Source organism: Capricornis sumatraensis, chromosome 2 (assembly GCF_032405125.1).
Source record: "Capricornis sumatraensis isolate serow.1 chromosome 2, serow.2, whole genome shotgun sequence".
Taxonomy (NCBI): Eukaryota; Metazoa; Chordata; class Mammalia; order Artiodactyla; family Bovidae; genus Capricornis; species Capricornis sumatraensis.
In genome coordinates, this window is record NC_091070.1 from 132,804,497 (window position 1) to 132,948,675 (window position 144,179).

The following is a 144,179-nucleotide window of genomic DNA, read 5'->3' on the forward strand; positions in this document are numbered from 1 at the left end:
TGGGAAACTGGGTTGACACTGAGGCACTCAGCTTCTTCCGAGACTGGTACCCAATGCCCATCCCTAAGACTGGGCGCTCTCTGTGGGGGGGAGGGTCACGTAATTTGTTGGGGGACGTCGGTACAGTCTGGCGTGACGATACCCCCCTCCGCTGCGCAGGCCAGGGGCCAGGTAGGCGTCGCCTGTGCTAGCTTAGGCCCTCAGGAGCGGAGGTCTCCGCCTAGTGCACACACACCCGCCCCAGGGTCCACCCACGGTCGCCCAGCCCGCGCCCCCTGTGCGCTCTCCTCATTGGCTGAAGGCGTCCCCCTGAGTTCTCATAGGCTGTCCCACTTTTCCCTCCGCCCCCAGCACGGACCGCGCGCAGCTAGCGGAGGGGAAGTGGCTCCAAGTCCAGACCTGGGAGCAGAGCCTCCGCTCAGCGCTGCGAGAGGCGCGGAGCGTAGGGTGTTTGGAGCGCGGGTTCAGTGGGACCAGTGATCCCACCCCGGGACTTTCTCGTGGAGCCGAGCCCGGCCAATGGGCGCATAAGGCAGAAGAGCAGGGAAATGGACTGCTATTTACGCCGCCTCAAACAGGAGCTGGTAAGAGCGGAGCAGGCGCCGGGTTGCGGGAAGGCTGCTCCGCCCCGACGGGTACCTACCTGGCCGGGGCGGAGGAGGTCCGGAGAGGAGAGGAGGGGACACTGCTAGCAGGCGGAGCACGGGACCTGTCCTGAGGGAAAAGGACCGCGAGCAAACTTGTGTGAGCGGGAGGCAGTCAGGAGCCAGTGAGAGGGACCGAGAGCCAAGCCAGTCCCGACCGAAGTGCGTCCTGAGATCCCGAGGGAGCAAAGAGGGCGCACCCGGGACGCGGATGCCCGGCTGCGGGAGCCGCACAGGGCCGCGGGGAGCCGGGAGGAGGGTGCGCGGCCCCAACCCTGTCCGGGGCAGGAGGTCGGCCGGGGACTGCTTGCTCGAGGGGAGCTGGCACCGCCGCCCCCACCCCCACCCCCCACCCTGGCGGCCGGGCTTGGCAGGGCTGGCGCGGCTGCGGGGGCAGGCCCGGCCGGCTGTCTGCCTGGGCTTGCCTGCCAGCGGGGAGCGGGCTGGCAGCTGGACCCGCGGGGGAGGGCCCGGCGCGGGAGGAGGGGCGCCGCCTGGCAGCTCGCGAGCGGGAGAGCGGAGGCCCAGCCAGATGTCAGGTCTGGGCTTGGGGAGTGCGGAGCGAGCGTGCAGAGGACTGGCTGCGGGGGCTAGAAGTGGCACCGTCTGGGGGAGTGGGGAGCGAGGATGGAAATCGCGCAAGCGGGGAGAGGGGCGCCCCGCTGAAACTCCGTTGTGGGGCGGTACGTTGCTTCTCACCGACTTTCTATCCCACCCCCTCACACCTGCCACCTCTCTTGTTCTTTCCACCACCAGAATTCAGATAGATATTACGGACGTCCCCGCACCTGGGCCCCCACGCCCATCCCTGTCAAGCAGGCTCTCCTGGGGCTTTGCCTCCGTCTCTTTCTGTCCCTTTTAGTCTGTTTCTCTTGCAGTCGACCTTTTTTCGGTCTCACTTTTCTCCCGTCCCTTTTCTTCTTACTTTTCAGAGCCAGGGGCATCCAGGCTCACGACAACAGACCTGGATCCAGAAAGTGTCAGCCCGTGCTCTCCAGAGTCCCGGACAGCCTCTCCCACTCTCCACACTGAGGAGGGAGCTTGGCAGTTGTGTCAGGGGCCAGCTTGGGGAGGAGGGGAAGCTTACAGCAGCAGGTGTCCCTTTTGATTCTTCTTGGTCAAGTGGCCCAGGCACTCTTCCTGTCTGTCCCACTCCATTTCTCTGGGACTTCCTCCTGAAGCCCTTTTTGTGGTGACACACTCAGATGGGAACCTTATGCAGGGGACTGCTTCTTAGATGAGGGACGGAAGAGTCTCCATCATGTCCCTTCCCATATTCATTTTCTCATGCTTTCCATGTCAGTTTGGGATGGCTGGTCCCAGCCCACACATAGACAATTCTGACTTTTCCCATTCATTTGTCCAATACCAGAGAGAAAAGTCAAGGTCACCAAGAGGATGTCTGAAGTCCAAGACTCAAGTCAAGAAAAGAATCTAACAGAATCCTCTTTTTTTTGCTTGGAATCTGGGACCACACCACCCACCTCAGGATCTGCCTTAATAGAGGGTTTGTGGGTGTTCCTGGCATGGGCTTGGATTTTAAAATCCCACTGATTTGCATTTTTTAGAGCACCCTAGGTGGGAGGTGGTGAGGGGAGGAAGACAGCTTGTGGATGCCAGGAGAATAAAAGAGGCAGCAGGAATCTGAACAGAGCTGAGCTCCAGGTCTTGATTTGCACCCTCTCCTGCCAAGGACTTGAGCCCCAGTCCCCGGGAGGAGGCAGGGGAGAGGCTGAAGTCACCCAGCTCCCCATTAGCTTTCATTTGGCCCTTTGTCTGAGCAGCTTCAGCCTTTGCCTCTCTTGGAGAGGAAGCCAAATGCCTGGCCTGGGGCCCAGAATGACACTCAGATGGGAGAGCTCTGCACCCTCCTCCACCCGTGGTGTTCCGCCCCCTCCCCAGTGCCAGTTTGCCCAGAAAGGAGACCAAGTAGAGTGACAGGCAGAGCTATCAGAGTCTTGTTCACTCCCTGACGCCTCAGCCCAGGGCTTAGGTAACGGAGCCAAATCGCAGTTCCTCTGTTTTCCCAATGGGAGTGAAGGAGAAAGTGGAGCTATTAGCTCAGGCTCAGCCTTTTGGCTCCTCTAAGGACTTTGGGGTTTGAATTCAATGCAGCTTGGTCGTGGCTGGGTTAGGAAGGTCTGTGATGGCACGGGAAAGGCTTATATTTAATATGTGTGATGAGCTTAAAGTGTGTGTGTGTGTGTGTGTGAGTGAGTGTGTTCATCTCAGGCAGAATCTTCCCCTCCCACCCAGGAGGGACTGTGTGTTGCTTGGCTTTGCCTTAACTTAGTGTGTGCCCAAGAATGGCACTCACCTAATACTAGTCAAGTTCTAATTTCGTTTATGCCATTAAATCCCCTTTAAGAAACATATGTCCTGAAGACTCTGTGGGTTAAAGCTGCTGGAAAAGGAAACATGAAGAATAAATTGTGAAATTATCTTTGTTGAGGGTGTTCTGAGCTCCTCTCTTGCATCCTGGCCCTGCCCTTGGCCCGGAAGATCTAGACAAGAAGAGTCTGTTCCTGCAAAACCGAAGTAGCAGAATTTCTCAATTTTCTGAGGCAGAAAATTTGCATTGTAACAAGTGAGCTCTGGAGGGAGGCTGAGGACTGGGGGATTCTGGCTTAGTTAGGTTGATGTCTATAGGACTAGCCCTTTCCCCCTGTTCAGAAGAGGATGGGGATCTGGTTTCAGGGCTGAAATGTAGCAGGAGAGTAGCAGCAGCTGACACACGTCTTCATTAGGGTGAGAGGGTCAGGCTGTAACTATTCAGTAGGGAATATATCGCTCCCCACTCCAGCAGCCAAAGAGGGGCCCTGCCTGAACACGGGCCTTGGACCCAGCTGTTCCTTATATGCTGCTCCCTTGAGGGCACCCAACAAATGGGGTAGACACAGGCACACAGAGGAAGCAGATACAAGATGCTCACAGGGTGTCGCTCATGAGTTCAGATCAGTGTAGAAGAGTAAATAAAGTGCATAATGGGTGAGTCAAGTATAGTCAGGCCGGGAAGGCTTCCTGGAGGAGGAGGAAGTTGATAAAGTCAGCTTCTGGAATGTCAGTCCTAGCCAAGGCATGGTAAAGCAGCAGGGAGACTTCTCTCAGGCCAGGAAGGTCCTTCTAGGAAAACTTATTCCTAGAAGGCAGTTGTCTGGCCACTAGTGGCCACAAGTTTAGGAGGTTCTGGTACATGGAGGAGGACCAGAGCATAAAGGCAGAATAAGGAGGAGATAAGAAGGTGATAGAGCAGATACATTTAAGAACAGCCTCCAGCCCTTGGGGCAAAAGAGCAAAACTTCCTGAGGCAGAAAACAGCTTCTGCAAAGGATCTCATAGTGTGATCGCCCTTGATGGTTAGATCTAGGGTGAGATGACTTTGGACTAGACTATGTGGGGTGGTGTGCTCAGTGGGAAGAGCATGGAGCACAGGGTTTGGGGTCTCCAGGTCCAACTGAACTCAAATCCTGGCTCTGTGTGACCCTAGAAGATTACTTGGCATCTCTGTGCCTTGGCTTTCTCATCTGTAAAATGTCTTTTTTAAAAAAATACCTACTTTAGGGACTTCTCTGTGGTCCAGGGGTTAAGACTGTGTGCTTCCACTGCAGTGGGTATGTAGTCAATCTCTGGTCAAGGAATTAAGATCCCAAGAAATGAAGATAATAATAATAAAAACAGTATACCTACTGTATAGAGCTACTGTGAAGATTATGTCAAGTGCCTGCCCCGCTGTGTGTCCCTAGCATATGACACAGTACCTGATGTGTTGTAGGCACTTGGTAACCTCACCGTGATGAACTAATCAGACTGGTATGCGTGTGTCTTTCATTCTCAGAACACACTTACTGAGTTCCTACTATGTTTAAAGCACTTTTCCAGGCACTAGTACTGTGGCTACAAATATAAACAGACACTGATCTTGCCTTCTGAGAACTTACAGTTTAATAGGAGTGATAATAATAACATATTACTGTTAATATAATTATTAACTGTTAATATCAGTTCACAAGTTTTGATATGATATGCCAGATAGCTCACGTATTATGTCAGTTGCCAGAGCAGCCCTGAGAAGTTGTAGTTCTGTTGTTCCCATTTGATAAATGAGACATGGAGAGGTGAAGTGACTTGGCCACAGTATAGGGCTGATAGGTGGCAGAGCTAGGATTCAAACCCAGCCAGTCTAACTGCAGATCTCACACTCAGAGCTAGCATATGCATGCAGGTCTCTTGCACAGAAATAGAGGATACGTGCTTGATGAGAGGCATGCATTCAGTGTTCTGAGAGAGAGAGAGTCCCTCCAGCTAGCAGATCAGGGAAGGCTTCATGGAAGAGGTGACATTTGAATCAGACCTTGAGGGATAAATAGGGACAGGAACAGGAGAAAAGCAGCATTTCAGGCAGAGGATGAAGTGATGTGACCAAAAGATGCAGAGATGGAAAGCATAGGGGTGTTTGAAGACTGTCTAGAGGGGAGGTTTGAAGACTTATGTGAGTTTGGCTAGAAAATAGGGTATATGTAGAGGAATAATGGCAACAGGGCTGAAAGAGCTGTTGAGAGCAGACTACTGTAGTGGTGGGGGGGGTCGGGGGGTTGAATGCCATGCTAAAGAGTCTGATCTTTTCCATATGTGAAAAGATCAGAGCAGCGTGATTAGAGTAATTAGAGATGTACCTTGGGATCTAGCAGGTGGTAGGGGGTGGAAATGGCAGGAGAGGGAGGAAATTGAGGCAGGAAGATGAGTTAGAAGGTTACTACAAGAGTCCATGCAGTAGAGTATGAAGACCCAAATCAGAAAGGAGAAAAGGAAGATAGCTTTTTGGGTTTCCTTGGATGCCCAAGGAATTGGGTTAATTGGCTGCAGTGGAGAGGGGCTAAAGCTGGACGGGGAAAGTAAGGCTGGGAGCTGAGCTCCCTACAGGGGCAAGACTGGGCTCCTCTCTCAGTCTGTCTGCCTCTTGCCCAGGCACATGGCCCCCCAGTAGATTGTTCATTTGGAAAGTGGGCTCATGCATTTCACACCCGTCCCTCCTCCAGCTCTTGGCACAGTTTCTGCTTTACCTTCCTGTTGAGAGTTCCAGCCAAGAGCAGCGGGTTGTGAAGGTCCCTATTCACTGAGCTGCAGAATGGGCCACTTGGCAAAAGTGGGGCTTTTCCCGTTTCCGGCCCTGAACCCCTTTCTAGCTTCCAGAGGGGTTGAAAGGAACTGTGTGGGGATCTTGTGAGTAATGGCGGTGGGGGGAGCGAAGCAGGGCACAGTGCCAGGTCTGTGGGCAAAGCTGGAGCCTGTGTCAAAGGATTCTGGCTGAGCTGGGAGAGGGCGTGAGATGGATAGATGCAGGGCACAGCTGTGGGATCAGTCAGGGGCCTAGGAGAGGGCTTGGGAAGGTTGCCGAGGATGCTGGTGTTACATTTTCCCATCCTGACTCCTCCCACACCACAAAAGGCCCAGCAAGTGCCAAGGAGTGGGGGGAGCTGTCCACGGACAGCTGACATCACACTACGCACTGAGCGCTCAGGGCTGGAGGGCTGGGATGGTGGGGTTTGGCCTCCCAGCAGCATCTTCCCCTTCAGCCCCAGGCAAGCAGTTCCTCTTTTCCTCTTTCAGATGAGTCAGTAAAGAGATGCCTTCCGTGAAAATGAACTGAATTGGGTCTTGGAGTTCCTCCAAGACTTCGTCCTCTTCCTCCCTGTGTGATGATAAAATTGCCCTTACACATTGCACTGATAGTGCTGGTTTCTTCTCCCAACAATCCCACGAGGCTGCGAACTCAGGGATTATGATGACATGGAAAGCTCCGGCCAGGCGTGGCATCCAGTCCTCCCCCTAATCCACCTTGGAACCTCATTCTATGGATCAGTGTTTCCACTGGAGGTGCTCAAGGTATCAGGAGATACTCAGCTGAAAACTTAGTTTTAAATAGAGAAAGAAAGTGTTACCATCTATTTATGGAAAGTGATATACGTTTCATATAAATTTCCATATAAAAACATTTATTCACATGAACAGATTAAAGTATTAAATAGGAGCCTAGGTCATTTATAGATATGATGAAATCATGACGGAAAGTCTAGGGGATTGTGTTCGGGCAAACACTGAGGGAGAAAACAAACCTCCCAGATCCCAAGTTTCCTAATCCGTTAGGTGGGGATAACTCCACCTGCCTTGACAGCCTCCTAGTAATTGTGGTCACGGTCACGTAGAAGACAGAGCAAGTGCTGCACACACGCAAGGGGTTATTTTACACTCAGACCAAAGTACAAAAGGTTGGTGAGTCCGTGTCATGTTGAGTGGCCGAGTCAGTCAGCTGGAGCACCCAGGTTCCCACAGGACTGCATGGGGCTCCTTGCACACACTGGGGTGCCCTGCAGGCATCCAGCTCTGACCCAGGGAGGAAGCCAGGGCCAGTTTAGACTGCAGCGGGACAGACTAAAGTTTGCAAGAAAGAAATTTCTAGAGGAAGTGCTGGGGGCGGGAGATGGACTGTGGGGGTGGTTTGGATGCGAGGAGGCGGTGAGACCTTTCTCAGAAAGGATTCACACAGGATACACTTGTCATGGATATTGTGCTGGGTGGGGGAGCAGGCTACCTCTGTGCATGTGTGCATACACGTGTGTACAGGCATGTACGAGTGTGTGTGAGCTGACCGTCTTGCAACTTTTCCAGGGCTTCCCAGGGTGGCTCAGTGGTAAAGAATCTGCCTGCCAATGCCGGAAATGCAAGCGACCCAGGTTGGATCCCTGGGTCAGAAACATCCCTTAGAGGAGGAAATGGCAACCCACTCCAGTACTCTTGCCTGGAGAATCCCATGGACAGAGGAGCCTGGCGGGCTACAGTTCAAGGGTTCACAAAGAGTCGGACACGACTGGGTACACACATGCATGTGACTTCTCTGCCTGAGCCCTGGGGGAAGTCGGGTGTGATTCGGTAGCGGGAGGCCAGAGAGGAGCTCAGCACCTGCAGCCTGGAGATGGGGACTGGCTGTTCATTGCTAGCTCAGGATTCTCTCAGACTCGGCCCCTTTCTTTTACAGCCACCCAGCACCGCTCTCTTGTCGCTGTTCGGCAAGAGACACCCTGGGATCCGATCACGTCCCACGCTCTGGGGAAGACAGCAGCCTGCCCTCTGGCTCTTTCTCCTTGGGTGACATCACTCCCCTGGGGCTGCTGGGAACAGCAGCTCGCCTCCCAGTTAGGCCCCAGCGGATGCTCTGACCTCCCCGACGCCCCCTGGCCTCCTTGTTTCCCAGACTCGGCCTTCCTTCTTCCATTCTCAGCCCCGACAGCTGCCTCTTCCCCTCCAATGTCAGCGCTCCATGGCCAGCTGACTGAGTCCGGCTGGACAGTGGGCAGGGGGCTGCTGAGGCTTCCCTTTCCTTACCCCCTCCTTCCTCTGTGTGGGGCCAGGGTGGGAGAAGGGACTGGACAAGACGTTTCTCCTTGATCGGGCCAGTTAGATCGGGCCACTGTTACTACTGTGTTAAGGTTCACTGAGGAAGAAAAGGGCGGAAGTTCTTAGGAAGTCTTAAACTAAGAAAACAGCCACATATAAACACACATTACATCATGCCATCTGTTCAAAGCTGGACCAGGAAGGAGCTCAGAAATTAAAAGACAGACTTTAAATAGCCTGACCAGATTACATGGCAGAGCTGGGATTTGAACCCTGTTCCGTCTGTCTCCAGTACCCAAGATGTTAACCAGAACACTATCGTTTTCCATAGGGCTGTAACTTCAGCTCTTACTTAAATGGGGCCTCTTTTTAATGGGCAGCCCTGAGTTCATACTTTACCCACACATTCATTCTCACTGGAAAAAAAGGTACAAAATGTCAGAGTTATTAAGGATTTTTCCATACTGGAAGAAATTGAATGGGGTCATTTCATTCCTCCCACCGCCTCTGATCTGGACTGTGTTCAGCCTTCTGGAAGGAAGCCTGCGAGCTCCGACTCCGTGCCTCTTGGTGAAATGAAACCTTGAGAAACATCCTTGACTCTTTCTCCCTGAGTAGTGACTGATGTCTGACAGCAAGCAATCCAGGAGGGGTGACTCGGGGGTACTCCATGGTTCAGAGGTGCTGGCTGGGTTCTGGAGTAACACACTGGTGTGCAGACCTCAGTCTCTGCCCCCAAGAAGTAGATGCTCAATGAGTGATTCATGAACAACGCAGCACTCATACGCACAGAAGAGCCGGGGCGGTTCTGAGAGGGGTGAGCATTTTAAGTGTCACGGAAGAGGTTCTGATGAGAGCTTGGGGTGTATATGGGAGCAGATTGTGCTTCTGAGGGTTGGCGGTCTGGGGTTTGGTGGCCAGAAGGCCGGCGATGAGGCCCCTGCTGCACTGCAGAGAGTAGGACAGATGTGCGGCATCCGGGGACAGGAGCCGGGGAGGAGAAGCCAAACTTGACCCCAAGGCTCCAGGCTGGGGTGAGTGTACAAGGGAGGGGACAAAAATAGGAGAGTCAGAGCAGCGGTCTGCCGGGAAGGGACCCTAAGGAGTTTGGTTCAGGGCTTAGAGTCTCCTGACTCTGCTCTGGGTCTCCAGCTGTGGCCAAGCTGCCCCCCAAAGGAAGGAGTCAGGAAGGTGGCAGCCACAGGAGACAGAGCACGAGGCTGCCTGCACATGCGGGCCACACCACAGCCTGTGTCTCCAGCTGCTGAGCCACTGCTCAGATGGAGCATGCTTCCCAGCAGCCTGGCAGACCCCGGGCTCTCAGGCCTGACCACCACTTCTTGCTCTTTCTTGGGCGAGGTGCTGAGTGTGGGCAGTTCTTTACTCAGCCAAGGCCTCCTTGGCTTCAGGGATGGTCTGTCCTCCACAGTCTGTTAGCACCGCTGGCTCTGGAGAGCCTGGCCACCAGGGAAGCCTGGCCAGGGCCCCTAACCCCTACCAAAGCCAAAGTTGGCAGGGGCGGGTCTGACCCCAAAGCACCAGAGGGTCAGCTGCCAGCACAGTGCTGCAGAGCCTCTGTGCTCCCCTCTGAGCCCCTCCAGCCCTACACCCCATGGGCTGAGCCCTGTGCCTTAGGACAAGGCTGGGAGGTAAAATGATCCCTGCAGGTCTCCAGGGGGCTTAAGAAACAGATGGTCCCCTCACATGAGGTTTGCTGTTGTAACTTGAGCAGATCTGGAGAGGGAGCAGGCAGGACCAAGGCAGCTTGGGCCCCGGGGACGGGAACCTTGTGAATGTTATCAGACGCAACATCCCCTGCCCAGCCTCCAAACTGGGCCCTCACCCAAGTCAGTCTCTCAGCCCCTTCCAGCTGGCACCTGGGGCTCGGGCCTTAGACACTCACAACGGGGCTGGGGACCCTGTCCCCTCTCTTGGCGAGGGCAGTGTAGCCAATTGGGCCAAGAAGACAGGAAGAGCGCTGGAGCCAAGTCAGAGCAGCTGAGAGAGGACAGGTGTTTGGAGGGCGAGAAGGGCTGGGCAGAGCTGAGCAGCATGTGTGCGTGCTCAGTTGCTCAGTCGTGTCCAGCCCTTTGTGACCCCATGTCCTGCAGCCTACCAGGCTCCTCTGTCCATGGAATTTTCCAAGCAAGGGAGTGGGATGCCATCCCTTCTCCAGGGGATCTTCCCGAACCAGGGATTGAACCCTTGTCTCCTGCATTAGCAGGCAGTTTCTTAACCACTGTGCCACATGGGAAGCCCCAGAGCTGGGCAGAGGTCTCAGCAAACAGAAGCTTCCTGGCTCCTTATCTCTCTCCTGACCAGCCAAATGTGAACAGCAGTGAAATGAAACCCCAGGCCTACTCTCTGAGCTCCTCCTCTTCCCCTAACATTCCTCTCAACCCTCTTCCACTGCCCAGCCCTCCTGAGGTGGTGCTAGCATTGGGAGTAAGATGTCCTGGGTTTGAATCCCAGGAACATGAGCTGGATGACCTTAGGCAAGTTACTTCAGACTGAGTTGTGGTTATTGCATCTGTTAACATGAGAATTATAATACCAACTTCCTAGGGCTTATATAAAGATGAAACAAGATGGTGTGCACAAAATACTTAGCTCAAGTCCTGTTCACAGTAACTGCTCACAAACTGTTATTGTCATCGTCATCCTTGTCTCGTGGAGGCTAAAGAGAAGCAGGCAGAGACACAGAGGACACAGATGGACACAGAAGGTTTTGTACCCTCACACTGATCTTGGCCCCACCTCTTACTATCTATGTCATCTTGAGCAAGTTACTTATGTGCCTCAGTTTCCTCATCTGTGAAATAGGAACAGTATTAGTCACTATTGGCTCAGACGGTAAAGTGTCTGCCTGCAATGCAGGAGACCCAAGTTTGATCCCTGGGTTGGGAAAATCCCCTGGAGAAGGAAATGTCAACCCACTCCAGTATTCTTGCTTGGAAAAATCCCATGGACGGAGGAGCCTGGTGGGCTACAGTCCATGGGGTCGCAAAGAGTCGGACACGACTGAACAATTTCACTTTCACATAGAGTGGGCTTCCTGGTGGCTCAGACAATAAAGAATCTGCCTGCAGTGCAGGAGACCTGGGTTTGATCCCTGGGTTGGGAAGATCCCCTGGAGAAGGAAATGGCAACCCACTCCAGTATTCTTGCCCGGAGAATCACATGGACAGAGGATCCCGGCAGACTATAGTCCATGGGGTCGCAAAGAGTTGGACATGACTGAGCAATGAACACTTTTCATGGAGTAGTTGGAGAGATTAAATTTCGATTAATTTATACATATGCATATGTGTAAACCTATATGTAGCTTAGGACTGTGCCTGCCTTAGCAAGTCAGCTGCCATTAATATTATTTCCTTAATCCAAACTCCTCCGCTCCCAGTCCTGATCTGCACTATCTAGGCCATACAGAGGCGAGGTCAGCGGCAGGCTGGAGTGACCCTGGAGGTGTATATTTGGGGAGCAACCCTTCCCCTGGCTCACGGGCCCTGTGCTCTCTCCCCTGCAGATGTCCATGAAGGAAGTGGGTGATGGCTTGCAGGATCAGATGAACTGTATGATGGGGGCGCTGCAAGAACTGAAGCTCCTGCAGGTGCAGACGGCCCTGGAGCAGCTGGAGATCTCTGGAGGGGGTCCTGCCCCAGGTTCTCCCGAAAGCCCCCGGACACAGCTCGAGCCCCCTCAGTGGGAGGGTGGCAGAGGTCCTGTCAGACCTGGGGCCTGCTCCCCCTCCAACCAAGCTTCTCTTGGCAGCACCAGCAGCGCCAAGTTTCCGTCGCATAGGAGTGTGTGTGGGAGGGAGCTGGCCACCCCGCCCAGGACACCGCTGCCAGAGCCCCAGATCTGTGCCCAGCAGGGGCCAGAGGTGGCAGAACCCGATGACTGGACCTCCACATTGATGTCCCGGGGCCGGAATCGACAGCCTCTGGTGTTAGGTGACAACGTTTTTGCGGACTTGGTGGGCAACTGGCTGGACTTGCCAGAACTGGAGAAGGGTGGCGAAAAGGGTGAGACAGAGGAGGCGGGAGAGCCCAAAGGAGGGAGGGGCCAGCCTCGGGAGCTGGGCCGCAGATTCGCCCTGACAGCAAACATCTTCAGGAAGTTCTTACGTAGCGTGAGGCCTGACCGCGACCGGCTGCTGAAGGAGAAACCAGGCTGGGTGACACCCACGGCCTCTGAGCCCCGAGCTGGACGCTCCCAGAAGGTCAAGAAGCGGAGCCATTCCAAGGGCTCTGGACATTGCCCCTTCCCAGGTGCCTCGGAGCCCAGAAGAGGGGAGAATGCTTCCACCGGCTGCCCCAAGGCCCTGGAATCCTCACCCTCTGGCTTTGATATTAACACAGCTGTTTGGGTCTGAATCCTAGAGACAGAAATGTGACTGAACCCCAAAGGGCCAGGTCCCAGTGCTGGGCCCCTGGGAAAGAGGCCAGGCGGGGTCCCTTCCCCCAAGACAGGACGAAGAGGAAGCAAGAGGGTCTGGAGCTGGGTTGACAGGCCTGTAGTTGGGAGAGGTGGCAGGCACTGGCTGGTGGGGGAGGGCAGAGCTCCTGGACAGAGAGAGAGAGAGAGGGAGAGAGACACTGTGTGTGTGTGTGTGTGTGTGTGTGTGTGTGTGTGTGTGTGTATGTGTGTGTGTGTGTGTGTGTGTGTGTGTGTGTTTCTACCGGGCTGGAGGTAACAGCAGGGGAGGGCCTGAGGGAGGAGACCAGGAAATCCATCTGACATTCCTTCAGTGCCCCCAAAGACCTCACTTAAACATTCTGCATGGATCTGGCACTGGGGCCTCAGGTTCCCCAGAGGTGCCGCCAATAAAGACCTTGTTTCTCGTGTCCCCAGGCTCGTGTGCTTCCTTGGCAAAGCACTGCTCCAGGCACAGGTATTAAAGCCCAGCCCTCCTGGGAGTGGGAGCAGAGCAGCAAATTCCCACCCCACTGCCTTCTGTTGCCTTTGAGATTTCAGCCCATCCCCAGACCCTGGGCCACAGCTGAATAAGGAGTGTGTGTATAAGGAGTGCATGGGGAAGCCCACGCCTTTCCACAAGCACAGGAAAGAAAGCCAGTATTTGTATAGCGTGCTAAATGTTTGGAATCCTTTCCATATCCATGATCTCCCTTGTAAATGGGCAAGAAAGGCAGGTAATATTCCCAATTTCCAGATGAGGAAGCAAGCCTGGATATGCTGTGCCATCCAAGGAAGGGCTGCAGGCAGTGGCTGACTAAAGAGCAGATGCTGGGCACTAGAACTCCACATACTCCTTCTGCAACACCCTGTTCCTGGGGCACAACCCCCACCCTGGGCACCAGAACCTGTAAATTCACCAGCAAGGTGAGGGTGAGCCAAGAAGAAATGCACACTCAGGCTTCATCTTCCCCTCATCCAGAACAATCCGCGGTGGGGGGACAGCGGCTCCGCTCCAGCACCGAGGCTGCACCTATAGCCTTGCTGGGCACGTGGCCCAGAGAGCCTGCTACCAGATCCAGGGCCCGCCCACTTGGGTGGGGAACACCCACGGGCTGGGCAAAGACAATGTGGGTCCCTGTTTGGGCCGAGCCTGCCCAGGAGGGCACTCCCTTCCTCCTCCTTCGCCTTCTCCTGGCTGAACTCCCCTCTGCCTGATGAGGGTGGGGGGCGACAGCTGCAATTAGAGGCAAGCTGCCTTCCTGCCCTCAGAGCATTTAATAGCAAACTGTGGAGGAAAAAAAGGCTCTTCCTGAATCCTGGACCCCCAGGGGAGAGATGGAGGGAGGGGGCTTAGCGTGAGCAGCCCCACAGCTCTAGTTGGGAGGTGGTTAGGGTCATCCTCAAATTCCCACGCAATCACATGGTAGATGTATAGTTCTGGGTGATGGAAGCTACAAGAGGAAAGGTGCTTCTCCCTCTCCCTCCCCGCCTCTTTTTTTAGAGCTGGCTATTTGCCAGGCAGTGGTACACGTGTCTTCAAACTTCAAACTAACCCTAGAAGGTATTGTTAATACCTGGTCATTCAATGGAGGCTCTCAGGAGTCATGTAAGCTGCCCATATCAGATTACTAGCAAATGAAAGAACCAGGATTTGATCCAGGGCTGACTGGACCCAAAACCCCTGTCCTCTCCTCTCTTATCCTTGGAGTTTGCCAGCCAAGCTAGCCCCTTCTGAAGGAGCAAGCGCCCACCCATCCTTTATGTCTCCACAGAGATCCGAAATCCAACCTAGGTGAAGGCTCATTGGCCATGGCTGCTTCGGGCGGTGGAGGGTGGTGTGTGTGTAGAGATTCCACCTACTGATTTGTTAAGTCCTGAGATAGGGAGACATGGGCTGCTAGGTGAAGGAGAAACTGCTGTGTGCTTAGTCGCTCAGTCGTGTCCAACTCGTGTCCATGGACTGTATAGTTCACCAGGCTCCTCTGTCCTTGAAATTCTCCAGGCAAATACTGGAGTGGGGAGCCATTTCCTTTCTCCAGAGGATCTTCCTACCCCAGGTATCGAACCCAGGTCTCCCACACTGAAGGCAGAGCTGTCTTTACCGTCTGAGCTATCAGGAAAGCCTGGGGCGGAAGCTACCCAGCAGTTACACAAGAAGGCACCAACTCTGATTCAGCTATGATCCTACAGGAAACCAAGTCACCTCTTGGCCATTCATCTGCTTTGTAGACCAGTCACTGCAATGCAGACCAACTGAACAAAACTTTCTCAACAGCTCCCCATGCCAGGTACTGCGGTCGGAACCAACAACAGATCAATGACAAGGACCCAGTATTCCTGACTCAAGGGATCCAGCAGGAAGAAGCAACTCGTAAACCATCAGTGAGCCAGAAAGGATCCGAGGGAATGAAAACTCACTGTAATTTGGACCAGGACAAAGCAACTAGTGACATTTGCTGCCACAAATTCACAGGTGCTGGGCATTGTCATCTTCATGCTCTTATTTCCTTCTGACCACATTCAGGAAGTGGCTGCTGTCACTCTTGACTACACGGAGAAGGCTCAGAGAAGGTGAGCAACTTGCCCAGGGTCCAGGTGCCAGAGCTGGGATTGAAACAATTCCAACTCACTTGCAGGCTAGAGCTTTCACACCACCCCACAAACTGCCCATATTTACTCCAAAGCCAAGTCAAGAGGAACAACAACAAAGCCCGTCCTCCCCGCATTACCCACGCATGGAGAATAGATGGAATGCTGGCTGCCTGTGGCGGCGGCGGAATTTTGCCTGGGTCTCGACAGGGCTCATGTAGCTAGCACCCCATCCCGTGCTTGGCTGATGAAAGACTAGGGTCGATTCATTTGTGTCCCCCTGCTGCTCCATTATTTTTCTTTCTCTCTCCTCTTCTGGGCTTCTGCTGGGGAAATGATGGAGACTGTATTTTACTGACACTGAGGGGACAGGTAAACGGAACGCGTGGAGCCTAAGCGATACAGGAATGTGGGGGGCCGTGTGCGCAAGGGGAAGTAGGGGAAGGAAGTAGAGAGAAACGGACAGCTTAATGCTGCCCCTGGGGCTCATTTTATGGCAGATTAGGACATGCAAATTAGCTGGGAACTCATTTAATACCCTCCCTGGCATGGGGCCTGCCTCACCCCTGGCCCACTTCCCTGGGCAGGTGTAGGGGTCCCCTGACTGGCTCAGGCATCTGCTCGGGGCCCCACAGGGCCACTCTGTGGCCCTGGGACCAGAGTGTGTCTATAGGTTATCCCTGAGCACAAGTAGGAGCTAAAAGAGGCCCTGCTGGTATGGCCGGAGGGCTGACTGGTCTCCTTCGTCTTCCCATCTCTTTAGGCCTGGGACCCTTCTTTCCCAGAAGGTCCGTCTCCCTCCAGCACTTCCCCTGCACCACCCCTCAGGGTGAGATCTGAACTCAAACTTGCCCTGAGGACTAGAGGCCTGGTTCAGCTCTGTCCCCACCACACATCCCTGAGAAAGGGGGACCCTTCATCTTTGCCAAGTCACAGCAACATTTCCTACAGCGTCTCCATGAGACAGAAGCACAGCCTGTCTCTCTGGGGAGCAGGGCTAGGAGACCGTCTGCCCATCACTGGGTAAGCTCAACGGGGTTGCCTGACCTCCCTGAGCCTCGTTGTCCTCAGTGTGAAACAGAGATCATGCAGGGCTGCTGGGAGATGTGACGGCTTGAGGCACCTCCAGATCTAGAACCCTGAGCAGAGCAGCTCAGTACGTATCGGATGACCGACCTTCACTTCAGGCACTGACTGTGTGATCCAGGGCAAAAAAGCTGAAAGGTAGGAAACAGCCTTGTCTGATCCCCAGCTATTACCCCACGGGATTATAGCAAGGATCAGAGAAGACAGTAAGTGCAAACATGTTGTACATTGTAAAAATGTTACCCAGTTGGGCTGTTGGCCAAACGGCAAACAATTTACACTTGCCCATGGAAGGATATGTGTGTGTGTGTGTGTGTGTGTGTGTGTGGTGGGATGGGGTGGGGAGGCTGGGCACGGAGGGGTACCCAGCACAGGCTGAGCTCAGAAATGGTGCTTGAAAACCCCCCACTGCCTGAGGATGTGCTGGAGGGCACACTCTCCTCCCCTCCACACCCCAGCTCTCCCTCACAGTAAGCCCTCAGGGCCCTCGCATTCCTGGCAAGGACTAGAGAGGTGAATGCGCCAAGTTCTGATGGTTTGAAGAAGTCAGGCCCCCATCTGTGTGCTCTTTAAGGCCTTAGTTGCCGGAGTCCCTGCCTGGCCCCACAGCTCTCCTTCCCCCCGACCCCCACCCGGCAGCAGTCCTGAGGGTTTCACGGTCCTGGCTGTGGCTGCCTTCCCAGAATCCACTACCTCTGACAGGGTGAGAGGGAGGCTTCCGCGAGTCCTACCCCTCATGAGCAGCTCAGGCTGGTGCCGCCAGGGGAAGGGTGCTGGCCTAGAAGGGCCTGGCAGACCCTTCTAGAGTACAAAGCAGGGGCCCAGGACCCCAGACTGCAGTCCCCTCTTCCTGCTATTATCAGGATGCCCGACTCCCCTCGTTGTTGTTAGCTGCTAAGTCATGTCCGACTCTTTTGTGACCCCAAGGACTGTAGCCCTCCAGCCTCCTCTGTCCATGGGATTTCCCAGGCAAGAATACTGAAGCGGGTTGCAATTTCCTTCTCCAGGGGATGGATCTTCCTGATCCACAGATCAAACCCGAGTCTCCTACATTGGCAGGTAGATCCTTTACCCCTGAGCCAGCAGGGAAGCCCCGACTCCCCTACCCAACACTTAAAACAAACAGGATGGTGAAACCTCGTTCCCAGATTCCCTCTGAGGTTGACAGAAGACCTATTTCCAAGCCCCTCTCCCTGTGCCCTTCAATCAGTTCTGGCACTTCCCTCCACCCACCACCACCAAGCCCCAGATGTATTCAATACACCCCCAAAGCCCAGGGCAAGCACACATACATGCACACAAGGGCATCCCAATTCAGTCAGTCTCTCCAATGTCCCTAAAACAGAGTCCACATTCTTGTCCCCCACTGGAGCCCTCCTCTTTCTTCCTGGCCCTCTAAGTGTCCCTACCCCACACTCTGCCCCCATCACTCTCTGAAAGCATCTTTGTTACTGGTCAGAGAGAGGTCTCCAAGGAACAAAGGGGGAGGGAGCCTTTCCTGGGCACCTATTCCTCCACACAGTGCTTGGGGCCAGAATAATCTGACAAGGGGCCATGACTGCACCTCCCACTTGGCCTTCTTGTTGGCTAGACTGGGCCTGGGGCCGAGGAGGGGTCAGGATCTCTGAACCACAGGTCTCAGGCCGCAGTGGCCACACTCCCTGGCTTCCTCTCCACAGACTCCATTCCCCATCTGCCCGTTCTTTGGCCCACCAACCAAGACAACCACCCTGTTCCAGGGACACAGAAATCATTGCCCAGAACAACCTCCTGCATGCTGTGCACCTCTGCCTTTCTCCCAACCACCACCCAGGCCCTTGGTCCTGCCCTCGAGTTCCTCCCTCTGGCCAGGGAGAGGGCGTTTGGGCACAGCAGATGGCACCTGGTTTGCGGGGGCGGGTGTCCCCATCCAAGAGAAGAATCAGGTTTTGTTTTCTTGCTCCCTCCGCTTTGCACATGTCACTCCCCTACTGCTCTCCCCTTCCTCCTGTGCCTCCCTCAGCCCCCTTCCTTACCTCCTGCTGCTGAAGGCAGCCGGGGGCGGGGTGTGTGTGTTGGGGGTGGGGTGGGGTGGGGCGGGGGTGCTGGAGCACGCAGCTGGGAGGAAACGCTGCCTGGGATCTGAAGGAAGCATCTTCGGGATCCTGTGACTTCATCCTCACTTGTCCTGTCTCCCGTGGTCGTCCACAGGCCCAGCCCTGCCCTACAGGCCCCAACGGACTTGCTTAGCCTTGTTTCTGGGCACTTCTCATCCCCCCACTTGACGCTCTAGGGAGGTGAGCACTTTGTTCCAAGCTTGGGCTTTTTCATGCCTTTAGGTCTTTGACCTGTTGTTACTTACCTTGCCCACTGCCTCAGGCCGGCTGACTTGTTACTCATCTTTCACGCTACAGTTTAAAGGGCATCTCCTGTGCAAACCCCTCCCTGGAGGCTGTTATCCGTGCCTGCACCCAAACATGGGACTTATTTTGTAAGTCAGCCCAGACTGTGAATACCTCCAGGGCAGCAACTCCTCTTCCCCATTCCTCTCCACATGACCTCCACCCCTCAGAGGGAGCCCCCGGAGTGGGCTGAGCCCAGCTCCTGCATCTCTTGCTTTAGAAAAGATCAGCAGTCACAGCCTCTCAGTTGCCTACCCAGGCCCAAATCTCACTCCTCAGTTCACTCCCCAGGAGAGGGGAGCTGGGCCCATGTCACCTCCATGAGAGCACACTCCTCATCACAAACCCCCTCCCAAGCTGCTGCGCGGTGCCCTGGGTCCCTGGCCTGTTCCTTTGGCATCTCCATACTGGCTTCTCAGGCCAGTTCTATTGTAACACTGACTGTCTGGGGAGCCCTGGCCCCCCTCCCTGCCCGCGCCCTGGCCCTAGCTTGCTGTCACGGGGACCCAGGGCTCAGGCCCTGCAGGTGAGCGCAGTCACTTCTCTCCCACGCCTGCTCCATCCTGGATGACGTGGCTTTTACCCCAGCCTCCAAGTTCTCTCCTTTTCTACTTGCTCTGTCTCCACAGGTCTTCCTGACCTGGCTCATCTCCTTCTCCCTTTTGGCAACATCTGACCCCAGTCTTGTGTACCCTGGGAATTTCTCTTAACCTGCTTCGCCAGGGGTCCCCACCCCTCCTGGGGACATCAAGTCTGCCTGATTCTCCTTCCCCCATTGTGACTGTGGAGGGTCAGGGTGGGGCAAGGGGGAAGGAAGCTGAGAGGTGGGTGTTGAGCGCCTTCCCTACCTCCAGTCCTACTACTGGCCACCCTCCAGACATTGTCTCCCAGGGGCTGAGCTGCCAGCAAGGCCGCATGCAAACTGTTTGTGGAGATGTGGTGGGAAAGGGGAGGGTATCAGGCACAGACTTTTTTTTAAAAGCAAGAAGCAACAGATTCCTCCAAATGGTGTGAGGACAGTAACGAAATCCCCGCATAGACTCTGCTCCCTGAGCAGACGCGCCAAAGCTGGTAACTCCGTCCCTGATGCCCCCAACTAGTCACTTGAAGCCTTCCATGTGCACTGCGCCAGGACTGACCTAGGGAATCCCGCTCCTGTCAGAGCCCCTGATTTGCAGTCCAAGTATATCAATTTATATTCCAGAAAACAAGGGGTCAGGTACAACTGCATCCATGATTTCAAGGGGCCAAAGAATTCCAAAGCTCCTGGTCTTTGTTTCAGGACCCTACCAGGAATACAGGGATCAAATATCTTCTTTAAACTTCCCCATTAAATGCATCCTCTTCCAGGAAGGCAGGCAGGGCCCAGTGCCTACCGAGTTCCACAATTTGCCAACCTAGTTCCACAATTCCAAGTCCCACTCTCCAGAATAGGAGGACTGTTCAGTTCAGTTGTTAAGTCGTGTCCGACTCTTTGTGACCCCATGAATCGCAGCATGCCAGGCCTCCCTGTCCATCACCAACTCCAAGAGTGCACTCAGACTCACGTCCATCGAGTCAGTGATGCCATCCAGTCATCTCATCCTCAGTCGTCCCCTTCTCCTCCTGCCCCCAATCCCTCCCAGCATCAAAGTCTTTTCCAATGATTCAACTCTTCACATGAGGTGGCCAAAGTACTGGAGTTTCAGCTTTAGCATCATTCCTTCCAAAGAAATCCCAGGGCTGATCTCCTTCAGAATGGACTGGCTGGATCTCCTTGCAGTCCAAGGGACTCTCAAGAGTCTTCTACACCACCACAGTTCAAAAGCATCAATTCTTCAGTGCTCAGCTTTCTTCACAGTCCAACTCTCACATCCATACATGACCACAGGAAAAACCATAGCCTTGACTAGATGGACCTTAGTCGGCAAAGTAATGTCTCTGCTTTTGAATATGCTATCTAGGTTGGTCATAACTTTTCTTCCAAGGAGTAAGTGTCCTTTAATTTCATGGCTGCAGTCACCATCTGCAGTGATTTTGGAGCCCCAAAAAATAAAGTCTGGCACTGTTTCCACTGTTTCCCCATCTATTTCCCATGAAGTGATGGGACCAGATGCCATGATCTTTGTTTTCTGAATGTTGAGCTTTAAGCCAACTTTTTCACTCTCCACTTTCACTTTCATCAAGAGGCTTTTTAGTTCCTCTTCACTTTCTGCCGTAAGGGTGGTGTCATCTGCATATCTGAGGTGATTGATATTTCTCCTGGCAATCTTGATTCCAGCTTGTTTCTTCCAGCCCAGCGTTTCTCATCATGTACTGCATACTTATGACCCCCTTAATCCTGGTGGCTCCTTCAAATTTCCCAACCCATCCAACTGGAAAGACACTAGTGATGCAAAAGGCAAGGTGAACAGGGGCTACAAAGTTGTGGCTTGTGGCTTTGCTTTTTACCCACAAGGGAAGGTCTGGATGATGGGATCTTGGGGGGGAAAGGGGTGGATAGGGGAAGAGCCTTCTCACTCAAATGGTAGATCCCCAGAGAAAGGAAGGGCCAGAGGGGTTGCTGTTTCCTGCTGTGAAATAACAGTAAAGAAGGAGAGCTTGGGAGCGTGTGAAGGTGTGAACTAACATTTACTTCATGCCCACCAGGTAGCAAAGGTTTTGAGGGGAGCAGACTTATGTCAGGTGAAACGGAGGAATACAAAGCAAAAAAAGAGACTTCACTCTTCAGTCCTCTCCAAAGTCTTTAAGTCTCGAAGTGTTAATGCTGGTTCCCTTCTAAACAGAGTTTTGTTTGGGAACGATCATAACCATATGACTGAGATCATCATCATTAGAGAAAGAGGGAAAATGAAGGGAGAAATGAAGGCTGGGAAGATGACTAGAATCCCTAGAGAGTAAGCCGTACCACCCTGCAACTGCCATCCTCTCCATTCTGGAAATCTCCATATGCCTGCCCTCTGCAGGACTCACCCATATGATGCTATGTGCTTGCTATCTGCCTAGCTCAATCTACTAGCTGCTGACTTCTTGTTTCAATGACTGTCACCATGTGGCTCCAGCCTCTCTTACATTAACACCAACTGAAACTGTATCACTCCTGGTTCCTTTTCTGCATTCGCTTTTTTCTGAAATCAGCCTGTATGTAACATTCCCACCCCATCTCACCTGTTGAAGATTCCACCCTTTAAAGCCTTCTCTTGAAGCATTTCACATCTCCCAGAACAGAAAGCATCTCTCTTGTGCTACTTTGCTTTATGGTACTTTTATTAGTTCTTTGTGACCTACCAGTTTCTACACCACATGCTGTTTCCCTTCTGCCACTATACCTGCCCATGCTACTATTAGCACACACGCGTGCAGATTCACCCAGCTTAGGAGTAATCCATGCTTGACATCTCCGTTGTCTTTCCTTCCATTTTCTCTTATATGTGTTCCAGATACTGTCCCCCACCACTCAACTGATGGCCCATCAAGGTCACCAGTGACCTCCGTGTTCTTCTTTGCTCATTTTTCATCTCCCAACCTCATGATGGGGTCTGTGGGTCTCTTCTGACAATAAGCAATCTTAGTGATCCTACTCAGCTTCATGTTCTTAAATATTAATGTAAATGTCCTGTTCGGACCTCCTTCTCTGAATGCCAGACTCGTATCTAACCACCTATTGTACAACTCTAGAATCTGACACAGTCTTAAACACGTGATATGTTCAAAATGGAGCTCCTGTTCCCCTCCCACACCTGTTCCCGTCATAACCTTCACAACCTTATCAGCCAAAAATCTTGGAGCCATCTTTGACTCCTGTCTCTCTCTCACACACACATTCTATGTGTGTCAGCACTTCCACTGGCTCCCCTTCCAGACTTGATTACTCAGTCTCCTAATTGGCCTCTCTGCTTCCATCCTGGGCCCTCTATAGGTTATTCTCAAATCAATTGCCAGAGTCATCCTGAAGGCAGGCTGACTCAGAGCATCTTACATCCTCTGCCAAAATCCCTTTCATGGATTCTGCTCAGTAAAAGCTGAAGGAAATCTGCCCCCACCCAATCCCACCACCTCTGTTATTTCCTATTACTCTCCCCCTTGCTCCCTCTGCTCCAGCCACACTGGGCTCCTTGCTGGTCCTCCAACACATCAGGCATCTGCAGATACTTCCCACTGCATGGAAGGCCATTTTCCCCCAGGCAGGTATATGGGTTGCACATTTCAAATATTTATGCAAGAGTAACTTCAGTTAAACCTAAACCTGTGACCACTACCACATTCCCTCTGCCCCAAACTGCTGCCCCTTTACTCTGCTTCTCTTCTCCATAGTGCTACACACACACACACACACACACACACACACACACCCTTTTGCCACCTGCCAGAAACTCCACAAGGGAAGGGATTTTGGTTTATATTATTCTCTGATGCACTCCCAACAAGCAGGTCAGCACCTGGCAAACCGAAGAGGCATAGTGAATATTTGCTGATAAGCCTGTAAGGGTCATACCTTGTTCTGCTCTGTAAACCCTGCAAGAATTTTTACATGGTTGAAAGTAGGCACAGGAACTTGCATTTGGTTAAGCTTTTAAAAGTGCACTGAAAACAACACTTCAAAATAAGAGTCACATCACTGCTTCAAATGGGAAGTTTTATTAAGATTTTTCCTCAATAGGAACAGCCAAGCCCATGCTTCTTAAGAGAAGCGATCAGCAGGAAATGTGTATCACATCTTGGGCCCAGAACCACAGGAAACTTAACAAGCTCTTGTTGATGTCTGCAAAATAGAATTCATGCTGCCTCCCAGAAAACAGAACTAGGCACCCAGTTCGAAGTCTCCCGCTGTTCTCAACAAGAATATTTAAGCAAGATATGGCATTAGATGAATGGACTATATATTCAACAAACCCAAGATGAAGCTGTAGTAAGAAAAATCCACTTTGAAGGCAATGTCGATACTACATTTTCAAAAATAATTTGCATTTTTTACATTTTTGGAGAATAGAAATGCTAAAAGTTGGGTGGCCAGACTGCCTCAAAGCTCACATTCATTTCCTTCCCGGCAAGATGGGCTCTTTCCAGACCCTGAACAAGCAACCAAACCACTCTTCCCTTTCAAGTTTGGAGCTAAGTCAAGAGGGGCTATTATATTTTCACACACATTTAAGCAGTACCTTAAGTACAAGACCCAAATAAAACAAAGGTTTTGTTTCCTTCCTCCAAATACCTGACTAATTCTTCACACTTTGGTTTCACGACACACATATTTATGAGTGTATTTTACACCCTCTAACATTCTACTGATTGCTTACAAAGGAAAATACTAAGGTAATCTTTATATCTTTCTGTCCCTCAGTCCTGAAAACAAAAATTGGATCATGAGCTAACAAAGACATATGTACCTATGAGGATAATGAGGCAAAATTTGAAATTGGGAGGTCCAGCAAATGAAGAATGTTCATATGTGGAGAAAAACAGTCCCAGGCCAAGACATATGTACCTATGATAATGAGGCAAAATATTTGCAATTGGGAGGTCCAGAAAATGAAGAATGTTCATACGTGGAGAAAAACAGTCCCAGGCCAAGTCTCTCATTTTAATAAAGTTGGTAATAAAGATTAGTATATTCCCAAGGAGTTAACTTTTTCCGAGTATATTCTAACTTCTAAGAAGCATACTGTTTCACCAAGGAGTAAAAGGCATCAGTTATGATGGCAAATCAAGGTGCCAGAGATCCGTTCAAAGTTGCAGGGGAAGAGGGTAACACCAATATCCATCTCGAAACATTTCTAAAAGAATTTACCCTGTGGCCACACTGGTGAATTACTATTCATATCTCAGATGAATTTCTTATATCTTCTCTGTCCAATTAAAAACTCATGAGGGAAGGCCTTTTATTGCCTCTTGGTGAGGCACAGTGTTTATAGAATAGATGGCTTTAATATATACTTTTAATTCAATGCTGGCAGAAGCGTTAACTGATACTGAAGCTCCCCCTGGTGGAGGGTAAAATTACAGATTACACATTTACTGTTAAGTTTTTAAAACTAAGATTGTTTGGGGGCACTACTAAGCCATTCACGTTGTCTGTATTCAAAGCGGGAAAGAGCAAACAATCACCTATGATATCAAGTCTCCTTTAAATCATAATATTACTCATATAACCAAAGTTATTATACTTTAAATAGTCGTAAATACTAACATGGTATCAGTTCTTGAATATTTACCATATGAGATTCATATAATATCCTTGAGGACTTCTAAATTTTTATGCTATAAAAATACACCACTATTTTCAGGTACCCCTCCTATGGAACCAAGACTAAGGACTTCACATAGAGACATTATAAAAGCACACCCATCTCACTTTCTGACGGGATAGCGTTCCCTCTTGCTCAGCAGTGGCAGATTTCTTTCAGATAGCGATGCATATCTGATTTTAGCTGGTCCTGCTCTGCACACTACCGTGTGCCAGAAGGGCATTCTTCTTCACAATTCTACCTTTATCCCAAGTGGACTGTATAAGATGTAACAAATCCAGTACCTGTCATGTTCTAAAACAGAGGACATGGAGTTTACGCTACTCCTTAAGCAGACTGGAACTTGGGAGTTATTCTTAATTCCTACTCAATCTGGCAAATAACTACACCATCTGTGTAACAGGTAATATCTAGAAATGTTTGCTCGCTTATGAGATGTTTGTCTATGATTTTAAGTCCAAAGGAATGTTTGAGAGGTGTGTTTTAAAGCAGAATGACTTTAGAGGACCTTAAAATATGCTACACTGACCTGGACAGACTGGCCCTAATGCTTCACTTATTTTTCAAATTTATTGCATTAAGGAGATTTTGGCCCCTCACTCCCAGACATGTATAACTGGATCAGCAGAAGGTAAGTATTAGGTAACTAAGTTTATTAGAAACTTAAAAGAATACAATTTCCAAAAAATTTTTTTACAATATTTTAACATTTTCTCAGGTTGGTCAGAACTTACATTTGAAATCTGATCTTTAAATGTCAATTTAGTAACTGATGGGGCTGACCACACTCCTGGAAAGTCTCTGCAAGGCGTGAACACTACTTCACGCCCAGTTGCAATGAGACAGCGTCTAGATCCCTGAGCAATGATTTAGACTTTCTAGGACTGGTCTCCTTGATATTCAGTAACAAGGCACAGGGTTTCCCAAGCTTCTTTCCTTCTCCAGTACTTAAGTGGCTAATGAGCTGTTTGGCTCTACTTCATGGCATACATAAGTCATATCACTCTAGGTCCATGATCTAATTAAGCCCCAACTTCTGTAAAAAAAATGGAAAAAAACTGGGAAGGAAAAGAAAAGCACCACTATATAGCCAGCTAAAATTTTTAACTTAGCAACCTTTTCCATATGACCACCACTATACTACTACTTATACAGTTGAAGAAAAAGCAACTGACACACCCTTTATATGCTTTTTCACTTTCACCCACTTCTCTTAGACACTTCAATCTATAATACTATAAAGCAAATCTGAAAAATTTTACATAACATTTCATGGTGGACTTATACTCAACAAATTAACAATGGCAAAAGGATTTCCTTGATGAAATTACAAGCTGGGGAAGACTGGAAATAGTAAAAGTTAAACCCTGATACAGTGTTAAACTTATCTTTTTACATATAAAAATAATACACAGTGGGATATTTTATTCAATAAGATACAATCTTTAAGATCAAGAGAGAATATACAAAACTACTGTATGTAGTATGATGTATTTTACTGTATAATAGGAATAAATATATATAGAACAGAAAGTGCGAGGTCTGCTCATAGAGAAATCACCATTTACTTAGGGGTTTAAAGCCAAGTGCTCTGCAGGTACCAGTCAGAAAGGAGCTACTGCTGCGTTTGAAACAATGTGATCATTATAAAATAAAGGCCTTAAATCTATAAACAATAACAAAAACACACAAACCGAATGAAAATGTACTAAAATTTAATCATCCATAAAAGCTGTAATTTAATCTGACAGTAAAACACAAGAAGCAATATTAGAGTTGGTTTAGTATATTATATATTTTAGCTTTGAAAGCCATAGAAATCAGTATCCCAGTTTTTTCCCTATAAAAGACCCATTTTTCCAAAGCATTATGCACAAACAATTTTAATTAGAATATAATGACAGAATGATATTTCATAATTTTTTAAATATAAAATGAAGTCAATGACTCAAAAAAGTTATCTGCTGCAATGAGTTTGAGGGGAAATTTTTTCATAATCTATACCATTACAGATAAAGTATAATGGTTCAACTTTTAGTGCTTGACAGGGAGGAAACATGATAAAAAGGTCAATATGAAATCATCTGATTATAGTAGCAATATCTAACATTTGAAATGCATCCATGCTCTTTTGTATAATCATATTAGAGTCAAGTATATTTATTTTCACATCTGTTATAACTGCTATTGCAAAGGAGAAATACTATTGTCTTATTTTCCAAGAGATATACACAGAGCAATTCTTTTCTCCAGGGAACTTGTGCAAACCAATATAAGATCTAAATTCTTCACATAATATATAAAACAGGAGAAGCCTCTTCAGATTTATTTTTTGAAGTCTGGAATGCTGGCACTTTCCAATTAGGCAACAGTTCTTCATTCCTGTAATCTAGAACATTGAATAGATACAGATATATATATATATGTATTTATATGTATGTTTAACCTCTTAATGTCAGACATGATAGTAAATAGATATCTAATATTATAGAAAGAAATGATTTTAGCTGATCATTAGATAACTAAATATATTAAACAGATATAGTAACAAGGTTATTTTAAACTCTCTCTAAAAATGTTTTTTAAAAATAGTTTTATTGTATTTAGTGTTTCACAATATATCCGGCAGTCCTGTCTGTACAGAGGAAAACAGTGATGATTTCTACCTCATTATCACCTTATTTTTAAAAGTTCCTTTTCTACTAAGAAAACAATTCATGGCTGCATCAACTTTCCATGGAAAATTCTTTAATTCAACCATTTTATGGTTATTATATTAGGCTTGTAAGTATTACTAAGTGTTAGCCATTCAGTCATGTCCATCTCTTTGAGACCCCATGGACGGTAGCCAGTCAGGTTCCTCTGTCCATGGAATTCTCTAGGCAAGAATACTAGAGTGGGTATGGAGTGTATAGCTATTCTCTTCTCCAGGGGATCTTCCCAATCCAAGGATTGAACCTAGGTATCCTGCATTGCAGGCAGATTCTTTACCATCTGAGGTACCAGGGAACTCCATATTAGGGTTACCTCTTCCAATTTAGGCTAGGTCAAAAAGAGATGATACAGAAATAGCTGATGCCTATTTTCAAGGGCAGAAAATTCAAAGTAAGGATTACTATTCAGCAGAAAAGAATCAGGTTAAAGGAGTAATTTCCTGAAGATGAATTTCTTTCCTCCGTTTTCAAAAGTAGGACATATTAGAAAGAGACTAACATGTTTCAATATGATTTTGCCTAACGGCTAAGGCTAGATAAGCTGCCCTTAAGGTTCACATACTTTTTCTAAAAACACTTAAGAGTTGCTATTTAAATTTATTCTGTATCTCGGTACCTTTTAAATGGGATCAACATGGCACTTCAAGCCTATAATCACAGCAAATAGCTCTGCAAAGTATTCTGATTACAAAGTGACCTACTATTTGGTATTATCAAATAGGCACAGAGGTCCTGGGTAACATTAAATATATTGAAGGCTGAATTATCTATCAGAGTCTTAAGAATTTATGCAACCAGGATGAAAGTCTTATTTCTAGATTTAAGTCAAGATTTCTTTCCTCTAAGGTAAAACTCAGAGTAATACACTGTAGTGTGTGTATGAATGAATGTTCACAATAGGCCAGAAGATGGCACCTCTTCCTTTAAACATAAGCTAAAAGGACGTTTTCAGAGAACTGGAAATTCAGTGAGAGTCGGCTCAGATAATGATAAAAATGAGTCAGTCAACTAATTATAAAAGAGCTAAATACATTTCAGAACAGGAACTGGAGTTCTCTTTTCTTTTTACCTTTGTACCCTTCCCTAAAGAAATGCAAATAGCAGCAATTTTATCAATAATCTTCTTCAGAGAGCTGATGATTCATAGTTATAGACTTAAGATTTCACTAAAAGCCTAAAGCAACCACGTGGCCAGAAGCTGTTTCTCCAAAGTCTGACTACCAGAGGCAACCTATGAATTTTTCTGCTTTCCCTCTACTTTATTTCAAAAGGGGGCATAATTACTCAGTTGTTTCCCCTAAGAGAGATTTGTTCATATCTCTAAGGAAGCACATATTAGTTAATCTGGTGCTCTGGAAGAGGTAATCTACTAAATGGACCCAAGGGACTTACAAGAGTTAGCACAACCAACTCTCAAGTGGGGAACAACTGACTTTCCACTAAGTGGACCAAGCTTAGTAACAGTCCCATAATTAGCATCAAATTACACCATAAACCCACTTCATGAACATATTCTTTCATGGTATGGACATGAGTTTGAGTAAACTCCAGGAGTTGGTGATAGACAGGGAGGCCTGGTGTGCTGCAGTCCATGGGGTTGCAAAGAGTCAGATACGACTGAGCGACTGAACTGAACTGAATGTTTACAGAGTTGATGAACATAAGCAGAAACTGTTCAGGGGATTTAAGTACATAATTAAAGAAAAACAAACAAATGGCCCCACACAGCCTGGTTTCTCACTTGAAAGGCAGCTTCAATGCTGCCACTAATTTCTCTCCAATGGGTTCACTTAATGAAAACTTAAGTGCTACTTGAAGTCAACTACTACTTAAGAGACCTACAGAAGAAACATGTGAAAGAAGTCAACCCATACCTGAGAGGAAATGACTACTAAAACTACACTGACATGCCAGCACACCCAGCAGAACTGCTCAAGTTACAAAAACTGGCAATACTAAATTTGGGAAGGATGTGGAATTTGTAAACTGCTAGTATGTGTGTAACCTGGTACAACTACTTTGAAAGATGTCTTAACAGTTTCCACTAAAGCTAACCACATACACAGTGTACTGTCTGGTCATTCAATTCCTACATACAGAAATGCATACGCATATACATATATGTGCATAAAGACCTGTACAAGACAAGTGCACAGGAATCATACTTGTTCCTGAAAAGAACTCAAACGTCCATCAATAGCAGAATACATAAATATATTGCCAGTGTAGTCATACAACAAAAATAAACTACTGCTATATGCAACAAGGATCAGTCTTAGAAACATTTTTGAGTGGAACAAGCCAGACATAAAACAGCGCATTACATGCTTTTGTTCCTGCTTAATTCAAAGAGAGGCAAAATTGACTTTTCCCAGATGAACCACTGTTCCACTTCAATTCAGTATGAATTTGGGTGTGACTTTGGAAGGCTTTCTATCTATTCAACCACTATATTTTGAATACCCATTCTATACTAGGTACTGGGGATGCTTTGGAGCAAAACAGATATGATTCTTACCCTCCCTCAGACAGCCTAGACCCTCACTAAGAAAAAGACATATTTTCCAACAGATGAACATATCTACAAATTATATAACACATTCACATTTACAAATTACAGAAGCCTGGAAATACCCCAATAGGTGAAGTGGGAAGTGGTTAACGTTGGGGAATGCCCAACCTAAGAGTCTGAGAAAGGCGTTTGTTCTTCGTTTAGCACCTTACCTGGCTCAGAGCTGCTGCTTACTGTGGGTCTAAAGCAGCAGACACGATTTCTTTTTAGGCTTCTTCTTTTCCACTGGTGTTTTTCTATTTATCTGTCTGACCAGGTCATAAAATATCTAAATAAAAGCAAGAAAAAAGTAGTACTTATTCATCCAATATTTGAGACCTTTTTCCACGAAACAATCGATTCTGTTAAATATTACTCTGCTCTTGGGTCTGTATTTTGCTGCTTTATCAGCAGGTCTCAGACACTCCAGCTGATTTTCAGTCAGGGTAAAGCAGGACTTATCTATTTACAATGAGAGAAATACATTTGCTCTTAGATACTCAATAACAAGTTAATAAAAAGAATTAGTAGTGAAGAAATAACAGAAATCACATTCTTCACAGAATCTTCTATGCTTCAAAAACCTAATTATACTTGCTTTATTTTTTAAAAATTTCAAACTTATAGAAAAGGTAGAAGACTAGTACCAAGAACTTAAGTAATTTCTTCACCCATATCCACCAATTAGTAACATTCTGCCAAGTGTTTATTTTTCCAAAGAGGAAATGCAAGATGGCCAACAGGCACATAAAAAGATGCGCAACATTGCTAATCACAGGAAATGCAAATCAAAATGGCAACAAGACACCACCTCATATCTGTCAGAATGGCAAGCATCAAAAGGAATACAAATAACAAATGTTGGTGAGGATGTAAAGAAAACGGAACTCTCATATATTGTTGGTTGGAATGTAAACTGGTGCAGCCACTCTGGAAAACAGTATAGAGGTTTCATAAAAAACTAAAAACAGAATTATCATATGACCCAGCAATTCCATTCCTGGGCACATATCCAAAATGAAAAACACTAATTTGAAAAGATACATGCTCACCAATGTCCATAGCAGCACTGTTTACAAGGGCAAGATATGGAAGTGTCTGCCAACAGATGAATGGATAAAGAAGATGTGTACATACACAGTGGAATACTACTCATCATGGGCTTAGGTGCTCAGTCGTGTCCGACTCTTTGTGAGCCCATAGACTCCAGCCTGCCAGGCTCCTTTGTCCATGGGGATTCTCCAGGCAACAGTACTGGAGTGGGTTGTCATGCCCTCCTCCAGGGGATCTTCCCAACCCAGGGATCAAACCCGGGTCTCCCACACTGCAGGCAGATTCTTTTACCTTCTGAGCCACCAGGGAAGCCCACTAGTCATCATAAAGAATAATTAAATTTTGCCATTTACAACAATATGTATGGATTTAGAGGGCATTAGGCTAAATGAAGTAAGTCAGACAGAGAAGACAAATATTGTGTAATATCACTTACATGAGGAATTTAAAAAATACAGCTAGTGAATATAACAAAAAACAGCAGACTCAGATGCAGAGAACAAACTAGTTGTTATCCATGAAGAAAAGAAGCTGGGAGGGGCAATATAAGGGTAGGGGATTAAGAGGCACAAACTATTAGGTACAAAATAAGCTATAAGGATTTATTATACAATACAGAGAATATAGCCAATATTTTATAACTATAATGGAGTATAACCTTTAAAAATTATGAATCACTACACTGTATACCTATAAAATATAAGACTGTACAGCGAGCATGCTCAGTCACTGTCATGTCTGACTCTTTGTGATTCCATGGACCAGCTCACCAGGCTTCTCTCTCCATGGGATTTTCCAGGCAAGAACACTGGACTGGATTGCTATTTCCTATTCCAGGGATCTTCCTGACCCAGAGATTGAACCCACATTCTTGTGTCCCCTGCATTGGCAGGTGGATTCTTTAGTACGCCTCTATCTGGGAAGCCCAATATTGTATAGCAACTAGGTGAAAGTTAAAGTGTTAGTTGCTCAGTCGTGTTCAACTCTGCAACCTCATGGACTGTAGCCCACCAGGCTCCTCTGTCCATGGAATTCTCCAGGCAAGAGTACTGGAGTGGACTGCCATTCCCTTCACGTCTCCTGCACTGCAGGCAGATATTTTACTGTCTGAGCCACCAAAGAAGGCCATACAACAACTATACTATAAAATTTTAAAAAATTAATGGTCCCAAGATCACAAGCGTAAATTATTTGTTAAGGGGCGTACCACTACCAAACAACTTATTCAAAGCTATAAAAGTGCTTCATTTATATTCTTTTCCTTCTGGTCCATCCTACTCAGTTCTATTTTCTTCAAACCATTTAATTCTATTATCTTATTCCTAAGAAAGCTGAAAACATAAGAATTTATTAACAAAAGGGTAGTTTCTGTTTCACAACTCCAAAACCCTCCAAGAACTTAATATGCATAGTGAAAGTCGCTCAGTCATGTCCCATTCTTTGAGACTCCATGGACTATACAGCCCATGGAATTCTCCAGGCCAGAATACTAGAGTGGGTAGCCTTTCCCTTATCCAGGGGATCTTCCCAACCCAGGAATAGAAGCCAGGTCTCTCGCATCACTGGCAGATTCTTTATCAGCTGAGCCACAAGGGAAGCCCATACTTATTATTATGCTTAATATGCACAGCCACCAACAAAATCTCATTAGTTCCTCAGCTTTAATACATAAGCTATAAAGTGAAAAATAACAAAAGGATAAATTAAAATAGTAAACTGATCAAAACAGCACATTTCTTCATGCTAGCCAGTCTGGGTTTCTGGTACTAAACAAAATGATAACTGGTTTTGTTGTATTATCCTCAAGGATTTCTTTGGCAAATGGGGCCTACCTCACAGTAGCAGCTGGTTCAGTGATGAGGGCAAGTTCAAACTATGGTTATTTGGTTAGATATGCTGAAAGTCCTCAGCCTAGATTCTTCCTCATCTTTCTGAACTACAGAAAAATCTAAAAGGAACACAGAATAATTTCTTAATCCCTCTGTCACTCCTCAATTGGGATGTCTTGATTCCAATTATTATTCTAGCATCAGCAAAGAACAATTAACTCCTGATTAAGACTGATGTGATTCTGATACAGCTATGTACTACTTTCAGAACACAACTTGTTCACAAAATGATGTGAACAAGTTTTAAAAAATTATATATTGTATATTCCATGATATAGACAGTAGAGAATTAAAGAGGGCAATTTAGTTAAGCAGGATGTCCCTGTATGATCTCAAACCTGAGCCCAAGAGCTGAATTGTGTTAAAGTAGGATCCCTCTATCTTCAGGCACTCAGAAATCACATAAGGTATTAGCTGTCTGAGAAACTATTAACCACCCATAAAACTATAGTTGCATTATCAGGCTATCAAGACAGAAATATTAAAAGAAACAAGTTATTATACTCTCAAGAATTTTTAACATGACATTTGTATGTTTTCCAAAAGAATAAAGAGCCTTAAACACCTAATGTATTTCATTTTGTTGTATCATTTTTCTATTTTTCTTTTAAAAACATTCATGTCAACAGTCGACTTCAGTGAGGCTACTGGTTTCCAATGCAGCAGGCCTCTGAGGGAGGGAGGCCATCCCAGAGGGAGGCTTAGCAGCACGTAAGTTCCCACAAACAGGTAATGCTTGAAAGGTAAGAAATGCCTCCTGTCCCCTCTGGTCCCTGGACCCAGGCCCAGCTCAGCTCTAGCCAGGCCCTATCTAATCTGTGGGTGGGTACCAGTGAGGGAGACCACAAGGATGCAGGAACTAGATCTCTAGGGAACCAGATCCAGTCATGCTGCAGATGGTGACCCGGCACTACTATTTCCTTAGCCAAGCTCATCTATCAATCTTAATGTGTATTATCTCAGTTATCTCTTTGAGATAATTCTCAAAGAGTAAGACTAAACCAAAAATTAAAATTATGATTAGCCATTTTTTCAAGATAACATCTATGAAATCGTAATTCTACAACAGGGAAAGCTGAAACAGGAAGCATTTCACACTTCCTTTCATTACTTGGCAGTGAATTAGAAGTGAGTGTTGCTGAAGATCACAGCAGAACTTTTCCCCCATTGGTATGTAAACTTCTTTAGGGCACGACCAGTGTCTGTCCAGAAGAGTGTTACTGATGCCTAACACAGGGCCAGGCACACAGGGACATGATGAATACTCACTGAATAAATAAAATCTATGAATTTCTTATTTTTATGTATTTATTTTAGCTGGTTTTACCTAAGAGGCAAGCTCTGACATTCTTTATTTTTGTAAAACAGAGGATGTGTATCAAGCTTAAATTTTGTTCACGCCACATGTTTAAAATAATATGGTCATTGTCTATAACCATAATCTCAGTCAAGAAAAAGAGACCGAAAGGACCAAAGGCTGGAGAGGAATGGCAAGCAAAAACACACAGAAGACTCTGACAACCTAACCCAGTCTTAACTTTCACCTGTGTGGTGTGCTGAATTCTGACTGACTGTCTGTGATCCTATAAATGGCAAAAGAAAGAAAGTGAAAGTGAAGCGGCTCGGTCATGGCCAACTCTTCGTGACCCCCACGGACTGTAGCCTACCAGGCTCCTCCGCCCGTGGGATTTTCCAGGCAAGGGTACTGGAGTGGGGTGCCATTTCCTTCTCCAGGGGATCTTCCCGACCCAGGGATCAAACCCAGGTCTGCTGCCTTGTAGGCAGATGCTTTACCATCTGAGCCACCAGGGAAGTCCTAAAAATAAATGGCAAGCACACTGGCAAATGAGAATATTTGCTCTACTAGGAAAGGAAAGAAGTCTATTTCATTTTTTTGTTTGTTTTAAAGTCTGATGTTAAAATTAACAAAAGCAAGGGAATCTCTTAATATTTTGCTTGGATGTGGTGGTGGCAATGGGGAACTGCACTCATCTTTTAGGGATCCAGTAAACTATTGGCCCTTTACACTCAGGCAGACAAGCTCACTTGTTAAGCATTCCTGTCCCCAGCTGTGTTCTCATGATAGCGGAATGCTTAAGTCATGGACAGAAAAAGCCTTGTACACCTGCTCTAACAGGCCTAAGAGACAGAGTGAATTATAGCTCTGTATCCATCCACTCACACAGATTCTTCCTTTTGAGTCATACACCAAAGGGAAGCAGGACTCAAATTACATGACGTCTTTCTGTGCAACATAAGTTCATTATAGTAACTACCTTGATTTCTGTATTTTTCTACTGAATTTTACAACCTATTTACACACATCTGCATAGTTAATTGTTGTTAAGACAAGGGTGATGTGCCAATTTTCACATACCACTTTCTGGTATATCGTTGAGAGGCTTAGCAGGACTTTAAAAGACACTTTCTTCAACTTAAACTTCCCCTTTGCCAACAAGGTAAGTATATGTGTTCTCATTGTAGCCATCAAAGTGATTTTATACAGAGAAGGAATATAGTTTCTAGGAATTACTTAGTGTTTTCCATAAACTAATGAAGATTGCTTAAAAGAACACTGCTTTTTCTTTTTAAAAAGTTGTTTTTGACTGTTAGCTTGAAAGAAGGGAAGCTAAAAAGGCATTTATTTGTGCTGCCTCACAGCTGTTGGTTACCTCATTAACGTTGATCTTTGACTTTGCAGAAGATTCTAAAAAGGCACAGTTACACCACTGTCTTGCTAAATTCTGACCCTGTTCTTTGCCAACTACTCGCTCGTCTTCCAGGTCACATTTATTGCCAACCAAAATCATTGGAACCTGTGGAAAGGAAAAAACATATAATAAGCAACTAACATACTTGTTACTCAGCTTCTTATAAGCAAGCAACTACCCTCCACCAACTAAAATGTGTTAGGATTATCAGTTTCACCAAAGAAAAGTGAAAAGTGAAAGTCACTCAGTCATGTCAGACTCTTTGCGACCCCATGTCTGTAGCCTGCCAGACACCTCTGCCCATGGAATTTTCCAGGCCAGAATACTGGAGTGGGAGCCATTCCCTTCTCTAGGGGATCTTCCCGACCCAGGGATTGAACTCAGGTCTTCCACATTGCAGGCAGATTCCTTATCGTCTGAGCCACCAGGGAAGCCCATAAGCTTCACCAAGTGCTTTAAAAAAGGTGTATGTATGTGTGTTGGGGAAAAGACGAAAGTGGAAGAGACAGGAAAAAATGGACAAGGTTCTACCACACGGATCTGCTAAAATCACTTTAAGAATATAATCCCAAAATTCTCATGTGGGCTCATGCTAATGGCTGAATTCCAAGTAGAAAAATATGAAGGAAAAGGAAACGTCTGCAATACAGAGAAGAACATACTCAATGGTCTGGGTGTGTCTTAAGTGCCTCAACTCACACGACCAACAAACGTCAAAAACACGGCCCAACCAACACAGCAGTAAGTTTTACTTCTAGGTCTGAACACTAGCTTAGGTGAGACAGGAAGGGAGAATAAGACTAAACATAAAGCCACTGAGCAGCTACGTCTTCATCTATGATTCGATCTTCAGTTTATTACATGGGATAAAGAGATTAACATCAGAGTTCAATGCTTTGCATGTAACTGCCTATGAAAAAAGAACTCTCATAGATGAATCAGTCATGGAAAGAAAGAGTACTATTCATTAGGTTATGGCTGGTCATGAGTCATACGGTGCAAATCCCTCCTGCCTACAACATTACCCAGAGTTATGGTGCTGAGCAGGTGCCTGTGTCCCATTAATAATGAGTGAGAACACACAGAAACAGAAGAGAAGGTACACATGAAATTTGATACCCTAACTTATACAACTTCTGAAAAGGAACTTTGTAACTCAAAACTGAGACAAACATGTAAAACACAGATTTCATCTTTGCAAAAAGGCACAACGTTATTCATCAAATAAGAATTCTAAAACAGTATATTTTACCACAATAAAAACTTAACATTAAAAAAATCTAAAACAAAAATAATTATAAAAACTCAGTTAATTAAAATATTTAGCATAATTCAAAGGAAATAGCTAAGTAAAAACTGTACCGAGAGAATTTTAGAAATGGGAACATAGCATTATGGTTCTTGATAATGTTCTTTGAACACTGTTTTTGACATTAACTACCACCTTTCCAAGCAAAACCTGAGTCCCCCTTCTGCTACCAAATATTCTTTGACTCTTTTTTCACTACACTTGTGACCCATGTAGCACATGGTGGGTCATAAGTGCAGCAGAGAAAGAAGAACTTTACATACGTGTCCTTCATGTCATGGGCTTCATTTCTAACCATCTCATCGGCATATCTGTTGTTTAGTTGCTAAGTCGTGTCTGACTCTTTTACAACTCCATGGACTGCTGCCTGCCAGGCTCCTCTGTCCATGCAATTTTCTAGGCAAGAATACTGGAGTGGTTTGCCATTTCCTTCTCCAGGGGATCTTCCTGACCCAGGGACTGAACCCGTGTCTCCTGCTTGGCAAGTGGACTCTTTACCACTGAGCCACCAGGGACGTCCTCTCAGTATATTATCTGTAGGTAAATTTAGAAAGCTTAAAATTGTTTTTGGTTACCAGGCCTCTTTTAGGCACAAGGTAGATACCCTCCAAGTTCCTATTGATAGAGAAAATGGATATTTTATATTTGGCCACAGAGAGAAGGCAATACGCTATATATAGAGAGAAATACTTACATCTTCTGTGTCCTTAACTCGCAAAATCTGTTCCCTCAGGTCTTGTAAGTCATTAAACGTGGACTGAGCTGTAATAGAATATACTAGTGCAAACCCTTGGCCATTCTTCATATACAAATCCCTCATTGCTGTAAATTGCTCCTATAATAAAAACATGCAATAAATTATAAATATGACTCCTCCTTAAATGTACTGAATTGAAACATTAAAATGGAAACAATTTAAAACAGAATAATAACAAGTTAGCTACTGAATTCTTTATTACATGTTATAGTGACAGGAAACCTAAAGACATGATACACAGCTTCTGGAAAATCTGAGATGAATGTTCCTGCCTCCTATTTACCTGACTAAAAACAACAAACTGTAGAATTACAAGGGAAATATTAACCACTTTTCTTTTTTTTTTGGCTGGGCTCCTGTAGCATGCAGGTCTTAGTTCACTGACCAGGGATTAAACCCATGCTCCCTGCAGTGAGAGGGTGGAGTCTTAGCCACTGGACCACCAGGGAAGTCCTCACTTTAATTTGGCTTTGTGTGATTTAGAAAAACTGTATATAATTCTTTTATATATCTAGATTTAAATTAAATTATTTTGGTGCTACAAAAGATGATCTCCAAGGTAGTGTTTTCAGAAAAGTTCAAGGAGTAAACCCTGATGCCCTCCAACATTAACAGGTTGGGGAGATGAAGCCAAATCAGGACAGGACTTAGAAACAATGAATGATACAAGGAGAAAACCAGGCAAGCATTGTTTCCTGGAAGTCAAATGAATAAAATTTTCACAGAGAAGGATAATGCTCTACTGAATCAAAGGTTGCTGAAAAAGTCAAGGGAACTGAGGATACATGTGAGGGATGTATTCTGAATGACAGATCATGTGCTTGAAGCTACAAAAAGAGGGGCTTGAAGATATGAGGGATAATCAAAGATGTTAGAATAAACAGACTGCAGGTCCCAGAGAAGTTGAAGGGTTTGAAAGGAAGTGAGCTGGAGAAACAAGATGGTGAGTGAAGAGTAAGACACTTGAAAATGAAATTTAGGATGGTATTACGTTATTGGTTATCATACAGTCTACAGTAAAGACATGGGAATGAATGAATGAAGCAGAGTGGAGGTCAAGAAACTGACAAGCCAAGCTACTAAATCATCTATATTACCCATAAAGATTCTATTTGGATACCAAAATCACCAACACTTTGGACTAAAGCAGTGTTGGAGAAAGTGAGCAACCCTAAAGGAGAAAGAACTGATCTAGAATAAGACTAGTGAGCATCAACTACTTTCCAACCTTTATGCAAGGCACTGGGGATAGACAAATATACAGAAAATTGTAACAGCATGCTGACTGCTAGGATGGGAGAAATACAAGGTATTTGAGAAAATAAGGGAGGATCTCTGCAGTGGAGGAAAACTTCTTTAATTTGGACATGAGGAAGAAGAATGTCCTCACAGTTGTGGAAGTATGAAAGGAAGAAGTAGAAATTTTTTTTTTTTTTTAAGTTTTTTAACTGTTGGGGTCTTTGGAAACAAAGGAGAATTATTGCTGATTCAGAAGCTAGGAAAATTGGGGGCTGGGGAAAGTGGAAAGAGGGAGAGACCTCAGTTCAGCTGATACAAGGCTACTGTTGGAATAAAGATCCGTTTTCCCACAAAAGGATACAAAAATATGGTATAATTTGTACTCTAATTGCTCCAGTCTTCTCATGTTTTTTGATCTGAAACTTTCTCACCATTTATAAAATTATAATGGGGGATATTTGTGAATTTTAAAACAACTTAAAACATTTAAGAATGCCATTCATTTTAGAGCACTGCCTAATAGGAAAAGTCTATACATATGGAGAAAAAAAAAGAAAATCATTTAATGTGTGCATTTTTTTTGTGGCAGAATAAAACATCATTAATCAATAAAAAAAAACTTAAAAAGGTAATGACAAGTGAAGATAATGAAAATAAAAGCAAATACATAGTGTTCATTAACTATATTATAGGTATTTTGTGCCAAATGATTTATAGTCACCATCTCATTTGATCAATGTTGTTGTTTAGCTGCTAAGTCATGTCCAACTCTTCTGCAACCCCACGGACTACAGCCCACCAGGCTCCTCTGTCCATAGGATTTCCCAGCCAAGAATACTGGAGTGGGTTGCCGTTTAGTTCTTCAGGGGATCTTCCTGACCCAGGAACTAAACCAGAGTCTCCTGCACTGGCAGGTGCATTCTTTACCACTGAGTCACCAGGGAAGCCCCATTTGATCATTACAAGCACCCTATAATGTACTATCATCATTATACTCATCTAAAGATATGAAAAATGAGGCTCGAAATAATCCTAAAGATTTTTGTCAGAAAACACTTCTATATCACTAGTCCCTTGAGATGTTACAATGCTAATAAAAAGCAAAAACAATTTTTAAAATAAATGAATTACCATGGTATCAAGAGACAGTCTTATTTAAGCCCAGAGAAATACCTATCTTAACTAAAATTCTGGACTTAAAATACCTTAAATATCTTGTTTTTTTTTTAAAGAGCAGTAATAGCATAACCCTCACCTCAATACAGGAAAAAAGAAACTCAACACACAGATTCTGTAGGTGAACTCAACATACAATTTAATAGTGATATGTGGGCATTAAGTACATTTAATGCACATAAGAAAATTTAAGAAGTTTTTACATTTAGAGACTTAAGTTCTTAATCAGAACAATTATTTTTACTCAGAGGAATCAATCAGGTGACAAAAACCTGTTTACAAATTAAAATCTAACAAGAAAAAGGAAGAGAGAGAAAGAAAACATCCTTACTGTTCCTGCTGTATCCAGGATTTCGAGCATACACTGTTGGCAGTCTACTTCAACTTGCTGTTGGGGTCAGGGTTGGGGGTGGAGGAGAATAAAAAAGTAACATCAAAATGTCAGTCTGTTTTCCTCCCACCTCTTCACTCAAAGTTCCTATTAACAACTGGAAGCCTTTCTCCAGCAGTTTGCTATATTGGTGGAGACCTAACTTGGTAGTATAATAAAGAATAGGAGGTCTCAAACACATTCTACCAGGACTGTTAATGCTCAGTTTAGATATTTTTCTGACCACCCTGAAATATGAGCATTGATTTCTGTTATTATTAGAAGGCAGTGGTCATATTCTGCAATTTAAGAAAAACAGCAATAAACAGGTATAGTTCTAAAAGGAAAAAAAAAACAGCATAAAGTGTGTACATTTATATTGTCTTCAAAACAAGGCACAAAAGTACCAAGTAGCTCAAAATATAGCCAAGATTTGGGAGTAAAGAAAACTGACCACTTATCACATTCAAGTCGTCAAAGTTTAACTAAAATGTGCCCCAAATTTAATACAGAGTAAAATTTAAATTGAAGAGATAAAGGGAACACAATAACACTGAACTCATACAGTTCTCAAGACTTTAACAAAAGGGTACTTCTTTGGAAAAGCTGTGTGCATAAGGTGAAATTTCATGTACTAAATTCTATTTTCCCAGGGCTTTACAGAAGAAGAGAAGGCTGGCCAAAAGAAGTACCAACTATTAATGGTTTGGAAAATTTTTAATAAATATGAGATTAAGAAAAGTGCTTCAGCACTCAAGGTACAGATCTCCGTTTATAGTTGAAGCTTTAACCAGCAACTTATTTGGGGGAAATTTCAGTAATGCAACACTGTCTTCTAAAAATAAACCTGTTAACCTAAGGACTATTTAAAACTGCTTCTGTGTCAAATAAAGGATTGATGAAGAGGACCATGGGCCATTCTACAAACTCACACTCCACCACTTATGGGACTAATGTGATAATAATCTCCATAATCTGTGAGGGGGCATGTTCAATGAATAACGAATTAGGTCTGTGGTTTCTCAATATATCACAATTTTGTTTCCAATTTGCAGATAATGAAACTGCTCTGCTGGTAGACTTAATGAACTTAATTCAGCAAGAGTTACAGTACTATTTAAGGTAAATTCTAGAAAATCTGACAACACAGCACTTTCTTATTTGTTGAAAGGCAGGTTTAATCTTTTGGATGGGGGCGCCTACCAGGCTTTCTTACGGCATTGTCTTTTCTACCCCATGACATACTTGGGAAATAAAATCATGAAAGTTCTCCACAATTCTAGCTAGTCTTATAATTAAATAAAAGTACTTTTTGTCAAGACCAACTATTAAAATTTATTTTCCTTTTAAATAAGTGTTATTTTTCAAAAAGTAGTTTTTGGTTCACAGCAAAACTGAGCAGAAAGTACAGAGCTCCCATATATCCCTTCCCGGCTCCTCGATAGCCTCCTCCGTATCAGCACCCGACTCACATCGGAGTGGCCCATGTGGGAGGGCCAATGAACCTATCTACATCAACACAGCATCATGCAGAGTCCATGGTTAGCAGTTTTACTCTTGGCGTTGTGCTCTCTATAGGCTGGGATAAAAATGTACAGTGCCATGCATCCACCCTTATAGAATTACACAGAATCCAAACACAGAATTTTTTAAGTCTAAAGATGAAATATTTTTGAAGTTATTTAACTAAATAAACATAACTTTCAGTCACAGTATAACCTTAAGCATAAAGTGATCTTAATTTTAGTCCATAAAAAGAATTAAAAATATACCTAAAAAATATACTTATTTATATGCAACTTTTCTACATTAAGAAAATTCCCATCATTAAATGCATACATTAAAGAAAGATTAACAATCAGTAAGAACACAGAGCTCTCTATAGTTAAGCAATAGTCTGTCTTGGTGAAACTTTTTAAAATAGATACAGAGTATCTGTATCATTTCTCAAAACTATTTTCAAAAAAGCTATTCCATGGATACTTGTAAGCATGTGTATACAAGTTTCACGTTTACCTTTCTGTAGGAATCTTCTATCGTTGGGTCATATTTTTCAACGAAAATTCCCTGAACAAATTGAACTGTCTGGGGAAAAAAAAGCAGATAAAAGTTAAGGACTTAGAAGAAAAACCTGCCCCTCTTATAGGTCATTTAAGTGAAATTATGTGAAAACTCCGGGTGAACATGTAAATATAAAGCATCATTGTTTTTCCATGTAAGGACACATTCATAATTAAGAGTATATTTATGAAAGGAGGTCGTCATGTTAAAAATGGTCACATGACATTACACTGTTAAAATATTACTATATTAAGTTTTAAAATACAACCAGGATACACATAAGGACATGGATTCTCATTCACTAAAATGTGAAAATTTATCAGTGTTTCCTATTACCCACCTTTATATATCTATAGCAATTTTTATCTCATGCCCTCAAAGGATAGAGGCAAAAGTTATAAATTTTAAAAAGTTTTGAAACAGGCTTTCTAATTGTGGAGGGGAAAAAAAGAGGGAACTAAAATTTATTGAGTGTATTAAATTTATAAGCAGTCACATTTCATATTCACCCCAGTAGTAGATATTTTTCTGATCTGCCAGTTGAGATTCAAAAGTCATTCACACTTCAATTAGCCAGAGAAATGTACTATACACTATTTTAACTTGAACTAAATAGGTCAACTTGAATATGGTCAGCTTCAACTATCTATAATAGTGGTTCCATCTCCTCAGCTCTCATTTACTCTTCAATCCAGCCAGGATGGTTATGACTTCATCACCTTACTGAAGCTGCTTTGATCACAACCAGCTACCTCTGTGTTATGGCTTCTGCAGTCATGTAAAGGTACTCTTTATATCCAAGTACAAAGACACATTGTTCCATCCTGGATCCTTCAATCCTACCCACTCTTTCAAGGTTGAGAGGTACTCAGAGCACTGTCCTGACTTTTTTCTCTCTAGTCCCTCCCTAGACAACCTCATTAATTGCTATGGATTTCTATTTTTAATTAATTTATTTATTTTAAAAAGGTAATTCATGGACATAGGAAAAAATGAAAAAAGACACAAAAGCATACGTAATGATAACTAAACCTATTTCTTACCACTTTGTCCAATTCTATTCCCAAGGAAGTGACTGATATGCTTGTTTGTAACTTACTGAACCTTGCAGAAATAGTCTGTTCTTTTGTAGTATCTCCAACTTCCTTTCTTATCTCTATGAAGAAGACTGTCACTATTTTGTTCACAGTTGTAACTTTAGAGTCTGATGTTGTAGAAGCTCAATAAATAATAAATAAACACAGCATGTGTACAAAAAATGACCTTTATTCTATATAAGCCTGGGGTGGGATAGGATAGGAATTATTCCACTGGTACCTTTAATGATCAGTCTTCCCCATTAGAATGTAAATTCCTTAGAAATGAGAATAATTTCTTTCTTTTAAATCACAAATACTAATGTTTGACATATTATAGATAGTTAATAAATATTTGGTAAATGAAAAAGGAAGAGCCACCATTATAAAAATACACATCCATGGTTATTCAATGAGTATGGGTCCCCTGGTGAGCTAGATACTAGGCATATAAAAACACTGCCACTTTTTCTCTTTAGTGACTAAAAATTGCACGGCAAGAAAATATGAACATCTTTTTTGTATTGTATTAATTCATTATAGTTAGCTGGCTAACTTACCAGAGCAGACTTCCCCACGCCTCCTGAACCAAGGACCACTAGCTTGTACTCACGCATGATGTGGTCTGTTTAAATACTGACAATCTGAAAGAAAAAAAAAAAATCAAAGATTAATAAACATGCTAAGAATAGCTTAAGAACATACAACTGTTACATAAAATGAGATTTTTCATTTTTGTTTGTTTGTTTTTCCTGAAAACTATCCAAAGTTCTGACCAGAGGTCTTCTTTGTTGGAAAAAGGTAATTCATTTGAAATTCCAGAATCCTCCTATCTTTTTGTTGTTTAGTTGCTAAGTTGTGTCTGACTCTTTTGTGGCCCCATGGATCTAGCCTGCCAGGCTCCTCTATCCATGTGATTTCCCAGAGACTGAACCCATGCCTTCTGTGCTGGCAGGTAGATTCTTTCCCGCTGAGCCACCAGGGCTCTCCCATTCATACTTTGGTACAGAAGTAAGTTAAACCAGGGCTTCCCTGGTGACTCAGCTGGTAAAGAATCCACCTACAATGAGGGAGACCTGGGTTGATTCCTGGGTTGGGAAGGTCCCCTGAAGAAGGGAAAGGCTACCCACTCCAGTATTCTAGCCTGGATAATTCCACAGACTGTTTAGTCCATGGGGTTGCAAAGAGTTGGACACAACTTTCACTTCACTAAACAAACCCTAGAGTAAAAAAAATCCTCTCAGTTCAGTTCAGTCGCTCAGTCGTGTACGACTCTTTGCAACCCCATGAACTGCAGCATTCCAGGCCTCCCTGTCCATCACCAACTCCCGGAATGCACCCAAACCCATGTCCACTGAGTTGGTGATGCCATCCAACCATCTCACCCTCTGTGGTCCCCTTCTCCTCCTGCCCTCAATCCCTCCCAGCATCAGGGTCTTTGCCAGTGAGTCAGCCGTTCACATAGGCGGCCAAAGTACTGGAATTTCAGCTTCAACATTAGTTCTTCCAATGAACACCCAGGACTGATCTCCTTTAGGATGGACTGGCTGGATCTCCTTGCAGTCCAAGGACCTCTCAAGAGTCTTCTCCAACACCACAGTTCAAAAGCATCAATTTTCCGCTGCTCAGCTTTCTTTATAGTCCAACTCTCACATCCACACATGACTACTGGAAAAACCATAGCCTTGACTAGACAGACCTTTGTTGACAAAGTGATGTCTATGCTTTTTAATATGCTGTCTAGGTTGGTCATAACTTTCTTTCCAAGGAGTAAGCGTCTTTTAATTTCACAGCTGTAATCACCATCTGCAGTGATTTTGGAGCCCAGAAAAATAAAGTCAGCCACTGTTCCTACTGTTTTCCCATCTATTTCCCATGAACCGATGGGACTAGATGCCATGATCTTCGTTTTCTGAATGTTGAGCTTTAAGCCAACTTTTTCACTCTTCTCTTTCACTTTCATCAAGAGGCTCTTTAGTTCTTCTTCACTTTCTGCCATAAGGGTGGTGTCATCTGCATATCTGAGGTTATTGATATTTCTCCTGGCAATCTTGATTCCAGCTTGTGCTTCTTCCAGCCCAGCGTTTCTCATGATGTGCTCTGCATATACGTTAAATAAGCAGGGTGACAATATACAGCCTTGAAGTACTCCTTCTCCTATTTGGAAGCAGTCTGTTGTTCCATGTCCAGTTCTAACTGTTGCTTCCTGACCTGCATACAGGTTTCTCAAGAGGCAGGTCAAGTGGTCTGGTATTCCCATCTCTTTCAGAATTTTCCACAGTTTATTGTGATCCACACAGTCAAAGGCTTTGTCATAGTCAATAAAGCAGAAATAGATGTTTTTCTGGAACCCTGTTGCTTTTTCCATGATCCAGCAGATGCTGGCAATTTGATCTCTGGTTGCTTTGCCTTTTCTAAAACCAGCTTGAACATCTGGAAGTTCACAGTTCACGTATTGCTGAAGCCTGGCTTGAAGAATTTTGAGCATTACTATACTAGAGTGTGGGATGAGTACAATTGTGCGGTAGTTTGAGCATTCTTTGGCGTTGCCTTTCTTTGGGACTGGAATGAAAACTGACCTATTCCAGTCCTGTGGCCACTGCTGAGTTTTCCAAATTTGCTGATATATTGAGTGCAGCACTTTCACAGCATCATCTTTCAGAATTTGAAATAGCTCAACTGGAATTCCATCACCTCCACTAGCTTTGTTCATAGTGATGCTTTCTAAGGCCCACTTGACTTCACATTTCAGGATGCCTGGCTCTAGGTGAGTGATCACATCATCATGATTATCTGGGTCATGAGGATCTTTTCTGTACAGTTCTTCTGTGTATTCTCTTCTTAATATCTTCTGCTTCTGTTAGGTCCCTACCATTTCTGTCCTTTATTGAGCCCATCTTTGCACGAAATGTTTGTACAGGAGACAGGAATCAAGACCATCCCCAAGAAAAAGCAAATGCAAAAAAGCAAAATGGCTGTCTGAAGAGGCCTTACAAATAGCCGTGAAAAGAAAAGAAGCAAAAAGCAAAGGAGAAAAGGAAAGATATACTCATCTGAATGCAGAGTTCCAAAGAATAGCAAGGAGATAAGAAAGCCTTCCTCAGCGATCAATGCAAAGAAATAGAGGAAAACAATAGAATGGGAAAGACTAGAGATCTCTTCAAGAAAAAAATACTCTACATGCTTCCAAAAACAGCTTAAAAACAAGCCTCAAAGGACTGAGTCAATCCATAGAAAAAACTGCCTGTCAGGACAAGTCCAAAATATTTTTAAAGAAGAAAAAAAATTCCACCATTCAATCATATAAAATTTACAATGTCCATAGCATCCAAAAAAATTAATATAGATGACAAAGAAAATACGACCTGAAATTAGGGTGGAATGAGTCAACTGAAACAGCCCCAGAACTGAGAAAATGGAATTAATCAGTAAGAACTCTAAAACTGATATGATAAATATGTTCAAGGATTTAAAGGAAAATATAATGAGGAGAGAAATGGTAGACATAAAAAACAACCAAAATGAACTCTCAATGTTCAAAAATAACATCTGAAATGGAATTATAACCAGATGTGCTTATCTTAAACACTGCAGAAGGAAATTCCAAAGGAACTGAGATAAAGATAGAAAAAAGTTGATGATAAGGGCTTTCCTGGTGGCTTAGAGGGTAAAGCATCTGCTTGCAATAAGAATCCCCTGGAGAAGGAAATGGCACCCCACTCCGGTACTCTTGCCTAGAAAAACCCCATGGACGGAGGAGCCTGGTAGGCTACAGTCCATGGGGTCACAAAAAGTCGGACACGACTGAGTGATGACACCTTAAGGGGGGTAAAGTTGGAGAGACAGAGGGGGAAGGAGGGAGAAAAGAAAAGGAAGAAGGGAAATAAAAGAAGAAAGAAGAAGAAAACCACAGGACAATATCCAGCTATCAGGTAGGCTAATATGTTTGTAACTGGAATGGGGCGGGGGGAGGGATTTGAAAAATAAAATAGATAATAAAATACTTTCAAAATTTGATAAATTATAAATCCACAGATCCAAGAAATTCAATGAGTCCTCTCCTTAGTATAAATACAAAGAAAAGAACAATGCACAATAATAAAATTCCTGAAAGTTGTCAAAAAGAGAAAATCATAAGAAGCCCAAGGAAAAAGTTTAGATATAGAAGAACTAAGTTATGAAAATATATAGATTTTCTCAAGAAGCTAGGCAAGACAAAAGAAAATACATCTTTCAAAAATGCTTCAAGAAAAATATGGTCAACCTAGAATGCTAAATACAATGAATACAGCCCTCAAAAATGAAAGTGAAATAAAAAACCCTCAGATCCCCAAAAAAGAAAAGAAAAACTGAGGAGAGGAAAAATGTTCACCAGCATGCACTTAATATACCACAGGAAAGGAAGGGAACAGGAAGAATAATGCTCAAGGTTCTTACGTTACGTCTGTATTATTTGAAGGTAGGTAATTATGTATCAGGCCTTCCTGGTGGTCAGCTGGCAAAAGAATCTGCCTGCAATGCAGGAGACCTGCGTTCAATCCCCGGGTTGGGACGATCCCCTGGAGAAGGGAACGGCTACCCACGCCAGTATTCTGGCCTGGAGAATTTCATGGACTGTATGGAGAATCTCCATGGGGTCGGATATGGCTGAGTGACTTTCACTTTTGCTTTCAGTTATATATTAATGATGCATACTGTACATACTAGAGCAACAGGGGTAGAAGGGCAGGGGAGAAAGGGGTTGGTTAATAAGCCAAGAGTTGAGATAAAATGCAATACTGAACAACACAATTCATCCACAAAACAGCGGGAAAAATACAAGCAAACAAAAAAGTACAGAGGAGATGGGAGAAATACAAAACAGGATAGAATTAAAAGGCAACCACATCATTATATTAAATGTAAATCATCTATCCTAATATTCCAACATTCAAATTCAAAGGCAAGATAAAAAAAAAAAGCAAGACCTAATTATATGTTATCCTCAAGAAACAAACAAATACAAGAAAAGTTGAAAGTAACATTTACTAGTGACAAAGTCACAGTTGGTGCTAATATTACCACTGTGGTTTGTTGCCTGCATCCAAAATAGAAACAAACACTAAATTTCATTTAGAGGTTGCTGTTATTGTTATTGTTAAGCCCTCTGACTCTTTGCAACCGCACAGACTGCTGCTGCTGCTGCTGCTAAGTCACTTCAGTTGTGTCCGACTCTTAGCGACCCCACAGACGGCAGCCCACCAGGCTAGCCCATCCCTGGGATTCTCCAGGCAAGAACACTGGAGTGGGTTGCCATTTCCTTCTCCAATGCATGAAAGTGAAAAGTAAAAGTGAAGTCGCTCAGTCATGTCCGACTCTTAGTGACCCCATGGACTGCAGCCTACCAGGCTCCTCCGTCCATGGGATTTGCCAAGCAAGAGTACTGGAGTGGGTTGCCATTGCCTTCTCCAGCATGCCACAATTCCCCATCCTTCGCCATCTCCTGGAGTTTGCTCAAACTCATGTCCACTGAGTCAATGACGCCATCCAATCATCTCATCCTCTGTTGCCCCCTTTTCCTCCTGCCCTCAATCTTTCCCAGCATCAGGGTCTTTTCCAATGAGTTGGCTCTTCACATCAGGTGGCCAAAGTACTGGAGCTTCAGCATCAGTCCTTCCAACGATTATTCAGGGTTGATTTACTAACCTTACTAACATTTAGAGGTTAGTAAAAAATAAAGATGTATCTTTTTTTTTTTCCGTACAAGTGCTGGGGACTCTAGATTATGATTCCCTACCTATTCTAACCAGTTAGCATTTTAGGTTACTCTAGTCAGTGTTCTCAAACATTTTGGCTTCAGATTTCTTTATACTATTCGCTATACTCTTTTTTATATGGGTTCTCAGGAATGGATGCTAGATTTTTTCCTAATCTTTTCCTGCATCTATTGGTATTGTGTTTTCTTCTTCTTCTTCTACCAATATGTTCACACTCACCACTTCCGTTCAACACTACTAGGCTATATATAGTAGGTTCTGTGTGTGTGCTCAGCTGTGTCTGACTCTGCATCCTCGTGGACTGCTGCCTGCCAAGCTCCTCTGTCCGTGGCATTTTTCAAGGCAAGAATACTGGAGCAGGTTACCATGCCCTCCTCCACGGGATCTTCCTGATCCAGGGATCAAACTGCATCTCTTGAGTCTCCGGACTGGCAGGTAGATTCTTTACCACTGTGCTACCTGAGAAGTCCACAGTAGGTTTTAAGCCTAAAAGCCTATGCAAAAGGAAGCAATGAAACTTTTTTCACAGACTGACATGATTCTATATGTAGAATATCCTAAAAGGAATGAGCCAAAAAAAAAAAAAAGGTACCAGACCAAGAAGTGAATTTAGCAAGGCTTCAGGATAAAAGGTTGATACAAAAAAGGCAATTATTATTTCCATATACTAGAAAAGAACTGGAAATGAAATTTTAAAAATACCATTTATAATAGTATCCAATAAGAAATACTTAGATAAGTATAACAAAATGTGTGCAAGACTTCTGTATTAAAACTACAAAATGTGTCTGGTTAAGGGCTTAATGATTATAGAGATATGCCATAAGATATGTCCATATCATTGTTAAGATATCAAGACTCCTCAAATTGATATACAGATTCAGTGTGATCACAATCACAATCTTTGTGTAGAAACTGACAAGACGACTTCATTTATATGAAAATACAAATAAAAATAACCACCATAGTTTTGGGAAAAAAAAGAAAACGTCTTATACTACCTGATTTCAAGACATACTATAAAACTACAATAATAAAGACAGTGTTGTATTAGACTAAGGACAAACACAGATCAGTAGAATCAAATCAAGTCCAGAATTAAAACCATAGATATATGTTCCATTCATTTTTGACAAAAGGGACTATGGTACCCATCCTCTCAAATGCCCCCCAAGGATCCTGGCCTCTTGGTAGTCCTAACTTGTGTTGTTCCATCTCGTATTCATATCCTTGTGTAGTTTCTTCCCATGCTTACTCAAGATTGGTTATGTGACCAACAGAAAATGGCAGACAATATCTGACTTCCAAGATTATCATCTAAAAGGCACTGCTTGGACCATGGTCTCTGGGATCACTCCCTTTGAGGGAAACCACCACCATGTCATGAGGACAATCAACCATTCTAAGAGGCCTCTGACCCATTTGTCAACTATGTGAGCCAGCCACCTTTGAAGCCTGTCTTATAGTCAAGCTTTAATTCAGATAATTGTAGCCTCAAGAGACCATGAGACAGACTCTTCCAGTCAAGCCACTCCCAAATCTCTAATCCTTAGAAAGTGAGGGACAATAAATAATTACTGTTGTTCTAAGACAGTAAGGTTTGGGTTCATCTGTTACACAAGAATAGATCATTAATACAGGGGCTAAAGAAATTCAGTATGTAAAAGTATTTTCAACAAGTCAAGCTGGGGGAAAAAAAAAAAGAACTTCAGCTCTTGGTGCTCAAACTAGCCAAAATCCAGAGACAATACAAGTATACCTCAAGAGGTAAATGGGTAAATGGTGGTATATCCAGTCAATGGAACACTATTAATAAAAAGAAACTTCTGACAGATGCACTAACACAGAGGAATCTGAAAAAATGCTCAGTAAAATCAGCCAAACATGAGACACTGAATGTTGTATGATTCCACTCACATAAAATTCCAAATACGAAACTCAGTTACAGTGCCAGAAAGCCACGTGGGACCAGTGGTGACAGGGCAGGAGGGGTGACTACAAAGGAACCAAAGGGAACTTTTCACCGTGAAGGAAATGAGCTCTACCTTGATCATGATGGTAGTTACATGGGTATAAAGATTTATCGAAACTTACTGAACTGTACATTTAAAATAGGTGCATTTTATTACATGTAAATTATAGCTCAATAGAATTGATTTAGGAAATTCAATGGGAAAGAGGGAGGAAATTTCTCAGACTAACAGTTATATGTGAAAGTCAAAGTATTAGTTGTGTCTGACTCTTTGCAACCCCATGGACTGTAGCCCACCAGGCTCCTCTGTCCATGGAATTCTCCATGCAAGAATACTGGAGTGGGTTGCCATTCTCTTCTCCAGGGGATAATTCCAACCCATGTATTAAACCTGGGTCTCCTGGACTGCAGGCAGATTCTTTACTGTCTGAGTCACCAGGGAAACCCCAAAACAGTTATATATATACATACTGTTAGAAACCGAATATGCCCCCTGAAAATTCTTACGGTGAAGCTCTCCCCACAATATGATGGTATTAAGAGGTGGGACCTTTGGGAGATAATTAGGATTATATGAGGTCATAAGGGCAGAGAGCCCTCATGTATGGGATTATGCCTTTGTAGGAGGCTCAGAGCTTGCTTCTCTCTGCCCTCTGCCATGTGAGGATACAAGACAACCAAATACAAGCCAGGAAGTGGGTCCTCATCAAACACCTAATCTGCTAGGGCGTTGATCTTGGACTTCTCAGCCTCTAGCACAGTGAGAAATAAATCTGTTGTTTAAGCCACCCAGATTATGATAACTTGTTATAGTGGCCGGAACTAAGCAACACAGTAAGGATAAATTAGTAGACTATGCAACAGACATGACAGCAAGAATAGCTGTTGTTCTGAATCAAATATTTTTAAAATATCTCCCAGGTAACAGGTCTGTTAATATATACTAGATACCAGGGACAAAAAAAAAAAAAAAAAAAGTATCTGTTTCCTTCCTCAAGGAGCTCACAGAGGAAAAAAAAAACTGCAATATAGTTGCAAACAAAGTTATTATAGAGACAAGATTAAAGGGTTGGGGAAGGATGGAGGAACAAAGAGCCCAGGATAGTTTTTAAATAGAGGTTACATAGAAGCTAAGTGAAAAGCTGAAGAGGAATGTTATAGGTATGTAGTGAAAGGCATTCTAAGCAGAAGAAACAGCATGAACAAATACTACAAACTATTAAATACAGAAGATTCAGGGAATACTGCATAGCTCAGCATGAGTAAAACACAGGGTTTAAAAATCAGGTATGGAAATTGAAGCCAGGTATGGAGACTGGGTTATGCTTACAAAAGCATTTGCCACGTTAAAGAGTACTTTTTACCTAGTAAGCAATGAGGAGAAAACAATGATTTTTTTTTTAAAGTAATGTATACACAAATATTATATAATTATAATATAGAAAACTGATACAGTATATAAAGGAGATCAAAGGAAAAGAGAGATCAGAGACAGAATCACAGGAAGCTACTGTAATAGCTCAGGTGGGAAATGACACAGGCCTGTATAGCAGCTCTACAGCTGAAGGCGGGCAGTGGTTTTCTGAAGGTAAAACTGACATGCCTCCATAGCTGATTAAGGGTTATTACTGAGGCTTTTATTAAGAGGATTGAAGAACCATCAGGATAATTCTCAGATATCTATCTTGGGCAATTTAGGGGGCTGGTGGCACACCTCCTCCAATTAACATAGGAAATACAAAAGAAGATTTAAAAAGAAAGTTAAATCTTTCTGCCAAAAATTAAGTTTGAGATGCCTACAGGAAAAGTAGGTAAACAACTGATAGACCAAGTCTGGAAGCTCAGTAGAAACCAATAAGGACTTAGGAGTGGGTGTTACAAGAAGATGGTAGTAGTTGAAACCATAGCAGATGAGATCAAACAAGGAGAATTTATTAAATCAGTGAAAACAGAAGAAAGCTAAGAACTGAACTCTGAGAAACCACCACATTTTACTATCTAGATGAACAGGAATCTGAGGAATAAATGAGGTGGGAGATGTTTGTGCTGGATACTAGTAATCCTATTAACTCTTATCTGTACCAAATAATCCTTTCATTTCTATGGGGTGCAAAAAAGCTGACTATTAAACACAAGAGACAGATCCCCATATCCCTAACCCCCTTTTCCAGGCTCCCAGTGATTCTCAGTCTGGGGATTACTGTCATTTTAATAAGAGGTAAATTCATCATCTCTCTTATTCAAAAATGTGTATCTTTTGAGAGGGAATCCTAATATAGCAAGGCTCATTTATGCTTCCCAAATTGCCTCCTTAGGGCAATAGCATTTGGGGAAACACACTCAGACATGGCCAAATTATTTTGGGTATTCTATAACAACAAAATATTTGGCCCCTGTTCCTCAACTTGAAGAGCAAGACAGTCAACTTACAAAGTTATTTTTCACATGTTTTGTAAGCACAGAAAATCATTTTCTTTACACCAAACAAGTACCATGGATTATAAATGTATACACATATGCACACATGCAAATACAATAATAATATAGCTCAGATAAGGAATCACATACAAATACCAATGAGGAATAATGTAGATGAATATTTTCTTTTGAAAGGGGGTTAGTTCTAACTTATGACTGCCAAGTTAGAAAACCACTACGTTCTTCCAAGCAAGTCCCATGCCTTTTTATGGAAATCTCCTGTGCCCTGCACTCCCAACACAGCACCAGAAAATTTCTCACTCTGGTTAAGATTCCCCGACAAATAAGGAGGAGAAGAATAAACATTACACTATGTTTACATTTTAAGTCAATCTTGAATCCCTAACACTATGGCCCAAGTTATAATATAACAACTTTTTCATGCTTCAAACTTCAGTAAAACTTCTTCTAAATTTCACAAAGTAACGTAACGATTTTCCCTGTGATACAAATAGACCTGCTTTTTCTGTTTTTAAATATTTAAACTAATTACAAGATGAAATGATTTCTCCTGTACAACTGAACCTATGAAACAAAATTCATTAAAAGAAATTTAGTTGTGACAAGAAATTCTGGAGAAAAAATGTTTTACATTAAGGAACACTGAAACTTAACAAGCAGTTATACTGTTGGTTATATTTAAATATTTACAGAAGCTGTGAATATTTTAAATCTGACAACTGACCACAAAATACTGGGTATGGGTGGGGATGGTGGTAAGTAATATGGAAATGATGGTAAGACTTAACTTTCTAAAATAAAGAACGTTCCTCATAGTACATCATAATGGAAAGTCAATCGTTTCTGTAACGTGAAGTCATAGTACTATCCCACTGAGAGAGTATCTTCCTTGATACTTTCTCCTCTTGTTTTTCTCAAGACTAGTACTTTGCGGGGAGGATATATATGGGGATAAAATAATCAGACATAATACACTAACAAATGAAGTTTATAAATTAGTCTTTACATTCTAAAACCAGGTAACTCAGCTCAACAGTACTTTCCTACCCCTTACCAAGTGAAAGAAGATAAGCTCCTGGAAACAGAAGAGCCAAGCCAGGGACTCTCAAAAAGAGCAGACAATTAGTCACTGATTTGAGTAAAATCTGACAAAAGGCAATAAATTCAACAAGCAGCAGAACAAAAGCCAAAGGAAACAGAATTAAGAGGATCTATAAAACACTGTAAAATAAATGTAATGTCCTTGAAAAACTGTGAAGCTATTAAATCTACATAAAAGACCCTGGAGAAACTTGCCTGGCGGTCCAGTGGTTCAGAATCCGCCTACCAATGCAGGGCACAAGTGTTTGATCCCAGGTCTGGGATGATCCCATGTGCCTTGAGCAACTAAGCCCAGACAAAACTACTGAATGTGCGCTCCACAGCCCTCAGGCCAACACCACTGAAGCTCACACTCCTACAGCACGTGCTCCGTAACAATGAGAAGCACCCCTGCTTGCCGCAAACAGAGAAAGCCCATGCAAAGCAATGAAGACCCAGTGTAGCCAAAAAGTAAATAAATAAATTGTAAAAAAAAAAAAAAAATTAAAAATTAAATAATGCATTAGTGGTGTTGTATGACTTCTGAAGCTAGAAAGGGTGCCAGAAATTCCTCCTGGATCTCTATTTGAAGTCATGCCTTTGGGCCCAGAGCTAAAAGGGTGCCCTGAAGTGGCCACTTTGGAAAAACCACAGAGATGGACAGAGCTGCCAGAGGAGCCCCAGCTGCGAGACCTATCAATAAAGAAGATAATTCCAGACAGCCACCATCTGACTGCAACGCTCAGAGGAGAGACCTGGGGCCAGATCTTCCTAGATGAGTCATTCCCTAATTCCATACTCAAGAAACTATGGACAGTAACTATGGTTATTGTCTTGAAGTGAAAGCTGCTCCATCATGTCTCTTTGTGATCCCGTGGACTAGAATTCTCTAGGCCTGAATATTGGAGCGGGGAGCCTTTCCCTTCTCCAGGGGATCTTCCCAAGCCAGGAATCAAACCCAGGTGTCCCGCATTGCAGGCAGATTCTTTATTGGCTGAGCCACAGGGAAGGCCATTGCATACTGGAGTGGGCAGTCTGTCCCTTCTCCAGCAGGTCTTCCCGATAAAGGGATCAAACCAGGGTCTCCTACACTGCAGGCGCATTCTTGACCAACTGAGCTATCCGGGAAGCCTGGTTACTGTCTTAAGCCACAACAATGTGAATGGTTTGACTACTAAAAACAGAAGGTAGAAAGGAAAAACAAAAGAACAAAGAACAGATGGACAAACTGAAAATAACGGATAACCTAAATATCCTTAATTACATGAGTACATATTCAATAGGAAAAATGAAAATTAAAATGCAAGACAAAACATACATATAGCAAAAGTTGACAGAACCAAAGGGAAAACTAGTCAAACACAAAATCAGGATTAGATTTTAACAAACTTGGTAACTGAGAGAAAAGGAAGACAAAGTCAGTAAGGATGTATTAAGGATTTGACCAAATAATGAATCAACTTAATTCAGATGACATATATAAAACACCACACCCCACACCCAGCAACTGCAAATTACACATTTTTCTAAATTGCATATGGGTCATTTATTAGAACAGACAATGCTGGGCCATAAGTCAGGTTTAAACAAATTTCAAAGGACTGAAATCATACAGAGTGTACATTCTGACTATAATGCAATTAAATTAGGAACCAATACAAAAATATAATTATATAATCTCAAAATGTTTTTAAGTTAACACAATCCTAAATAATATATGGGTCAAAGAAGAAATGAAGATGGAAAGTAAAGGATCAGAGCTGAATGATAATAAAAATATATATCAGCAAAAATTATAACTAACTTTTTGATTATCACTGTAAAGTAAGTACAAAAATCTGAAAATAAAACTGTGATTATCTCAACCTTTTAGTTTGGGAGAAGATAGAAAGGAAGGTATGGTAAAAGTCTTTCTCTTCTTGGGAAGAGCATAAAGATACTGAACCTCTCTTTTTCCATATACTGAAAAAATATAAATCAAAGCATGAAAAATATAATGTCAACAACAACTAAATCACATATAACTTAAAAATCACTAGAGGAAAAACAAGCACAGAAAGCTTGACCAGTGCCAGAGTCACAAAATGAAAACTGAACAACACAAAAGAAAGGTAAAGAAGAGTATAGGAATAAGACAAAATAGATGAGTAATCCCAATAAAAAGAAATCCTCCTAAATCCTAATTCTGCAAATCACAAACGATAGAAGTTTATTCTATGAAGATTATGATGACAAGCTTAGAAAACAATACACTTATCTTGCATGTAGCAAATCTTCTAACATGCTATATTACTAGCTGGCTTTGTCTTTTCTTGTTTTAAATACTGAATTCAGTATTTAACAACAGAATGCCTGAACTACAGTAAGCGTTTCTTTTGTGGCAATTCACTCTAAAAACATCTCTAGATATGGTTATCTATTCCTTTGAACTCTATACTCACTTAATAGAGTACATTCCATTTCTGGATAATTTTACATTGCTGTTTCTCTGTAGTGGCTACTTGTTGGGCCCCTGCCTCTGATGCTAAACAGAATAAAGAGAACTCCTCTCCCAGGCTACTCCTTCAAATATTTGAGGACAGCTATTTCCCCAACCATAAGCTCTTTTGCAATAAGCAGTCCTATTTCCTTTTTCAAATGATAAGTTTCAAATTCTGTATTCATTCTGTTTCCTCTGCAAAAATTTTAGGTCTTCAGTTCAGTTCAGTCGCTCAGTTGTGTCGGACTCTTTGAGACCCCATGAATCGCAGCACGCCAGGCCTCCCTGTCCATCACCAACTCCCGGAGTTCACTCCTCAGACTCACGTCCATCAAGTTGGTGATGCCATCCAGCCATCTATCTCATCCTCTGTCGTCCCCTTCTTCTCCTGCCCCAATCCCTCCCAGCATCAAGGTCTTTTCCAATGATTCAACTCTTCACATGAGGTGGCCAAACTACTGGAGCTTCAGCTTCAGCATCAGTCCTTCCAATGAACACCCAGGATTGATCTCCTTTAGGATGGACTGGTTGAATCTCCTTGCAGTCCAAGGGACTCTCAAGAGTCTTCTCCAACACCACAGTTTAAAAGCATCAATTCTTCGGCACTCAGCTTTCTTCACAGTCCAACTCTCACATCCATACATGACCACTTGAAAAACCACAGCCTTGACTAGACGGACCTTTGTTGGCAAAGTAATGTCTCTGCTTTTCAATATGCTGTCTAGGTTGGTCATAACTTTCCTTCCAAGGAGTAAGCGTCTTTTAATTTCATGGCTGCAATCACCATCTGCAGTGATTTTGGAGCCCCCCAAAAATAAAGTCTGACACTGTTTCCACTGTTTCCCCATCTATTTCCCACGAAGTGATGGGACCAGATGCCATGTTAGTTTTCTGAATGTTGAGCTTTAAGCCAACTTTTTCACTCTCCTCTTTCACTTTCATCAATAGGCTTTTATAGTTCCTCTTCACTTTCTGCCGTAAGGGTGGTGTCATCTGCATATCTGAGGTTATTGATATTTCTCCCGGTTTTAGGTCTTACACTCTCTTAAAAGTAATATATGCTAATTAGTACTATTAGCAGGCATTATGAAAAGGCTTATAATAAAAAGAGCAGTCACTGTATCTCCTTGAGAGTGTGTGTGTGTGTGTGAGTCATTTAGTCATGTCGAACTCTTTGTGATCCCACAGATTGGAGCCTGCCAGGCTCCTCTGTCCATGTAATTTTCCAGGCAAGAATACTGGAGTGGGTTGGCATTTCCTTCTCCAGGAGATCTTCCTGACCCAGGGATCGAACCTGGGTCTCTCACATTGCAGGCAGACTCTTTACCATCTGAGCCATCAGGAAAGCCCTAAACCTTAACCTACTTCCAACTTCTAGTTCTTTCTCTGAGTGTTCTCCATACTTCTGAATAAGATATTTATACTTCTATCTCTTGATTTTTAGTTTTAGATATTGCTACTATGGTAGGTGAGAATTCTAGCTCTCTTAACACACAGCAAATATACTAAGATTACATTTCCTTTTTCATATAATGTGTGTTCATTCTGGAATTGTCTACCAACATTTTTTACCCAAACTTGCCAGATAATCTATCAATATCATACCCTCTCTCCTCTGCTCCCATCAAAATCCTTCCTGGAGCTTGCTGTAATCTGTACCAGCTGCTCTCTAGGCCTGCAGATGTCTAGCAATCTGGGACTTTATGTGTTGGTGTGCTTCAAAGTGCCTATCTACAGAGGTTACCACTACTAATTCTTTTCTTTTGTCTATGATTTTATTTTCCCCAACACCACAAAGGAATGCAGTCCCAATATTATCATATCTCACAAATTTTCAAGAGAAGCTAGAATTCTAACATTTGGGAAAGGTTCCAGTTTGCTTTAAGCTGGGAATTAAACTCAAATTATCTGTGTGTGTGTTTACACGTATATATATAAATATATATATGTATATATTTTTTAAATTGGAGTATACTTGCCTTACAATGCTGTGTTGGTTTCTGCTGTAGAAAAATGAGAATCAGCTATATGCTAACATATATTCCCTCCCTCCTGAGTCTCCTACCCCTTCTAGAGCACTGAGGTGAGCTCCCTGACCACTGCTATTTCTACTGCTCCTCCAGAAAATAAGGAATTTGTCCCTGTAAGTCAGCATCTTCTTTAAGTACACTATCTAAATCAACCGAACAGTGTGAATATGAACTACAGGGCTGGTGACAATGTTTTTTTAAAGAGAAAGAAAGAAAACACTAAATTATAGATCATTTTCAGTACTGTGCCATCACTTTTTCGAACCGGCATCGAGAACTTAAAAGAAGAAAAACTTTTAAAAGCACAGTGTCTCCACTGCTTCTCAGGTTCTTACATTTCTTTAAGGGCTTCCCAGGTGGTGCTAGTGGTAAAGAATTTGCCTGCCAATACAGGAGACATAAGAGACATGGGTTCAATCCCTGGGTCAGGAAGACCCCCTGGAGCAGGGCATGCCAATCCACTCCAGTATTCTTGCCTGAAGAGTCCATGGACAGAGGGGTCTGGTGGCTACAGCTCACAGGGTCACAAAGAGTCGGACATAACTGAAGCGACTTGGCACAGTACATTTCTTTACTAAATGACACTTCCTTTTTTATATATTAAAAAGGATCACAAGTACTACCATTCTAAAAGAAAAGCATCCATCAATTATCCCCAAACAAGTTTTTACTAAAACTTTCAATAAATTATGACTGAGACAATTATTCCATTCGTTGTACCCTTGATATTCTCCACAAATTCAGGTAAAGGATTAAAATGTTTAATCCAACCATATTACTTTTTCAGGAGCAAAATTTCTGGCAAATTTGACCAGTGGTCTTGAAAGGTTTAATACTAGTATGCAACAAATTCAATAATCTACCATTTGAAGTTATTCCTTAAAAAATGTGTTAGTAAGTATACATGTTTCATTTATAATAAACTTTGCAGCATCTGTAGTTTCATCTCTTTTATTATGGTCTCTTTTCTGATCCATCCTAGTAGATCTGTTAATTCTATTAGTCTTTTTCTAAAAATCAACTTTGGCTCTGTTGACCCTTCACTGTTGGCTTCTTTTATATTTCTTTAATATTTACTTTTCTGTCTATTATTTCCTTCTTTTCTTTATTCTGTCCTTTTTCTAATTTAGATTGAATGCCTGGCTCTTTCATTTTCAGCCTTTCTTCTTTTCCAATGAGTGTCTCAGAGCCTCCATCAGGGATCTGTTTCTTCCACCTAAAGTGTATCTTTTATAATTTCTCTTAATGATATTCTACCGGTGGTAAAATGTTTTAATTTTTCTGAAAACTTTATGTACCTACACTCTTAAAAGATATTTCAGCTTTAATATTTATTCTCAGCACACCAGTTATTCTTTTCTTTTGGTTTCAGTTTCAATTTTTCCTTTTAATAAATTAGTCTAATAGTAGATCTTTTGAAGGTAATCTGTCTTCTTCAGACTATTTTTAAGATTCCTCATTATGTGCAAATTTAACCATGACATGTTTAGGTATTGTTTTTTCCTCTCCTGTTTAGGATACAGTTCTTGAATTTATGCCTTTTTGCAATTTTAGAAATTCTCAATTATAAACTCTTCAAATATTATTTCTACTTGACTTTTCTTCACATCTGTATTCTGCTTTGATAACTGTTAGATCTTCTTATGCTTTTCTTGTATTGGTTAAGGTTAATACGAGACTGGGCTGATACAGTAAGAGATTCTACTATGGCTTAAACAAAATTCAAGGTTTTTTCCTCTCTCACACGACAGTAGAAAGGGATAGTTCAGGACTGGTTTGGCAGCTCAGCTAAGCTCTTGTATCTTGTTGCTCTGTCATCCTTAGAGTATTGCCCTGTGCCACACAGCTAAAAATAATCCCCCACCATGCCCACATTCCAGTCTATGGGAAGGAAGAAGGAAGGAGATGGCATATCTTTCTTCTTGTAGGCATAAACCATAAAGCTAAAACCTATGCACAAATAACTTCCACTTGCATCCAAACTGCTGAACCCGACACACAGTCAAGCCTCACTATCAGCCGCTGCTGCTGCGTCGCTTCAGTCGTGCCCGACCCTGTGCGACCCCAGAGACAGCAGCCCACCAGGCTCCCCCGTCCCTGGGAGTCTCCTACCAGAAAGACATTGAGATGGAAGCTATAGCTGGAGAGCAAAGCTTCCGACTAATAGTGATTACTCAGATGGAAAAAGAAATCAAGGGAATTTAGCAATCTCTGCCCCAATTTTCAAATTCTCTTTTCTTCTCTTACATATAGTCCATCTGAGTCTCTGCATTTTGTTTATTTTTCAGGTCATCTTCCAGCTCACACATTCCCTAATCTATTGTTAAACCTTATCTATTGAATTTAAAATTTGTATTTGTATTTTTCATTTCCAAAAGTTCTTTTATTCATTTTTTTGTCAAGGCCATTGGTAATTCATAGTCATTCTCCTTCTCACAGCATTATGGTGAAATGTTCAGAAGTCTGAACTTAGGATCCATACTGCCTGACTAGAATCCTGCTCTATTTACTAAACTCTGACTAGAACACTGACTACTAAGAATCTGGGAATGACACTATTAAATAGAATATGGGAGACTATCACTCTATCCAAAAATATTCCCTAAAAAAAAAGAGTGAATGCCTATCTTCTTTTAACAACAGAGTAAATCATCATAAAGTACATCAGAGTGGACTGCTTTTTATATGTAGTATAATCTACTTAGATGAATATTCTTCAGCAACTGTTATCATTACAGACAAATAAAACATTTGTAAACCATGAAGAAAATTTTATAGGCAGTGACTAATACTTTCTATGTTGCCCCCAAAAGTTTCTTCCTTAAAAGTTAAGTCTTACTAAATTAACTTTACTAATCTATGCTATTTGGGATTTCTTTGGAAGGAATGATGCTAAAGCTGAAACTCCAGTACTCTGGCCACCTCATGCGAGGAGTTGACTCATTGGAAAAGACTTGGATGCTGGGAGGGATTGGGGGCAGGAGGAGAAGAGGATGACAGAGGATGAGATGGCTGGATGGCATCACGGACTCGATGGACGTGAGTCTGAGTGAACTCCGGGAGTTGGTGATGGACAGGGAGGCCTGGTGTGCTGCGATTCATGGGGTCGCAAAGAGTCGGACATGACTGAACGACTGAACTGAACTGAATCTATGCTAAGTGTATCAATTATAGAATCCTGATGTCAGAATCTTGACATTTCCATAAATAGAGATATTTACCCTAATGTTATTCCCTTAAGGGTATTGCCATATAAATTACATAACCATAATCTGAAAATTTAAGACTAACACTAAAGCAAGTCATGGCAAAATTTTTTTTAAAAAGCATGAATTTAAAGAGGCTTCCCAGGTGGTGCTAGTGGTAAAGAATCTGCCTGTCAGTGCAGGAGACATAAGAAACCTGGGTTTGATTCATGGGTCAGGAAGATCCCCTGGAGCAGGGCATGGCAACCCACTCCAGTATCTTGTCTGGAGAATCCCATGGACAGAGGAGCCTGGTGAGCTACAGTCCACAGGGCTGCAAAGAATTGGACATTACTAAAGTGACTTAGCATGCATGCACATGAATTTAAAATAATTTCTAGAGCAAAACAGCATACCTGTCACAAATTTCTGAAATCTTTAGAGACTTCACTTCTTATAACCAACGGAAATGGTGTGATCTTTCCTAGAAGGCAAAGTAAAATGATGTGACCAATAATCTCTATAGAGCATTTTATCATGTACAAAGCTCTTTCCTTTATATGTTTTAGTTTACCATATCAAAACTGTATATGATTTCCCCCGCTATAAAGATAAGGAAACCATCTAAGGTTTAACTTGAGTTAACGACTTACGTGCAAAGTAACTAGGAAGCTCTATTCAAACCTATTCTGATAGTAAATGCCATTCTCTTTTCAATGTATTCTGCTTTGTCACATAACAACAACAAAACAATATTAACAGCATATATTTACTGAGAACTTACCACATGCCAGGCACTACCATGAAAAATCCTCACAAAAGTCTTAATGAGGTAGGTACTATAATTTGCCCAAACCACACATTTAGTAAGAGAATCCACACTTCAAACTTTGGCAGCCTGGATCCCGAGTTCACACTCCAAAACGCTAAATCACCTCTACTCTTATATGTGCATAGAAACTTGTAAACACACGGAATACCTCTGGAAAGAAACTGAGCAATTAGAGGACAAGGAAAGATTTTTACTATATGCCTTACATACATTTCTTGAAGGCAACAAAGAGGAAGGGGTTGGGGTAGGAATTCACTACAGACATGGAATTTCATGGTAAAAAAGGTGTTGATTCAAAATAATGAAAAGCCTAATAAAAAAATTATTTTAAATGAGTCCAGGTGGTTTGAGCATTTACAATGAACAGTTGTGAGAAAGCTAGGGGGAAAGAATGAGTACAGACGTGATTTAAATAGTGATTAGGCTAGCAAGCTACCAAAGACCCTGTAAGATAAAAGACCTGAAATTTCCCTATCAGAGGAAGAAAGTCACTTAAGGTTTTTCAACAGATAATTCGACGGAAAAACTAGATTATAAAAGAAAAAAGCTCCCAACTTCTCTGAGAAGAGTGTAGGTAGGAACAAAGGACTGAGAAATTGGAGCAGGGAGTCCAGTCAGGAAAACAAAGAATGGTGCTGGAATTTGAGACACAGAGAGAGTTAGCCTTCAAGTGAGGGGACACAGTTCAGCAACACTGTTGTGAACACCAAGTCAGATAAATCATATATAGCACTTAGCACAGTGCCTGGCTAAAAAACAACAACTACTACTACTATTGCTGCTTTACTACTGTAATTAGAGTTACTGGTATTTGGAAAAGAATTGTGGAAAGGTAATGTAACACAAGAGTGCACAGCACTATCAGATTAGGAACCCCAAATCAGGAGGCAGCGTAATAAAATTTATTGATTCTGAACTTTACTGAATTGAAGGGTCATCAGTTCTCTGAAAACTGTTAGCACACAGAGAGAAGTGGAGACAAAGGAACCCAAACTAAGAACCCCTGATCAAAAGAAACCCTTGGCATATCTGGATCCCTGTGTGAGCCTGGGAAAGTTATTTGTTAATATACCATTTCCTTATTAGGGAAGCATAGCTGGATTAAGATACTGGTTCCTGATAATTAAACAAAATAACGCATTTTAAGTAGGTTAAATGCGTTAAATAACGCATTTAAAACATGGGAGAAGTTAAATGCTTTCCCCTCCTAAAGTAAAAACACAGATCAGCATTTTGGTTTGATGAAAACACTGCCACATTAGAAAACCACTGCTCGGATTCTAGTGTACTAGTCTGTTTGCTTTAAGAACTTCAAATCTATCTTAGCATGGCCAGGTTGTCATGAATTTCTGATTCGCAGAAACTCTGAAGGTTCCTGTGGCCAGAGCACTGGCTCTGTGACAAGAAATAACATAGGCATAGACACCTTTGTCTTCAAAATTTCCTGTACAGTCTTAGTCCTAACCAATTTCTTTATATTTGAGATAAGAGGAGTTCAGAAGAATATAATAAGGAAATTATTTAAAGCTTGCTTTCATGAGACAAATCAATTTGATCAGGTCTAAAAATGGACCAATAAGAACTAAACTTAATCAGGGGATATTGTGTTTTGTGACTAATGCTAAGAAATACACAAAAAATACATAAATATTGATTTTTAGTTTCTAGGATTTTTATATTGAAGAGTAACACTGGGTGAGAGATTTCATTTTCTTGTAGTGGAACCAAATGGGGATTCTATAAATGGGAGATCCTAATTTAGCAATTTAGAGTTATGAATTGCTGAACCACTTAGGTTTATAAATGGAATTCATGATAAGAATCAGTTCCAAACATTCTTTTTTTTATGGCCATGAAAACCCTAATAGATTAAGCTACCATAGGTTTATACCTAGATCACTGCAATAGTGATCCCTTCACATCCAATTTTCCCCTCTCCAATCTTTCTCCCACAGTGAAGATAGAATGATCTTTATTAAAAAGACATATTTCATCATGTTAGTGACCCTTCTCCCAAATCCCTCCAGTTAAGATACTTTAGTGACCTGCCACCACCCTTAAGGATAAAGCCAAAATATGTTGACATGGCCTGCAAGAGTCTGCAGTTTGGTCCCTAATTCCCACACTAGCGTTCTCACAACGTGCTCCCTCTTCGCTCTACACGCTCCAGCCTAACTGGCTTTATACCTTTTTCTCCACTGTGCCATGCTCTCTCCTGACAGACATTGGTCAGCTGGTAAACTGTTCTGGAGAAAAATAAAGCATGAAAGGGGGTACTGGGAGTTCACAGGGCATGAAGATTTGTAATATGAAAAAAGTGATATTCGAGTAAAGACCTAAACGCAATGGTGAAGAACAGTCATGCGGACATCTGAAGGAAATGGAAACGGGAAGTCTTGAGATGCCTGGTGACTTCTAGGGAAAGGGGGGCACCGTAATTGGAGGGCAATGATGAGAGGATTCGTAGGAGGTAAGGTAAGAGATGAAACAGCTAAATATGGGCTTTCAGGCTATAGTAAGGACAGTGGCTTTTACCTCGTACGACAAGGGAAGTCACAGGACAGTTCTGATCAAAGGATGACAAGTTCCCACTGAAATTTTAGACAGATTTCTCTACTCTGTTGTGTGGTGAAAGGAAGGAGGAGATCAAGGGCAAAAGCAAGGAGAACTATTTGAAGGCAAATGAAACCCAGAAGATGGCAACATGGACCAGCGGAAGTGGTAAGAATTAGTTATCTTCCAGATACATTTGAACAGAGGGCCTAAAAGGAGTGAAGAGTTAGGAGAAAAAAGGCTACTAAACAATTAACAGAAGACAGACACCAAACAGAGAACATCAAGCAGGATAAACACCAAAAAATCTACACCTAGGAATATATTCAAACTGCAGAAAATCAAAGACAAAGAAAATGTTGAAGAAGCCAGAGGGGGAAAAACACAACTTCTAGAGGAGCAAGGATGAGAATTACATGAGATGTCTCTTCAGAAATTACACAAAAATAAGAGAAGAATGAAGTGAAATGTTTAAGCATTGAAAGAGAAAATCCCCACAAAGCTACAATTCTGCAAATCCAGCAAAATTATCCTTCAAATGACACAGAAATATAGACTTTCTCAAACAAAATTTCAGGGGAACCTGTTGTTTTATATATCTGCTCTGTTCTTGAAAGTTCTTGAAAAGAAGTTCTTGAAGAGAAATAATTTAAGCCAGAAACTTGAAACCAAATAAGAATATATGAAGGTAAAATAAAATCTTTTATTTTTCTTGTTCTTAAGTGATCTAACAGACAACAACTTGAAATAACAGCAGTAATGAATTAGATGATTGCCGCTGATGGATAAGTGAATGACAGCAATGTTATAAGGGATTTTAGAAACTGGAAATAACTCTGTTATAAAGTTCCTGTATTATCTGTGAGGTAGTATAGTGTTACATGAAACTGGACTTGGATTAGTTATAAATGTATATTTCAAATTCATGGGCAATCACTAAAAAAATGTGTAACTGATATGGTAAAAGAAGAGAAATAAAAAATGCTCAATTAAAACCAGAAGGTAGCAGAGAAAGAGTAGAAGACAAAAAAAGAAACAAGGGCAATGAACAGAAAACAGTCATACCTATGGTAGCTATTAATCCAGCTACATTAAAATCATTAGTCAAATCAAAAGTCTAAATACACCAATTAAAAGAAAGAGGTGTCAGAGTAGATCAAGAAATCCACTTTGAATGTAAAGACAGAGATTAAAAATAAAGGGGTGGAGGAAGATATACTATGCTAATACTAATCAAAAGAAAGCTGGAATAGCCATATTAAGTTCAGAGAAAGCTGACTCACGAGCAAGGAAAATTATCAGGGATAGAGAGAGGAATGTATAATGTATTTAAGTATGCATAATGATAAAGGGGTCACTTCTACAAGAAGACATAACAGTCCTTAAGGGCTTCCCTTGTGGCTCAGCTGGTAAAGAACCCGCCTGCAATGTGGGAGACCTGGGTTTGATCCCTGGGTTGGGAGGATCCCCTGGAGAAGGGAAAGGCTACCCACTCCAGTATTCCAGCCTGGAGAATTACAAGGACTGTATAGCCCATGAGGGTCATAAAGAGTCAGACACAACTGAGCAGCTTTCATGAATGAATGTGTATATGCCCAACAACAGTGTCAAAATACATGAAGCAAAAACGGACCAAAGAGCAAGGAAAACAGATGAATCTACCATTATAGCCGGAGAGGCTAACACCCCTTTATTAGTAATTGGCAGATACAGCAGCAGAAAACAGTCAGGACACGGCTGAGCTGACCAACACTGCCCATCAGCTGGACCTGACTGATAACATTACAACACCTCATGAACAACAAAACATATATTATTTATAAGGGCATACAGAACATTTAAATAGACCATGTGGGACTTCCCTGGTGATCTAGTGGTTAAGACTCGGCACTTGCAACGCAGAGGGTCAGCGTGGGTTTGATCCTTGGGCAGAGGAACCAGGATCTCATGTGCTAGTAGGGGGGCGGGGGAAAGACAGACCCCATAATCTAAACTATAAGTAAGTCTCAATAAATTAAAAGAAATTTAAATCACACAAAGTATTTTTTCTGACCAGAGTGGAATCAATAATAGAAAGACATCAAGAAAACCCCCAAATATCTGAAAATTATAACATACCTCTAAATAATCCTTGATTCAAGGAAATCAAAAGGGAAATTAGAACAGAATGAAAACACTATACAAATGAAAATAAATATAACATGTCAAATTTTATAGCCCAGAAATAAACCCTTATATAAATGATCAAATGAATTTTGACAAAGGTATTAATACCATCCAAGAGTTGGACGGTGAAGAAAGCTGAGCGCCGAAGAACTGATGCTTTTGAACTGTGGTGTTGGAGAAGACTCTTGACAGGCCCCTGGACTGCAAGGAGATCCAACCAGTCCATTCTAAAGGAGATCAACCCTGGGATTTCTTTGGAAGGAATGATGCTAAAGCTGAAGCTCCAGTACTTTGGCCACCTCATGACAAGAGTTGAATCATTGGAAAAGACTCTGATGCTGGGAGGGATTGGGGGCAGGAGGAGAAGGGGACGACCGAGGATGAGATGGCTGGATGGCATCACGGACTCGATGGACGTGAGTCTGAGTGAACTCCGGGAGATGGTGATGGACAGGGAGACCTGGCGTGCTGCGATTCATGGGGTCACAAAGAGTCGGACACGACTGAGCGACTGAACTGAACTGAACTGAACTGAATGAGGAAAAGGCAGTCTTTTCAACATATGTATTGGGAAAACTAGATATTCACATGCAAAATAGTTAACTGGACTCTGGCCTTACACTAAATATGAAAATTAATTCAAAACAGATCAAAGACCTAGAGGTAAAAGCTAAACTATAAAACTCTTAGAAGAAAATAAAGGGGAAGTTTCATGACACTGGATTTGGCAATGATTTTTCGGATATGACATTAAAAGTACAGGCAACAAAAGCAAAAACTGATGAATTGGAGTACATCAAAATTCAAAACTTCTGTGCACAAGAGACACAACCAACACTGTAAAATGGCTACATGGAAGAAAGTACTTGCAAATCATATATCTGATAAGGGGTTAATATTCAGAATAAAAACTGCTAAAACTGAACAAAAACAAAAAAAGCCCAAACAAAATGGGGAAAGGATTTGAATAGACACTCCTCCAAAGATGATACACGGATGGATAATAGATACATGTAAAGATACTCAACATCACTAATTCAGTTCAGTTGCTCAGTCATGTCTGACTCTCTGCGACCCCATGGACTGCAGCACGCCAGGCCTCCCTGTTCATCACCAACTCCCAGTTTTTACTCAAACTCATGTCCATTGAGTCAGTGATGCCATCCAGCCATCTCCTCCTCTGTCATCCCCTTCTCCTCCTGCCCCCAATCCCTCCCAGCATCAAGGTCTTTTCCAATGAGTCAACTCTTCACATGAGGTGGCCGAACTATTGGAGCTTCAGCATCAGTCCTTCCAATGAACACCCAGGACTGAGCTCCTTTAGGATGGACTAGGTGAATCTCCTTGCAGTCCAAAGGACTCTCAAGAGTCTTCTCCAACACCACAGTTCAAAAGCATCAATTCTTCAGTGCTCAGCCTTCTTTATAGTCCAACTCTCACATCCATACATGACTAATGGAAAAACCATAGCTTTGACTAGATTGACCTCTGTTGGCAAAGTGATATCTCTGCTTTTTAATAAGCTGTGTAGGTTGGTCATAACTTTTCTTCCAAAATTAGCATCTTTTCATTTCATGGCTGCAGTCACTATCTGCAGTGATTTTGGAGCCCAAGAAAATAAAGTCTGTCACTGTTTCCCCACCAATGTGCCATGAAGTGATGGGACTAGATGCCATGATCTTTGTTTTCTGAATGTTGAGTTTTAAGTCAACTTTTTCACTCTCCTCTTTCACTTTCATCAAGACGCTCTTTAGTTCATGGAAAGGTAAATCAAAACCATAATGAAATACTGCTTTATATTCATTAGGATGGCTATTACAAAAACAAAACAAATGAAGAAACCAGAAAACAAGTCTTCGTGAGGATGTGGAGAAACCACAATCTTTGTGCACTGCTGGTGGGAATGTGGAAAAAGGTACGGCAATTCCTCAAAAAAAGTAAAAATACAATTACCATATAATCTAGCAATTCCATTTCTGGGTATATACCTAAGAGACCTGAAAGCAGGGATTCAACCACATATTTGTAGTATACTCATGTTTACAGCAGTACTATTCACAACAGGACAAAAGTGCAAACTACCCAAGTGTCCATCAATAGATGAATGGATAAACAAAATGTAGTATGTTCATGGGGATTCCCTGGTGGCTCAGAGGTAAAGAATCTGCTTGCGTATGCAGGAGACCCCAGTTGGATCCCTGGTTCAGGAAGATCCCCTCCCCTGGAGAAAGAAATGGCAACCCACTCCCAAGCAACCCACTCTTGCTTGGGAAATTCCATGGACAGAGGAGCCTAGTGGGCTACAGTCCATGGAGTCGCAAAAGTCGAACACGGCTTAGCAACTAAACAACAACAAACAATTCTATGTACATACAATGGGCTATTATTCAGCTTTAAAAGGAAACTGTGATACCTGCTACAACATGGATCAATTTTGAGGCTACAGTAAGTGAAATAAGCCAGTCACAAAAGGACAAATACTGTATGACTCCACATGTATGAAGTATATATAATAGTTAATAATCAAATTCAAAGACAAAAAGTAGAATGGTGGTTGCCAGAGGTAGGAAGATAACAGATATGGAGTTTCAGTTTGGGAAGATGAAAATAAGTTCTGGAGATGGACGAATAATTTCACAAAAATGTAGATAAACTTAGTGCCACTAAACTATACACTTAAAAATGGTTACAGTGGTAAATTTTACGTTATGTGTATTCTATCACAATTTAAAAATAATGTTATTCACCATACTAAGTTAAAATAAATCAAAGGTAGAGGTGCCAGTAAAGAAAGACCAGATGCAACAACCATTAAAGTAACGGGAAAGCCAAACATGTGGTTTCTTGGAACAAAGAGAAGAAACTATTTGAAAGAAAAGGAACTGATCAACTGTTAAATGCTGTTGACAAGTCAAGTAAGACAAGGACTGAGAACTGACCACTGGAGGTCACTGGAGACTTGATGAACCATTTCAGTGAAATAACCTAGGGCCCAAGGCCGGACTAGATTCAAGACTGGGAGATGGCAAACTGGAAACATTAGATGACTTTTTCTGAGGCGTTTGCTTAAAGAATAGAGAAATGGGGTGGCCACTATGATGACGGAAAGAGGATTTGGGTTCAGAAGGGGTTTTATTGTTCTATTTTTACAGTACGTAGAAGTTCAGTACGTCACACACTTAAGAACTACTTAGTAATGTTCGTCCAGAATGAACCATTCTCAAGACCAGGTTTGTGCTTGACACTAGAGGGTACAGGGCTGCAATTCTCAATCTTGCTTCCCTCCACCTCCCAAAAGTATGCTATCTTATTTTTCCAAGGTCATTAAATTTTTTTTAGTAAAACTCTTTTTATCAAATAAATACTGCAATAAATGTACAAAAATTTAACTATCATTTTTGTTCTGTATGTCCAAACATTCTGTTACAATAGATAACACTGCAATGAATCTGTGCATACATTTTTATCCAGAGTTACCATTTTTTCTTGGGGTTAACATTTTCAGATGGATCATTATTAGTTTTAAGGTTAGGAGCTTTCTGAAGGTTCTTCATGGAGATTAATAGTTTTATCAACTTATATTCCCATATCAAGAATACGTGGGTCTTGGGAATTCCCTGGTGGTCCAGCAGTTTGGAATCTGAGCTTCCACTGCAGGGGGTATGGTGTTGATTCCTGGTCAGGGAACTGAGATCCCCTAGGCCTCCACATGGCCAGAAAAAGAAAAAAAAGTCCTATTTTCCCCTAATAATCTTCCCTAAAAGTTTCAACTTAAATTTGCTCATTACAATTTAAATGTTCTTATTTGTCAGCTGTATCATCAAAGATGTATTATGCTGCTTTTAGTTTAAATTTCTTCGATTAACTAGTGAGGTTAAAATGCTTTCCAAATATTTATCAAGTCACATCTTTTTTCTTTTGTGAACTGCCTATTCTTTCTCATTTGTTTCGAAAACAGTTATTTTTCCTGTTATGTTTATTGATTAGGGACAGTCACTCTTTTGATTACTGCAAGTTTTCCCTGCAGGTGTTATTTACTTTTAACTTTTTATTTTATCATATTCAAGTAAATTTTTGTTAATCATGTTAAATCTGCATTTTCCTTTGCCATTTTTCCCTTTCACAATTTGGTTTATAACTACTAAGGAGTGCATATTGGTGAATTAAAGCAAAAGACGGGGTTTAGGAGTGAAAGTTCTGCTGTAAGGAAGTCAGAAAGCTTCTGGTGTATTATCTGGTCTCTTATTTAGAGGAAAGTTTATAAATGTATATGCAGTAAATAAATAAGTATATAATAAAATTTGGTAAAGGCAACAGGACTTGGATTCAGAACACCTGTAATTAGGTGCTGGCTCTACCACTTAACAGCTGAAAGACTTTGGACTTCTTAACCTTACTCAACTCTCCTAAGCTATAAATAACAGCATTTCTGAGGGCTTACCATATGCCAAGCATGACTCCAGGAATTTCACTTTTGTCAACTTATTTAAATACAACTCTATGATATTATAATCACCACTTTACACAAGAGAAAGCATGAAACCTAGAGAGGTTAAATAACTCATTAAAATTCACACACAATCAGCAAATGGCAGAACCAGGATTTGAATCTAGGCTTTCTGACTCCAGTGCCCTCATCCTGGCTCCTAATCACTCTATGATCACTTTCATCTTTAAAATGGGAATGATATCATTTATCTCATAGGTGTGGGGAAAGGATGAAAGGAAGCAATATACATGAAAGAATTTTATTGTATAAAGTGGCAAAGATGAGGAAGAGTACTATTAAAGATTCTTATTCTGAATATCAGCAAGAAATCAAAAATAGTGTATGACTTAATAAAACAAAAAAGATGGGAAATTCTTTACCACATACACTGAGAATTAAAATCCTTATGGTAACCTGTTAAAAGTACCACTGAGATAGCCCTTAGGCTTCAGCTATCTGGCTGGAAAAAGTCTGTCTCAGACTAGAAGAATATACAATTTATTCCATGAAAATGACAACATAAAGCATGATCCCAAATCAGTTAAATATGCACGTTTAGAAGCCCCATGAAAACAAGAGACTCAGTTTGTCTTTCTCCCTTAGTCTTGCCACTGCTTCCTCTTCTGTGTAACAGACACAGCTTATATCCCTCGTGGTGTTATACCATACCTACCCACTTCCTTTTTCTATCCAAATCCTCCAAGCCCTGTGGGGTGCATTTCAAGTCCCAACTTCAAAGTTATATCCAGTAACTCATGCCTATAGTCTTCTTTATCTAACCTCTTATTACTTCTTTTACAAAAACTACTTGAGTCTTCAGTTATCTTTTCTATCGTTGAGATGGAACTCTCATACCGTAAAACAGTTTAAATTACATTCACAAGGTTGTACAATGATTCACCACTATCTAATTTCAGAACATTTTCACCACTTAAAAAAAAAAAAACCCATGCCCATTATTTACTTTCTACCCCATCCCCTACCCCTAGCTTCTGGAACCATCAATCTACTTTCTGTCTCTATGGAGTTGACTATTCTTAGAGTCATGAAACAACAGAAGTATGTGACCTTTTGTGTCTGGCTTCTTAATGTTTTTCATGGTTCATCCCTGTTGTAGCATGCATCAGTACCCCATTTCTTTCTATGGCTGAATTTTCCACTGTATGGCTACACCACATTTTGTTTATACATTCAATGGTGAGTTGCTTCCACTTTTTGGCTATTATGACCAATAATGTCATGAACACAATGTACAAGTTTTTATGTGAACCTGCTTACAATTCTCTTGGGTATATACCTAGAAGAGAATTGCTGGATCATATGGTAACTCTAAGTTTAACTTATTGAGGAACTGCCAAAGTGTTTCCCACAGTGGCTATATCATTTTATATTCTCACCACATCCTTGTCAACAGTTGTTACTGCTCATTTTTTTGATTACAGATATCCTAGTGAGTGTGAAATGGTATCTTATTGTGGTTTTGATTTGCATTTCCTAACGTCTCTGGTTATTCTTTATGTGATATATTTCCTCTAATTTATAGTCAGCAAGCTTTTCCTATAAAGGGCCAGACAGTAAATGTTTCATGCTTTGAGGGCTACATATGGTCTATGCTCCATATTCTCCTTGGTTTTTTTGTTTGTTTTTCAAACAACAAAAGCAAAAGCCATGCTTAGCTTGAGGACCATACAAAAATGAGCCTCGGACTATAGTCTGGCAACCTTTACTCAGACTGTTTCATAATTAGCCTGGCCTTTCCTATCAATGTCAATTTTGTTGAAAGCAAAGACCAGACTATTTTATATTCCTTCACAGTGATCTGCACAGTTCAGTCACTCAGTGGTGTCCGACTCTTTGCGACCCCATGGACTGCAGTGCGCCAGGCTTCCCTGTCCACTAACTCTCGGAGCTTGCTCAAACTCATGTGTATCAAGTTGGTGATGCCATCCAACCATCTCATCTTCTGTCGTCCCCTTTTCCTCCTGCCCTCAATCTTTCCCAGCATCAGGGTCTTTGCCAATGAGTCAGTTCTTCACATCAGGTGGCCAAAGTATTGGAGCTTCAGCTTTAGCATCAGTCCCTCCAAAGAATTTGGAGGACGGATTTCCTTTAGGATTGACTGGTTGATCTCCTTACTGTCCAAGAGACTCTCAAGAGTCTTCTCCAACACCATAGTTCAACAGCATCGATTCTTCGGCACTCAGCCTTCTCCATGGTCCAGCTCTCACATCCATACCTGACTACCTGACTCTGATCTGCAGAGTCCACAAGTACAAAAGCAGAGGTTTTAAAAATACTTGAACTGACCTCTTTGCACAAAGAATATCCCCAATTAAAAAAATATCTTCCCACAGGTATTTACACAATATAAATAAAGCATACTAGTTATCCTACAACTACAAATAAGATTAGAATTATAGTAATATACTATGGCAGAACTTGTTATTTGTTCCTCTAACTTACTAGCCATAAAACAAAAGGTATATATATATACTTTGGCAAATGTGAAAACCCAATAATTTCAACAGTTTGAGTTTTACATTCTGGAAATTATAGGTTGATCATAAAGAAGGAATTAATTCTACATAGAAACTCCTGGACAAAGAATGAAAACTAATGTATCAGGGAGCAGACAGCTAGTTATTTATCTCTGGAAGTCACTGAACTTCTTCCAAGTCCAGATTTCTCATCTTTAATAGCAGAAGTGATTTCATCCGTCCTACCTTTCCCACAAAACTGTGAAGATAAAATGACACAAAGTTTATAAAATTTTATAAAAAGCGCTACAAATAATATGATTCATATATTGTTAGAAGAATTCTAAGCCAAAACCAAGATTTCACTATTAAAATAAGTATAAACAAGAGTTCTCTGGGTCTTTAGAGTTATAACAAGTATTTTTCCTAACGGTCTGCATGACATCAACATACTCTATGGTGATTCTTTTTTTTTTAATCTTTCTAAAAGAGGAATGGAAATCAGAACAAACTGGTGTTACATTCTGAGTCTCAAAAAGGTTAACCAAGTGCATAAAAACATTCAGACCAGTTCCCCGGGTTTTAGAAATCTAAGACAACATTCATTTTATGGCATCTTTACTTTATTCTAGCTAACAGGAATAATATACTAAATATGCCTTTGAACACTAAACTGTCTGCTAAAAATTCATGGGAACCAAACAGTAACTTCAAAGACAAAGCCAGAATCAGCAGTAAAGTTTTGATCAACAGAAAAGAAGGAATAATATAAATATCTAATATTCTATACTAAGTACCTTTATACAGACCATACCATTTGATTTTTATGAACATAAGGAAGGGGTACTATTATTATTCAGATTACAGCTAAAAAGTGAGGCTAAGAAAAATATCTTACCAAAGCTCACAGTAATCTGCATAGCAGGGATTAGAATTCAGATAAACTGTGTTTATCACATTTCATTTGGTTAGCAACCAAAGCTAACATTTGGTTAGCAAGCTAACCAAAAACAAAATCTAAGAAAAAGGCAAAATTTCCAAAAGTGTGCTTCAATTCTTTTTCTCTCCATATCTGAGTACTACAAAGCTGATAAAAAAAAAAGTAGTTAATGACCAGAAGACCATGTAACAAAATAGGGTGATGTCCATGGGATTTCCCAAGCAAGAATACTGGAGTGGTTTGCCATTTCATTCTCTGTGGGATCTTCCCAACCCAGGGATCAAACCAAGGTCTCCTACATTGGCAGGCAGATTCTTTTCCACTGAGCCACCAGGGAAGCCCACCTTAAGTATTATTAAAGTCTTGGGGCGCAGGGTTCAAAGAGAGACACTACATCTACAATTAAACATCTACAATTAAATTTTCTAGAAGTTACAATCTTAGATCTAAAGCCTTGTTTCTTTCTTTTTTTAATATAAATTTATTTATTTTAATTGGAGGCTAATTACTTTACAATATTGTAGTGGTTTTGCCATACAAGCCGTTTCTAACAATACCTTTTCACTGGCTAGAAGCGAATAATTGAAACATTAGCCTGAATCAATCTGTAAGGCATACCAAACAGAGCAAACATCAACCATACCTTGCTATCTAGATTAATACAGAAAAAAAACACAAAAACAATAAAACAATGGTCCCCAGTGCCACAAATATCTATTATGTTTATCTACTATAAATGAGACACTGAGAGACAAAGGAAGATAAAACCAGTTACCCAAATTTAACAACAAAAATATACTATAATCCCATTTTTCAAAGTGTTGGTTTGATCAGCTTACCAATTATATAGACTGTAGATAACAAAAATTGCTAGAAAAAGCCAAATACTTTTCAGAAAAGCAAACTGGTTCTGTGTTGAGAAGGTGCTCCACTTTGAGGGATGCAACCATTTTTTAATTCTCTTAGTTTGCATTTGCTGACATTTATTTACAAATTGGGCGCCAAGTGAAAAAATTAATAGAAAAGGAAATCAGATGGAGAACTTAAAAGACAGACAGACACATGCTGTCTTTCCAAATCAGAAAAAAAAACATCTCCAGCTCTAACTGGCAGAGCTCCCCTACTAAATTGACAGAAGTATACTAGTGGATACAAACAGGTAAAAATGAAAAAATCTGCCAAATTAATGTTACGTTATGAGAGGAAAGAGGAAGAATAGGAAAGGATCTGGTCAGTAACTAGGATTCTGTCAAAACTAGGGTGGTGGAGCATAAAAAAGGAAACAGAGACACTTACTATTAGCACACAAAAATGGAATAAAAAGTATTGTGCAGTCCAGATATGACTCAAATATTCACTGGAAAGACTGATGCTGAAGCTGCAGCTCCAATACTCTGGCCACAAGACGCAAAAAGCCAACTCATTAGAAAAGACCCTGATGCTGGGGAAAATTGAAGGCAGAAGGAGAAGGGGACAACAGAGGAAGAGATGGTTGGATGACATCACTGACTCGATGGATATGAGTTTGAACAAAGTCCAGGAGATGGTGAAGGACAGGGAAGCCTGGCGTGCTGCAGTCCACGGGGTTGCAGAGTTGGATACGACTAAGCGACTGAACAACACTAAGAATTACTGGTGACCATCTAAATTAGGATCTTTTTTCAATACTTGGCCTGGTATAAACATACCTGTGTGTGGGTGTGTTCTGTAAAAAGCTCCACAGCACAGATTTTCCACCTCACTGATACTTCTGATACCGTCATCCCTTCGTCATCTCAGTCATCTCCTTTCCTTCCCTCCTAAACCTGGACTCCAAGAGTGATCATCAGTGCAGCTTAATAGTAGCTAAGCACAGACATTGAACCTAACTTCCTGCGTTGTGAAGTCCAGCTCTGACACTTGCTCTGTAACCTCAGCAATGTCTTGACCTGTCTGTGCCTTAGTATCATCATGGGGCAAACAGTACCTACATCACAGGGTTATTTTGAGTAAATGTGTTAGTATCTTTAAAGCAAACTTATAAATATGCCTACCATAGAGGAAGGGCTCTAGAAGTGTTTGTTCTTTATCATTATCACCATTTTTGTCTGAGTTATTCTTTGCCTTGAATATCCTGAATATTCATTTCAAGGACTGATGCTGAAGCTGAAACTCCACAGTTTGGCCACCTGATGTGAAGAACTGACTCACTGGAAAAGACCCTGATGCTGGGAAAGATTGACGGTGGGAGAAAGGGACGACAGAGGATGAGATGGTTGGGTGTCATCACTGACTTGATGGACATGAGTTTGGGTGGACTCCAGGAGTTGGTGATGGACAGGGAAGCCTGGAGTGCTACAGTCCATGGGGTCGCAGAGAGTCAGACATGACTGAGTGACTGAACTGAACTGATGGTTAGATGTATGTGTCAATCTGGTTAGGTTGTGTGTGTGTGCACGCTAAGTCACTTCAGTCATGTCTGACTCTTTGCGACCCCATGGACTGTAGCCCACCAGGCTCCTCTGTCCACGGGATTCCCCAGGCAAGAATACTGGAGTGGGCTGTCATTTCCCCCTCCAGGGGAATCTTCTTGACCCAGGGATCAAACTTGTGTCTCTTGTGTCTTCCGCATTGGCAGGCGGGTTCTTTACCGCTAGTGCCACCAGGAAAGCCCAGTTAGGCTACAGCAATCAGTTATTCAAATAAATACTAATCTAGGTGTTGCTGTGAAGGTGTTATGTGAATGTTGCTAACCATCACGTAAAGGAGATTATTAATAATGTGAGGAGGCCTCACCTAATCAACTGAAAGCCCTCAAGGGACAAAAATGATGTTTCACTAAAGAAATTCTGTTGCCAAGAATTTATGCCTAAGTTTCCAGCTGGTATGCCTATAGATTTTGGACTTGCCTATCCCCAAAATCATATAAGCCAATTCCTTGAAATAATTTTTTAATTTTTATACACACAGAGAGACAAAATGCATATGTGTATATGTCTAATGTGTGTGCGCACATGTATCCTACTGGTCTGTTTCTCTGGAGAACCCTGACTAATACAAATATCTGCTGTTTACTGATGCTGAGAACAAGATAAAGTCTGTTTCTGTTGCTTGCAACCAAAGAACACCAAGTACAGTTATATATGTCACCGCTTGAGAAGGAGAGTCCACAAAGATCTCACTGTTCAACCACATGCTAATAGTTTAAGATCAAAGTTGTAGGCAGAAATTTTATTTTATTTTATTTTTTTAAAATATAAATTTATTTATTTTAATTGGAGGTTAATGACTTTACAATATTGTATTGGTTTTGCCATACATCAACATGTATCCGCCACAGGTATACACGTGTTAAATTCTAAACCTAATGGCAATAAAACTCATTTTCTAGACTCCTCCAAAGTACAGAGAAACTAAAGAATGAAGGCATACTTAAGAAAAAAAGGGTGTCTAAAACAGCTGTTAGAATGTTCAGGCTCCTTTACACTAGTTCAGTCTACTACCTGTTTTTGTGTGGCCTATAAATTAAGAATAGTTTCCACATTAAAACAATTTTTTTGTTTTAATAAAAAGAAAAAAATTTAAAGAAAAACAGTATTTTGTGACACGTGGAAACTACATGAAATTCAAATTTCAGTGTTCATAAATAAAGTGGACGTGGCTATGCACGTCTGTTTACGGATGGTCTATGGCTGCTCTGCCTGTAGCAGCAGAACTGAGCACTGCAACAGAGTCAGTGTGACCCTAAAAGCCTAAAGTATTCTGTCTCTTTACTGAAAAGTCTCTGCTGATCCCCAATCTAGTTTCTCAGAAAAACCACAGCCTATCTTTAGGAGGAATGGGCAAGAAAAGGTAGGAAATGTTAGAAAAGAGGAGATAAGAAAAGGAATAAATTAATTGTAGGTATACTGTTTTGAAACCTTATCATGCACAAAATACTGTTTGCAGCACTTTACATATATTAATATTTTTAATACTTACAACAGTCTTATGAGGTGGAGACCATGACCCTGATTTTATAGATGAGGCAGAGAGGCTAAAACAAACCTGCCAAGCTCAACAGACATAAATTACAGAACAAGGACTACAACCCAGGCTGCTTGGCGTTAGCATCCATGCGGCTAACCGCAACATCATACTGCTTTATCACTCATCTTCTTGTCTGTCTAATCTGCTCAGTACTAATGATGCTGATTTTCCTTAAAACTAAAGTACTACAAACTATGTAACTGAACCAACACTGGAATAAATGAAGATGTTTGTGGCTGTATATTTATTAGAGAACTTGAGGGACGACCGACACCTATGCCTGTCTTCTTTCTTGAAGACAGGAAACTCAGGAAGATGCCCCCCTGGATTTAATCACTGCCTTCCCCAAACTATACTTGAAGTCAAAAGCTCAGGCAAGCTTCTATATGGAGGCCAAGATAAAGCATGTTCTCCTCCCACATGTCTTGCCTCATCAGGACCAATTAAATAAGAATCTGGACGGTGGAGCCGTGATGCTGATATTTCTTAAAACTTCTCAGTTAATTCTAATACACAGTCTCACAGGGTTGAGACCTGCCACACTACATTTCTCTCCTTTCAAGGAGAAGGGCGGTGATCGAAAGAAAAGAGTACCGGTGAGGGGAGGGGCAAAAGCAGAGATGGGGAAAACAGACAAAACTTTTCTTCCCAGAATGGAGCTTTCATTCAGTACCATAGCATCCCGGCAAAGTGCATTTCTAAGTCTTCGTGTATCAACTACATCTAAAAACTTAAAATAAGCCAAAAATAAGTAGGTATGAAAATAAAACTAGATGTTTTTATATATGCATGTATATACAGAAATTTCTATAAGATACACAGCAAACAGATAACCATTATTTTTGCCTTATCTATATTTTTTACTTGATCTGTGTTTTTTGTCAACTTGTATTTCTTTTTATAATGTATTACTTGATTAATTTAAAATAATTTTTAAAGTGTAACTAAAAAAAAAGGATGTCCGAGGATTACTTTAATCATACTTTGAATATGAAAATAACTACATAAAGAGCCAGTAAAAGTTACTTGGTACCCTCCTGGAAAGCAGTCTACTTCTTGTCAGCGGTCTCCCCAACTTCTATGTGTAGCAGAGATGTATATTCCAACAAATCTATTAAAGAATCTTTTCCACCAGATGACTATTAACTAACTAAAGTCTTACTGGTACTAATTTATCACAGTACCTAGTGAGGGGAAAATATTTTAAATAATAAAAAATAATAAGGGCTTCCCTGGTGACTCAGTGGTAAAGAATCTGCCTGCCAATGCAGGAGACAAAGGTTCAATCTCTGCTCCCATAGACCCTACGTGTCTTGGAGCAACCAGCCCGTGCGCCAAAACTACTGAGCCTGTGCTCTAGAGCCTGGTGGCTGCAAATACAGAGCCCACATGCCGCAGCTACTGAAGCCCGTGCTCCGCGCCTGGAGAAGCCACCACAGTGAGAAGCCTGCACTCCGCAACTAGGGAGCAGCCCCTGCTCACCACACTGGAGAAAAGCCCATGCGCAACAGAGACCCAGCACAGCAAAAGGCAACACAGAAATAGAACTGTAAAAAGCAACAGTAAAATGGAAATGCTTCAGCGTTTTACAAACACAAATATCTATTACACATTCTAATTTTTATAATCATTTGTAATGATCTCACATTACAGTTAAAATCAAATCTCCCCTTTAAATGCACTATTCATTTAAATGAATCTCAAGTTTGTAACATGGCTTCAGAAACAAAGTAGGCAATACGGGTAGTAAGACAACATCCAAGCAATCACAAAGGCTTGGCCAAAGGTCTGAAGTCATAGTGAGTTAATGTTCAAGCACATCTTGTCATTCGTTTGCCACTGTGATTCTCAGTAAAAGACCCAGCTTCATGTACATTCACACAGTGTTTAAGTTTACACTAAAGAATAAAACCTCAAACCTGGTTAAATGCTAAGTAAGCCTCAACAGATAAAACCACATCTGAGATGTCTATTGGTAAAGAATCTGCTTGCCAATGCAGGTAGACGTAAGTGACGTGGGTTCCATCCCTGGGTTGGGAAGATCCCCTGGAGGAAGGCACAGCAACTTACTCCAGCATTCTTGCCTGGAGAATCTCATGGACAGAGGAGCCTGGTGGGCTACAGTCCACGGGGTCGCAAAGAGTTGGACACAACTGAAGCGACTCAGCACGCACACACACTGAAACATAACTGGCAAGAAAAACCAGACCATGAAGGAACATGGTTGGTTTTCATTTGGCTAGAACCATGACCCAAAGCAAGGCCTTTGTAATGAGCTTAAGCTAGCTGTGGTAAGAACTTAACTCCAACTCTTAGAAAACAGTCCTCTCTGAATTGCCTAGGTACTGAATATCATTTGTTGTTCAGTTGCTCAGTCATGTCCGACTCTTCGTGATCCCATCGGCTGCAGTATGTCAGGCTTCCCTGTCCTTCACTATCTCCCAGAGTTTGCTCAAACTCACGTCCATCGGGTCAGTGATGTCATCCAACCATCTCATCCTCTGTTGTCCCCTTCTCCTCCTGTCCTCAATCTTTCCCAGCATCAGGGTCTTTTCCAAAAAGCCAACTTTTCACATCAGGGGGCCAATACTGAATATCATGTATTCTATTCATTATCATTCACTTTTAATGTAGTGGTGAACATGGTACTCTCAGAAGAGATTTTTCTTGACAGAGGTAAACTAAGTCTTCCAGAACATTAAGAGTGTTTTAAAGTCTCGCTCAAAAATGTCTTAGGGAGTTCCCTGGCAGTCCAGTGGTTAGGACCCCACACTTTCACTGCTGAGGGCATGAGTTCCCTGGGCATGGAGTTCACAAGCCATGTGGTACGCCCAGAGGGGGGAAAAAAAAGAAAAAAACAAAAGTACGTCTTAAGAAAAAAGTTAGGTTACAGTTAGTAAGTAGGGTCAGAAACAACATTTAAAGATTTGGGTAATGGTGTGAGCAGTTAAATTTAAATGAGAAGCTATCTCAGAAAAAAATGTCTTAAAAGCCTAAAAACATTTCTACTTTGAAAACCAAAGCGTAATTCTTTCACAATGTTTAATGGATCTATTCTCATGTATTTTGAACTTTAGGAAACTAAACTTCTGAAAAAATGTAAGCAGAAACAGCATATATTATGAGATATTTAAAATAAGAGCATTACCAAAAATGTAGAAAGAGAGATATTATATGTCCTTTTAAAAGGAATAAAAGTTAGATAACAAAGAGAGTACATATCCAAGATATTTCAATCAATAAACCAAAGATTAAAATAAATGCTGGACAGGAATGCTGTGGTTCCAAGTATTTCCACAGAGCTCACAGCATGACAACTTGTTCGTCCACTGTGCAACTCAGAGGTGCTTTCAGAATTCTGAATTATTGCCAGGCACTGAAAGTTCTCAAGCCTAAATATGTGAGTCCTCAAAAATTTGTATTATTCTAGTTAAAATACATTTACTTGTCTTCTTAAAAAAAAAAAAGGAAAACTTAGCCAAACTTAAAACAATAACTCAGAATCTGAAAAATATACACATCTGCCTATTAAAGAAACCTTTAGTATTTCCAGACATAAGAGCACAACACTATAAAGTGTAGTAATGAAAATCTAGTGCCAACATTAGAGTAGGTAAATAAAAGATGAAAAAGAGAAAGCCTAAAGAGACTCAAGCATATAATGCCATTTCAATTCTTAAATGACCCAGCAATTCCACCATAAATGGGAATTTATGAAACAGAAAAACACAAGCAAACAAATACGTATGCCAGAAACAATCACACACACACACACAAAAACAGGAAACAAAAGGCCCTTCAACAGAAGAATGGATAAATGTGTACAGTAATTCAGTAAATACTCCAAAAAGAAATGAGATAAATTACAAGAGTCATATGAAAAGATGACCAAAATGCCTTGGACAAAAAAGAAAAAGCAACTTGCCACAGTTAAAGTTCAGCCTATTAATCTTTTTCAAAAGATACATAGATACAAGTTTATAAACTATTTATGTTAGAATATATACAGGAAAAAGCTGGATAAATATTCATATTACTAGTGGCTGTCCTTAGAGAAAGGAACTTTCATTAAGTTATACATATCAAAAATATTAAGATATACAGAATAAAATAATTCTATTTCTTGGAATTCATCCTAGGGAAATAAGTAAGAATGCCTGGAGAAATTCAACTACAATGATATTCAAAAAAGTTTTTATTATAAAATATTGAAAGCTATAGGGAATAAGATTTTTAAATGATGGCAAATTCACATAACAGAGTATTTACTATCTATTGTTATTATTTATCCAATAAATACTAAAATATATTCATCTTGACAAAAATGTCACAATATACTTTTTAAAAGGAGCATGAACTATTATGCATCTGATTTCATTTTCTGAAGGAAAAAAGGTATGTACTGAAAACCACTGGGCAAGATGTTAGTAAACATTAACAGGGTGGGAGGTAAATGAAGGGTGATTTTCCTTTTAGTTTATTGCACTCATTCCAACAAGGGCAATATCACTCCTAAAGGGGTAAAAAAATCTTTACCTTTTAGTGTATAAAGAAAAAGATTAACATACAGTAAATAAACAAATATACAGTATTAAAATTTCATGAGGGGAACAATTAGGAAAAAACATATAAAGACTAGACAGAGGGAAGCAAGTGATAATGATAAGAAAGGCTAAGAAACTATCTCATCAGTACTCTCACTTTTTTCTACAATGAACTAGGTATTACTTGAGTCTGAATAAGTAATATATGTACACTGAACTACTGAAAAGGAACACACTATGAAAAGTTAACATTAATTTTTGTTAGTAAATATAAAGTTTATTCCTATAGTCTTAAAGTTTCAAAAATACAGTACAGAGTTCTAAACACACAATGTTAAAATAAAAATACAGAGGGACTTCCTTAGTGGTCCAGTGGTTAAGAATCCGCCTGCCAGTGCAGGAGACATGGGTTTGATTCCTGCTCTGGGAAGGTGCCACATGTGGCAGAGCAACTAAAGCCCATGAAAGAAAGTGGAAGTGGAAGTGTTAGCTGCTCAGCTGTGTGGGACTCTCTGCAACCCCATGAAAACTCTGTTGGTAAAGAATCCGCCTGTAACGCAGGAGACCCCGGTTCAATTCCTAGGTGGGGAAGATTCCCTGGAGAAGGGAAAGGCTACCCACTCCAGTATTCTGGCCTGGAGAATTCCACTGACCTACAGTCCACATGGTGGTAAAGAGTCGAACAGGACTGAGCAACTTTCACTTTTTTTTACTTTGCAGTCCCATGGACTGTACCTGCCAGGTTCCTCTGTCTATGGAATTCTCCAGGTAAGAATACTGAAGTGGGTAGCCAATGCCCTTCTCCAGAGGATCTTCTCCACCCAGGGACTGAACCACAGTCTTCTGTATCGCAGGCAGATTCTTTACCATCGGAGCCACCGACTAAGCCCTTAGGCCACAACTATTGAGCCTGTGCTCGTGAGCCTGGGAGCCGCAACCCCTGAAGCCTGAGCACCCGAGAGCCCGTGCTCAGCAACAAGAGAGGCCACCGGAACGAGACGCCCGAGCCACAACAGCCAGAGAGTAGCTTCTGCTTGCTGTAACTACTAGAGAAAACCCACGCGCAGCAATGAAAAATCAGTGAAATCAAGGATAATTAACTCTTTTAAAAGCTAGACCTAAAAAAGGAAATTATAAGAGAAAAAGAAATTGAAAGAGTATTGCATCAGAATCATCTGGGATCACAAGGTTCCTTGACCATACTGCAGATATGATAATAAAATCAACATTTCTAGGGATGAGGCTAGTAGCTTTTATTAAATGAAGCACAATTCTATCATCATACCACTCTATGGAAATATGAAACCCAGACAGATATATATCCTATTATCCATTATCTCCACTGGGTACAAGGCATTGTGAGGAATATTAAAAAAAATAAGCAAAATTCATAAATTTTGCTACTAAAATAGTCATTTCAGTTAAATCTGCAAAGTGAAGTCACTCAGTCGTGTCCGACTCTTTGCAACCTGTGGACTGCAAAATCTGCAAAACCCAGCATTAACTACTGGCCTTCTCAGGCAGGGCAGTATCATTCACAAAGAAACACAAGTTTAGTAAACAAGTAGAAAACAAAAATCACTGCTGGGTAATAATAACTAGGATGCTGTCAGCTACACTCAATTCTCTTCAGTTAATATTGTATTTGGCATGTCAGCCTTGAAATATACAGAATTCAAAATTTTGCCTACCCCAAATTAAAAATCTCCCGCTAGGTACTCTGGGTTTAAAATGTGAAACCACATATGCCAAGATTTACTGTGTATATAAATAATGAATTCCCTGGTGGCTCAGACTGTAAAGCATCTGGCCACAATGCGGGAGACCCGGGTTGGATTCCTGGGTTGGGAAGATTCCCTGGAGAAGGAAATGGCAACTCACTCCAGCACTCTTACCTGGAAAATCCCATGGACGGCGGAGCCTGATAGGCTACAGTCTATGGGGTCGCAGAGAGTCGGACACGACTGAGCGACTTCACTTCACTTCACCTAACTGTACAGGCAATATTCCCACTTAACTAAAGAAGAATATACTGGTTAGTCAAAATAGGCACAAAGGATTAAGATACTACTTCATTCCCTAGCAACTGTCTCCAATTTCTTACAGACATCAATGCCAACTTTTGGTGGTAGTAATAATGACGGTAGCAATATTTAAGAACTTTCTGTATGCCAGGCATACTTATTTAATCTTTAAACATGTCTAAGAAATAGGTACTGCTCTTTTTCCATTCTACAAATGAAAACAACCAAGAAATAAAGAAATGAAGTAACAGCTAGTAGATACTAACATATAAACTTCCATGGATTGTTTGCCTCCTAACCACAAATGCAGTATCAAATGACCAAATATTCAGAGTGAGAGGTGGCATATCATTTATATACATAAGCTTATACCTTGTGATTAACAATCATCTATAAAACAGTATACAAATGAATGTAACTGAGGCAAACCTGAGTGAGAAGCATCAAAAGTTTTCCCAAGTTATCATACAACAGTACAGTACTTTTCCCTCTTTTCTCACTCACTACACCAAGAAAATGAACTTAAATTTGCCTTAAAGTACAAACTTTATCATTACGCATAATTCCATCTCAGGAATACATTTGTTTAATTCATTTGTAAAGCCTTTAACTCATTTTATCCCCAAAGAACCTTCATTTTTAAAAGCTTTATTAAATTCAATTTCACATTCTATAATGAACTCATCTTAGAACCCAATTATAAAATATATGAACAGTGTATAAAATTCAGGAAATAAAATTTAAAATTAAAAAGAAAAATAAAAATCACCTAGAATTCCAACTTCGTGATAACTTTGGTCCTTCTGATGTTTCCTTTTCACCTACATTCTACATATCAATAGGAACCTGTAAACCTAAGAACTGAAATCGTACTATATAAACACTGTTAATCAACTTTTTCTCTCTTAACAAAGGTGTCTTTTTTTAAATGGTGTGGACAAATGCTATGTGACTGTGTGTGTGTGCATGTACATGGGCGTTCAGGAGCATCTGACTCTACCAGCCCATGGACTGTAGCCTGCCAGGCTCCTCTGTCTATGGAATTTTCCAGGCAAGAATACTGGAATGGGTTGCCATTTCCTACTCCAGGGGATCTTCCTGACTGAGAGACTGAACTCACGTCTCCTGCATCACCAGATTCTTTACCACCACACCACCTGGGAAGCACATTATATGACTGACTTTCTATAAAACACTGGCTTATAGGATTGAAAAAAAAAAGTTTCTTATATTGTGAAAATTAACCACAAGGTGGAGGGGGGACAGTTGGTCCGTCACATAGAGTCATCTCTCTTTTTCAAGTACTTGAATACTTTAAAAAAACAATCATTTAAAAATTTTTACTCATTAAATAGGCACTCTCTGCATTACTAAAAAACCTCACTTGTCCATCTTCAGCACACCAACACACAGAAGGCATTAATACATACATATATTATGTATTCCATACATAGTTATGGAAATGTTATGGTTGCCAAAGATCAAAAATGTGACAACCCATGTAGACACAAGCTCAGCCCAGTCCAGTTGAACCTAAACAGAGCCAGCCTGGAACACCACAAAGCAATGATTCTTTACATCCGATGCTTACGGCCTACTGCTTACAGGCAACACAAGCAGACGGCACTAGTGGTGGCACACTCCCAAGCTTGTCCTCCCGATGACAGCAGTGCAAGTCTAAAGTAAAGCAGGAATGACAGATGACTTCATCACCTAACACCCTCCTAGCAATGGCTTCAACTGCAGATTTTGGTTGGTACTTAAACTATAAGGCCGTCACTTTTTCCACGTAAAAACCATGATATTTAAATAGCAGTAAGAAGTTACCATTTATTTAAAATTCAAAAGAATGTTTCACAAAGTTCATCCCAGGTGTGAAACTCCATATTCAAAAGGCACGGGAACTTTTCTTTTAAAGAGTATATATTGGAAGGACTGATGTTGAAGATGAAACTCCAATACTTTGGCCACCTCATGCGAAGAGTTGACTCATTGGAAAAGACTCTGATGCTGGGAGGGACTGGGGGCAGGAGGAGAAGGGGACGAGAGAGGATGAGATGGCTGGATGGCATCACTGACTCGATGGACGTGAATCTGAGTGAACTCCGGGAGTTGGTGATGGACAGGGAGGCCTGGCGTGCTGTAATTCACGGGATCGTAAAGAGTCGGACATGACTGAGCGACTGAACTGAACTGAAGTATTTCTCCAGTTACGAGTTACTTAAGTTCCAGATCTGTCATATGGATATAAAAGAAACATCATCGAAATAACCTAGTATCTGAAGATCTAAACAAATAAAGGGGAGTCTGAGACATAAGATTCACCCTCAAGCTCACTTGTCCATGGTTTTTCTTAAATTAATCTAATATTCTTAAGCAATATATAAAAGTTTCAAGTATACCAACTTTTAGATATACACATCAACAGGGCAAATTGTTGCTTGTACTTTATATGCAAAACAATTTTCTGAAGCGTGAAAATTTCAGGCCAAGGGGTTACACATGTCTTTACTAAACTTGACTATATGATTAAAATAAAGAGCAGAAGAATGTAACAGCAGAGCAGTTGAAAACTCATACAGAAATCTAGCCCCCAAACCCCTAAAAGACAAAAAGAGCACTCTGAGGATACCAAGAACCAAAGTATCACATAAAGTTATCTTTTATAGACCTGTCATATTATAACCTTAGTCTCAAACTACTAGAAACAAATTTAAAAATATGTCCCATTCTTCACAAAAACAAGGCTCTTCACTCTGTCCAGGTTTATTGTACTTCAGACCCAAACCAACAAGACAGATCCCATCCTGCACGAAGTAGTGATACTGCCACAAATGGTGAGATTCGTCATAACCTCTCAGAAGGTCCCTCTAGGCCACCATATTTAACCTGAAGTGTTCTTTCTACCCTTCAATGTTAATTTATCTCCGAATAGCCCTCATTTCATCAATTTCCCTTCTTTTCTCTTTAGGTGAAAATAAATTTCTTTTCCACAGTCCAGCAAAACAACTTCCATGTGTTATCCATTCCCTTACAGAAAATCCTGTATTAGAATTCTTTCCCTTTCGCAACCCTCCACTAAAATAGTTTCTTTCAAACTCTCAATTATCAGCAACTATTTTCATCTCTTAAGTATCCATTCCTAGTAAGAATTCATTTAAATGTTCACTTTAGCTCAGTTCAGTCGCTCAGGTGTGTCTGACTCTTTGTGACCCTACGGACTACAGCACGCCAGGCCTCCCTGTCCATCACCAACTCCCGGAGTTTACTCAAACTCATGTCCATTGAGTCGGTGATGCCATCCAACCATTTCATCCTCTGTTGTCCCCTTCTCCTCCCGCCTTCAATCCTTCCCAGCATCAGGGTCTTTGCCAATGAGTCAGTTCTTCACATCAGGTGGCCAAAGTATTGGAGCTTCAGCCTCTGCATCAGTCCTTCCAATGAATATTCAGGACTGATTTCCTTTAGGATAGGATGGACTGGTTGGATCTCCTTGCTGTCCAAGGGACTCTCAAGAGTCTTCTCCAACACCACAGTTCAAAAGCATCAATTCTTTGGTGCTCAGCTTTCTTTCTAGTCCAACTCTCACATCCATACATGACCACTGGAAAAACCATCGCTTTGACTAGATGGACCTCTGCTGGCAAAGTAATGTCTCTGCTTTTTAATATGCTGTCTAGATAACTTTTCTTCCAAGAAGCAAGTGGCTTTGAATTTCATGGTTATAGTCACCATCTGCAGTGATTTGGAGCCCAAGAAAATAAAGTCTCTCACTGTTTTCATTGTTTCCCCATCTATTTGCCATGAAGTGATGGGACCAAGTGCCATGATCTTAGTGTTCTGAACGTTGAGTTTTAAGCCAACTTTTTCACTCTCCTCTTTGACTTTCATTAAGAGGCTCTTTAGTTCTTCTTCGCTTTCTGCCACAAGGGTGGTATCATCTGCATATCTGAGGTTACTGATATTTCTCCCAGAAATCTTGATTCCAGCTTGTGCTTCACCCATCCCAGCGTTTCTCATGATGTACTCTGCATAGAAGTTAAATAAGCAGGGTGACAATATACAGCCTTGATGTACTCCTTTCTTGATTTGGAACTCTGTGGGTCCATGTCCAGTTCTAACTGTTGTTTCCTGCCCTGCATAGAGCTTTCTCAAGAGGCAGGTCAGGTGGTCTGGTATTCCCATCTCTCGAGAATTTTCCACAGTTTGTTGTGATCCACACAGTCAAAGGCTTTGGCGTAGTCAATAAAGCAGACGTAGATGTCTTTCTGGAACTCTCTTGCTTTTTCAATGATCCAATGCATTTTGGCAATTTGATCTCTGGTTCTTCTGCCTTTTCTAAATCCAGCTGGAACATCTGGAAGTTCATGGTTCATGTACTGTCGAAGCCTGGCTTGGAGAATTTTGAGCATTACTTTACTTGCGTGTGAGATCACTGAAATGTACTCTACACTTAATTAATAAGATATTAATTTATTTGAAAGGTTAGATCTCATACTGCTGTTCTGCCTGAGTATTAATATCAGTTGGAGAAAAAAGTCCCATTATGTAATTTTTTTAACCCTACTAACCATTAAATGCCCCAAAATTACTGGATCATATTTTTGAACAAATCACACACTATGATATACTAGTGGAGGTGGTGGTTTAGTCGCTCAGTCGTGTCTGACTCTTTCAGACCCCATGGACTGTAGCCCACGAGGCTCCTCTGTCCATGGGATTTTCCAGGCAAGAACACTGGAGTGGGTTGCCATTTCCTTCTCCAATGATATACTAGTAGAAGACACAAATACACACATACTTCCCCCACAATGAAACAGAGATTAGATGGACAACACATGTTTGCTGCATAAACAGTTTGATTACTGTCGTTCATTTCAAAAAACTAAACTTTTAAACAGTTAAAATTTAAGTGATGCAAACAGAACCAAAAGATGATGATATCCTGAATATGAATGCAAAAATTTGAGCAAATTTCCTGTAAGCTGAAAACATTAGGGACTACTCAAGTAGTCAGAATCTTAGTGAAAATTACACTTTCTGGGTTTCTGGTCTTTATTTCTCTCAGAATTTTTAATGTGTGATTTATTTTAAGCAATTTAAGCCTCATGGGGAAGTGAGTTTTGCAGAGGAAAAACAGGTGAAGTCAGTTATTTTTGAACAGTTTTCTAGACTCATCTAGAAGAAAGAGTGTGCTGCACTGAAGATTAGAGGGAGAGGCAGTCTTCTGTCGTTCGCCTACTCATTCATTCATGTGTGCATGAAAGACACAAATATTTACTGGCCTCTCATTTTGTGCTTTCTACTGCTGTAATCCTTTCTTCTCAAAGTTTGCTGTCAACATTATCCTCTACAATTAAGAGTTTGTGGGACTTCTGTGGTGGCACAGTGGATAAGAATCCACCTTCAAGTGCATGGGACATGGGTGCCATCTCTGGTCTGGGAAGATTCCACGTGCTGTGGAGCAACTAAGCCCGTGCACAACTACTGAGCCCGCACTCTAGAGCCGACAAGCCACAGATACTGAGCCTGCATGCCACAACTGAAGCCTGAACACCTAGAGCCCGTGCTCTGCAACAAGAGAAGCCACCCCAACGAGAAGCCTGCGCGCCCCAAAGGAGAGTAGCTCCCACTTGCTGCAACTGGAGAAAGCCAGCATACAGCAATGAAGACCCAGTGCAGCCAAAAACAAATAAATAAAATTTTTAAACAGAGTTTATACATTTTCATGTATATAATTACTTTGGGTTTCATCCTCCTCAAAAAATGTACAATATTTATTTCACAGATTTGATATACAGATGAAATGGGATGTAAGGGCTTTACCTTCAAAAAAAAAAGTTCCCTTTTCCTTCTAAGTCTCTCTAGAAATTGGGACATTTAACAGTAGTTCTCAACCTAACTAACTATGAAAAATCTTTTATTCTCCACAGATTCCAGGTCTTCAAAGAGTTTTGTCTATCAAATGCACTGATATTTTATTAACCAGATATATAATGGCTAACAAGAACTCTCAAACTGTCAAAGACATAAAAAGTAATGAAACTCAATGCTGGGTTCCTGAGGCATAAGCACAATGTTTCATTTCATTAACAGCCTGCAAATCACCACAATGCATGGTAAGGAGAGTGTGGCAATTAGTCCCAAAGATTTGAGTTAATATAATTACTGGCCAAAGATACATAGTATTGCACCTGTGTAAGTCTATTGAGAGCAAATACTAGGCTTTTTGCAGCATTAAAAAGAATCCATTCCTATTTCTGCAGACCCCTGGGGAAAACACAATTTATGTGTAAGTTAGTGATTTTCTACGTCTGGAAAAATACTGGTTACCCTGCAGATTTGTTTCAAGCCAGATTCATTAGTAACACTATCTTCAACATCAAAAGTTGTACATATTTATCTATAAAGGTAGGGAGTGCTATCCTGTGTACTTCCTTTGCTTTCATAAAAGCAAAATCCAAACGCTTCACCAGAGCCTTATGTGATCTGCCCCTTGCCAACTTCAGCTAGCCGTCTCCCCTCAGCTTACCACTTCTCAGCCATGACTAGCTGCTTCCTACTGTAGGGCTTTTATACCAACTGGCCCTCTTGTCTGGTTAACTTTTCTTGCAGATCATAACATGTCTGGCTTTTTGTGACTGAGGTGTCAGAATAAATATCATCAGGGAATTTTTTCCTCAGCACTCAATCTAAACCCTTCCATCACTATCATTTCTTCTTGTTATGGCTTCTTCATAGCATCTGTGACCTCTTAAATTATCTGTTCACTTATTTATTTACTGTTTCTCTCCAAAACCACCAAACCCCACTGGTATAAAGAATTCCACAAAAGCAGTCTACTCATTGCCCTATCTCCAGTTCCTAAAATAGTACCAGGTAACCAATAATCACTCAATAAATATTTGTTGGCTAACCAGCCAAAGTGTTTAAGGTTATTCTGGGGAAGGTCTATGATTTCTTTGTTAAGAACTTATTTAGCATTTAAAACTTATTCAAAAGGAATAAGAAATAATGTTCTTTTGATTTAAAAAAAAGAGTTAAGAAATATACACAATAAGCTATTCAACCAGTGGGCTTTATTTTCTTTTATGACAATCCTTTGGGATAGAAAAATATGCAAATCTATTCATGTTTCACAAACCTCATAGGTCACCTCATGCAAAAACTGAGTAAATATTCTTTTTTTAATTTTAGCTTTATTGCAGTCTGACATTTAAAACTGACTTTTCTTATAATAATATACCATGAGCTGCTAGCCACTCAATATAATAACATTTTTCCTGCCAAGAAACAAGAATGCCTCTAAGAATGTGAGAAGTACAGACTGGGAAGCCATAGCTGACATCACAGTGACAGCGTCAGCATGGCCCAAATCAGGGAAGATCCTGTTATCAGCTATGACAGGAGAGAAGGAAGGAAGGAAAGGAGTGATCAGTCCGAGGAAAATCACTGTAGTTCTGATTTTGGTTGACAAACATGAATATCTTCAAATCAATTCAAAACAGAATCAACTGGAATCTTATAGCTTGAGACATTAAATCCCTGCTTTGACTATCTGAGGTCTCTAGTAAAGAAATAATCACACAGTTCACCAGATCTGGGCTTATATGAGGAAAAAAAAGTGTTTGTGGAAAACAAACAAACAAGCAAACATAAAATCCCCAATACTATATGCTACATTTGCTTATTAATTTAAAAATATTTTCAAGGATACTTGTAAAGTGGAGAGATGTGAATAGAAATAATAATGACTTTATTTCTGAGTTTAGAAAATATTTGGAAACTAAAAGAAACATTACGAAAAGGTATAAAATTCAATGGTTTAAAAAATGCAAACACCCTGAATGTAACACAAGCCTGTATTTACTTTTTTAAAATTGGAGGTTGCTTCTTTTATATAAAAGGTAATATAAAAGGAGACAGTAAGCAGATAATTCACAGCTCATGTGAGTTTACCTCTCAGTCAAAAAGAAATATTAATATCAATCTTTAGGCTAACTTGCTTACATAGTATTCAACCAAGTGGAAAGCACAGCTACCACAGAGCTAGAAGCAGGTACCAGAATGACTAAGAACAGCATTTGCTCTTTTTTCTTTAATTAAGAAATTAAGAAGTACTGAAAGTGTTATTTTTTCTAAAGATCATGTACTTAATTTCCTATTTTTTGCTGTTCCATATTTCACTGTCTTCAACATTATAAGCTGCTTAAGAAGCTATACTTCACTTTTCATCACTTCTGCTCTCAAAACTGATGTTTCTAAAGTCCATTTACATTCATGAAAGCTGGAAAACCACATACAGGAGAATTTTACCTTACAGTTAAGTATTTTAAGATAGAAAGAAAGTCAAGCTGCTTAACTGTGTCATATTCTTTGCAACCCCACAGACTGTATGTAACCTGCCAGGCTCCTCTGTCCATGGAATTCTCCAGGCAATAATAATACTGGAGTGGGTTGCCATTTCCTTCTCCAGAGGATCTTCCCAACCCAGGAATCAAACCCGGATTTCCCACACTGCAGGCAGACTCTTTATCATCTGAGCCACCATGGAAGCCCTATTTTAATAATACCTCCAGCTGCTGCTGCTGCTAAGTCGCATCAGCCGTGTCCAACTCTGTGCGACCCCATAGACGGCAGCCCACCAGGCTCCCCCGACCCTGGGATTCTCCAGGCAAGAACACTGGAGTGGCTTGCCATTTCCTTCTCCAATCCATGAAAGTGAAAAGTGAAAGTGAAGTCGCTCAGTCATGTCCGACTCTTCGCGACCCTCTGGACTGCAGCCCACCAGGCTCCTCCGTCCATGGGATATTCCAGGCAAGTGTACTGGAGTGGGGTGCCATTGCCTTCTCCAGAAATACGTCTAAAAGTGAGGATTCTCTGTTAGCTACGAACTCAAAATGCTAGATAAGTAAATTTCTGTAGACTATATATTTGTCAAAGAAATAGCATAAACATATGCTTTTTACTGATAAAAAACAGGAATCTTTTACCAATCAAACCAATTAAAAACTCAGCAACAAACACAGTGTACAACCAGAGTCCTATTTTCTCTCAAAGGTTACACACCTAACTCTATGTAGCCTATTCATTAGACTCAGATTCTTTCTTTTGAATTTCATCTCTAAACTGGATATCTCTGAAGATCTAGAGATCTTCACAATGGCTGATTCCCAGCAACGCCCCCCTAACCTTTCCTCTTGTTTTCTGTTAAACTCTCAGATCTTGGCTTACCTCTCATGTTTATTTTAGTAAAAGGAGATTAAATGCTCCTGTGTGTTTAAACCAGTCTCCCTGTCTTCAGTCTCTTTCTTCCTCAATTCATTCTGTACTCTGCATCTAGATTCATTTTCAAAAGATGAATGCTCTGATCGGATCTTATTCCTCATATCAAAACTTCCTGTGCTCCCGCATAAAGCCTATACTTCTCAACCTAGCACTCAATGACTTCCATAGTCCCGATCAATCTTTATGCCCTTACTGCCATTATTTTCTAATTACACAAGCCTAGGCTTCTGTCAAATCAATCTTCTGTCCTCCAACTTGCCCTGAACCTTCTATCTTGGCTCATGTCATTCCTACCGCACAAAGAATGCCCCGCACTCCCTCTCAGCTGCCACTGCTCAAGGCCCCTTCGCATCTCTGCATTTATTTATGTAAATAAGGACATACAAAAGATATGTTCTGCCCCACCCAGCAAGTTCAGTTCAGTTCAGTTCAGTTGCTCAGTCGTGTCCGACTCTTTGCGACCCCATGAATCGCAGCACACCAGGCCTCCCTGTCCATCACCAACTCCCGGAGTTCACTCAGATTCACGTCCATCGAGTCAGTGATGCCATCCAGCCATCTCATTCTCTGTCGTCCCCTTCTCCTCCTGCCCACCCCGCCAAAATTTCAAACCCAACAACTGGCAGCTTTTATTAAATGCCTACTATGCGCTCAGCAGTCTTAAACAGTATTTCTAATCCTCTCAACAATCCTATAAAGTAGGTATTATTATTCTCCTTTTACAGATGAGAAACCCAAAGCTCAAAACCATCAAACTATATATTTAGTAGATATCCTCAAACTGTATACTCAGTAAGTTGCCTCAAATCATACACTGAATAAGTGGCAAAGCAAGGATTTCAATACAGGCTGCTTAACTCTACAGCTATTGCTCTAAACACTAAGTTGTGTAGTTTGAGGGTTTTTTAAAGTCTGAATCATGTGACTATCCCTCTCCTCTATCTGAAATAATTTAGTTTTACATATTTCTACTTACACACTATAAAATAAGCCTTCTCATGTTTGTTATTTTAGTAAAGGGAGAAGATTAAATACTATTTCTTTTCAAGAGAAGAACAATACTGAAATTGTAATGTCAAGGAACATCTTTTTTGTCACAAAGATTACTTTTACTAAAATATTTTCAAAGAAATTCATTCTAAGCAACTTTTTCAAGGATGACTGCAAATTAATAATCGTACCCTTTGATGTTTTTACAGATTATTAATAATATGAGGATTTTGTGATCACCCCCCAAGAACTGTAATTGGTATCTATCAAATTGGCAAAGGTTGTAAAAACTGACCTACTCAATGCCATTGAAGGTGCTGTGAGACACACATTCATACACAGGGTAACCACCCTTTGATCCAGTTATTCCACTTCTGGGAATCTACCCTAAAGGAAAATTAAAAAAAAAAAGAGAGAGAGAGAGATGCAATCAAGTATAAATGTACAAAAATGTGTATCTCAGTGTTATTTAAAAATAGTAGTATTATAAAGATCAACCTAAGAGTCCCATACTAGGAGAACAATAACCTGTTCAGAGATAAAAGCAGGAGCAAAACCACATTTACAGAAGTATAATTTCAGAGGTTTTTTTTTTTAATTGAAAAGAAGTAAGAAAGGAGAAGAACCAAAAAAAGTAAATTGAAATGTTTGTAGAAATTATCTCTGGGCGATAGGTTTATGAGTAATCTTCAATTTCTTCTTTACATTTACGCTCTTGTCAAAATTTGCCACCACAATGAACATGAATTCGCTTAAACAAGAAAAAAAGGTTTAAGCAGTCATAACCCCTGAAATATGCCCCTGAAACAAACAAGGGCATATTGCTTGGACTAGAAACTACACTTCCTACTGCAAAGAAAGCATCAAACTCGTTTTCTTTCCAGCTTTTATTAGGCTTACTTGTACTTTTAGACTGTGTGAAGAATGTCATCCAAAACTCAGTAGTACTCATGAAATCACACAAGGCTATCTAAAAGTCAGCCAATACTCCAGCAGAAAGACCACAGTTAAATGAACTGTTTTATTGTATGCCTACTGAGGATAATAAATGTCCAATTAATCCTAACTCAAAACATGCAAAATGGAAAAACCAGAAAAACTATTCTCATTTCACAAATTAACTAAATATACTGTTGTTGCCTTATAAGCACATCACAGTTAGGTCTGGGAGGAACTTGAAAATAAATCTGGCAAACTACCAACAACATCACTAAAAATGCACACTGATGCATTTGACTACTATCTTTTAGTGGATAGTTCACTTCAGTGGCACAGGATGATTTTAATCATTGTAGAAAAAATATTAAGCTGTCCTTCTGAAAAACAAAAAAAAAACCTCCCAAACGTCTCACATTAAACATTAGAATTAAAACTTAGCTGAACCAGGAAAAAACTTACCTACAATGTAGGATACATGCAGAAAAGCAACTTGGGAAAAAAAAGACCAACAGAAGTAAAACAGGCAGTTGAACAAGCAGTTCTTATTTTACTGTATATTTTAACCGATGGGAGACTGGTTTGCTCAAATACTAAAAAGCTGTTAGAAAATAAGACCACAGAAATAGTTGTTAACAACTGAAAGATAATTAAAATATCACAAAGATTTCACTTAGAAAATGAGTATCGTTCTATTTTTAATCAATCATGAAAACACAACATTTATTTATAAAACATATGTCAGGTTCTGGCAAACAAAATACATTACCAGACTATAATACTAGAGTAGAAACTACAGCCCCACGTCTCAGTTTCCATCAAACAGCTTAATACTGGGTCACTGAAACATCTGTTCAATGACTGAATCTGAAATCTATTAATGAAATTATGCAATATTTCCACAACTACACAACGAAATCTAAAAGGTAGCTTAAAAGACATCAATGATTTGGGATAGACACTGAAAACTACATAAAACCCAAAGATTAGTGTTAAATGTCAGCTGCTAAAATAATTAAGTTAAGGTTGCTTGCTTAATATTCTATACAATACTTGTCTAGAACAGAATGATCCTATGAATTTAAAAATATCATGAAAAATAGTGAATGAATTTACTCTCTGGATCACACATTTGACAGATCTGAAATGTTCAGTCTGCAATAAGAATTCCTACTATTACTAACTTAGAATCTTATATAAGTGGCATCTGGGCTTTGTCCAAAGAAACAGTTGTACCCAGTTCTTTGTGTCTCTTCAACTTTATACTTTTGTCACTGATAACTAAGCTACAGTTCTGAGTGAGTATATACTTTGGTCACTGATAACTAAGCTACAGTTCTGAGTGAGTATACACTTTTGTCACTGATAACCTAGCTACAGTTCTGAGTGAGTATAACATAGCACTGCAAACAACCATGCATGTTACAGGCACACATATGCATTTGTGAATTCAAAGTAAGTCATCTCCAGTTTTAATTAATCCAACAGTGTCTTTTATCAGTTATGTGTAGTTTAGTACATTCCTAACCTTATGAAGTATAGCCTAATTTAAATATATTCTGAAACCAGACATAGAATTATGCATTTAATCCTAAATTTGGTTAATTTTACCATTCCACACTTTGAAGCACTCTCTATCAATGTGAACTAAATAAATAGGGTGGAGATAGGAAACTATCTCTATCCCTGGAAAAACTGGATATGCAAAGAAATCTTTTCCAGATTTATCTAATCTAAATTTATACAGCCTAAATAAGTCATTAGAACTTTAAAGAAAGCCATTAGTCTAACAATTGAAAATAATTTCATAGAATATATTTAATCCTCCATGTGTATATCATGTACTTCTGAAAATTATAATAAAAGGATGGTTTTTATACTGCTTAACAAAAGTACACTATCTCAACTCCACCTTAACCATCATACACAATTTCCTTTGCACCTTTTACCTCTACAAGGCCTATTTTCAAGTGGAAATGAGAACAAGGCACAGTTCTCTGCTGAACTGCTTAATGGATCAGAACATTGTGATAAACTAAGTTTATAGGTTCAATACTAATCTGGATCTTTTAACTTTGAAACAAACTGCTCTCTTAATCAGTCATCTCAAAACTGAATGCAAACGGGATTGGAGAGAGCGTGTGTGAACCTTCATTGCATACTTATAACCACTATTACAAAAATTCAACATGTAAAATGGCCAATACTTTCTCTGTATATGAAAGTGAAAAGCACAAAAACTACCATTTGTAATCTCCAAATTTCAGACACACACAAAAGGGAAAAAAATGGACCCTTCATCTGTCTCAGTAACATAAGAAAGTTTAAGTATCTTTATTTTAAGCAGTAATCATTTCCATAATATACGAATTTGGCATTAAGTCATATAGCAGTATATGACATCAGAACGAGCAGAAAATACTTGGCAATATGCCATAACTCTTTTTAAAATTGATGAGTTCAATTTGAAGGAACATTAGGAGGAAGTAAGTTTATGTTCACAATTTTAAACTCACCACAACATTAAGATATAAATGCTTTATACAAGATATTTTTATTGACCTTCTAAAATGAGAATTTTAGAACTGGGAGCTTAGAGGTTATATGAGGTTCAATAGACATTTGCTGGGTCCCTAGCATGTGTGAGACACAGTGCTCGGTGCTTGCAGGTAAACTCTATTGGCTCAGCCCACTCACTTTATAGATGCTGGAGTTTCTGCTCATGTCAAATCAAACCTTTTAGACTTCTGAATTGCTTAGCAATGCCATCACAGTGGTATAATTCTATTAAAACAGACTGATATCATCCTTCCTCATAATCTAAATAAAATTTCAAAGAGGCAATATTGACTTAACAGAAACAATAGTCTCTGTGTTTTGAATAACTTATAAAGAATTACAACAATTTAAAAATTCAACTATGAGAGTCCTCAACTAAGTGCTAGTTGCATAATTTACTGCAAAGAACAAAATAGGAGGCTGCTGCTGCTGCTGCTGCTGCTAAGTCGCTTCAGTCGTGTCCTACTCTGCGACCCCAGAGACGGCAGCCCACCAGGCTCCCCCGTCCCTGGGATTCTCCAGGCAAGAACACTGGAGTGGGTTGCCATTTCCTTCTCCAAACATGAGGCTATCAGAGATTTAAGATTCTAAAGACATACAAAACAGAAATCAAACTAATCGCTGATACCACTGAAAAGTCCTTTTATAAGAAAAAAGAATTAATATGAAAAATTAGGTGCTTGACTGGGATATCTATTCTTTATAAAAGATCACCAACCATATACTAACAAAGTTCTTGAGTAACAGTAAACACTGGCAAGATTTTAAGTTATTTAACTATGAGATCACAAATTATTACATAATATAAAACTTCCTGAGGGCAGAGACCCTGCCTAATTCAACTGTTATCCCCAACAATTAGCACCCTGTTATTAAAATGTTAAAGAGAGAGTTGAACAAACATTATGAACTCATGTGAGCTAGCTACTGGAAAATTCAACCTAATGACCTAAAAGGTCTCTTTTTATAATTCAAATTGTTCAAGTATTAAGTAATATTCACTCAAGTGACACTGCATGAAACTTCAGATCAACAACTGTGGCTGTCACTTTAGCACAAACTACTCTCTGAAGGAATTAATAGATACAGCAAGAAGACAAGTGTATTTATATACTTTGATTTAGTAGTCCTTCTGGAAATAAATTCCAAGGAAATATTCAAAAAGAAAGAAAATGTTGAATATACAAAAGTGTTCATTTCATTGTTATTTTCAATAAGGGGAAAAGGAAAGTATCTATATGCCCAAGGGCAGGTAGACAGACTAATTTGCAACCATGCAAAAAGGTTTAAAATGAACATTAACCTCCTAATCGGTCTTCCTGCTTCCACTCCCTGCTGCCTTCCCCAAGTTAACTTCCACATAGCAGCCAGAACAGTTCCCACAGACTTTAGTCAGAAGAGTTCTCTCTTCTACCCAAAACCCTCCAGTGGTTTCCCATTTCATTCAAAGTAAAATTCAAAGTTCTGACCATTGCCTACAGGCTTTACAGTGGCCTCGGCCACTTCTCTAATCTCAAGTTCTCTCATTTTCCCTCCTGCTTACTGGCCTTCTCCAAAAGGCCAAGTACACTGAGTGGTCTCTGCCTGTTATCTTCTTCCCCTAGAGAGCATGAATTCCTCACTTTCTTCAGGTCTCTACTCCAGCATCATGTCTTCCCTGGCTACCCTTCCTTGCCACTCTCTGTATCCTCTAACCCCACCTTACTCTCTGCGTATTTCTTACCATCTGACTTATTCTGTATTTATATGGTTATGGCCCATCTCTCCTGTTTAGTATATGAACTCCATGATAGCAAGGACTTTGTTTTATTCACATAATAGGCATTTAAAAAGCACTTGTTAAACAGATACTGAATACTGATACAATAATTATTAACTACACAAAAAAACATGCATATAAACAGACTTGCAAGAGAATAGGAAAAATGATCTGTGAACACTTTTAAGTGCTGGTCATATTGCTAAGGAGTTAAACAACAAAAAATCTAAGTCAGTTGTGATTACGATTTTAAGCTGTCAGTAGTGACTATGACAATCTTATCTCCCTCAAAGCCATCTGTTTAGAAATATTATGAGAACTTTTCCCATAAAACTGTTAATAACAATCAGTCTTAAAATCTTTGTTCCCAAAGACCCAAATAAGTCTGTGAGGGTAGATACACATGCTTGAGGTCCCACAGAAGGTGAACAAAGCCTTCTGAACAGTTTTAATATAGAACTGAATAATACTCAGAGTTTACATTTGAGACAAGCACACATGGTTGGCTTCAGAGAGTCCCTGAAGATGTAAAATTCTGTACCTAAATGTCTATTACTTCTTTCCTGAGGAGAGAGCTATATGTGCATTTCATTATATTCTCAAAGGTGTCAGTGGCCCAGAAAAGGTTAATAATCAGTATTTTGTATGTTGGAAGTGAAGTGAAATCTAATTTGAGCTACCTCTCAAAGGATAGAAAATATATAAAACCAGACACATCTTTGCAATAACACATTTCATTCAAGAAATACCAAGTGCCTACCATGTGCCGGGCATAGTGTGATTTTGAGCACCTTACACTTAACCATATTTTGTAGTACATAATTCAAAATACATAGGAAACAAGATTCACTGAAACACCAGACTAAAAAGAAATCCAGCGAACACAAATATAATTTCAAACAGAAAGTGGTATAGAAAATCATAATACAGACAGAAAGGAGCTCAGGGCCTGATTTAGTGCTTATTATGTCAAAATATCCACAGATATCAGTTACATCAAAAGAAAAGAAAAACTACACACACGTGTGCCCACCCCCACACACTGTGACAGGAAACCAAAATAAAGTTTCCAAATCCTGTTTCCAGCAGCATCCCTTCTGAGACTGCCCTTCAGCATTCTTTTGAAGGTAGGAGCTTCACGTTAAAACCTAGGGCTGATACTTTACTCTTACTGTGATAAAAACAAAAAGAATCATCTCAAACCCAGAAAACAGAAAACTGTGGCCACCTGTACGGCTGTGACCCATTAACCTCCTGCCCTGTTATTCCCTTTCTTTTTATACCCCACTTCCTTCAAAGCAGTGACAGAATGGTCTTCTCTCCCCAAACGGAATGACTCCAGAACGCTAGTTCTTTTTCCAAGAGGTCGAAAGGTCCCCTAAACTCTGCTTCTTAGCCCTGTGAGTTGATGTCTTCCCCTCGTCTTTTCCCCATAGCAGTAAATTACACAATTCAGCTGAGGACACCGTCCTTAACTTCCTGAACAAGGGGGCAAAAAAACACTCCTACCAGTCCCAGCCTGAAGGAAGACAAAAATCACACGGTGACCTCTTCCCTAACAAAATTCAGGGAAGAAGCAGAGACCCAAGTAAGGCAACGCCGAAAAGGCGAACACATGGCATGTTACGGAAGACGTGGGGGACAGAGGGCGGGAAAGGGGCTGAGAGGTGGAGTGGGGTGTAAAAAATGTCAGCTCTGTGCACTGGGAGAATGAAGAAATGCGAGATCCCGAACCCTGACAAGTGAACACAGAAAGGGCACCGCTCCCGTCTACCCACACTTCTCCAGCAGTCAAGGGAGGTCAGAAAATTCACCCAACCCTCCAACTCTCTTCTTCGCGTGCCCCTCAAAGGGTGAACTGGGTTTGAAAGAGCTGACCCTAGTCAGGGTACAAGCAAGAAGAAAAACGAAGCGATGTCCAATCTAGTACCTCTCTCAGGCAGCAAGGGGCGAGGGCACTGTGTCCGGGGAGATGGCGAGGGAAATGGGCTTGTGCCATGACACCTCGGGGAGTTGGAGGGTGGGGGACACAATGTCCTCTTTCTCTCCCACACCCGGCCCGGGCCCCTCCCGTCCCTCTCCCGCAGGCCCAGCCACAGTCGACCGGCTCGGTCCGCGGGCGTGGTTGGCTCCGGCCCCGGTGGCGGCGGCCGGGCCTCCCCGAGTCCTGGCCCCTCCCGCCGGCCAGGCCCCCGGGCCGCCGCCCCGGACACCGAGGGAACACGGAGGAGGAAGGGGGAGCCAGGGGACTGACCGGCGACAGGAGCCGCCTCGGCCCGGACTCGTCCGACCCGAGCCCCTCGCTCCCTCTGGGGCCGGCTCCGGCTCCCCGCCCCTCACTCACCCCCCCCGGTCCGGCACCTCCTCCACCTCCTCCTCCTCCTCCTCCCTCCTCTCGGCCGTGGCTCCTGCTCCGGCTCTACGCGGCGACGGCGGCGGTAGCGGCCTCGAGAGCAGCGGCGGCGGAGCCTCCAGAACGCGCACGCACGCAGCACGCAGGCCCCGCCCCCAAGTTCCGCCCCGCCCCTTCGAGTTGGCGTCGGCAAGATTTCGGCCCCGCCTTCCCCGCGGCTTTCCGGAGTCCGCTTAAAGGGGCCGCGCAGGAAGGAGGTGGAAGAGCTCAGAACGCCGCGCGGGAGGAGTGGGGGAGCTTCGGCTTTTAGCTTGGGCTGGGTGTGGAGGCCGGAAATGAAATGAGAAATGGTTCGAAGATTCAGGAGAAGAATTTTGGAGGGAATACGACCATTTGACAAGTACTAATTGAGTATCTAGTAGGTGCCAGGCACTGTCCTAGGCGCAGAGAATAATGGAAGTGAATTAAAAGAAGCTTACTTCTTGGAAGAAAAGTTATGACCAACCTAGATAGCATCTTGAAAAGCAGACATTACTTTGCCAACAAAGGTCTGTCTAGTCAAGGCTATGGTTTTTCCAGTGGTCATGTATGGATATGAGAGTTGGACTGTGAAGAAAGCTGAGCGCCGAAGAATTGATGCTTTTGAACTGTGGTGTTGGAGAAGACTCTTGAGAGTCCCTTGGACTGCAAGGAGATCCAACCAGTCCATTCTGAAGGAGATCAGCCCTGGGATTTCTTTGGAAGGAATGATGCTAAAGCTGAAACTCCAGTACTTTGGCCACCTCATGCCAAGAGTTGACAAAAGATTCATGCTGGGGGGGATTGGGGGCAGGAGGAGAAGGGGACGACAGAGGATGAGATGGCTGGATGCCATCACTGACTCAATGAACGTGAGTCTGAGTGAACTCGAGGAGTTGGTGATGGACAGGGAGGCCGGGCGTGCTGCGATTCATGGGGTCGCAAAGAGTCGGACACGACTGAGCGACTGAACTGAACTGAACTGAACTGAACTGAAAGGCCTTTATGGAGCTTGCATTCTAGTGGTTGAGAAGAGACAACAAACAGATAAAATTTTCAGAAAGTGAAGTCGAGTGAAGAAAAATAAAACCAGAAATAGGATGACTTCATAGATGGCCAAGTATTGCCCCTCAGAGGAGCCCTATAAGCACATACACGTATGACATGAAGGAATAAGCCTAGCAAATACCTCGGGAGGGGAGAGGAAAGGGATGGGAGTCTTACCAAGCTGAAAGAACCTCGGCTGTACACGGTTAGCCTGGCATGTTGCAGGACCAACAAAAAAGGCTAGTATGGCTGAGTGTAATCAGCTAGCCACAGAGCAGTAGTAGGTTGAGAGAGGTGATGGGGGAGGTCAGATCCTATGGAGCCTTATGGGCTGTTATTAAGAGCATCAGAAAGCCATAGGAGGGTGAGCAGAGGAACGACCGCATCTAGTTCACATTTTAAAGAGTTACTCTTCTATTATGTGTAAAATGCACAACAGGGAAGCACAGATGTCTTCAAGGAGACCAGTGAGGAAGCTCTTTGTGGTCACTTGGATGGCAGCAGAGAAGAAGTGAGAAGGGGTGTATCGGAATGTATTCAGATACACTTTGAATTGGAATGGATTTGGCAGAGAATGTGTGAACGAACAAAAAGCTCATGGCTGATTCTTAAGTTCAGGACCTAAAGGGTAAGTTAGTGGTGGTATTATTTAGTGAGCTGGAGAAGATTTAAAGGGAAGAAAATTTGGAATGAGGGAAGTACGAATTCTGTTTCATATGTTACATAAAGTGCTTGTTCTACATCCAAATGAAGATGTTGAGTAAACAATTGGATGGATATATGAGTCTGAAGATATGAATTTGGGAATCATCAGCACATAGATGCTTTTGAAGCCTTAGGTCTTACATAAAATCACTTAGGAGGGAGAGTAGCTAGTGGAGAGGACGAAAATGAACTCCAACCTTTGGAAATTCTGTAGAAGAGGAGAAGGAACTACCAGATAGGAGCCACACCAGGAGAGGGTGGAGTGTTGGAAGATAAGAGAATTGTTTGAGGAAAGTGGGAGTGATCAGCCTTATCAAATACTGTCGAAATAAATAAGGTGAGGACTGAGGGTTTGAACACTGCATTTGACCTGATGAAGGATGCTGATGTCCTTGAGGAAAGCAGCTTCAGTGAAGTCATGGAGGAGAAACTCTGATTAGGGTGTGTTAACAAGAGATGGGAGGTGAGGAAGAAAAATGTTTATAGCAAGTCTAAGCAGCTCTTGAGGACCTTTGCCCTCAGGATCCACTAAGAGAGAGGAGTACTTGGGATCGTTGTTCAGTCGCTCAGTTGTATCCAACTCGTTATGACCCAATGGACTGCAGTGTGCCAGGCTTCCCTGTCTTTCACCTGAAGCTTTCACCCTGTCTTTCACCATCTCCTGAAGCTTTCTCAAACTCATGTTCATTGAGTCAGTGATGCCATCCAATCATCTCGTCCTCTGTCCTCCCCTACTCCTGCCTTCTGTCTTTCCCAGTGTCAGGATCTTTTCCAATGAGTCAGTTCTTCGCATCAGGTGGCCAAAGTACTGGAACTTCAGCTTCAGCATCAGTCCTCCCAATGAATATTCAGGGTTGATTTCCTTTAGGATTGACTGGTTTGATCTCCTTGCAGTCCAAGGGCCTCTCAAGAGTCCTATCCAACACCACAGTTCAAAAGCATCAATTCTTTGGCGCTCAGCTTTCTTTATGGTCCAATTCTCACATCCATACATAATAGTAGTAGTAGTGTTAGTCACTCAGTAGTGTCTGACTCTTTGTGACCCCATAGACTGTAGCCTGCCGGGCTCCTCTGTCCATGAGATTCTCCAGGCAAGAGTACTGGAGTGGGTTGCCATTCCCTTCTCCAGGGGATCTTCCTGACCCAGCAATTGAACCCTCCTCCATTGCAGGCAGATTCTTCACCATCTGAGCTATAGGGAAGCCCCCAAAAGACTACTAGAAAAACCATAGCTTTGACTAGATGGACCTTTGTCAGCAAAGTAATGTCTCTGCTTTTTAATATGCTGTCTAGGTTTGTCATAACCATTCTTCGAAGGAGCAAGCGTCTTTTAATTTCATGGTTGCAGTCACCATCTACAGTGATTTTGGAGCCCAAGAAAATAGTCTGTCTCTGTTTCCATTGTTTCCCCATTTATTTGCCATGAAGTGATGGGACTGGATGCCATGATCTTTGTTTTTTGAATGTTGAGTTTTAAGCCAGTTTTTTCACTCTCTTCTTTCACCTTCATCAAGAGGCTCTTTAGTTCACTTGTTATTTAGGGGAGGTATTTTAAAGATAGGAGTTGTTTCCTTATGTTGGTATGCTGGAATGATCCTTTAGAGAGGTAAAGGTGATGGTGCAGAAGATAAGAGGGAGCAGCTAGAGAAGGCTTGTCCTTCAGTGGGTAAAAAGCAATGGGACCTAGCGTAGAAGTGGAGGAGTTGACTGTGGATAGGAGCAAGGACAGTATTTTAGGAGAGAAGGCAACGTCTATGGGCACAAACACAGTTAGGTCAGGTATTAAATTTGGTGATGGCCTATTCAGGCCATGTCTGTGCAGGAAGCATGTGGGAGCTGAAATCCAGCCTCTGCTTTTCCAACCAAGTTTTGAGGCCAAATCAACCTTGAGGAAGGGGCACCATTTCTAATTGCTCCAACTGCAGAGGCAGTGCCTTTTAGAAAATCCTCCGTATCATCACATGCACACATACAAAGTCTGTGCGCTTCTTTTCCCAGTTTGTACCAAATATTCTTTGTGCAAGTTGCCTCCGTGGGTTTGATGAGGTCGATCAGGGCTGTTGAGCTTTCTTTTATTCTTAGCAATAGGAAGCTGTGAGTGGGGAAGGGCTGTTGGGTATATGAGATGGAAGCAGTGAGAAAGATGGAAGAAGTGAGAAAGAATTCCCTCAAAGAGAGGAAGTGTAGTATGGACAAGGCTGAGGGTCTTCTTGAGTTGGTGGTCCTATATTTAAGTGAGACCACTCAGCAAGGTTGTATGGTTTTTCTCCAGCCACATTCCATAGCTTGCGGGGTTGAAGGAGAGACTTGGCCAGGGGTGGGTTTTGCTGATGAAAGTCCTGAAAAGGGGAGGGGTATAAGTCAGGGAGTAGTTATAGTGATAGACCTTAGAATCTAAGCTGGGAGGGAATAGCTGTTTTGCTGTTGGTCGCTAAGATATGTCTGACTCTTTCCAACACCGTGGTCTATAGGCCACCAGGCTCCTCTGTCCATGGCATTTCCCAGGCAAAAATGAATATTGGAATGGGTTCCCAGAGAGCAAGTTAAAAAGCAGGGGAGTCAATGGTTTGGTGGTCCCTGTAGGAAAGAATAGTTCAAGAGGAAGCTACCAAGTAAGTGGAAGCAAGGGGACTTTCCAAGAATCGAGCATGGGAAAGGGTGAGTGAGGTGTCTGTGAGAAACGAGGTCCAGGCAGGTACCTCGGGGTTGAGGGAATACCAGGCTCTCGGGCTCCTGTCTTGTCACAGTCCTTGTGATCCACTCACCTGGGGGAGGTTGAGGGCAGGGGATTGTGTGGCTTTACTAGCCTTGGGAGAGTCCCTTGTGCCCTGCTTTACTCACCCGAGCATTTGTGTAGGTACTTTGTCCTGCCTGATGTTTCACAGAAACTAAACATCTTTCCTCTTTATTCTGCTTTCCTGTTCCTGGCATTATCTTTCTCAGTCACTCATGCAGCAAATCTTAGCCACCTTTAATCCATCTTCCCCATCCCTGCACCCAATTGATCCTCAAAGTGTAGCGATCAACACCATCCAATAGAACATTCTGCTGTGATGAGAATGTTCTTTATCTGCATATCTAATACAGTAGTCACATGAGGCTATCGAGCATTGACTGAGGAACTGCATTTTATAACTGTTGTTGTTCAGTTGCTCAGTCATGTCCGACTCTTTGTGACCCCATTGACTACAGCACGCTAGTAACAAAGTTTACAACTTTAGTGTATATGAATTCAACTTAGATAGCCACATGGGGCTGGGGGATACTGTATTAGACAGACAGGTATAGGCCTTTCCTACCCAGGGTCTTAGACAGACAGGTATAGGCCTTTCCTACCCAGGGTCTTTTCCATCCGCCCCTGCCTCTGTGTCCCCATTGCCACCTGCCTCCGTCAGCTACTGGTTACCTCTCGTCTAGACTTTTGCTGTAGTTTCCTATTTGGTCTTCTGCTTAGTTGTCTTCCCTTCAATCCATTTGGTGTTCTTGCCAGAACCATCTCCCTAAAGCAGTGGCCAGATCACAGCTCCACCTTATTATAAAAATTATCAGTAGTTTCCTGTCAAATTAGGTAAAACTGCTTAATCCGACATTTGTCCAGTTGAATGTCTCCATCCCCCTTTTCCAGCCTTACCCTGCAGTGCCCCTTTACATAATAGAGTGCTGGTTCTCAAGCAAAACTGAGCTGCTTGCTATATTTCCTACCAACTTTTTACAAAGCAGCTAACTCATTTGCGTAAATTGTCTCTGCCTGGAACTGGCCTCTCATTTCTTCTTCCAGACCTCAAATCTGTTGAAATTCTTGAAGGCCTGTCTTACGTAGCAGTTTGTACCTGGAAATTTTTCTGATTTTTCTTCTCTTAAATACAGTTTCTGGTTTTTGTGGTTGTTGATGTTTGTTTGTTTGCTGCACTGCACAGCTTACTTCCCTGACCAGGGATCAAACCTGGGCCCCAGCAGTGAAAACACCAAGTCCTAACCACTGGACAGCTGGGGAATTCCCTACAGTTTCTGTTTTTAACTTCACCTGTGGCACTCATAAGTTGCCTTGTCATTTATTCTATGCATTCATTGTATTGCTGTTACAAAATATTCCTTCTTACAGATCACTACATTCCATATCATTGCCCCTTTCAGTGTCAGTCTTGTACCTGGTATATATGAGGTACTCCTCAATTAAGCTGTGAATTGAGTTCTACAAGAGCATTCATGCTCCTTAACTCTAAGAGTAATATCACTAGCTGTAAAAGAGAATGTCTTTATACCTTGGAAGAAACAAAGAGAAAAAGAAGCAGAAGGAGCCAAAAAGCACTGATGTGACAATTGAGAATATCTTAAGTTGGAAGGCCAAGAACTCTTGGAAGTTAAAAAGAAATGAAGGAAAGAAGAACAAGCAGAAAAAAAAGATTAATGAAATGGGAAACAGCCATTCAAAATAGTTAATAATCCTGACACATCTTGATACCCTGTTCTTGGAGGATGTCAGAAACAGTATGGAGGTGGGTGATTCTTTGTTCCAGGACCCAGAGGAGGAGGAGCAAGGTCTAGGCTACATTCCTGCTGACCCTGACACTGTGTCGATCAACTGATGGACTTCCCCTGTCCTCAAGCGTTCTGACTGCCGCAGCTTCCGTGGCTATGCTGAGAAGGTGGTGACTTTCTTTTTTTCCAAGAAAAAATAATTTTTAGGAGAATCTTCTCATAGCTTTCATCATTGAACTTAGTAAACTGATCTTAAAATTAAAAACGAAAGCAAAACCAGCAGATTTTCTAACATGAAATTCCAACTTTTGAAAAGAAACAGACTGTATTTCTTTTCATATTACTATTTGCTGAGAGTTCCTTCCAAATGCTTCCCACCTTTTACAGGGCAGTTTTACAAGTCACTTCTAACTCGTAATCCTAGCATGGGCATGCTTGGAACTCACAGGATCAGCTTAGCTACTCAGAGGGTCAGTTTATGGAAAAGGCCTGTAAGAAGCATTCAGATGGTGATACAAATCAATAAAAAGAGGTTTCCATCTAATAATTGTTTAGAAAATGTATTTTTAGACCTTTAACTCTTAGAAACTTGAAACCTGAGAATAGAATTACGTTTGCTCTGTTCCACGGTACCAAATATACTTTTCCTGTTGGTGCAGTGGTTTTAAGGATTTGAACAGCAGGGGCTACATTTTACACACACAAAAAAACATAATTCACATGTGTAGGACCTTATATCTGTTTATTCAATAAGCCTTAACCAAGTGCTTGCTCCTTGCTAAGCACTTACACTTGTTACCAGATATACAAAGAAAGAAAAAATACGGTACCTGCCTTCAAGGAGGAAACAGGGTAAAACTCTGACCTGACATTGGTATATCATTTTACAGTTTTCAAAATGATTCCACGGTACCTAATTTAATCCTACCAACAATGTCCTTAAGGTAGGTATCAGCCTCCTTTTGAATTAGGGAAAGTAGTTCAAGGTGATTACAAGAATTGTAGAGAAGTACAGAGCTATTCGGGCTTCTCAGGTGGTGCTAGAGGTGAAGAACCTGCCTGCCAGTGCAGGAGATATAAGAGACGCAGGTTCGATACCTGGGTTGGGAAGATCCCCTGGAGAAGGGCATGGCAACCCACGCCAGTGTTCTTGTCTGGGGAATCCCACAGACAGAGAAGCCTGGCAGGCTACAGTCCATGGGGTCTCAAAGAAGCAGACACGACTGAAGCAACTTAGCATGCACACGCACACAGAACTATTAACTGGTGGGATATTGAGCTGGAATTCAGATCTCTGGGTGTCAGAACATTGGTTGAATTAGAATGGAAGTTTCCTGAGGACAGGCACTTGATCTGTTTTGTTCATTGCCATATTTCCAGAACCTAGAAAAGTACCCAGCATATAGTATTTTCTCAGTAAATATTTCAGGAATGTGTGCATGTGTGTGTGTGTGTGTGTGTGTGTGTGTGTGTGTGTGTGTGTGGCGTGTTGTGGAGAGAGAGTGAGAGGGGGGCAGTGGGTGAGGGAGGGAGAGAGAATACAAGCCAAACATCTAAGTCATTAGCATATTTGTATATTTTAGTTTTGTGCTAAGTTGATCTTTTCTGTATTAGTGCTGTCTGAAGTGTGGCCCACAGACTGGTGCTGGTCCACAGAATTGCTTAATACCAGTTGTAGTTCACTGAGGCTGCTATAACAAAATATCACGTACTGGATAGCTTATAAACAACAGAGATGTATTTCTCACAGTTTTAGATACTGCAACTGAGATCACAATGCCAGCATGCTCATGTTCTGGTTAAGGCCTTCTTTCTGGTTCTTATCAGCACCTTCTTGCTGTATCCTCAGCTGGTGGGAGGGGCAGGGGGTCTCTCTGGCATGTCTTTTTTTTTTTGGCTGTACAGGATCTTCATTGCTGTGCAGGCTTTCTATAGTTGTGGTGAGTGGGCTACTCTCTAGTTGCAGCACACAGGCTTCTCGTTGCAGTGGCTGCTCTCGTTACAGCGCGTGGGCTCTAGGCCATGCAGGCTCTAGTAGTTGTGGTGTGTGCGAGCTTAGTTGCTACGTGGTGTGTACAGTCTTCCCATGTCTCCTGCAGTGGCAGGCAGGCTCTCAATTGCTAGACCACCAGGGAAGTCCCTTTCATAAGGGCACTAATTCCATTCACAAGGGCTCTGCCCTTGAAGTCTAAGTACCTCCCAAGTGCCCACCTCAAATATATTTTTAGTGTAAAGTTCCATGCAATTCTTGGGGTTTGTTTATCTGAAATTCAGATTTAATTTGGCATCCTGTATTTTATCTGACAGCCCTAAGTGTGATTAAATATGTAGGCTCTGAAGTCACACTGTGTGACTTCAAATTTTGACCCTACCACTTACCAACTGTGTGACCTTGGACATGTTACTTGGGAATTAGGATTTTAACGTAAGAATTTAGGGGGAATACAAACATTCAGACCGTAGCACCAGCTGACCTTTAGATAAATACCGAAAATGAGAGTAACATTTAGAATATTTTGCGGCTATTTCACATTGCTCTGACATATAAGCGAGTGGTCAATAAACCTGTCTAGTTGAGTAGGGCACAGACCAGCACAGATGTTGTCCAACTTGTGTAGTGAATCACGTGAGGGATGAGCTGTATTCTAGTCAGACAACATCTAATTTTTCTTTAACCTTTTGACCCTGTTCACCCATTTCTCCCACCTTTGGCGGTTGTCAGTCTATTCTCTGTATCTATGAGTTTGTTGTTGTTGTTTTTCTAGATTCCAGGTATAAGAGAGATCATACAGTATTTGTCTTTCTCTCACATATTTCACATAGCATAATGCCCTCTAGATCCATCCACATTGTCACAAGGCAAGATATCCTTCTTTTTATTGCTGAATAATATTCCATTTTATATACATACACCAGATTTTCTCTATTCATCCATCCGTGGACACCCAGATAAACATGAGTGTTTTGTGGTGTGTATGTTGCGTATTTATTGTTTTACACAACAGATTTGATATGCAGTGTCCCTTTCTGCTAAGCTTTATGATAAGCCAGCTCCTCCTTTTCCATTTCTTTCTGTGAACACCACCATCTGGGAAGAAGCAGCTACTCAACCATGCAGCTCTAAAACTCCAACAAAGAATCTAAGATTTCTGCAGCAAGCAAGTAAGGGTGAGCACCAGGCAGGACACTTCTGGCCCCTGAAGAGAAAATTTGATGTAAGCAGGAGGCCAGAATGTGCCAACCGTAGGCAGAGACTTCTCTTATCAATAGAGAAAAGCTTGCACTTAACCACCCTATCAGAGGAAAGACTGGCCCCAGACCAACCCAGACTTCAATAAATGGAGGGAAGAGGAATCCAAGAGGCCTGTTCTAGTTTGTGGATGAGTTAACATCATTTCCTATTCTGTAACAAAACTCAAGCATATGTAAACCACAAATTAAGCAACCTGTATAGATACAGACATATGTATGCCTTTTTAAGAAGACAGAAGAGTGTGGTTAGGGTTGCTAGGTTTAGCAAATAAAAATACAAGATGTCCAGTTAAATTTGAATTTCAGATAAACAACGAATGTATTTTTAGTGTAAATATGTTCCATGCAATACTTGGGGTTTGTTTATCTGAAATTCAGATTTAACTTGACATCCTGTATTTTATCTGGAAACCCTAAGTGTGATTAAACATGTAGGCTCTGGAGTCACACTCCAGAGTGTGACTTCAAATTCTGACTCTACAACTTACCAGCTATGTGACCTTGGACAAATTACTTCCCCTCTCAGAGCCTCAGTATCTGTGTATGTAAAATTTACCTCATAGAGTTGTTGTGAAGATTAAATAATACATAAAGATTTACAGTGGTAACTGACACATGGTAAATCTTAAAATAAAAAATACTAGCTGTTTTTATAGGAAAGATAAATCATTATTTGGTAACTAAACATCTTAAAAAATAGAAAAAAAAATCTAGGCAGAGATTCCACTCCCCCCCTCATTTTCATGCCACTTTCAATATTGCTTACAACAAATTAAAGTAATATGACTTAGACCCATTATCTATGGCATAAAGGAACACCCAGCCAGCATCTCACAGTATCATCAGGCTTTCTATTCCTTCCCTTGATACACAACACTTGGACCCACTCTTGGAGATGTCTTAAGCTCCAAATTTCTGTGAGAAATTTGGGTAAACCTTTACGAAGTATTACTTGAGTATTTACTAGGTGAGTGTTTGCTCAGGAGTCAATGCCATCTCTAGGGTGGGGTTTCATCAAAATGGTACATACTCAAGTAACATGCAGATGTCTGTCCTCTGTAGGTTACTTACAGTTCTAGCATATAGAATTTTATTAGCACAGTTAAAAATAGGACAAGAAGAAACATGGTGAAATGTGAAGAACAGTAGATCTGGAATCCAAAGCTTTGGTTCTACTTCTCAGCATGAGCCACCTAATATTTGAGGGATGGGGGTGAAGTAGAAAAGAATAACTTTATTGCTTTGCCAGGTGAAAGTGGCCACAGCAGGCTAACGCCCTCAAAACTGTGTCTCCACCTGGAGCGGGTAGTGAGGAGTTTCATAGTAATGGTTCAAAGAGTGCGGGATCGGCCCATGAATGTTCTTCTAATTGATTTGTGGGGAGGTAAGTGGGAGTTACCATCATCAGTCTTCTGGTTCTAATCATCTTGGATCTGTCCCACCTAATATTTTTAAATATTTAAAATATTAAATATTTAAATTTAACTTAAATATTGCTTCCTCATTTATGAAAATGTAAACATCAATGCTACCTTAAAGGGTAAGAGTTAAGTTAAATGAAATACCAAAATGAATAATACAGTACTGGGAACAAAATAAGCATTTGGTAAATATTTGTTAACGTGAATCTGCTTATTCATTAGAAAGAAGAACATATCCCAGAGCAGTCTTACAGAAAGATTAAAGCCTGGGATCTGTACTACTTTATATGGCTGAGCTAAAACAGTAACTCTTTACTCTGTCCCTGTCTGCTTCTGGATAAGAACCAATCATTTCAAAACAATGATACAATCTAAGGGGAATTCAAGCAAGGACTCCATCTTTCCCAACTCCAGTGGTGTGCGTGTGTGTGTGTGTGTGTGTGTGTGTGTGCTCGGGTGGGAGGGGAGCTGTGGTAAGATAGGAGAAAGGCCAGGGAAAGGGTTGGAAATTTCCTTTCTATTTTAATAATTAGTTGAGCCAGATTCTAAACTGTGTATAAAAACTATTAGTTTTAGGTCAGAAAGTAGAAAACACACTTCTAGTACATTGACAATATTAAGTTTGACTTGAGGGAGCAAATCCCAAATTCAAACCAGATTCAGAAATTATGATCTCAGCTTTTCCAGAGTTTGAACTGATTAGGCTTGTTACAGATTAACCAGAGGTAGAATATATTAGGGGGAAAACATAGAAGAAAAAAAATAGAATTCATGAGGTTACTCAAACTCAGAGAATGAAATTTACTGTCTTAGTGCTTGCTGTTAATACATGAGATTCAAGGGAAAGTGTGGTATTTTCTAAGGAGGACTGAAGGGGTGAACTAGGGTTTTGCCAAGGGGATTACCAAGGGCGTCAGTTGCTTTGGGCTGGAAAGTCATGAGGAGTACACGGTTTTGCAGGGCAATACAGAGATGATGGTAAACTAGGGGAATAGAGCTGCTAGCTGTAGAAAGAGCTATATATGACTCTTTGGAACATCAGTTAATTACCATTTACATATTGAGTATCAACTGTCTTCTCTGTTGTTGTCCAGTCACTAAGTCGCTAAGCTGTCTCTGACTCTGTGACCCCATGGACTGAATAGCACACCAGGCTCCTCTGTCCTCTACTGTCTCCTGGAGTTTGCTCAAATTCACGTCATTGAGTCAGTGATGCTATCTAACCATCTCATCCTCTGCTACCCTCTTCTCCTTTTGCATTCAACCTTTCCCAGCATCGGGTCTTCTCTAATGAGTTGGCCCTTCACATCAGGTGGCCAAAGTATTGGAGCTTCAGCAGCAGTCCTTCCAGTGAACTTTCAAGGTTGATTTCCTTTAGGATTGACTGGTTTGATCTTCTTGCAGTCAAGGAACTCTCAAGAGTCTTCTCCAGCACCACAACTCAAAAACATCAATTCTTTGGCACTCAGTTTTCTTTATGGTTCAACTTTCACCTCCGTACATGACCACGAGAAAAACTATTGCTGTGAATATATGGACCTTTGTCAGCAAAGTGATGTGTCTGCTTTTTAATACACTGTCTAGGTTTATTTTAGCTTTCCTTTCAACAGCAAGCGTCTTTTAATTTCACAGCAGTAGTCACCATCGGGAATTTTGGCGCCCAAGAAAATAAAATCGGTCAGTTTCCACTCGAGAACTTAAACACTTAGGAGACTCAGTGAGACACAGAGCAGAGCACTAGCACACAGTATGCCTAGTTTAGGGGAAAGTAGCCTATGAACCTAGTGTAAGAGAAGAAAAAGCTAAATGGAAGGCCCTGGAACCAGAGAGTTAAGAAATCTTGAATGACTAATAATTTGAATTTAAAAAGTAAAGGCTAAATTCTAAAACAAAGAATAGCAATAGATTTGCTACCAAAGAGGAAGACTTGACAAAAAAATCCGTTAAGTGTCAGGTATGCTGGGGACATGATTAAAGGCCTTGGCCTGGGCTTTGAACTTGGCAAAGGGTAGAGGGGAAGTGTTTCTCAAGCCCTTCCCTTGTCTCTTGCAGAACTGAGGTGCATGGTGTAAAGGAAGAAAAGCCAGGGCTTGTACATCACAGGACAGGCACCTGAAATGCATCATAATATTGTTGCTGGGAGTTGTAGCGTTTCTCACCACCTCTCTCTTCACCCTTGGAGCCATAATTGCCAAAATGAACAGATTATCACGATTTCAGCCTACGCAGCTATCTCACTAATGCTCATTTGCTGACTTTAATGAGTTCCAGAACCAATTTGTGTGATCCTACAATCAACTCAGGTTTATCACGGAAAGGAAGCACTGTCTTTCTTTGCCGAATACAGATCCATTGATATGAAAATGAATTCAAATGAATTCTCGTGGGCATTGTAAGGCCCCAAAGTTCCCGAACACCACTGAGCATAGATATGTTAGATGCTGGCTGTCCTGATGAGCTGGCTTTTGTCCAATACCTGTCTGGCAGACTATATTCGCGTATCCTTTTGTTCTATCTTCACATTTCACAGCTTCCTCTTCTCTGCCTAAAAAGGAAAATGCACGTCTTCAAGCTGTTACAATAAAACTACTGGCAGTGTGTAAAGTAAGAACAGAGCATTGCTTTAATTTACCGCACCATGCAGATTTATTACACATCAGGAGAGTAATAACAATGCCTGACAACACTGTGGCTTGCCACCTGATAATCTCCTCCCCTGCTCTCATAGGAGGGAGTTTGGAGGACCCCATAGACTCCCTGTATGGTGCTAAGCGCTGCCGGGCACACTCTTGGCTCAGGGCCGAGAGATGATGTGGACCACTGGGCTGTGCGGTGCCCAGATGCACTGCAGAGCTGGTGAGGAGATGTAGTGTTTGCACAGAAAATGCCAGAAACCATTTGCCAAGTGTACAGAGAAGTGTTTTCACAACTGCTCATTGCTGGGGGAATAAGCGTTCTCCTTCTTCTCACAAGAAGTTCCTCTACCTGAAATGTGATGAGAACACAGTTTGAGAATCGTAGAGGTGAGAGAGTCCTTCAAAAGGAATTTGACCACTGCACTTAAAAGAATCTGGGACCTTCAGAGTTACATCTGTTCAGAGCTTCTGAGGAATAGCTAACAAAAGGCAGGGTTAAAGACAGTCAGCCCTTTGGCCCAGGGTCTCCTTCAGGATGCCAGTATCACTTCCAGCCTTCTTCTTGGGCTCCTCCCCGTGGCTTCTGAGTCCTGGGTGCCCCATCTGTCTTGGCTGCTTCTGGGGAAACTGCTCCGAGGCACGTGGGCACACAGCTGGTCTGTGGCAACAGTGACATCCTCACAGTAGACAGCATCCATCAGATGTGCCCTCCTGCTGTTCCACTTGCTCTGAAAGTCTCTCATTAGGGTTTCTAAGTTTTAAGATAATAGGAACTTAATGAGGATTACTTTGATTTTCTCTCACCAGCCGACGCTTTTGTATCCAAAGCGCTGCTGCCCCCAGCTGCACTGCTTGAACAAACTGCATCGTGAGCAAGCAAAAGCTGCAGCCCAGGAGACTGCTGACGTGACCTCAGAAACGCACAGTCCAGTCCTATTGCCCAATGTTTTTGCTCAAGAGCTTTGCCTGTCATAGCGTTTGGATTTCTGGCCATCTTGGTGACCATAGTGGACCTTCCCTCTCCCTGCTCCCATCAAGTTTTAAACAGAAACATCTTTAACAACTCATCAGTGACCAAGCAATGAATTCTCAGCTCTTGGGAGGCTCAGGCTCCTGCTGTTTCTCTCCTCTCCTTACCACATTTTATAACAAAAAATTAGTCCAGCCACAATCCATTACCTGGTTGTCCTCTAAGACAAGGATTTGCTTTCCAAGGGCAGTTCCAAGACAGAAATGATTGGAGAATTATGTATGATTAACTCTCCCAGGAATCAAATGACCTCAGTAAATATTTTTTGAGACCGTTAGGCCGCAGGGATGCAAAGACATTATCCCTGTCTTCTGTCCAGAGCTTTGGTTTTCTTCTCAATAAACAAACCTAAGTTTTTGTTTGTTTTTTGTTAAGTGGTGGTCGGTGGGGTAAATTGGCTGTTGGGGATTTTTATCCTGTCAAAATGATGGCCAATCACAAAAATGGGCAAACCACCATTCTTAGCAGACTCTGCCCAGCACTTCACAGCATAGGCTGGCTGGTTAGGGGCATCCCTTTCCTCTGTTGGCTGTTAGCAATTAGGACCACTCAGCAAATCCTGAATCTTGGAAATCACTTCAGTCCTGTGGTTGCTGATTCCTGGCAAGTAAGATACCATGTCACTTTTCTATCTGAGGTTCGGTGTTTTATTGTCACTACCAACTTGAACTTCTGGCAGTAGGCCTTCATCTCACAACTAAGCCCAGAGTAGTGTAACCGAGTGGAAACTGGAGTGTCTGAGAGGTTGATGAGTCACACAAATGGAGAGAAACATGGTCCTAGTTAGGTTAAGAGAGGTTAACAGTCCTGATGCTTCAAAGCACATTGCTGATCTTTTCTGATGGAAGGCCCAGGACTATTTCACCTCAACAATTGTTTTGAGGATGAATTTTCAAGCCAGGCAATCCACTGTCCAGCCATTTTCTGGAATGGTTGTCAATAGGCTGGCCCAGAGGGTACCAATGAAGGCAAATGATAATGCAAGATGGAAAGCAGATCGACACTGCCACATGGTAAACAAGTCAAGAAATCAAAATTGTGCCAGAAGTGGACTCCCAACTTTATTTATTTCAGTGTTTATTTTATTTTATCTTTTCATTTTTGGCTTTGAAGTGTATAAGCTAACTTTAGACATCCTGGCCATCGTAGAGCTAGCATGCGATAGGAACCCTGAGAAGAATTCGGATCCCATGGAGATGAGAGTGAGGCAGAGGCTTCCGCCCCACAAGAAACAGCTCCTCAACTCACAGGATGCCTGTGTCCCTGTCAGCGTGTAGGAGTGCAGACAGCGTGCAGAAACTCGCCAGCCCCAGATGTTGCCCGATAGGGGAGTTTCGCTGTGGGGCACCAGGCACAGGCCGGCTTGCTACCTTCGTCAGCCTGTAGGTGCTGACTTTGCTGATAGAGTCCCCACCGCAGCCCAGGGCCCCTTCCCACTTCCTTCTTCTCTCGCTGCTCTTCTGTCAAGAAGCCAAGGCCCACTCTAGCCTGGTTTGCATCTCTTACATCAGAGGTTCAGGATGGCAGATTGCAAATGCTCACTGAAATCTTTTCCTGTCGTGTTCTTGACATCTGAGCAGAGAGGCAGAGAGTATGTGGCCTAGGAAGCAAATGAAAGTCTACATTTTCAAAATGAGTCTGAAAGGAAGCTCATTTGGAAATGGAGGGGGAGGCAAAGACAACCGTAACCGTCAGGGCAGAAGCTGATCTCATAGACTCTCAATCTGAGAAATTTTACTTGTTTTGTTGGAAAGAAGAGGGGAAAAAAACTTGATACTAGTTTCTTTGCATGGCAGGGTATGAATGAGCATCTAAAAGATGGGTTCAATTATTTTTTTAAAATCGCAGTCCTGAACAGTTCCACTGGGAGAAGTGGGTTTTGTAATGCAGCACAACTGTTCACGCCTTGGACTTGGAAGGAGAAAGGTGAGGATATTTTACAAAGGAAAAAATAAAATAATTGTTATTGAAAAAATTCTACCATGACAAAAAATTAAAGTGTAATGTACAAGCCAAGGAACATCCTGTCAAATCGTCACCGCACCCCAGCTGACGTGCCACTGTTCGACTCAGCTCTGCCTAATTTTGGCACCTTTCATCTCAGAAAACATGGTAAATACTAATTACTTTTAACAGCGTTCTAAAGTCGGTCGAGTCATTCAAGCTTATAGTGATGACAGTTTGGGCAATAGGTAGCAATTTTCCTTTGTTGTCATTATCCTTCCCACATGCTGGGAAACTGAGGCATGGAAGGCTTCAAGGGTCTGGACCAGACTGGTAGTGTTCCAGGAACCAAGGCTTGAGAACTTCCGTCATCTCTAGGAAGTGGCTTTTTGGTTCAGCAGCGGTACTTTCCAATGTCAGCCCTTGTGTGTGTCAGCAGCTAAGATGACTCCCATCCAAGGGGCCCCAGATTCTTGGCCTCTGCTTCATCTCAGACAAGTTTTCTTACAGTTGAAGGAAACAGAGTGGGTGGGGAAGTAGGGTGAAGCCTTGGTGAGTCTGATGGTTAGGTGACTGAATGGATCTTAGGGAAGAGAAGGGCTTTGTGACTGTGAGTTGGTATAACTGGAGCAGATTGGACCAGACACTGAGTGTTGTCCTTAGAACCCCGATAAGAAGCTGGCGGGACCTACACTATCTCCTCTCTTGATAATGAAGCATCACAATGCTCAGGCCAAGACTGACCCCTTGCCTTACTTGTCCTAATCCCTTGAGTGCTGCATAGAAAGAAAGTGAAGTCGCTCAGCCGTGTCCGACTCTTTGCGACCCCATGGACTGTAGCCCACTAGGCTCCTCTGTCCATGGGATTCTCCAGGCAAGAATACTGCAGTGGGTTGCCATTTCCTTCTCCAGGAGATCTTCCCGACCCAGGGATCAAACCCGGGTCTCCCACATTGCAGGCAGACGCTTTAACCTCTGAGCCATCAGAGAAGCCCTGGGTGCTGCATACATCCTGTAAACTCTGCAAAGGGGCCATACCGAGGTGGATTTTCCTGAAGCCTTGTTTGTTTCCACCTTCAATAGTGATCAACACAGCATTTACTCTTGGTTGATGAAAGTGGTCTTAGATTAGCTTGATAATTCAGTATCAGCCGGACTTTGATCATTGTTTTGAAGTGCTACAAGACAAAAATGAACAATTTACACCAGGTAGAGAAGATTAAATCCATCTTCATGATCCCTTGCTTCAGAAAAGTGGGAGAAATATAAACTGACACACCATTTGGTGAATTTCATACCTAAAGAGTAGTCCAACTCTCTCTCTCACAGAAAAGGGGGAAAGAGGAAGTGGGAACTGACATTTGAGTGCCTGCTGTATGCTGGTTGCTTTAATTTAATCTAATCCTCCCTCACAAGACCCTACTATATAGGTATTATCTCTATTTTTAGAAACAACTCTCTCAGCTGCTCACATTTAAGAATGAGGAGGCCAAAATCGAAAGCCCAGGACCTCCCAGCTCCACATTCTTTTCATGAATATTGTTTACATGCTGAAGTGCCCATTTTAAATGAAGCTTGACTGTATCCTGAACTCAGCCTATAGGAGGGAAAGGACAGTAGTTGGGTACTGTCTTCATGTATGCCTGTGGGCTAAGTCCTTTCAGTCCTGTCTGACTCTTTGCCACCCCATGGACCATAGCCCACCAGGCTTCTCTGTCCATGGGATTCTCCAGGCAAGAATACTGGGTTGCCATTTCCTCCTCCAGGGGATTTTCCTGACCAAAGGATTGAATCAGCATCTCTTATGTCTCCCGCATTGGCAGGAGGATTCTTTACCACTGAGCCACCTGGTGAGTCCCATTTCCAGGTGTCGATAGTGATAAAGAACGCCCCTGCCAATGCAGGAGATGTCAGAGATGCAGGTTTGATCCCTGGCTCAGGAAGATCAACTGGAGGAAGAAATGGCAACCCACTCCAGTGTTCTTGCCTGGAGAATCCCATGGACAGAGGAGCCTGGTGGGCTATGGTCTATGGTGTTGCAGAGTCGGACACAGTTGAGCAGCTGAGTGCACACACACACACACACACACACACACACACACACACACATACTTTATTTATTTACTTTTGGCTATGCTGGGTCTTCATTGCTGCAAGAAGGCTTTCTCTAGTTGCAGCGAGGGGGGTCTACCTTCACTGTGGTGCACAGGCTTCTCACAGTCATGACCTTTTTTGTTGCAGAGCAAAGGCTTTAGGCACATGGGCTTCAGCAGTTGCAGCACACAGGATCAGTAGTTGTGGCAGGTAGGCTCATTAGTTGGGGCTCACGGTCTCTAGAGACCAGGCTCAGTAGTTGTGGCACACAGGCTTAGTTGCTCCTTAGAGGCATATAGGATCTTCCCAGACCAGGGATCGAACCAGTGTCCCCTGCATTGGCAGGTGGATTCTTACCCATTGTACCACTAGGAAAGTCTGGGGTACTGTCTTCTTATATAAGATGGTTATCAGAATATCCTTTTTGACAGAAGGGCCTGGATGTCAGACTTGTTTAAAAATCCTATTTGGCTGAAAGATCTCATTCATTGAATGAACACTTTTCTTTCCAGGGCATGGAATGCAGTTCCTTCCAAAAGGTGACTGACCTATAGAGGGAGATACTCTATGACTTTGTTGAAAAATCTCATTAGAGTTTACCCTTAATCACTTGTCAATAAATGTGAAAGTGAAAGTGAAGTCGTGTCTGACTCTTTGCGACCCCATGGACTGTAGCCCACCAGGCTCCTCCCTCTATGGGATTCTCCAGGCAAGAGTACTGGAGTGGGTTGCCCTTTCCTTCTCCAGGGGATCTTTCTGATGCAGGGATCGAACCTGGGTCTCCTGCATCCCAGGCAGACACTTTAACCTCTGAGCCACCAGGGAAGTCAGTATATGTAGGGACACCTTAAACTAGAAGGGTCTTAAAAGTCATACTGCTCTCACCCTTGTCGTAAAAGTAACTATGCAACTTCCCTGGTGGGCCAGTGGTTGGGAGCCCACCTGCCAATGTAGGGAACATGGGTTTGATCCCTGGTCCAGGAAGATTCCAGGTGTCTTGGGGCAACTGGGCCCATGCGCCACAGCTACTGAGCCTGCATGCTGCAACTACTGAAGCCCACGTGCCTAGAGCCTGTACTCCACAACAAGAGAAGCCACTGCAACGAGAAGGCCAAAAACCACAATTAGAGAGTAGCCCCTGCTTGCCGCAGCTAGAGAAAGCCTGTGAGCAGCAGTGAACGCCCAGCACAGCCAAAAATAAATCAATAAAAAATTTAAAAAGCAGTTACAGCTAAATTTATTGAGGGCTTGTGTGCCAGGAACTGTTCTTTAAGCTTTACATATGTTATTTAATCCTTGAACAATCCTTTGAGGAAGGTATTACTATTTTCTCCATTTGAAAGATAAAAGGCACAGAGAGGTTGAGTAACATGCCCAAGGTTACACAGGAAGGAAGTGGCACAACTGGGATTTGATCTTCTGAACCTGGGCACCTATCAACGACACATTTTCTGCCTCTCATTCAAAGAAGATTATACATAGGCAAGAAAGGTCGATTGTGTACTTGGAGAAGTGTCTTCTCATTTTCTGTTTCTAGAGGAACAGCAAGCTTCTGCCACATGAAGCACTAGGTCCCTTTACCCGCATTCATGTTAACCTGCTGGAGAAGCCTGCTGGGTTCAGCTCCTCGTCTTTCATTGCAGAGCTTGGCCTCTCTTTCCTCAGCTGGTCTTCAGCATCATCTTCAGCATGTGATGGGAGGGAGGGGCAACTGCAGACTAGGAGCTTCCTTCTCGGCTATGGGTTATCCATCCTCTGGTGTGATCATTGTCCTGGGCACCCACAGGCAGTAAAAAGTGGCTGACACCCCACTCCTTGGACAGGGAAGATCCCACCATCATCATGGGCTTCAACAGAGAGAGGCAGGTCAATTACACGCTGGACATTGTGGATGAGGGTCAGGGACACGGACCTCACTTGGGAGAGACCAGGTCTTTAAGGAGAGCTCTTGGGGATCCCACCCCTGCTGCTGTGGAGAGGGACTGAGGGGGCCTCTGGTGACCTTGGCTTCCGATACTGTGTGCTGAAACTCACATCTGCCTCTCTTTTCCTGTGTAAACCAGGATTGCAAAATTACTCACTCCACTTAGATATGTAAAGAAAACACAGTTTCTTTTTTCTCTAGGTCATTCTGTTTTCCCATATGAGTCCCCACCTGCCCGATAACAAAAGGGAAAAAACTAATTTTAGTTTCACAGCTTCTAAAACTTTGTCATTCAATTTTTTAAACAGTTTCTTTAGGTTTAACTCTGTGTTTTGGGATGAGGCTCTGTCTTTCTGGTTCTTCCATTCTTCTGCCTGCCTCTCTGTAAATGGTATTGCTCATGCTTCTGAGACCAGGCCCCTGGCTCCCTCATCCCATTGCTATGCCCCTCTTAAACACAGTGCCTTAGCAAGGGCTTTTATGGGAATGCAAAACAGTTCTCCTGCCGTGGATGCTCTCTTAATTTATTTCATTCTCTTTAGACAGAGATGTGGAGAGGAGAGGACAGGGGCCCGGGTCTGGTGTGCCACTGTCCATCTCCTTTTAGCATCAAGCTTCAAGGAGAGGCCTGCTAACCTTTATCAAAAGCAGAAGAGTATCCCCTTTATAGTGATAGTGAAGTCACTGAGTCGTGTCTGACTCTTTGCTACCCCATGGACAGTAGCCAACCAGGCTCCTCCGTCCATGGGATTTTCCAGGCAAGAATACTGGAGTGGGTTGCCACTTCCTTCTCCAGGGGATCTTCCTGACCCAGGGATCGAACCTGGATCTCCCGCATTATAGGCAGACTCTTTACAGTCTGAGCCACCAGGGAAGATTCCCTTTATACTAAGGAAGAAACTCTTAAATTAAAGTGCTTGGTTCATGAACCTCTAAAGAGAATAAAGTAAAATTGAAAGTGTTCGTTATTCAGTCAGGCTCCTCTGTCCATGGGATTCACCTGGCAAGAATACTGGAGCGGGTGGCCATTCCCTTCTCCCGGGGATCTTCCCAACCCAGAGATTGAACCAGGGTCTCCTACATTCCAGGCAGATTCTTTACTGTCTGAGCCACCAGGGAAGCCCTCTAAAAAGTTTAGAGTATCCAATTCATTTTTTCCAAGCTTGTTGTTAGTGACTGTCCTGACCCGCCTGAGGCATTACACCTCTAGGCAAGCCCCGGGGATGCAGGCTGCAACAATAGAGATTTAGAGAGGAATTGAAATGTAGTCTTTCCTCCATAACAACAGGAGATTTATTCCAGGACCCGCTACAGATACAAAACTCCAGGGATACAAGTCCTTTATATTAGATGGTGTCGTGTTTGCATGTAACTCATGTACCTCCTTCTGTACACACTGTGTACACATTGTGTTTACATACAACTCATGTACCTCCTTCTGTACACATTGTGACTTCCCTGGTGGCTCAGACTGTAAAGAGCCTGCCTACAATGCGGGAGACCTGGGTTCGATCCCTGGGTTGGGAAGATCCCCTGGAGAAGGAAGTGGCAACCCACTCCAGTATTCTTGCCTGGAAAATCCCATGGACGGAGGAGCCTGGTTGGCTACTGTCCATGGGGTCGCAAAGAGTCGGACATGACTGAGTGACTTCACTATCACTATCACTATGTACCTCCTCCTGTACACATTAAATCATCTCTAGAGTATTTGATACCTAATACAATGTAAACATTATGTAAATAGTTGCCACAGTGGCAACTCAAGTTTTGCTTTTTGGAACTTTCAACTTATTTGTTTTTTTCCTGATTATTTTCCATCTACAGTTGGTTGAATCCCTGAATGTGGAAGCTGTAGATATGGAGGACTTAATGTACTTTGTTTACTGAATGATGTCTTCATTCTATCAATGTAGGCTTGGGCAGCTTAAGGGGAAGAGAGGTTCTAGAATGTGTTTAAAAGTGCTCCTCAAAGGAGAGGCAATGGGGTAGTGTTTAGGTACATGGATTCAGGGCTTCCCTGGTGGCTCAGATGGTAAAGAATCTGCTCACAATGCAGAAGACCTGGGTTTGATCCCTGGATTGGGAAGATCCCCTGGAGGAGGGCACGGCAACCACCCCAATTATTCTTGCCTGGAGAATCCCCACGGACAGAGGAGCCTGGTGGGCTCCAATTATTCTTGCCTGGAGAATCCCCACGGACAGAGGAGCCTGGTGGGCTACAGTCCATGGGGTCGCAAAGAGTCATGACTGAGCAATAAGCACAGCACATGGATTCAAGATCCAGATTGGGCTCTGCTATTTCTTTGTAATTTGGACAACTTTATTTATGTGCTGTGCTTAGTCACTCAGTCATATCCTACTCTTTGTGACCCCGTGGACTAGCCTGCCAGGCACTTCTTACCAAGGGAATTCTCCAGGCAAGAATACTGGAGTGGGTTGCCATGCCCTCCCCCAGGGGATCTTCCCAACCCAGGGATTGAACCCAGGTCTTCTGCATTGCGAGCAGATTCTTTACCATCTGAGCTACCAGGGAAGCCTTTATTTATATTACTTTATTTATAGGTAAACTCAATTTCTCCATCCTTAAAAATGGGATAATAGTAGTATCTACCTCCTGAAGTAATTACAAAGTTTATATCTGTGAAGATATATAAAGAACTTTTATTTTGCTATCTCATAGTGAACACTCAACCAATGTTAGCTGTTCATTTATTTATTTAATTGTATTGCCACACCGTGTGACTTGCAGGATCTTAGTACCCGGATCAGGGATTGAACCTGGGCCCAGCAATGAAAGCGCCAAGTCCTAATCACTAGACCACCAAGAAACTCCCCAATGTTAGCTATTTAAATTCTGAACACACATAAAATATTGGATTTTAAGCCTTAGAAGCTCCATATCTGTGATATAGGGGGAAAAGCATGAATTTTCCATATAGACAGCCTAAGTTGCATAAAGTTGAGCAAGTTATATGGCCACTGTGAGGCTTGGTCTAAAGAACGAGGATGAGGGTATTGTAGGACAGCTACCAGGATTAAATGAAATAGTGTATGTGAAACACTCGGAAAAAAGTTGGGCAGATAACTGAGGCTCAACCAATAGTTCTTCCCCTTTCTCCTTAGGTTAGTAACATGCTCTTTTATAATGGTTTACTGTTATATCCTCAACTAGGTTTCTATAGTCCCCTAACTGGCTGGTGCATAGGAGAAGTCCAACAGATTCACTGACATTCAAATAAGCCTCCAAATCTGGGACTCAGGACCCAGAACTTCTTCTTGTCAAGTGCAGCTGGTCAGAGGACAGTTTCTGTCTTCTACTTTTCAGATCTCATAAGATAAATATACGTATTTCTCCCTTCTTTGTCATACAGTTTCACTGAGGTCCGTTGGAGGCATTTGCATCTGCTTTCCTCATATTGCTCAGCCCACACTTGGAGAGAATTGTGTTTGCATAAATACTAGCAGATGAATTTTTTAAATATCACTTTTTCTCTCCTGGCACTCTGTGAGAGAAATGAGCAAATATAAACAGAAGAGTATCAGACTCGAAATATAGCAGATGGGTTCCTGCTGGGAATCTGGACTTTCCTGGAGTTACACACTTGAGAGATGTAGGATTATGACAAAATCCACTTGTAATGCTCTTGCTTTTTGTTTCTTGGGCACAATATTAATTACTTAATGACTAAGCTTAACGTACACTTTAAGCCTGACTTTTCTCATTGGGAAACAAGCAGGATGCTATAAGCACTCTATGTAGGAGGGATTCTCTTCTCAAGCCTAGCATAAATCCAGTTTGATTGAGATATCAAGGAGAAGAAAAAAAAAACAATAACAATGTTTATCTTCACTCCATGCTCCAAGGGCAGGGGAAAAAAGGAAACACTTCACTTCCCATGTCTAATGGCCTCATGCTTATGACCAAGAGTTTATTATGGATACTGAAAAATGGGAACAGATTGTACATACTTCCTGACCAATCCTGATTCAGGTCATCTCAATTCAGACTACACATCCTGAGAGACACATCTATACCCGAGGAGTTGATCATCATCCTTAACTCAGTCTACAGCTTTGGCTCAGACTTGATTAGATATTATCTTCATTCATTCATTCAACAGATTTACTGAGCATCTGTTATTAACTAAGCACTGCATTAAGAGTGGGAATGTACCAATGAAGAAAATAAGTATAGTCCCTGACTTCACAAAATTTAAGTCTAGTGGGAAAACAGATACTTATCTTATGATACAGTCATTCCATTACACAGGTATCTTTAAAAAGCACAGTAAAGCAATAGTTTCTATTCCCATCATCTGTAATATGTTCCAAGAACTGGCTTTGGAAAAAATGGGAGGTAGAAGCTCCCTGTGACCTCCTGCCATCAGAGACTCCACAGGGTCTTTAAGACCACTCCAGGGAAGAGGTCCTTATCCTGTTGGACTTGACTGACCCCTAGCCTTCATGAGTTAGGGTTGCTTGTGAATGACTTCTGGATCTCAGAGAAAGCTCCACCTTTATTTTTTATTTTTATTTTTTTATTTTTTATTTTTGAGAATAAAAGTGGTATTTTTATTTTGATAATTAAACCCCTCCTTAAACGAGGTTGACGTTATTACATATAAGACAAAGTTTTCCTTTGCTATGGTATATATTTTATCACAGCTATAAATTTTGAGACCTTATATGATTTTCATTACTAAAATGGTATAAAGAGTTTATATTCACATTCTTGGGATAGAGCCCTCGCTTTATTGCTTCATAAAATGGGTATATTCAAACATTATTTATTTTTTTACTTTTTATTTTTACTTTATTTTACTTTACAATACTGTATTGGTTTTGCCATATATTGACATGAATCCAAAAATATGGAACGCTTCACGAATTTGCGTGTCATCCTTGCACAGGGGCCATGCTAATCTTCTCTGTATCGTTCCAATTTTAGTATATGTGCTGCCGAAGCGAGCACGAAAGCGCCACCTTTAATCAATAAGTATTAGCTTGTTTTTTTTTTTACAAGAATGATCATCAATAGATAAATAAGGCTTAACAAGGGAGGCACTGTGATGTAGGGTAAAGACCACAGGCTTTGATGTCAGCTCTGAGTTCTAATCTTGACTCAAACATTTATTAGCTATGCCCCTTAAGTGACTTATTTTACTTTTCTGTGGTCTAATGCCCTCATATCCAAAACAGGGAAAAGAGCACTTGACTCTGAATTGTTGAGATTCTTAAAATGAAATAATCACTGAAAAAGTACTCAGCATCCTCCTCCATTATGCTCAGGAACTCTATTCTGCATGACACAGTACTTGCCTTTGAAAGAAAACATCATTTGCATGAAATACTTAATGACCACCATACAACTATGAACTCTTTGGTAAAGGATAAATTACCTCCATAACTATCTTTGCCCATTCTAACTAGTACCAACTCTTTCTGCTTCTGTAGCTCAAAACATATCTCTCCAGCAAGAGACCCAACCAGGGAATTCCACAAGAAATCAGAATGCTCTAATAAGAAATCAGAATAAGAGTAAGATACTTTATAAATATTTTAAAAGGAGAGCCTCAGCCTTGTCACACTGAGTGTAGTCCCTGTCCTTTATTATACTGTTCTTTTCATTCATTAAAAATATTATCTGTTATCTTCAGGATGCTTGAAAATGTGGGGCCAGAGATAGAACTTGTGGGCCACATTCAGCAGGAAATACACAGCTATATGCCGTGACGTTACCTCAAGCAATGTCTGTGTCCTTTAGGACTCCTGTACCGGAAAACCATGAGTTTTATAGCTGAAGAGGGGCTAGATCCCGAAAGAAGTCTGACCAGCAGCTCCCTCTGATTATCTGTCTTATAGATTTCTCCTGAAACCCTCAGGTTACCAACAGGGATATTATGATTTACCACATGGCTAAGTGATGGGGCTAAAGTGAAAAGCTCCAAATTTTATACACTTATTAAATCAAGACATAGTTTCAAAAAACTGGAAGCATATATAATGTCTAAAACATAATCTATGAATTATATGTCAGCCATTAAGAATTATCATGGTTACCTAATTTTCCAAGTGACAACAGAAAAAGATATATTTAGCAAAAAGCAGTGCACAATATTCTAATACAGAATGAGAACAACTGTGTAAAAGAATGAATCTACGCCTATGAAAGCCCTGGAAAGAAACACACTACACGGTTAACATTCTGAGTGTGGGAACTATGGCTGGCTCTTTCATTTCTACTTTTATTTTTATATGTTTATATCATCTTAAAAGCGCTTCCCTGGTGGCTCAGATGGTGAAGACTCCGCCTGCAATGCAGGAGATCCAGGTTCAATCTCTAGGAAGATCCGCTGGAGAAGAAAAATGAAGACTTCTGAGGCCAAGATTATGAACTTCCCTGAGATGATTTTCACGAATCATTTCCAAAGAAGATTTTCAGTAATTCACTAGTTGGCTCGCTGAGGTAAGTTGAATTGAGCAGAGGCAGCCTTCTTCAGGAACTTAATGGGGATCAGGAAGCTTGCTTTGATTGGATCTTGGGTTGTGGTCTTTCTTCACAGCAGCTGTAATTGTTCTTTTTCTGCACAGCCTTGTTAGTGTTAGGTCCTCCACTTCCTCTCAAGATCAAGCTTTGATCTTTCCAAGTCATGGCATCTGCTTGTGATCTTCTATGGGGTGAAGGCGGGTGTGCAGGGGCAGCGGAGACAAAGCCAAAAGCTGAGTCCAGCCTTCACTGCAAGGTCACGTGGAGCAGAACACGGCTGCAGACTTAAAAACCCAAAGCAGCTCCTGTCCCTCTTCTCTCTTTTTAAGGTAGTCACCAAACTTCCACATAGCTTGTGAGCAAACCCCATTATCCTCATGATCTGAATCAGCCTATCTCAAGGAATATTTTATTTTTCTTCAGAAGATTCTCCTGACAGCCATGCCATATTAACAGTCTTACTTGCATCCCAGCCCTTGTCTCTTGCACACGTGGCTTTTCCTTCTGGTTTCTCGTGACAGTTTAAAAGTCTTTGAGAAGGATTGTGGGCTGGCCAGGTCCACATGAAATCAAACCCATGAAATCAGACCATTAGACATGTTCCAAGAACTCAGCCTATTCCACTCCCTTTTTACTTAGAAAAGTAGAAAAAGTAGGAGTCGCGTCTTAAGCTTCCAGGTCACATGCCCTGTGGCTTCTAAGCCAAGCTGATCTGGATGGGGTAATGTCCCCAGGTCTCTCAGCAGAGTTACAGCCTTAGTTGCCCACTGTGCTCACGCCCAGTGCCACCTGAAGCCTTGGCCTTGAGCTTGCCGTTCAGCTCTACTGTTATGCTTTGAGATAAGATTTGGGGGGAAATGGTGCATCCTAAAAATCCCCAACAAAGAAGTAAAAGAAGTAATTTAAATTAATGTCTTGACTCTTGCCACCCAGATAACTTATAACCAGAAAGGGAATGGCCCTGGATCAATATCACCATGTCCCTGATTAGAGCCTTACAGCAACCTGGACAAAGAATTCCAAGCCTTAGGACACAAAACTTGTAAACCAGAGAGGACAGCAGTCAGATGACTTGTTCAGCCAGGTTTTACTGGACAGTTTAGTGTTAGCAGGTCCAGAGGGGGCTGCTCTTAGCCTGAGTCAGCCAGGGTGTGACAAGCCACAGCGCCGATTTCACCTTTGTAAGCCAACCAAGTTCCCTGCCCCCTCCACCCCCTCAGCTGCTGTCAGCCACCTCTGCCAACTTGTTCATTTTGTTTCTATTTTTCTCCCTCTCCCTCTGTCTCTGGGCAGCCAGCTCCTCTGCTATTTACCCCCAGTAACACACCCGCTGATCTTCAGAATGCTGCTGTTAAGTTTGGTGACTCATTTGTTACTTAGGTATTTTGAGTTCATTACTCTTCAGCCACATTACCGAGAAGAACCACACAGAGCCAAAACAGAGAAGAGAGGAAATGGGGGCGTGCAGATGGGAGGGGATGGGGCAGAAATCCAAGAGCTGCTGTGGAAAAATTCAGCAGAGGTGCTGTTGTCAAAGCTTGGATTCAGAGTACAAGGCCATTCCAAAAGCAACAATGGGAAGGAAATAGTGCTTTGATTAAAACTTCATTGAGAGTCCTGGACACACACCCCAGAGCTCTCCCACAGGGAGGTGGCGTGTTCAAGAGTCCAGAAGAATCGTCATTGCTCTTTGGGAATATTTATGAACAACCACACCCAAGCTGTTGGCCAAAGCAAGGTGGAAGGGTGCAGTTACGGGTCAGCCAAGCACCGCCTACAAAATACAATGCAAATCATTTGCCCTAAACTTCCCCAATAGCCATGTGCCTTTGGCTCAACTATCTAGATTTGTCTTGTGGACAATATCTGGTATGAAGTTGCTGCTGTCCAGAATAGACAGACACTGCTTATGTTGTCAATGATGGGGAAATCCTGTGTGATAGGTCAGGCAGAAGATTCATGAATATGTATATTTCAGAGGCTCCCAGAAAGTTGTTTCAAAATTAATTTTCCTGAAATGGTTCCCCCAGGACTGCATCCCATGATGCTTCTTCTTGCACTGTAAGCCTGCCTTGTTCTATTTTCAATCCTTTTTAGTAAGAGTATTGAGTTACTGTTTGTGATATTTGTCATCCGTTCCTAGTTTGGGACTTGCAAGATTAGCATGCTGGGAGATATTAATTCCTTCTAATTATGCATTCTTTAATTTGACAAATATTTTCTAAATGCTTAATGTTGGAGGCAGCTCTTCAGGTCCAAAGCTGAGGAATGAGATGGAGAAATTCCAGAAAAGGGTTGTGAACCCTATCTGAGAAAGAAACTGAGGAGAATAGAGTGAGGACTGATTCATGACAAATCTCAAGATTATTGAGTTTGGGGCTGTTAATTCCTTCTTACCCAGCTTGGTATGTTAAAGGAGTTCATTGTACTTAACAGCTGCTAAAGGAAAAGCATTTGCCTGGAAATAGTAAGAAATATAAAAAAGGTATATTGTGAAAATCATGTATTGGGATGACGGAGCAGGTAGATAGAAGGATCTAGGTCTCTGATGACACGTGTCACCATCTTAACCAAGACGATAACAAATCAGTAATCACAGAGATCACATTCTCTGATTTATTAGACAAAAAAAAAAGCTTGCTTACAATATTTAATTTCCTTGGATTAGGATAACTAAATATTCTTCTAAATAACATGAGTAATAAATCATAGCTGATGGGCCAAAGGAAAAAGATTGTGACTAAAATTAATACAGAGAGCTAAACAATTAAATATATCTCAAAACTTATGTGATACAGAGAAATCTATAAAAACTTGAAAACGTTTATTATAAAAGAAGAAAAACTAGAAATCAATGAGTCATTGTCCAAATCAGGACACTGGGAAAAAAGACAGCAGCATACACACAAAGAAAAAGAAGGAAAGAACTACTGTAGAGGAGAAATTAATTAAATAGAAAACAAAGTTGCAGTAGAAATGATCAAAGAAACAAAAGCTGGAGGTTTGAAAGACTAATAAAATCCACAGATTAAAAGAAAAAATCACTACATATATGTAGAATTTTTGAAAATAAGAGAATTAAAAAGAATAAACGTCATGCAACTAAATTTGGACACTTACATGAAATGGCCAGTTCCCTAGAAAAAGGAAACTTACCAAAACTGACTCAAGTAGAAATACAAAACTTAATTAGATGGCTATAGTTATATTTTGAAAATTAAATTGGTAGTTTACAAATGAAAATGAAAACACAACTCTCCAAAACCCATGGGAGGCAGCAAAAGCAGTTCTAAGAGGGAAGGTTATAGTGATACAAGAAACAAGAAAAATCTCAAATAAATAATCTGAACTTACACTTAAAGGAACTAGAGAAAGAAGAACAAACAAAACAAAAGGTTAGAAGAAGGAAAGAAATCATAAAGATCAGAACAGAAATAAATGAAATAAAGATTTTCATTTATTTTTTATTATAAATGTTTATTTTTATAAATGTTGCATTAAACATTTTAATAAAACTTTAAATAAGTGTTTTATTAAATGTTTTAATAAAATATTTAGTAAAATGTTTTATTAAAAAGTCCTCATAAACAATAGAACAGATCAATGAAATTAAAAGCTGGTTCTTTGAAAAGCTAAACAAAATTGAAACACCTTTAGCCAGACCCATCAAGAAAAAAAAAAGGGAGAGGGCCCAAATCAATAAAATCTGAAATGAAGGAGGAGAAATTACAACTGATATCACAGAAACACAAAGGATCATAAGAGAATACTACAAGAAACTATATGCCAATAAAATGGACAACCTAGAAGAAACAGACAAATTCTTTAAAAGATGAAATCTCTCAAGAACTGAACCAGGAAGAAATAGAAAATATGAAGAGACCAATGAAATTAGATCAATAATTTAAAAACTCCCAACAAAATCTAGGACCAGATGGTTTCACAGATGAATGCTATCAAACATTCAGAGAAGAATTAATAGCAATCTTTCTAAAACTATTCCAAAACATTGCAGAGGAAGAAATACTTCTGAATTCATTCTATGAGGCCACTATCATCCTGATACCAAAATCATAATACTCAACAATGAAAAGCTGAAAGCATTTCCTCTAAGATGAGGAAAAAGACAAGAATGCTCACTCTTGCCACTTTTATTCAACATAATATTGGAAATCCTAGACATGGCAATGAAAGAAGACAATAGATAAAGGAATCCAAATTGGAAAGGAAGAAGTAAGTCTGTCACTCTTTGCAGATGACGTGAGGCTATACACAGAAGAATCCTAAAGACACCACCAGGAAACTACTAGAGCTCAGAGATGAATTTGGTAAAATCGCAGGATGCAAAATTAATATACAGAAATCTGTTGCATTTCTATACACAATGAAGAATCAGAAAGAGAAATTAAGGAAACAATCCCATTTACTATGACATCAAAAAGCATAAAATACCTAGAAATAAATGTACCTAAGGAAGTAAATGTACCTAAGGGATCCCTGGTGGCTCAGACGGTAAAGCATCTGTCTACAATGCGGGAGACCCGGGTTCAATCCCTGGGTTGGGAAGATCCCCTGGAGAAGGAAATGGCAATCCACTCCTTGCCTGGAAAATCCCATGGACAGAGGAGCCTGGTAGTCTACAGCCCATGGGGTTGCAAAGAGTCGGACACGACTGAGCGACTTCACTTCACTTCAAGGAACTAAAAGACCTGTACTTGGAAAATTGTGAGACACCACCCTTATGGCAGAAAGTGAAGAGGAACTAAAGAGCCTCTTGATGAAAGTGAAGAGAAGAGTGAAGAGCTGGCTTAAAAGGCAACATTCAAAAAAAAGCTAAGATCATGGCATCCAGTCCCATCACTTCATGGCAAATAGATGGGGAAACAATGGAAAAGTGTCAGACTTTATTTTCTTGGCCTCCAGAATCACTGCAGATGGTGACTGCAACCATGAAATTAAAAGACGCTTTCTCCTTGGAAGAAAAGTTATGACAAACCTAGACAGCATATTAAAAAGCAGAGTCATCACTTTGCCGAGAAAGGTCTGTATAGTCAAAGCTATGGCTTTTCCAGTAGTCATGTACGGGTATGATATTTGGATCATAAAGAAGGCTGAGCACCGAAGAACTGATGCTTTTGAATTGCGGAGTTGGAGGAGACTCTTGAGAGTCCCTTGGACTGCAAGGAGATCAAACCAGTCAATCCTACAGGAAATCAATCCTGATTGATTGCAGGGACTGATGCTGAGGCTGAAGCTCTAATCCTTTGACTGCCTGATGCTAAGAGCCGACTCATCGGAAAAGCCCCTGATGCTGAGAACGGTTGAAGGAGAAGGGAAAGGGGATGACAGAGGACGAGATGGTTGGATGGCATTATTGACTGAATGGACATGAGTTTGAGCTAGCTCTGGGAGATGGTGGAGGACAGGGAAGCCTAGCATGCTGCAGTCCATGGGATCACAGACAGTTGGACTGAGCGACTGAACAACAACAAAGAGATGGAAAGATAAAGCGTGTTCTTAGGTTGAAAGAATTAACACTGTTAAAATGACTGTACTACCCACAGTCATCTACAGGTTCAATGAATCCCTATCAAAATACTAATGACAGACTTCCCTGGTGGTGAAGTGGATAGGAATCCACCTGCCAATGCAGGGGACATGGGTTGGGTCCCTGGTCCAGGAACATTCCACATACCACAGAGTAACTAAAGCCCATGCACCAGAAATGCTGAGACTGTGCACCAGAGCTACTGGAGCCTGAGCTCTCTAGGCCCTGCAAGCCACAAGTACTGAGCCCGCATGCTGCAACTACTGAAGCCCATGTGCCTAGACCCTGTGCTCCACAGCAAGAGAAGCCACTGCGATGAGAAGCCCATCCACCACAATGAAGAGTAACCCCCACTCATGGCTACTAGATGAAGTGTGCACACAGCAACAAAGAGTCAGTGCAACCAAAAATAAATGAATAAACAAATAGTGAAAAAAAAAAGGCATTTTTCACAGAACTAGAACAAATAATTTGAAATGTGTATGGAAACACAAAAGGTGCTAAATAGCCAAAATAAGAAAGAAGAACAGAGCTGGATGAATCACACTCCCTGACTTCAGACTCTACTACAAAGCTCTAGTAATCAAAAAGGTATGGTACTGGCACAAATAGGGACACATAGATCAATGCAGCAGAATGCAGAGTCCAGAAACAAACCCATACACTTACGGTCAGTTAATCTATAATAAAGGAAGCAGGAATATACAGTGGGGAAAAGAGTCTCTTCAATAAGAAATGTTGGGAAAACTGCAAGCTACATGTAAAAGAATGAAATTAGAACATTCTGTAACACCATATATACAAATTATTTTTTTTAATTATTATCATTATTTTAATTTAAAAATCTTTAATTCTTACACGTGTTCCCAAACATGAACCCCCCCTCCCACCTCCCTCCCCATAACATCTCTCTGGGTCATCCCCATGCACCAGCCCCAAGCATGCTGTATCCTGGGTCAGACATAGACTGGTGATTCGATTCTTACATGATAGTATACATGTTAGAATGCCATTCTCCCAAATCATCCCACCCTCTCCCTCTCCCTCTGAGTCCAAAAGTCTGTTATACACCGCTGTGTCTTTTTTGCTGTCTTGCATACAGGGTCGTCATTGCCATCTTTCTAAATTCCATATATATGTGTTAGTATACTGTATTGGTGTTTTTCTTTCTGGCTTACTTCACTCTGTATAATCGGCTCCAGTTTCATCCATCTCATCAGAACTGATTCAAATGAATTCTTTTTAACGGCTGAGTAATACTCCATTGTGTATATGTACCACAGCTTTCTTATCCATTCATCTGCTGATGGACATCTAGGTTGTTTCCATGTCCTGGCTATTATAAACAGTGCTGCGATGAACATTGGGGTACATGTGTCTCTTGCAATTCTGGTTTCCTCGGTGTGTATGCCCAGCAGTGGGATTGCTGGGTCATAAGGCAGTTCTATTCGCAATTTTTTAAGGAATCTCCACACTGTTCTCCATAGTGGCTGTACTAGTTTGCATTCCCACCAACGGTGTAGGAGGGTTCCCTTTTCTCCACACCCTCTCCAGCATTTATTGCTTGCAGATTTTTGGATCGCAGCCATTCTGATTGGTGTGACGTGGTACCTCATTGTGGTTTTGATTTGCATTTCTCTAATAATGAGTGATGTTGAGCATCTTTTCATGTGTTTGTTAGCCATCCGTATGTCTTCTTTGGAGAAATGTCTGTTTAGTTCTTTGGCCCATTTTTTGATTGGGTCATTTATTTTTCTGGAATTGAGCTGCATAAGTTGCTTGCATATTTTTGAGATTAGTTGTTTGTCAGTTGCTTCATTTGCTATTATTTTCTCCCATTCAGAAGGCTGTCTTTTCACCTTGCTTATATTTTCCTTTGTTGTGCAGAAGCTTTTAATTTTAATTAGATCCCATTTGTTTATTTTTGTTTTTATTTCCAGAATTCTGGGAGGTGGATCATAGAGGATCCTGCTGTGATTTATGTCAGAGAGTGTTTTGCCTATGTTCTCCTCTAGGAGTTTTATAGTTTCTGGTCTTACATTTAGATCTTTAATCCATTTTGAGTTTATTTTTGTGTGCGGTGTTAGAAAGTGATCTAGTTTCATTCTTTTACAAGTGGTTGACCAGTTTTCCCAGCACCACTTGTTAAAGAGATTGTCTTTAATCCATTGTATATTCTTGGCTCCTTTGTCAAAGATAAGGTGTCCATATGTGTGTGGATTTATCTCTGGGCTTTCTATTTTGTTCCATTGATCTATATTTCTGTCTTTGTGCCAGTACCATACTGTCTTGATGACTGTGGCTTTGTAGTAGAGCCTGAAGTCAGGCAAGTCAATTCCTCCAGTTCCATTCTTCTTTCTCAAGACTGCTTTGGCTATTCGAGGTTTTTTGTATTTCCATACAAATCTTGAAATTATTTGTTCTAGTTCTGTGAAAAATATGGCTGGTAGCTTGATAGGGATTGCATTGAATTTGTAAATTGCTTTGGGTAGTATACTCATGTTCACTATATTGATTCTTCTGATCCATGAACATGTAACACCATATATACAAATTAACTCAAAATGAATTAAAGACCTAAATGTAAGACCAGAAACCATAAAACTTCTAACACAGGCAAAACACTCTTTGTCATAAGTTGTAGCAATGTATTTTTGGATCTGTCTCCTAAAGAAAAGGAAGTAAAAGCAAAAATAAACAAACAGGACCCAATTAAACTTGAAAGCTTTTGCACAGCAAAGGAAACCATTGACAAAATTAAAAGACAATCTACTGAATGAGAGAAAATATTTGCAAATGAGAGAAAATATTTGCAAATGATATGACTGAGAAGGAATTAATACCCAACATGTAGAAAGAGTTAATACAACTCAACGTAAAAAAAGTGCGCAATCTAATTTAAAAATGGGCATCAGAACTGAATAGATATGTTTCCAAAGAAGAAATGCAGATGCCCAATGTGAAAAGATGCTCATCATCACTAATCATCAGGGAAATGCATCACCTGACACCTATCAGAGTAACTCTTAGCAAAAAGAACACAAATAACAAATGTTGACAAAGATGTGGAGAAAAGAGAACTCTGCACACTGTTGGTGGGAATTTAAATTGGTATAGCCACTATGGAGGTTTCCCCAAAATCTACAAAACTAAAAACAGAACATCCATATGACCCAGATATCCCACTTCTGGGTATATATATCTGGAAAAAACAAAAATACTAATTCAAAAACATACATACACTCCAGTGTTCATAGCAGCATTATTTATAATTGCCAAGATATAGAAGCAATCTAAGTGTCTGTCAGCAGATGAATGGATAAAGAAGATGTGATATATATATAAAATGGAATACTACTCAGCCATAAAAATGAAAATTTGCCATTTGCAGCACCATGGATAGCCTTAGAGGGTATTATGAAAAGTGAAATAAATCTGATAGAGAAAGAAAAATACTATATGATATCACTTAAATGTTGGAATCTAAAATGTACAACAAAATAGGGAGTATAACAAAAAAGAAGACTTACAGACATAGAGAACAAACTAGTGGTTACCAGTGAGGAGAGGGAAGGAGAAGAGGCAATACATCCACAGGGAATTAAGAGATACAAGCTATTATGTATAAAATAAGCTACAGTGATATAGTGCACAACATGAGGAATATAACCAATATTTCATAATAAGTGTAATTGGAGTGTAATCTTTAAAAATTGTGAATCACTGTATTGTACATCTGCAACTTATGTAAGATTGTACATCAACTGTATTTCATTAAAAATTAATTTTAAAAGTCAAACTTTAGATGTAATTTAAAAAATTAAATTTTAAAGACCTACCTACAAAAACAGTTAGGATTAAGATTTATGGTCTGTTAGGGTTTATCCCAGAATTCAACACTAGAACATTAGAAATTTTTTTTTCTAAATTTTAATACTTTTAGAATAACATGAATCAGTCATGGAGGTTTATGGGTTCCCCATCCTGAAGCCCCCATCCACCTCCTTCTCCCACCCGCCTCCCTGCCCATTCCATCCCACAAATTAGAAAATTTATTGACATAAATCATTATTTTTATATATTACTACATTTATATATTAGAGGAGAAAAATAATTATCTCAATGTCTGAAGAGAAATATATGATAAAATTTAATCATGGTAAAAATTCTTAGCAAATGCACTATAGAAGGACCTTCCTTAACATGAAAAAAGGTGCCCACCCAAAATTTATAGGAAAAAATACACTTAATATGTTTAATAATTAACTTTTTTAGAAGCATTTCTTTTTAAGTAAGAAATATGACATGATTTTTATCATCACTACATTTATTAAATTGAGTAATGAAGGGCCTAGTGAACCGCTATAAGATAAGAAGAAATTAAATGTATAAGGATTTGAACGGAAGAAACAAACTTGTTAGTCACAATTAATGAGATTATATAAAAATTCAAGACAATCTACAAACTATTAAAATAAAAAAGTTCAATAAAACCCACAAATACAAAATTAAAATGCAAAACTCAGTTGTATTCCTATATATAGAAGAAAAATAGTTAGAAACTATAATAATAATAAACAACAATGACCATGCTCCCTAGCAGCAAAAAATTAGGAAAAGAAGGAAAAAAGAATGGAACCAAAGATGTATATCACAATTGTGCAAATAGCTATATAACCATATGGGAAGACGTAAAATACTATTAATACCTAAATGACTACTGAGAGATACTGTATTTTGTGAAAGGAAGACTCAATAAAGATGTCAATTCTTCATGAGGTAATTTAAGTTCAGTGCAATTCCAATGAAAATCTCTGAGTGTTTTGTTGTTTTGATTGATTAATTGATTTGAATGGCAATTGGTAATTTGAACCTAAGTTCAAAAGGTAGAGCATTGAGAAGACCATAGACAGACAATATATTTTCAAAGATAAACAAAATTGGGAGAACTTGTCCTGTTGCATATCAAGTTAATTAAAGTCAATAACAATGAAGTTACTGTGAGATTGATTACTGGAGAGGCAAATAACTGAGGCAACAGAGTAGAGAGACCAAAAAGTGCCCCAAACACACATGGAAGTTAACCCTGTGGCCAGTGTGTGGTGTTACAGATCAGTCAAAACATGGGCTAAAATAATTGGTTCCGTCATAGAAAAATAAAATAAAATTACACAGACCATAAACAAAAATTAATTCTAGATGGATTAGACTCCCAAATGTCAAAGTCAAGCTTTAAAATTTAAACAAGAAAATGTGGAAGAATATGTTTATGACCGTGAGAAAGGAAATTGCTTTTATTTTATTTTTACATTATTCATTTACTTGTTTTGCAGGGTCTTCGTTGCTGCCAGGGGGGTTTCTCCAGCTACGGTGAGCAGGGGCCGCTCTTTGATGAGTGCTCGAGCTTCTCATTATGGTGGCCTCTCTTGTTGCAGAGCGCAGCCTCTAGGCTCTGGGACTCCAGTAGCTGTGGCTCGTGGGCTCAGTCGCTCCATGTCATGTGGGATCTTCCCTGACCAGGAACTGAACCTGTGTCCCCTAAATCGGCAGGCAAATTCTTGTCCACTGTACCACCAAGAAAGTCCCCAAATTGTTTTTAACATAAAGATACAAAAAGCACAAAGCATAAAGGTGCAGACTGACACATTTCAGTATATTAATACTAAAACTTAAAAAGAAGACTCAAAGTGATAAGTCAAGTCAGAAGCTGGCAATGTGTATTTATAATACATAGACCCCCCCCCCCCTCAGATTACCATTATCAATAATCTGCTCCATAAATTATTAAGAACAAGGCAACTCAATAGGGGGGAAATAAGCAAGAAATGTGAACAGATACTTCACAAAAAAACAACACTGAGACTAGTGAATAAACATAAGGGGAAGAAAAGGTCAAGTGTAGTAGTAATCAGAGATACAGTAAAGCAATCATGTATCACTTTATACCTATCAGATTAGTAAAATTAAGAAAAAATGTTTGAGTGTTGGTGAGCCTGTGGGAGCTTGTATGCATAGAGTTTACTGTTTCTATGCTCTGCCATCTGGAATGTAAATTTCATGAGGGCAGGGATTTGTTTTTTGTGTGTGTGGTTCACAGGCATAATCTGCAGTGCCTGGAAGAATGCTTGCACAGCCGGGAGGTCATGGCAAGAGGTGGGAAAGTTGAAGGTGCACAAAAACTAACTCCATTCATAAGAATGTGATTTACAGAAGTTATCCTAGGAAAACTTTTCTATACATGCACAACAGATCACGTCCAAGTGTTTATCATTTCAAAATAGCAACAGGTTGGAAGTAAGAGAATAGATAAATAATAGATTGTGGAGTATTTAGACAATGGAATAATATATGCCAGTTAAAATGCATAATTTAGAACTAAGGTGTATCACTGTGGTTAGAACGTTATATTTTTCTCTATACTTGAAATATATTGCTCAAAATATGCCATTAGAAGAGTTATACTCTCTTGCTGCCGCTGCTGCTAAGTCGTTTCAGTCATGTCCGACTCTGTGTGACCCCATAGATAGCAGCCCACCAGGCTCCCCCATCCCTGAGATTCTCCAGGCAAGGACACTGGAGTGGGTTGCCATTTCCTTCTCCAATGCATGAAAGTGAAAAGTGAAAGTGAAGTCACTCAGTTGCGTCCGACTCTGAGCGACCCCATGGACTGCAGCCCACCAGGCTCCTCTGTCCATGGGATTTTCCAGGCAAGAGTACTGGAGTGGGCTGCCATTGCCTTCTCTGATACTCTGTCTTGAAGGGGTTGAAAAATGTTAAATATACAAAACTTCAATATAAAATGAAATATTAAACTGTATAGTTATTTTTGCTACACAAAAGTGAAAAAAATAAAACTGGATATGGTAAGAGGTACAAAATGATATGAAGAGAATCTCTTCAGAAAAAAATCAGAGAGGTGTTTATGTATGAAGTTGCACTTAATATTTAATTGTTGGAAATGGAGCAAAGAGATTCTTGGTGGAGGAAATAAAGGCCTAAAGAGAAGAAATAAAGCATTGGGAGAAATGTAGGACATGTCAGAGAGTGTTTGGAAGTTCAATTTGACTAGAATATAAGATAAGTACAAAAGAATG

General features: G+C 41.5%; 2 protein-coding genes and 1 non-coding gene across 4 annotated transcripts; 1 reads left to right on the forward strand and 2 right to left on the reverse strand.

Moving 5' to 3' along the window:
* Positions 1-558: 558 nt before the first annotated feature.
* Positions 559-12,411, forward strand: INKA2 (inka box actin regulator 2). Its single transcript, XM_068966722.1, has 2 exons — positions 559-584; positions 11,563-12,411. The coding sequence occupies exon 2, from the start codon at positions 11,563-11,565 to the stop codon at positions 12,409-12,411; it is 849 nt and encodes a 282-aa protein (XP_068822823.1). The 5' UTR covers positions 559-584.
* A 12,684-nt stretch (positions 12,412-25,095) lies between these two features.
* On the reverse strand, positions 25,096-104,507 carry RAP1A (RAP1A, member of RAS oncogene family). 2 transcript variants are annotated; one of them, XM_068963777.1, is made up of 9 exons: positions 104,492-104,507; positions 62,999-63,066; positions 44,202-44,285; positions 42,521-42,589; positions 40,466-40,522; positions 37,657-37,797; positions 35,615-35,758; positions 30,174-30,289; positions 25,096-27,124 (listed from the first exon to the last, which is right to left on the reverse strand). In XM_068963777.1, the coding sequence occupies exons 3-8, from the start codon at positions 44,256-44,258 to the stop codon at positions 30,203-30,205; spliced, it is 555 nt and encodes a 184-aa protein (XP_068819878.1). In that variant the 5' UTR covers positions 44,259-44,285; positions 62,999-63,066; positions 104,492-104,507; the 3' UTR covers positions 25,096-27,124; positions 30,174-30,202. The 2 variants fall into 2 exon arrangements, with proteins under 2 accessions (XP_068819878.1, XP_068819879.1); XM_068963778.1 differs by lacking the exons at positions 62,999-63,066; positions 104,492-104,507 and adding an exon at positions 104,078-104,094.
* A 25,408-nt stretch (positions 104,508-129,915) lies between these two features.
* On the reverse strand, positions 129,916-130,022 carry LOC138074632 (U6 spliceosomal RNA). Its single transcript, XR_011144464.1, has one exon. It is a non-coding gene; the product is annotated as a U6 spliceosomal RNA (small nuclear RNA).
* Between the last annotated feature and the right edge of the window lie 14,157 nt (positions 130,023-144,179).

What these genes read in the sequence shown, in the direction of transcription:
- RAP1A (XM_068963777.1), bottom strand. Translation starts at nt 44,258, where the DNA reads ATGCGTGAGTACAAGCTAGTGGTCCTTGGTTCAGGAGGCGTGGGGAAG. An exon ending in GCGTGGGGAAGTCTGCTCTG is followed by an intron (nt 42,590 to 44,201) that starts GTAAGTTAGCCA and finishes TTTTTTCCCCAG; the next exon opens with ACAGTTCAATTTGTTCAGGG. An exon ending in GAGTTAAGGACACAGAAGAT is followed by an intron (nt 35,759 to 37,656) that starts GTAAGTATTTCT and finishes TCCTTTCCACAG; the next exon opens with GTTCCAATGATTTTGGTTGG.
- INKA2 (XM_068966722.1), top strand. Translation starts at nt 11,563, where the DNA reads ATGTCCATGAAGGAAGTGGGTGATGGCTTGCAGGATCAGATGAACTGT.